This window comes from Salminus brasiliensis, chromosome 3 (genome assembly GCF_030463535.1).
Source record: "Salminus brasiliensis chromosome 3, fSalBra1.hap2, whole genome shotgun sequence".
Taxonomy (NCBI): domain Eukaryota; kingdom Metazoa; phylum Chordata; class Actinopteri; order Characiformes; family Bryconidae; genus Salminus; species Salminus brasiliensis.
In genome coordinates this window covers 52,230,508-52,350,544 of record NC_132880.1, presented here as the reverse complement: position 1 = coordinate 52,350,544, position 120,037 = coordinate 52,230,508, and the positions used below count along the sequence as shown (strand labels likewise).

Here is a 120,037-nt window from a genome sequence, read left to right as displayed (position 1 = left end):
TTTACAAATTAGATTGTAATAATGAGTGGTTGTCAGTTATAATACAATACTATATAATAATAACAATTGTAGTAACATAACATAAAAAACACATCGGTTTTATTTAACCTATAACTGGTATTTCTTAGTGTAAATGCACGATTATACACAAATACATAATGTGTAAGGCATATTTTGCAAACTTGCAGTGTATTTAACTTCAAAGTGGTTAGATGAATGTGTATTTTATCAGTACACAATGCCTTTAATTATCATTAAAGTAATTAATAAAAATACATTTTCTCTAGCCACATTTACATACGTAGGCTATAGTGTAAAGTAATCATTTGAGAATAACGACTTATTTTAAAATTGTACAGTTTACCGAGCACTGAAGAAGACACTGCTCTCTACATTTTGGGCAACGCCAATTATCTAAAAACTGTCATTAAAACGTTTCTACAATCTTACTAATTGTAATTTTTGTCGTTTTAATATATGAATGAAACGCAATGAAACGTGTACTGAAAAGAATACCACGCTGAATGTACTGGTTCAAATGGGATAAAACGTAACTGTTGTTTTATTAATTAATTAATTGTTTTAATAAATTAATTAAATAATTTATTATTGTTTTTTTCATGTAAATACGAATTTACCATGTAAATTAATGTACCATGTTAATTTGAAACAAATATTCGTAAAAAATCCTTATCTAGTCAAAATGTTTTTCGCAAAATCTGACTGTAGCTTTATTTTGTATGAAAACAGAGACCCCACTACACCTGTATATATTTAGACATTCGAAATAGAACATTTTATCGGCATTAATAAACCTTTGCATTCATCAACCAATTGTGTCACTGACACTTCGAATTATTGTCTTTTACACTGTATGTATATCCTTAACCCGGCATGTATACTCTGTAACTATATCCTTCTCATTGTGTGCATACACTGTCTTTAAATTCTCGTTTTATAATTGTGTATGAAAATAAAGATTTTGTTATTTTGATTTTACATACCACTGCACGTCCCATGTGTTTTAGTAATCAATGGCACTACACTGGACACAGCCCAGAGATTTTTTTGTTCTTCACTTACACTTAAACGAGTTAATAAGCCAAATATGATATAAAGCTTTAAAGAAATACCTTAATACAGATTTGCCCCAGCAAGTAATACGTGATTGAAAAAAAAATATTTTCGTTATCTGAATTATACCAGCGCAAAACCTGGCAATGGTTTGATTAAGCAGGGTGGAGACGTGCGGTAACGTGCGTCAGAGGTGTGGTTTGGAGAAGATGCAGACGGGTGGGTCTGCTTCTGCGTTTAATATAAATGAGGACAACATTTTCATTTTCACCAGGAGCTTTATTTCTACATTCTGAATACATCCAGACTTAAGAAGAAGACGCAGCGATGAGTCTAACTGCTAAGGACATCTCCGTGGTGAAAGGCCTTTGGGCCAAGATCTCCTCCAAGGCCGATGACATCGGGGCTGAAGCCTTGGGCAGGTAATTTCATTGTGTTGGATATAATTAGGATAATTATGAATTAGGTTGAGCATGTTTTTGATAACACTTTCTAGAGGCCTCCTCTTCTTTAGAAATCATCTTGTTTCTTTCTAAATTACTTGCATGAATATTGTTCTAAATAGTGCTTGTAGGTTAATATTTGTGAGATATATAATATATGTTGTCTCCATCAGAATGCTCACCGTGTATCCCCAGACCAAGACCTACTTTGCCCATTGGGCTGACCTGAGCCCTGGATCTGCTCCAGTAAAGAAGCATGGAAAGACCATCATGGCTGCCGTTGGTGATGCAGTGAGCAAAATTGAAGACCTTCCTGGTGCTATGTCTCAGCTCAGTGAACTGCATGCTTACAAGCTGCGAGTGGACCCTGCCAATTTCAAAGTAGGTCTGCTTTAGGGATGCCTATCCATGGTCTTGGAAATCTTCTAAACAAATTCCAGTTTTCCTAATTCATGTAAAGAGAGTGTTCAGTGGGATGCTCTCTCTACCATTTGAGAATGATGTTAGTGCTCAGATGCTTTTTGAGAAATCTAGCCCTATAGAGCTCTATATACATGTTACAACAAATATTGGCTTTATTAGTGTGGTAAATTAGAGTTAGAGATGACTTTCCAGATCTGTAGGACTGACGATTGTGCACCACTTTACTGTAAAACAAAAATAGAATTTCAAACTGTATTTTATTGTATGACATTGTATGTTTTTCTGTTTTCTCTTTAATCTCAGATCCTGGCCCACAACATCATTGTGGTTGTGGGCATGCTGTTCCCTGGAGATTTCACTCCTGAAGCTCACGTGTCCCTAGACAAGTTTCTCCAGAATGTGGCCTGGTGTCTTGCTGAGAGATACCGCTAAACCACCAATAAGGAGAGACTTTCAACGGACATAGTTGTTCTGTGACAGAACCATGTCTGAATAAAATAAATCAATGAATGAAAATCAAGATGTTTAATTTGTGTTTTAATTAAACAAGTGAGTAATGCTTAGAAAAAGAAGGGCACCCTGGGACAGACAAAGACACTGGGACATTACTTTAATTGGTTAGTTAGGGCCCATAACCTTATACATATTTTATGTGCAGCACTGTGAAATTCTAGAAAGATCATGCACCCAGGCTATAACCTTCCAGAGCTGTTGGTTGTATATGTCCCACTGTGTGACTAGTTAAATGTTGCAAACTATACAGTCTGCTCCGATAGGAGTAGGCCAATTCCTTCTTTTTTGCTGTAAAGATATTTGGGTTTAAGAAAATAGAAAATAAATCAGAATTTCTGCATTTCTTTTTGATAGTGTCATGATCCACACGGTCTGACAAAAATGGGTGAACACTCGCAGGGAATGGACCAAAGCGAGAAGTTTATTGTGGGACAATAAACCATAAAACAAACAGAAAACGCAGCAAGAATTACATGGGGCAAAGGGGAACAGAAACAACAACCGTGACAACCAAGAGGGGCAAAACAAAAGAACACACCTGGGGCTGGCGAGGCACTAGGGGGAGTTCTTGATCACCTGTGAGCCATGGCCCGAGACCGCCCCTGGGGCGGGCGTGACAGCACCAGCGGAGAGGCGAACCTCCCGGGGGCGACCACACGCCTGGGGCCTACGCCCATGAAGACCAATACCCTGATCGGCCGGCACCCAGGAGCGCCCCTCGGGACCCTACCCCTCCACTGAAGCGCTGCTTCCGGCCCCCACGCCTCGGGGAACCCAGCCCTTGGCTGACCGCTCAAACGGGGGTCCCCTTGCTTCCGCAGGCCCTGGTTGCATTTCCTCTGGGGTGACCATGTCCCGGGACCCAGGCCCCACAGGCTTAGCTGAAAAACATGAATCAAGAAACAAGACTGGGGTGAAAACTTTAACACGACTGAAAACCAGAAACCACAACCACCTAACTTGTGTGGGGTCTAGGTGTCTGTAGCTCGAGTCCACTGCGGGGGCCGATGATCATTGCCCCAGGCAGGTGCACACAGGCTCTATAACTGGGGGCCACAGGCTCTATAACTGACGCGGTGGGCGGCATCGCAGGAACCGACGTGGAGGGCGCGGTCTTCGAAGGGGCCGACGCGAAGGGCGCCGTAGCCATCGAAGGGGCCGACATAGCCGTCGAAGGGGGCGACGTGGAGGGCGCCGTCTTCGAGGGCACTGGTGAAGCAATCCCCGCCTTCGCTGGACCTTGGGCAGCTGGTACTGCTTGCTTTGGGTCCTGGGGTCCTGGGTACCACTGCCAGACCAGACCTTGAACCTGGGACAGCTGGCCCTGCTTGCCCGACAGGGGGTGCAGAAGCCACTGCCCAAACACGAACAGAGGTGGACGGGGCCGCCGACATGACTCGAGAGGTGGACGGGGTCGCCTCCTTGACCCGTGAGGGTCCGCTGGGCGCCTCCTTGAACCGTGAGGGCGCGCTGGGCGCCTCCTTGAGTTCGGAGGGCGCGATGGGCGCCTCCGTGGCTTGACTGGCGGGCTGGGCCACCTCCTTGAACCATGAGGGCGCGCTGGGCACCTTCTTGAACCGTGAGGGCGCGTGAGGGTGCGCTGGGTGCCTCCTTGAACCGTGAGGGTGCGCTGGGCACCTCCTTGAGTTCGGAGGGCGCGATGGGCGCCACCGTGGCTTGACTGGCGGGCTGGGCCGCCTCCTTGGCCGGTGAGGGTGCGCTGGGCGCCGACGTGACCTGAAAGGGAGTGCCGGGCACCAGCATGACGTGATCCTGGGCCGCGAGCGCCGCCTTGACGTGATCCGGGGCCGCGAGCGCCGCCTTGACGTGATCTGGGGAGCTGGGCACAGCCACCATAGCAGAGACCCTAGGTGTAGGCCTAGGGCCATGCACCTCGGAAACAGACGTCGGGCTGAGGTGGCACACGCCCACCTTCATGGGCTCGCTGACAGGTACCGCAGACGACGACGCCAACGACTCTGGACCCGTAAACCCACCCCGACGCTGCGTAACCGGACCGGTCTGCCTTCCAGGCCCGGCAGCTAAACCCCCAGCTCTCTGTGACTTGGGCTGTGACATGGTGGCGGTAGTCAAGTCAAGTGAGATTTATTTGTATAGCGCTTTTTACAACTGTTGTCGTCACAAAGCAGCTTTACATAATTAGTACTTAATAAAGGACAGAGACAAAGAAGAAAGAAGAAATAACATGAAGGACCCCTGTGAGCAAGCCAACGGCGACAGGGGCAAGGAAAAACTCCCTCAAAGCTGGAGGAAGAAACCTTGGGAGGAACCAAGACTCACAAGGGGGACCCATCCTCCTCTGGTCAGAACTATTTAAACATTAATGATAAAAATTACTAAACCAGATACAACAGAAAGTTAATAGTGGTTATAATAGTGGCAGACAGCCACGAGTCCATCTAGCTTTCAACACGGCCACCAAACGATCTTGCCATCACCTTTGAGAACTCACTGGTCACTCCTTCTACTGAAGTCCGAAGCCTTGGTGTAGTGATGGATGATCAGTTATCGTTCTCAAGTCATGTTGCAAACGTAACTCGGTCCTGCAGATTCCTCCTGTACAACATCCGGAGAATTCGACCCTTCCTCTCTAGAGAGGCCACCCAGGTCCTTGTTCAGTCTCTCGTCACTTCCAGACTTGACTACTGCAACTCTCTTCTGGCTGGTCTCCCTCTGCGCACCATCAGGCCCCTGCACCTCATCCAGAATGCAGCGGCACGGGTCGTCTTCAATGTCCCAAAATTTAGCCATGTCACTCCACTGCTGCGTTCTCTCCACTGGCTTCCTGTAGCTGCTGCCCGCATCAGATTCAGAACCCTGACGCTGGCCTACAAAGCCAAGACTGGACCAGCCCCTCCGTATCTGATGGCAATGGTCAAAAGCCGATCCGCACCAAGAGCCCTTCGAGCTTCAAGTACGGCTCGGCTTGACCCGCCATCCCTCAAAATCCGCGGAAGACAAGCGTCCAGGCTTTTTTCTGTCCTGGCACCAAAGAGGTGGAACGAGCTGCCCCTGGGTGTCCGAACGGCCGAGTCGCTCGCTGTCTTCAAACGCAGACTGAAGACCCACCTCTTCAGAGAGTACTTGGACGAATAGTTCTATGGTCGCCTTATTGTATTGTGTTTAGCAATGTCTAAGCTTAGAGGTATCTTTTGAATTATTAGCCTATTCTAACTAGCTAAGGTTTTCTTGGGTAAATAGCAAAGCACTTTGTAAGTCGCTCTGGATATAAGCGTCTGCTAAATGCTGTAAATGTAAACGTAAATGTAAACAGGCAGCAGCGTCAGGCGGGAGAGCCGCTGGTCCGCCATGGGTGGTGGCGGGCGGGGGGGCCCGCTGTCCGGACTGGTAGGTGGCAGCTGGTTTGACGCAGGTAGAGGGGACCTCAGCGGGCAGTCTTCCAGCAGGTCGGGCTGGGTGGCCATTTACTCTGAGAAGGTAAAAAGAGAAAGAGAAAGTTCTAAAATTGAGCCTTGCGGAACTCCATATCTTACTTCTGTGTAATTTGAAGATAAATCTTTTATCTTTACGTACTGATAGAGTTCCATTAGATATGATTTGAACCATGATAGGGCTGTCCCTGTGATTCCAACCATTTTCTCTAACCTTTCTAGTAATATACTATGATCTATTGTATCAAAGGCTGCACTAAGGTCTAGTAGGACAAACAAAGATACGTAGCCTTGATCAGAGGCAAGAAGGAGATCATTTGTAATCTTCACTAGGGCTGTCTCTGTGCTGTGATTGAGTCTAAATCCAGACTGGAATTCCTCATACATGTAATTTTTACTCAGGTATAAGCAGAGTTGTTGGGCCACAGCTTTTTCTAATATCTTAGATACGAATGTTAAGTTGGAGATGGGTCTATAATTAGATAATACGCTAGGATCAAGATTTGGTTTCTTGATTAAAGGTTTTATAACTGCTATTTTAAGGGTTTGGGGTACATGCCCAAGGCAAAGGGATGAATTTACAATTGTTAAAAGAGGTCTGATTATAATTGGGAGTATTTCGTTTAGCAATTTAGAGGAAATTGGGTCGAGTGTACAGGTTGTACAATTAGCTGAGGAAATAATTTTTTTCTAGTTCGGGCTGTGGAACTGGGTAGAAGGCTTCCAGCCAAGTTTTGTTCTAAAGCAGCTACATCAGGTGATGACCATGTTTGATTTAATAAGCAGGGTTGGATTTGTTGTCTAATATTTTCTATTTTATTATTAAAATAGTCCATAAAAACATGACTGGTTAAAGATGTTGGAATCTGGGGTTGAGTATCTGCCTGGTTTTTAGTAAGTTTAGAGATCTCATTTAAAAAAGAACTTTTTTTGTTCTTTTAAAAAGATTTTTTTTGTTTTTCTCGATCAGCGAGCCCAAATACACTGAGCGAGCTTTAATGAGTGCCTTTCTATATTGACTAAGGCTGTCCTTCCATGCAGAGTGGAACACCTCTAGTTTGGTCGTCCGCCATTTACGCTCTAGTTTCCGCACTGTTTGTTTTAAGGTACGAGTTTGATCACTGTACCACGGTGCGAGCCTTTACTGCTTCAACATTTTATTTTTAAACGGTGCTACTTTGTCTAAGGTTGATCGAAGGGTATTTTCTAGATCGTTTGTTAATTTAACGAGCTCCGTTAGGTCTGACGGAGTGTAAGCTAAGGTGGATAGAGGTGGGAGGTTTTTAGTAAACTGTACAGCTGTCATTGTGGTTATTGTGCGCTTTAGACAGTGTTTGGGGGACGAATTAACATTTTGCCTTAGATGTAGCTCAAAGGAGATTAGATAATGATCTGATATTACTGAGCTCTGAGGTACAATATTTAGCTGATCAATGCTAACACCCAGGGTCAGGACTAAATCTAGGGCATGATTACAGTAATGTGTGGGACCAGTTACATTTTGTATAATGCCAACAGAATCTAAAATTGATACAAACGCCTTTGTTAATGGATCGTCTGCTTTTTCAAAGTGAATATTAAAATCTCCTACTATTATAACTTTGTCGCTGCACACTGCCAAGTCTGCAGCAAAATGACTAAATTCTTTTAAAAATTCAGAATAGGGCCCTGGAGGCCTATAAATATTAATCAGTGAGAAAACATTTATATTTGTGCCTGGATTTGATATATTAATGTAGAGAATCTCAAAAAAGTGAAGGTGTTACAGTATTTTTGAATAATCTCTAGTGTATTCTGGTAGATTATGCATGCTCCACCTCCTCTGCCTGATAATCTAGGGCTATGTACATATTTATAACCTGTGGGGGTGGCTTCATTTAGTGCTATACATTGATCAGGTCTAATCCAGGTTTCAGTGAGGCAGAAAACGTCTAGTTTCTGATCACATATCATTTCATTTACGATCACTGCTTTCGAGGATAGTGATCTAATGTTAAGTAGACCGAGCTTTAGGTCTGAGGTGGTGCTGTTATCGTTGAAATGAGAGATTTTAACACTGATTAAATTATTAAAACGAGCTGATCTAGATGTTCTATGTTTAGGTTTAAGTCGGGGCACAGACACAGTCTCAATACGGTGAAACCTGGGTGACGCCTCAAAGCAGCTCCCAGACGGTGGGTTTAGCCTGTCAGTCTGCGGCCTGGTCCCAGCTCTGGACTGTCAGCAGCCTTTTACACTCCTCTGCGACTAACTAGCAGACTATGTGCTATGCTGCACGAAAAAAAAACAGGCTTGCCCTCAAATGTTAGCCAATTATCTATGAAGCCCACATGATTTTCCGAACACCACTTGGACATCCAGCGGTTCAGCGCTGTGAGTCGGCTGTAGGACTCAGCGCCGCGCCTCACTGGGATGGGACCAGAGCAAATTACGGCATCGGACATCGTCTGGGCTAGGTAGGGCGATCTGGGAGCTGGTCGAGCCTGATAGCGAGCGTTATGAGCTCATCCAGCTCAAGAGACTCACCTCGGCACGCCAACTCCTGCTGCAAACGGGGGGCAAGCCCGTTGCGGAACTGGGCAGCCAGCACGGCGTGGCTCCACCCACTACGCGCAGCCAAGGAGCGGAACTCCAGCGCATAGTGGGCTACCGACCTGCTGCCCTGCTCCAGCCACAGCAACAGGTCGCCCGGCGTGAGCCCCCCTCGAGGACGCTGAAACACCGCCTTGAAGTGCTTCAGGTACTCCAAGAAGGGCTCCACGCTAAGCTCCTCCCAGGTGGCTATGGCCCAATCCAGAGCTTCTCCAGCGAGACGGGATACAAGAAAGGCGACCTTCGCCTGGTCAGTGCTGGTTCCTTGACTACATAAATAAATCGAGCACTGAAACAAGAACCCCTCGCAAAGCTCTGGATCGCCTGAATACGTATCCGGAATGTCCATCGGATACGGACTGGTGACTTGGCTGGGAAGACTAGCAGGCTTCAACGAAGTCTGTAAACGATTCGTGAGCCTCTGGATGTCACCCACTAGTTACATTTACATTTACATTTACGGCATTTAGCAGACGCTCTTATGCAGAGCGACTTACAAAGTGCTTTGCTATTTGCTACTAGTTGGGCGACTAGCTGCCGTTGGTTCGCCTGTTGCTGCCTCAGGCAACCAACGGCCTCAGAAACACTCTGTAGAGAGTGCTGCTGCTGCCCCAAGACTTGTCCTTGGGCGCGAGCAGCTAGATTTCTGGCATCCATTCCCGCTGTTCGGGGGTATTCGGCCGAGAATTCTGTCATGATCCACACGGTCTGACAAGAATGGGTGAACACTCCCAGGGAATGGACCAAAGCGAGAAGTTTATTGTGGGACAATAAACCATAAAACAAACAGAAAACGCAGCAAGAATTACGTGGGGCAAAGAGGAACAGAAACAACAACCGTGACAACCATAAGGGGCAGAACAAAAGAACACACCTGGGGCTGGCGAGGCACTAGGGCTGTGCAAGCTGCCAGAGCTGAGCCTGTACCGCTATACGGAAACATAAACCACCAGGCCGAGCCTGGAAAAACTCTCAACTGAGACAAAGGAGGTGCGCTAGTCAGGCACGCTGAACTTACACGACTCGTGGGAGTGGGGAGTCAAACGCCAAACCTAGATGACCGAACCGGTCCGACGGAGGGGAAGCTACCTGACAGAACGAGCTTGAGAGTTGCTCACTAGCTCCAGACCCTGAGCCCGCTAAAACCGTGAAGCCTGGCGAGATCGCCGCAGACCTGCAGTAGCCCCCAAACAGACCCTGAGAATAATACTGCCTAGCTATTTAGCTTGCTATACTCAACTAGCTACGGCCAGAAGAGTCCTCTAGATACAGACGGACTCACAGACGAGACCGGTGAACACTGAGTACCCAAGGTTAGCTGAGTGTCCTGAGTGCATTGGTTGCACTAAGAGTAATTCTCTGCAACCGGCAGTCGACGCTAGCCCTACTTAAATACACCAGCCCACAGGTGTAACACATTAACCAAACGATGAACAGACACATGACAAACACAACCTAAAACCAAGATGGCGACGATGGGTGTCAACACAAGAGTCCTTTTCAACATAAAAGTCCAGAGCATAACAAAACATGACATGACTTTGAGTTCTTGATCGCCTGTGAGCTGCGGCCCGAGACTGCCCCTGGGGCGGGCGCAGCGGCGCGGGCGTGACAGATAGTTACATTATCTTACATGATCTTAAACAACTTCGGGCATGGCACCTTTTGTTTGACCCACTCATTTCCAAGTGAACAAAGATATTTAAGAACACATGACTGAAAGATGTTTCTTGTGTGCCCTGTTGCTAGAGTGACAATTGGCAGCTCTAAATGTCCACTACTGAGCCTTGGTTTTCCCTGCAATTGTTTTTAAAAAGAATAAACCAAGATGAAAACCATGGAGTTGTCCATTTAAAAAGAGCCTTTTTTTAAAGATTTTATTTTATTTGAGAAGTAGTAAACAGCTCACATACTTCCTCTTTAGAGTGCTTATATTGTCACAAACTGGCATTGCTAATTGCTAAATTTAAAAAGAAAACAGCCAGACTGCTGCATTAATTTACTCTTCACCTATTCACACACATACACCAATGATTATTGTGACTATTGATTGGCCAGATTTAATAACAAGATCAACTCTGATGCTGATTTGGTGGAATGCAATTAAATTACTTCCCAGATAACATGCCAATGTTGGATCTGTAAGGGTAGCCCAACTAGGGACCAGAAATTGTTTTACATAGGTTTCCTGTGGGCCCCACATATGGATGCCCACCGTGGTCCCACCAGGATCAGTGACTGCACATGGTGCATAAATGGGACCCATGTGAGATTGGGCCCATTGTGGCCTGTAAGGATAGGGCCCATTTGGGAAGCACATGTACAACACATGTACAAACAAGTGGCGATTTCTGTACATTTCCGTAGCGTCGGTGCATTTTAACGGGGCTGTATGGAACGTTTTTTCATTGCTTCGAAACTCGCCAGCCATTGAATAAATGCCACGATTTTGTCCAGTAAATGGAGCTGTAGGCGGGTCTGGACGCGGAGCTTCTGCAAGATGATTGGAGGATCAGTGGAAAGGCTGAATCCCGTTTTGCTTGAGAGCTATTATGAGATCTACACTGTTACTTGGAGCTTCAGTCCCATCGCGGAATATCGGAATATATTCAGCACCCCTCTTAAGAAATGGTTTGTATTTCATTTGAATAGTCACTACTTTAATACATATGTGAAGGTAAATTGGTTCTGCCGAATTGCTTCTATGTGTGAGTGACTGGTGCCTTGTCCAGACAGTATTTCTTCCTTATACCTAATCATTCTTGGCAGGCTCTGGACCCACCCTGACCCTTACCAGAAAGAAGCGGATAGACGTCGTCCATGTTGTTCTGTGCAATGCTTTTAGTGCAAAAGAAAGCTTTTATTTTGGTTTTGTAAGTTTATTGTTTCATTAAACTATATATGAACAGTAGTTAGCCAACCTCTTATCTGAAGAAAAAAACAAACTCTTAAACTGAAAATCGTTAAAATGTAAGCTTACGAGCTCAAACCTACCCTATATTATGCTTCTTTCACGTGCTATCTGAATTACGGTACAAATTAGTTCCTTGCTTTAGAAGTTGCACATTAACTCCTCTTCAAGTCGTAATTTCTAGTAGGAAATTTAGAGATAATTTTAATACCCGAGTTCCTGAGTTGAGGTGGTCTTCAACCGTTTCACGTACCGGAGAAGACAGAATCAGTACTGCATGGACAGATCTATGTGCATTTGACTTGATCGAGGACGCGTTTTCAACCCATAATAAATTAACTACTCTGTTAGCACGGTGCAAGTATGAACGTTACCTTTTTTGCCAATGCCATTTTTCATGTCGCGACAGTGTAGAGCAAATTTCCTCGGACCTGGAGGAAGAGATCTTAGAAGGTTAAACCTTTAAAATTTTATAAAATCACTGCATGACATGCTCGTAATTCCGACTTCACAAGTTGGAAGGATCTTCTGACAACCATGTGAAAGTAGGAAAGAAGTAGAAAATTAATTCACGTGATGCGTTAAACTTTCATTGCCGAAAAGACTTGAAATCTTGATTTCAGAAAATAGAAAATTAAATCGAATTGACGTGTTAGTGAACACAGATTCTGGTGTTAAATATCTGGACACCTTAATGTTACGTCGCTGATAGCCATCCTGGTCGTTCTAAAATCGGGTGTTTTACTAAGCTTTAAATAAATGTTTTATTTTCACTTTAATAATAATGTACGCATTTTTAAGGTCTGTTTTTTGCATTTTCCCGGTTGGCCGACGTGCTATTTTGGCCAAACGTCTTGACACTTTTTTAGAAGGCGCTGGACCTTGTTTACACAAACATCCCCAGCGCGTACCAAGCGGAGCCCCGCCCCCACCTCACGTTCTCGGACCACATGTCTATGTGGCTGACTCCAGCATACACACTTCTCATCAGACGCTCCAGACCAGTTCAGAAGCAGGTGATCCACTGTCCCAACTTGCCTCAAGACGAGCACCATCGTCCCCGTGCCGAAGAAGCCAACGGTGTCCTGCCTCAATGACTACCGTCCCGTTGCTCTCACGCCCATCATCATGAAGTGCTTTGAGAGGCTAGTCATGAGGAACATCAAGACCCAACTGCCCTCTTCATTGGACCCCCTGCAGTTTGCATATGTCCCAACTTAGCGGAGAACCTCACCTGGTCCCTGAACACCAGCTCTACAGCCAAGAAAGCCCAGCAGCGTCTCTACTTCCTCCGGAAGCTGAGAAAGGCCTGTTTCCCCCCCACCCATCCTCACCCTTATCTATAGAGGGGCCATAGAGAGCATCCTGAGCAGCTGCATCACTTTTGTTACAGTTGATGTAGCTTGGAGACAGAGTCGGACATAAACGCAGGATATTTTTTAACAAAGGAAAACAAACAGAAAAAACAAGCTACAAACCAAACACTGAAACTAAAAACAGACATACAGAAACAGAACAAACAGAAAAAGCAAACATAAGCACTAAAAATAACAAACTAGAGGACAGGCCAAGCCAACAAGCCGTAAACTGGTGTGAACACACACATAAACATGCACATTTTAACACGCACAAAACCAAACAAAGAAAGGCTGAAACAAAGGTGCACAGAGACTAACAAGGGACTCAACACAAAACAGAGACAGACATGACAGAACAAGGGCAGGCATGACAGGTTGCATATTATTATTATTATTATTATTAGTAGTAGTAGTAGTAGTAGTTATTTTAGTTCATAATTTATTTATGCTAATGAACAGTTTTTGAAATGTAGCAATAATTATAAAAATGCATAACAATTAACTACAATTAAATGAGCACTCTTAGCCTACAGTACACTAACATATTCACAATATTCAAAAGCATGTCTACCTTTGCACGAGCGTTGCTGAATGAGAAACATTATTTAAACCCGTTAAAATCACTAGCACCTCCTGCTGGTGCAATACAGTATCTTAATTGTTTGTATTGTGTTTGAATAAATGTGAGAGGCAGGGGGCGACAACATTCCTTTTTTGACCAGGATGAGCTGATTTGTCCTGTTGAGCAGCACTTGACCTACTGAGGTAGTATTTTATCCCGGGCTCTATGCAGAGTGCATATGAGTGTAATATATATATATATATATATATATATATATATATATATATATATATATATATATATATATATATATACAGGGTTGTGAGTTTGATTCCCGGGCTCGGCAAGCTGTTGGGCCCTTGAGCAAGGCCCTTTACCCTCTCTGCTCCCCGGGCGCTGGAGTTGGCTGCCCACCTCACTGCCCCTAACACGTGTGTGTGTGTGTGTGTGTGTGTGTGTGTGTGTGTGTGTGTGTGTGAGTGTGTGTTCACTACCAGATGGGTTAAATGCGGAGGACACATTTCGCTGTACAGTGTACACTGACAGTGACAAATACGTGCACCTTTACAGGATTAGACTTAAGAAATAATGATCATTAAGTACTTATTTCATGAAGATATCAGAACTAAGAGGTGTTAAGACATGTAATGTAAGACACTGGCTAGCCTATGAGTGATCAGTTATAATAATTGTGGCATATTTTGAGAATGATTTGATTATAAGGAGATTATGGTTGCATTTAGATAAAAATAGTTTAATTTTCCTATCCATTGATTTGTCCTGGGCGTCATAATGAACGTTCAACTATTTAAATACCCTGTAAAATAGTAGAATTGTAATACACCTTTTTATGCTTCACTGATTCAGCCTGTGAAACACTTTGGTAGCACATATTGTTAATAAGTTTTTGCGACCATACAAACAACAGATTGACTCGCCTTGGAGTGCTGATAGGTTACATTCAGGCCAATGCATGTAATCAACACATAAAACACCTTTTTTATGCACAGCTTGAAGACGATTTGATGTACTCATCTGTTGATGAAAACTGCACACATAAATTTCAAAATGATTATTAAAACGTGTGCATTTCGACATAAACTACAAACATATTAACTGGTAGCTGATTTCAAATAGTTTAAGATGGTTATCAGCATGACTAACTTGACCAAGATAATCATACATGTTGACCTACTATTATTATTACTATTATTATTATTTTAAGATCTGATCAACCTGGTCACATTAGTGGATCAGCAGGGGTGTGTTGATTTAACTCAGTATTGAATTTATGTAAATATTTCAGTCAAGATATTCAACTTAGTATTTTGTTCCTAAATAATTTTATGTAATTTTGCAAATGTATGTAATATTGGTGATATCGCATATTTTGGATGATTTTACATTAACGTGAGCGCAGAAATACGTCTAAAAACAGTTAATGTAGTAAAAAATATTTCTTCAACTTATACTGCTCTTGCAATACTCATGCAACGTCAAATAACATATTACTGCAGCAGATCTCGAAAACGCACCTACATACAACTAAAAATTAAAGAACAAACGTTGATTCAATAAAGAACCGCGTTTACAATGTGTGGAAAACCTTTTAATGGATATACGTCACTCGACGTAATATCTCCTTTTACACATTGCACATTACAACATATCTTTTATGTAATGAACTATTTCTAGCCTCAATTTATAGAGTTTAGGTTCTATTGATGGAGTGTCTATAATTAAGCGTTTTGAAAAACCATAAGTCAAAAACGTTTAGATTCCTTCCTAATAATCCAATGTATCTATTCATTTCTATTATGTGTATTATTTTACTGCAACGTAACAATAATAAACTCACCAAATGAAAAAACACATAATATAAATTTAAATAAAAATATTTAGAGGTACTTCGCCAAATTTGGAAACTTGTACAACGCCGCTGCCATCATGGGGAACCCCCTGGTTGCAGCCCATGGTGCAGTTGTCCTCCATGGTCTGGGCAAAGCTGTGAAGAACATGGACAACATCAAGACAGCCTACGCTGAACTCAGTGTGCTGCACTCTAAGAAACTGCATGTGGATCCCGACAACTTCAGGGTGAGTAGTTTGTGGTTTGCGGAACATCTGTTTACCATCTCTGTTCAGCTGAAATTCATCACATTGATTCGTGTTTGTTCATTATCTTTATTTTTCTTCATACAGCTGCTGGCTGACTCTCTGACCATCGTCGTTGCCGCAAAACTGGGAAATGGATTTATAGGCAGCTTTCCAGAAGTTCCTGGCTGTCGTAGCTGCTGCCCTCAGAAAACAGTACCATTAAAAGTTGGATAAACCTGAATAGAATTACCATCAGACGTTTTGGGTTGTATAGACTAGCCTGTACCTGACAGTCAAAGCAAATAAACAGCTCCACTATTAAAATTCGCGTTTGCATTTTGTTTATTCGTAATTTTTTTTATGTCTTTACGGTCCGGTGCGTTTAATCACGTAGAAATATAATGCATTATTTACACCACTGTTGAAAAAAAATCACTATTCTATTTCGAATTACTATTTAACTAATTTGGTTGCAGAAAATATATAGTGTGAAATTATTCTATATTAGTCTAGTGCAGATTTACAGGTTTCATAAAATTAGTAAGAAGCTACTGAGCTATCAATGATAAATGTTTTGTCATCTCAAATGATTAGCTTCACAAATTACTCTGAAAGCTATACAGATCTCGAACGATCAAATCCTGGACTAGAAAATGTAACATCATTACTGTGAACAAAGAACATTTAACTTAGTTTGTTATAAAATTACTAATGTTCAGATTGTAATGATACAATAGTGATACAATTGTTTTGCAATAAATACAAATATAAACAAACAGTTTTTTTTTTTTACAAAACTGAAAAAGGACCACGTATATTTACATTATTTTAACATTAGTGGAAAGTGTCAGGTCCGCGTCGCCGCGCCCGCCCCGGGGGGCGGTCCCGAGCCGCGGTCCACAGGCTTCAGGGTCAAGGACTCTTATGTTCATGTTCATGTCACGGACGTTTAAGTTCTGGATTCACGTTCACGTCACTCACTGGACTTTTAGGTTGACAACCCTCCATGCACAACGTCATGTTTATTCACGTGTGTTTCATTTACGTTCATTGCATGTTTTGATTTGGGTCACCTGAGAGCTTGGGTATATAGGGAGCAAACGCGAGCTTCCCCTCGCCGAGAATTAAGGCTCCTTAGCCGACCTGGAGTGGCGGCGTCTGTGTACGGATCGTTAGCCGACCTGGAGTGGCGGCGTCTGTGTACGGATCGTTAGCAGACCGGGAGTGTCGGCGTCTTGGTATACTTGCTTTGCCAAGCTTTATGGTTGGCTTGATGTTCAAGAGATTCCTGGCCGTCTATGGTGTTTCCCTCGAGGACGTCTATGAGAGTCCGTTCACGTTCAGGAGCATTTTGCTGTTTGGTCGCCATGAGGATTCGGCGGCCAAACCCTTAGTTTCAAGTCAAATAAGTTTAGTTACGCCTGACGAGCGCGGTATTACGTTTTTGTTTCACTGGCCCTGCCGGTGACGTTTGGGTCTAGCATATTCTCCCTGTTGTTCTTCCCCATCTCGCCTGGCTCCCTGGCTACCAACCAGCCTCAGGTGGCTTTCAGGTTTTGCCCATGTTGCTTTGTCACGTTTGTATTTTGGTTAATCATTATCCCTTGTTATTGCTGCATTATTGTGTTTACCCCTGTTTTGTTTATTAAAATCTTGCACCGTCCCTGCGAGTGTTCTCCCGTCATTGATCTAGCCAGTCATGACAAAAGTGATCATTTTTGTCCATAAACGTCTCAAGAATATCCGAGGCACAGTTTGGAAAGTGTCATAAACTCAAACATATAAAAATTCACAAATTCTTTACTGTCTTTTTTAAGTGTTTTAACAAACTGCCTCTTAAAGGTGATAAACAGTAGAGAAAACAGTTTAACAGTTAAACAGTTTTATTAGAGAGAACATTTTAAACAGGTTTTAATTCATCTGCAAGATGTCTGCGTTCTGAGTTTAAATAAGAAAATAATTGTTTTTAGAAAACAAACTTAAATACAAAAATATTTTGCTCATCATAGAGGCACTTTCAATGTATTTTCTGACATTAGTAAATTAAAACAATAAAGGGCGTAATTAATGTGACATTTCTTTTGCAAACACTGCATTTTTCGATTGTAATTTGCAATATGTTAAATTAGGGAATTAAACAGCAATTACATTTAAAAAGGTGTAACAATGACTTTGTAGAGAATGTTCCCTGTTATTAGGTAAAGTGCTACAATAATGTGATAAACTGATCACGATTATTTAGCATTGATAGTGTCTGTATGCATGCACCTTCGCTCTAAAATCAGATGCCTCAAATTTTAATGTTTCAAGTGTTTCCTATGAACTTAATAGACCATTTTGGCATAGTATAAAACAAGTAAAATAGCTTATTTATATCTTACGAGGTTTGTGTGTTTGTTTATTTTTGTTTTAATGTTGAAATGTGAACACATTTCCCAATATATATTTTGCGAGTTTAAAACATAAACATTCAGAGAGACGCAGTGGCATTAAAAAACAAACAAACAAAAAAACAGTAATACAGTTGGTTTAGATGAATCATAGCCATTTATTGGATCTTAATGAGACAGATTGGCCGTCCAAACAAAGTTTTGCTGCTTATCTATATTTCTCAGAGAGAGCCAGGGCCAACGCAGAGAGGAACTTGTCCATAGCCACATGCACCTCAGGAGTGAAGTCGTTGGGGAACTGGATGGCCAGAACCACAAGCAGGTTGTGGGAGAGGATCTACAGAAAGCAGAGGTCTGATTATAACACTGCAGGCAGAAGAAGGAGATATAGAACGCTACAATGAAAGGAACCGGCCTTACCTTGAAGTTGGCAGGGTCAATACGCAGCTGGAAAGCATGCAGCTCGCTGAGGGTGAGCAGCCCGTTGGTCAGGTCATCGATTTTGCTGACGGCCTCTGCCACACCAGACATCACCGTTTTCCCGTGCTTCCTCACAGGGGCAGAGCCGGGGCTCAAGTCCTTCCAGTGGGAGAAGTAGGTCTTGGTCTGCGGGTAGACGGTCAGCATCCTGTGTGGACACATCCAGAGTTCACCCTCAGCAGCGAAGAGACAGAGATGTGTAGAAGAAACAGAGAGAAGACATGGATGAATCAAGAAACCTACCTAGCCAGAGCATCAGCCCCGATATCTTCAGCTTTCGGGGAGATCTTAGCCCAGAAGGCTTTGACTGCTTCCTTGTCCTTGGCAGAGAGGCTCATGGTTACAGAGTGGTTTGGAAGAACTTCTGTAAAAAGCTCTAAAAATTCGCCCATTTATACCACGACCCCAAGTCGGCACACCCGGGACCCACCTCGAAAACGTGCCAACTTGGAGGCGTTCCAGAGATGCGAGATTAGACTACGCTGCTTATGTTTGCCAAAGATAAACTTTGAAGCATATAGGGTAACATTTAGATCAAATTTACATCTTTCAAAATTACAAAAGTTGTTATGCGCAGTTATTATTTCGTCCAGAAAACATTTTGATATTTTGTTTAAATAAGTGAATTAAGTTTTAACTCAGAATTAAGTTAACCGAAAAGCACACACTTCACAACAATGGGTCCCACTCACCAATCGATTTGAAGAAGACCGTTTCTTCTTTAAAGCCACTTGAGCAGTTTTAACGAAGATTCTAACGTGTTTCAGTGTTTTCTGCGCTTTACGAAAACATCAGGAATAACAAGAACACATTTAAGATTAAATTTGTAACAGGATGTTTGTGAATTAGGTCCAATGTCCTGATAACTCAGTTTTTGACGTTTGATTAATATATGATTCTTACTTTACAATTGCAAGTGTTTTTTTTTTACAGTTTATGCCTATCTGATCAAAGATCTTTACCCTACCCACCAGAAGACCCAGCCCATGTCCCTGTTGACGAATCGTATGCGTTTGGGAGGGGTGCAAATGTGAATATATAAGCTACCACTCGATGCTGTTGGTTTACAGGGATCTTCTTCTACAGAACACGTAGAGACCTCAAAGTCAGCACCATGGTTGAGTGGACAGATTTCGAGCGCGCTACCATCCAGGACATCTTTTCCCAAATGGATTATGAGTCCGTTGGACACCATTCCCTGGCAAGGTATCCTTTGTTTAATTTTATGTCCATTTAATTTATGTTTATGGTGAATTATGTTCTTCGTACGTGATTATGACTTGAATTATGAATTATTTTGCTGTTTCAGATGCCTCGTGGTGTACCCCTGGACACAGAGGTACTTTGGTAATTTTGGAAACCTGTACAACGCTGCTGCCATCATGGGGAACCCCATGGTTGCAGCCCACGGTGCAGTTGTCCTCCATGGTCTGGACAAAGCTGTGAAGAACATGGACAACATCAAGGCGACCTACGCTGAACTCAGTGTGCTGCACTCTGAGAAACTGCACGTGGATCCCGACAACTTCAGGGTGAGTTCTGTTGTAGAACATCTGTTTACCATCACTGCTCAGCTGAAATTCTCCAACTTGACTCTTGTTTGTTTGTCTTTTTGTTTCTGCTCATGCAGCTGCTGGCTGACTGTCTGACCATCGTCGTTGCCGCAAGACTGGGAACAGGTTTCACAGCTGATGTGCAGGCAGCTTTCCAGAAGTTCCTGGCTGTAGTAGGTGCTGCCCTCAGGAAACAGTACCACTAAATGTTGAATGAACTCTAACTGACCGAGAGGACCACGATACCTTTTGGGTTTAAAAGACGACCCAGTACTTGTCAGTTAAAACTAAATAAAGATGACTCGTATTGACGCATCACTTGTGTGTGTAGTCCAGTGATTACTTGCGTTGTTTGTGATGTGTGGATATGTCCTTTTTATTAAACTGTAGGGGTGTTACGTGACAATAGAGGAACTCACATAGTGCAATGCTTTAACAATAACATAGTCAGTGCGCAGTGCCAAAGTGTTAAATAAAGAGCTGGCTTACCTATTGTAGATTATAAACTAATGTAGTTACATATCATGCACTCTTTGGGTGGATATGCTGCTCTAAAGGTCCTTTATGTCACTTTTTGGGGAAAAAAACATTGCAGTTTTAGTTAGGATATTACATTTTAGGAGTGTTTATGCACACAGATCGGATAACCGTTAACTAATTTAAAGCTTTTTAAACTGTTTTTGAAGACGCAGTTCCACACGTGAGAACGCAGAGTTAACAGCTACCATCTATCAAATGTTCAAACTCAAAAACGACTCAAAACACTTAAAATGATGTCATTGTGCTCTTACCTACGCAATCCTTCCTTTAGATGTTACGCAAGTGGTCTGATTTCTTTTTTTCGTGCAAACGTCCTTAGTCACGTGGTGTCCCAAAAGGTCTTAAAATATGTAGTGACGTGTACTCAATTATAAAGTCATGCTGACATTCCTCAAGTTTATATGCAAGTGTAATTTAAAGTATAATCTTTTCATTTTAATGAGCAATAATTACTGGACTCGAGAATTATTTTTACAGGGTGGTACATACCATGCTTACGCGACACAGATTTTCCCGAACGTAAATATTTTCACCGAACGTTCTCAATCACTGTCATTAGTTATGTAGTTCAAACGACAGCTGTAAAATTTTAGACACTGGTAACTACGTCATCGATGAGGCAGAAGACGCAGTTGAAAGGGTAATCATAAGTTATAATGTTCGAGTTCTGAACATTTACATTAATCTTTCTGTATAAACATGCGTATGGTACTTTGAACGTGCGGCTCTTAATGCTCTTTTTAGCATCTGTGTTTATGAGTGTTGTTGCATTCGTCGAACAATATCACTATCTCATATGTGCCCTCAATTAAAGAATATTAATGTTTAAAAATGGCCAAAACTGTAAAATATTTTCCTAATAAAAATGTAGTAGATGAAAATAAACAAAAATAACATTGTAGTAAAAATAAAATAAATAACCAAAATGCTAATGAAACAAATGGGTGTTCAGCCTCGACTCGAAGATTGATTATCTGGATATCTGGAAGGTTATTTCAGAATTGGGGTGCTTTATAAGAAAATGTTCTTCCCCCTGCTGAGGACTTCTGGATTTTGAAAATTAATAAGATGCCCTGTGATCTACGTAATCGCGATGGTTCATAATAGGGAATTATATCTTGCAGTTACTCAGAAACGAGGCCGTGAAGGGCTTTGTATGTCAATATAAGAATTGTATAGTTAATGTGCACTTTAACTGGAAGCAATGCAGTGCTAATAAAACTGGACTGATATGGTCACATTTTCCAGTTTTAGTAAGGGCCCTTGCTGCAGCATTTTGAACTAGTTGAAGTCTACTGAGGTTCCTGCTGAAACAACCTGACAATAGTGCGTTGCAATAATCTAGCCGTTTTTGGTTTCTAGGCCTAGGAAAATATAGAAAGTTTGTCTTCTTTACAAACGTGCATAAAAAAACATAGAAAGTATTTACAATACTTTATTAAATCAAACTTTAATAACTGAGAGCTTTCATTACCATTATGAAAAATATTGGTCTTTGGAAGTGGGACATCCTAATCACAGATCTATCCCCTTGAGCCAATAAGGCACGCATTCAGAACCTGAATTGATAATAATATTTTTTATACTTTTATGTTTTACAGACAAAGAAGCATCGTCTATTATTATCATTTCATCATTATTCGTAATTTTATTAATTGCTTTTCGTTAATTATATTAATATTATTGTTATTGGTGGTCGTGGTACATAATTACAGTATGAATACCCTACATAAGACATTAATCGGTTACTCTCATATTTTAGCATAATATTATGATGTGTGTGAGTTCTCGCGAATTTCTAACTGTCAAAGTCATACCGAACACATCTAGAAAACGTTGTAGTTTAGACTAAAGTGGTTCAAATGAGCTTTTATTATTGTAATATGTGGCACATTTGACAACTGCGGGTACATTTCAAGTATGCCAAGTATGCCAAGCCACATACCTTGCGAGTGTTCTCCCGTCATTGATCTAGCCAGTCATGACAAAAGTGATCATTTTTGTCCATAAACGTCTCAAGAATATCCGAGGCACAGTTTGGAAAGTGTCATAAACTCAAACATATAAAAATTCACAAATTCTTTACTGTCTTTTTTAAGTGTTTTAACAAACTGCCTCTTAAAGGTGATAAACAGTAGAGAAAACAGTTTAACAGTTAAACAGTTTTATTAGAGAGAACATTTTAAACAGGTTTTAATTCATCTGCAAGATGTCTGCAAGCTTTGCAGTCTAGGATTCCATAAACAGTTCTTAAAGAATAGTGATTTAACTTTAGATTAATAAAGTTTTCTTTCTAATTAAAAAAATCTAAGTTGGGTAAAAACATAAAAGCGAAATAAATGTTTACAAACATATTATGCAAGACAATTGTCAATTATCTCATGGTTGTCGTAGACATTGCCAAAAGTCTTCACAAAAAACAACAATCTAATGATTTAAAACAGGAACATTTTGAAGTAATTAGTGTATATGTTAATATTGACATTTTCAGCAGGTTTGCGTACAGTCTCAAGCAAGTTTGGGCACCCTTGGTCAATTGATAAATATTGTTAAAGTTCTGAGTTTAAATAAGAAAATAATTGTTTTTAGAAAACAAACTTAAATACAAAAATATTTTGCTCATCATAGAGGCACTTTCAATGTATTTTCTGACATTAGTAAATTAAAACAATAAAGGGCGTAATTAATGTGACATTTCTTTTGCAAACACTGCATTTTTCGATTGTAATTTGCAATATGTTAAATTAGGGAATTAAACAGCAATTACATTTAAAAAGGTGTAACAATGACTTTGTAGAGAATGTTCCCTGTTATTAGGTAAAGTGCTACAATAATGTGATAAACTGATCACGATTATTTAGCATTGATAGTGTCTGTATGCATGCACCTTCGCTCTAAAATCAGATGCCTCAAATTTTAATGTTTCAAGTGTTTCCTATGAACTTAATAGACCATTTTGGCATAGTATAAAACAAGTAAAATAGCTTATTTATATCTTACGAGGTTTGTGTGTTTGTTTATTTTTGTTTTAATGTTGAAATGTGAACACATTTCCCAATATATATTTTGCGAGTTTAAAACATAAACATTCAGAGAGACGCAGTGGCATTAAAAAACAAACAAACAAAAAAACAGTAATACAGTTGGTTTAGATGAATCATAGCCATTTATTGGATCTTAATGAGACAGATTGGCCGTCCAAACAAAGTTTTGCTGCTTATCTATATTTCTCAGAGAGAGCCAGGGCCAACGCAGAGAGGAACTTGTCCATAGCCACATGCACCTCAGGAGTGAAGTCGTTGGGGAACTGGATGGCCAGAACCACAAGCAGGTTGTGGGAGAGGATCTACAGAAAGCAGAGGTCTGATTATAACGCTGCAGGCAGAAGAAGGAGATATAGAACGCTACAATGAAAGGAACCGGCCTTACCTTGAAGTTGGCAGGGTCAATACGCAGCTGGAAAGCATGCAGCTCGCTGAGGGTGAGCAGCCCGTTGGTCAGGTCATCGATTTTGCTGACGGCCTCTGCCACACCAGACATCACCGTTTTCCCGTGTTTCCTCACAGGGGCAGAGCCGGGGCTCAAGTCCTTCCAGTGGGAGAAGTAGGTCTTGGTCTGCGGGTAGACGGTCAGCATCCTGTGTGGACACATCCAGAGTTCACCCTCAGCAGCGAAGAGACAGAGATGTGTAGAAGAAACAGAGAGAAGACATGGATGAATCAAGAAACCTACCTAGCCAGAGCATCAGCCCCGATATCTTCAGCTTTCGGGGAGATCTTAGCCCAGAAGGCTTTGACTGCTTCCTTGTCCTTGGCAGAGAGGCTCATGGTTACAGAGTGGTTTGGAAGAACTTCTGTAAAAAGCTCTAAAAATTCGCCCATTTATACCACGACCCCAAGTCGGCACACCCGGGACCCACCTCGAAAACGTGCCAACTTGGAGGCGTTCCAGAGATGCGAGATTAGACTACGCTGCTTATGTTTGCCAAAGATAAACTTTGAAGCATATAGGGTAACATTTAGATCAAATTTACATCTTACAAAATTACAAAAGTTGTTATGCGCAGTTATTATTTCGTCCAGAAAACATTTTGATATTTTGTTTAAATAAGTGAATTAAGTTTTAACTCAGAATTAAGTTAACCGAAAAGCACACACTTCACAACAATGGGTCCCACTCACCAATCGATTTGAAGAAGACCGTTTCTTCTTTAAAGCCACTTGAGCAGTTTTAACGAAGATTCTAACGTGTTTCAGTGTTTTCTGCGCTTTACGAAAACATCAGGAATAACAAGAACACATTTAAGATTAAATTTGTAACAGGATGTTTGTGAATTAGGTCCAATGTCCTGATAACTCAGTTTTTGACGTTTGATTAATATATGATTCTTACTTTACAATTGCAAGTGTTTTTTTTTACAGTTTATGCCTATCTGATCAAAGATCTTTACCCTACCCACCAGAAGACCCAGCCCATGTCCCTGTTGACGAATCGTATGCGTTTGGGAGGGGTGCAAATGTGAATATATAAGCTACCACTCGATGCTGTTGGTTTACAGGGATCTTCTTCTACAGAACACGTAGAGACCTCAAAGTCAGCACCATGGTTGAGTGGACAGATTTCGAGCGCGCTACCATCCAGGACATCTTTTCCCAAATGGATTATGAGTCCGTTGGACACCATTCCCTGGCAAGGTATCCTTTGTTTAATTTTATGTCCATTTAATTTATGTTTATGGTGAATTATGTTCTTCGTACGTGATTATGACTTGAATTATGAATTATTTTGCTGTTTCAGATGCCTCGTGGTGTACCCCTGGACACAGAGGTACTTTGGTAATTTTGGAAACCTGTACAACGCTGCTGCCATCATGGGGAACCCCATGGTTGCAGCCCACGGTGCAGTTGTCCTCCATGGTCTGGACAAAGCTGTGAAGAACATGGACAACATCAAGGCGACCTACGCTGAACTCAGTGTGCTGCACTCTGAGAAACTGCACGTGGATCCCGACAACTTCAGGGTGAGTTCTGTTGTAGAACATCTGTTTACCATCACTGCTCAGCTGAAATTCTCCAACTTGACTCTTGTTTGTTTGTCTTTTTGTTTCTGCTCATGCAGCTGCTGGCTGACTGTCTGACCATCGTCGTTGCCGCAAGACTGGGAACAGGTTTCACAGCTGATGTGCAGGCAGCTTTCCAGAAGTTCCTGGCTGTAGTAGGTGCTGCCCTCAGGAAACAGTACCACTAAATGTTGAATGAACTCTAACTGACCGAGAGGACCACGATACCTTTTGGGTTTAAAAGACGACCCAGTACTTGTCAGTTAAAACTAAATAAAGATGACTCGTATTGACGCATCACTTGTGTGTGTAGTCCAGTGATTACTTGCGTTGTTTGTGATGTGTGGATATGTCCTTTTTATTAAACTGTAGGGGTGTTACGTGACAATAGAGGAACTCACATAGTGCAATGCTTTAACAATAACATAGTCAGTGCGCAGTGCCAAAGTGTTAAATAAAGAGCTGGCTTACCTATTGTAGATTATAAACTAATGTAGTTACATATCATGCACTCTTTGGGTGGATATGCTGCTCTAAAGGTCCTTTATGTCACTTTTTGGGGAAAAAAACATTGCAGTTTTAGTTAGGATATTACATTTTAGGAGTGTTTATGCACACAGATCGGATAACCGTTAACTAATTTAAAGCTTTTTAAACTGTTTTTGAAGACGCAGTTCCACACGTGAGAACGCAGAGTTAACAGCTACCATCTATCAAATGTTCAAACTCAAAAACGACTCAAAACACTTAAAATGATGTCATTGTGCTCTTACCTACGCAATCCTTCCTTTAGATGTTACGCAAGTGGTCTGATTTCTTTTTTTCGTGCAAACGTCCTTAGTCACGTGGTGTCCCAAAAGGTCTTAAAATATGTAGTGACGTGTACTCAATTATAAAGTCATGCTGACATTCCTCAAGTTTATATGCAAGTGTAATTTAAAGTATAATCTTTTCATTTTAATGAGCAATAATTACTGGACTCGAGAATTATTTTTACAGGGTGGTACATACCATGCTTACGCGACACAGATTTTCCCGAACGTAAATATTTTCACCGAACGTTCTCAATCACTGTCATTAGTTATGTAGTTCAAACGACAGCTGTAAAATTTTAGACACTGGTAACTACGTCATCGATGAGGCAGAAGACGCAGTTGAAAGGGTAATCATAAGTTATAATGTTCGAGTTCTGAACATTTACATTAATCTTTCTGTATAAACATGCGTATGGTACTTTGAACGTGCGGCTCTTAATGCTCTTTTTAGCATCTGTGTTTATGAGTGTTGTTGCATTCGTCGAACAATATCACTATCTCATATGTGCCCTCAATTAAAGAATATTAATGTTTAAAAATGGCCAAAACTGTAAAATATTTTCCTAATAAAAATGTAGTAGATGAAAATAAACAAAAATAACATTGTAGTAAAAATAAAATAAATAACCAAAATGCTAATGAAACAAATGGGTGTTCAGCCTCGACTCGAAGATTGATTATCTGGATATCTGGAAGGTTATTTCAGAATTGGGGTGCTTTATAAGAAAATGTTCTTCCCCCTGCTGAGGACTTCTGGATTTTGAAAATTAATAAGATGCCCTGTGATCTACGTAATCGCGATGGTTCATAATAGGGAATTATATCTTGCAGTTACTCAGAAACGAGGCCGTGAAGGGCTTTGTATGTCAATATAAGAATTGTATAGTTAATGTGCACTTTAACTGGAAGCAATGCAGTGCTAATAAAACTGGACTGATATGGTCACATTTTCCAGTTTTAGTAAGGGCCCTTGCTGCAGCATTTTGAACTAGTTGAAGTCTACTGAGGTTCCTGCTGAAACAACCTGACAATAGTGCGTTGCAATAATCTAGCCGTTTTTGGTTTCTAGGCCTAGGAAAATATAGAAAGTTTGTCTTCTTTACAAACGTGCATAAAAAAACATAGAAAGTATTTACAATACTTTATTAAATCAAACTTTAATAACTGAGAGCTTTCATTACCATTATGAAAAATATTGGTCTTTGGAAGTGGGACATCCTAATCACAGATCTATCCCCTTGAGCCAATAAGGCACGCATTCAGAACCTGAATTGATAATAATATTTTTTATACTTTTATGTTTTACAGACAAAGAAGCATCGTCTATTATTATCATTTCATCATTATTCGTAATTTTATTAATTGCTTTTCGTTAATTATATTAATATTATTGTTATTGGTGGTCGTGGTACATAATTACAGTATGAATACCCTACATAAGACATTAATCGGTTACTCTCATATTTTAGCATAATATTATGATGTGTGTGAGTTCTCGCGAATTTCTAACTGTCAAAGTCATACCGAACACATCTAGAAAACGTTGTAGTTTAGACTAAAGTGGTTCAAATGAGCTTTTATTATTGTAATATGTGGCACATTTGACAACTGCGGGTACATTTCAAGTATGCCAAGTATGCCAAGCCACATACCTTATTCGCTACATTAGGTTAATTTAAGCGAATGTTCAATTAATTTAAATTTCTCATTTTAGTTTGAAAACAACAAACCAAAAAATAAACTCTCATTCATTTAAATATTTTAATGTCAAGTTTACTTATATGTATTAATTTAGTTGTTGATATATTATGTCCTATGTTTAATAATGTAATTTAATTACCTCAGTTTAAATCTACAACTATTGTTACTTCTGACTGAAAATGGCTCATGATTCAATTCTGAAATGAAAAAGAAATTAAATGCTACATGAACAGAATTGCCATCACAAGTTTAAACGCTTTGGTAAGAACTGTGTTTAGATAATTTATAAACCAGTTGCCACATTAGACTCACATACATTTCAGTGGCGTTAGACGTGTAACATAATACATTTCTATAGCCGTGTACTGATTCATGTTTAAGTCACTGCATGAAGGAATTAAAGTCCTAGATATGTGATAGTTGTTGAATTGTTTATAATAAACATTGTAATAAATCGCGTATTTATGATCAATTCGGTATGTATTTCCAAAGTTTGAACAATATTTAACTTATATGCACTGTTAAAATGAGAGAGTTTTGACTTTTGACTTTTTTTTAAGAATTATCTTTAATCATTCTTAAACTACTTTCACAACACCTTTATATTTAAATACAATAAGAAATATTGATTGTAATGCCAAATAACAGTCAAATACAGTTGGTTTAGATGATTCACATCCATTTATTGGATCTTAATAACTCAGAATGCCGTCTGTTTGAAGCGAGCGAGCTCGGCCGCTTATCTGTACTTCTCAGAGAGAGCCAGGGCCAACGCAGAGAGGAACTTGTCCATAGCCACATGCACCTCAGGAGTGAAGTCGTTGGGGAACTGGATGGCCAGAACCACAAGCAGGTTGTGGGAGAGGATCTACAGAAAGCAGAGGTCTGATTATAACACTGCAGGCAGAAGAAGGAGATATAGAACGCTACATTGAAAGGAACCGGCCCTACCTTGAAGTTGGCAGGGTCAATACGCAGCTGGAAAGCATGCAGCTCGCTGAGGGTGAGCAGCCCGTTGGTCAGGTCATCGATTTTGCTGACGGCCTCTGCCACACCAGACATCACCGTTTTCCCGTGTTTCCTCACAGGGGCAGAGCCGGGGCTCAAGTCCTTCCAGTGGGAGAAGTAGGTCTTGGTCTGCGGGTAGACGGTCAGCATCCTGTGTGGACACATCCAGAGTTCACCCTCAGCAGCGAAGAGACAGAGATGTGTAGAAGAAACAGAGAGAAGACATGGATGAATCAAGAAACCTACCTAGCCAGAGCATCGGCCCCGATATCTTCAGCTTTCGGGGAGATCTTAGCCCAGAAGGCTTTGACTGCTTCCTTGTCCTTGGCAGAGAGGCTCATGGTTACAGAGTGGTTTGGAAGAATTTCTGTTAAAAGCTCCAAAGATTCACTCATTTATACCACGACCCAAAGTCGGCACACCCGAGACCCACCTCGAAAACGTGCCATTTTGGAGGCGTTCCAGAGATGAGAAATCAGACAATGCTTCTGTTTGCCAGAGATAAACTAACTTTGAAGCCTGTAGAGTAAAATATAGATCACTTTAACAAATGTTCCATTTTACCCAATGTTAATATGATTATCAGGAATTATATAATAACATGCTCTCTCATATTATTACAGAATTGTGAAGAAAACTGCTAACAATTTAATCTTTTCCTAAAACACTTTTATTTTATTTTTAATTATTGATTAATGATAACAATAATAATAAGTATTATTATTATTATTATTATTATTATTGTTATTGTTATTGTTATTGTTATTAATTTACAGATTTTCTCTTACAATGATGACCATTATCCTTCTAAACTGAACAAATCCCATACAAGATAATTTAAAGGAAGTTTGGTAAATTAGGTCCAGTGTTGTCATGACTCAATATTTGATGTTTACGTAGTGTATGCTTCTTACTTTACAATTGCAAGTGTTTTTCACAGTTTATGCTTATCTTATCAATGATCTTTACACTATCTACAGAAGACCCAGCCCATGTCTCAACTGACGAATCGCCTGGGTTTGGGAGTGGTGTACATGTGGATATATAAGCTGCCACCCATTGCTCATAGGTTATAGGGTTCTTCTTCTGCAGGGCACGTACAGACCTTAAAGTCAGCACCATGGTTGAGTGGACCGATTTTGAGCGAGCAACCATCCAGGAAATTTTCTCCAAAATGGATTATGAGTCCGTTGGACACCATTCCCTGGCAAGGTATATTAATTTTATGTAATTTTAAGTGATATTCATGGTGAATTCTGTTCTTCTTATGTGATTGTGAATGTGTTTTGCTGTTGTTTCAGATGCCTTGTGGTGTACCCCTGGACGCAGAGGTACTTCGGTAAGTTTGGAAACCTGTACAACGCTGCTGCCATCATGGGGAACCCCATGGTTGCAGCCCACGGTGCAGTTGTACTTCATGGTCTGGACAAAGCTGTGAAGAACATGGACAACATCAAGGCGACCTACGCTGAACTCAGTGTGCTGCACTCAGAGAAACTGCACGTGGATCCCGACAACTTCAGGGTGAGTTCTGTTGTAGAACATCTGTTTACCATCACTGCTCAGCTGAAATTCTCCAACTTGACTCTTGTTTGTTTGTCTTTTTGTTTCTGCTCATGCAGCTGCTGGCTGACTGTCTGACCATCGTTGTTGCCGCAAGACTGGGAACTGGTTTCACAGCTGATGTGCAGGCAGCTTTCCAGAAGTTCCTGGCTGTAGTAGGTGCTGCTCTCAGGAAACAGTACCACTAAAAGTTGAATGAACTGTAACTGACAGGGACCAATGTCATGGGTTTTAAATATGATGTAGTCAGTTAAAGCTTAATAAAGCTCATCAGTATCAACACATTGCTTGAGTTTGTTGGTTTATTTTATGTAGAGTGTGCCTTTGTGATAATGAAGACATGTTGAGGATTGTACTTTCTATTCACTCTATACTACAGTACATGTCATTAAAACATAGCAATTTTAAACAATTTTAACAAACCAAAATAAACATAAAAACTTTAAGTTGCAATGTACAAATGCACAGACACAACTCTAGTCCCTGTAGAGAAGTATTGCCAGTAGAATAGGACTCTCTAAAGCAGATCAGCAGAATCTTTTGGCACGATGCTGCCTAATGCCAGGCGTGGGCTAGAGGGATATAATGCTCCCCATCATTGAGCTGTGGAGCAGTGGAAGAACTGTGTTCTCTGGAATGATAGATTGTGCTCCTCCAGTACTTTTGGGATACTTTGGGATTGGACGGGGTGGTAATCATTCAACATCCTGACCACGCTTGCGCTATTGTTGCTGATTGCAATCAAATCCTTACAGCATAGTATGATATAAAGCCTTCCTTGGGCTGTAGAGACAGTTACTTCAACAAAGCTGGATGAACATGTTTAATATCCTTGATTTTATAGGAAATAATGCATAAGCATGTGTCCTAATACTTTTGTCCATATACAGTATTTTGATATGTGGAAGGTGGAAAAGGGTTTGTTTAACAGACACATGTGAAACAATCCAGGTTCAAATACCAGGTGAACAGTGAAGGGTAGACAAGGTCATCAAAGAACTGTCAAAAGGGTCCAGCAAAAAGTATAAAAAATTGGTCACTCACATTAACATATCTGTTATTGTGAATACTTAAGAATGTTTGTTCAAGTTCAAGATGAAACATCCATTTAATATTTTAAGCAATATAACTTTTTTCATTGTATGGTTTAAAATTACATATAATGTCATGAAGCAAAATTTAGGGACTCTTCATGGTCAGTACAGTATCTTAAAGTTGATATTTTCATAATAATATTCATAATTAGACTTTAATACTTCAGCCTGCTCTTCTTAAGGTAGTCCACTGTGGATATTAGGGTGTGTTTAGGATGACTGTCCTGCTGTAAAAACACCTCCTATTTTTATTTTCAGGTTTTTACTAGATGATGAGATGTTTGATATTTGCTTCCATTATTTGCTGGTATTTAACTGAATATATTCTTCCCTCTCCCAGAGGAGAGGTTCCTCGTGCCACTGACTGCAGCACAAGCACAAAGCATGATTTATCCATGTGTTTAACAGTTGGAGAGGTGATGAAGAAATTCTGTACTTATTGTTGTTCTCTGAACATGTATTTCCTCATTGCAGCCAAAACGTTCATCATCAGTCTTTAATATTTGTTTCTAAAATGCAACAGGCTTGTGTATATGTTTCTTTGAAATTTTGTGGTGAATCTGCAGAAAAGGGTTGCACCACCACTCCAGAGTCCCACCAATCCTTTGCTAACAAGAGGAGGTTTATATTTGCTATTTTAACAAGTACACAGACAGCCTTTCAATGCTCCCACAGCTACCTAAAATGCTTTGCTATATTCTTAAAGATAGCTGCTAAAAATAACAGACAAACACATTGGGTTTATATGATTCACAGTCATTTATTGGATCTTCATGAGACAGAATGGCCATTCAAACAGAGTTTGGCTGCTTATCTATATTTCTCAGAGAGAGCCAGGGCCAACGCAGAGAGGAACTTGTCCATAGCCACATGCACCTCAGGAGTGAAGTCGTTGGGGAACTGGATGGCCAGAACCACAAGCAGGTTGTGGGAGAGGATCTACAGAAAGCAGAGGTCTGATTATAACACTGCAGGCAGAAGAAGGAGATATAGAACGCTACAATGAAAGGAACCGGCCCTACCTTGAAGTTGGCAGGGTCAATACGCAGCTGGAAAGCATGCAGCTCGCTGAGGGTGAGCAGCCCGTTGGTCAGGTCATCGATTTTGCTGACGGCCTCTGCCACACCAGACATCACCGTTTTCCCATGTTTCCTCACAGGGGCAGAGCCGGGGCTCAAGTCCTTCCAGTGGGAGAAGTAGGTTTTGGTCTGCGGGTAGACGGTCAGCATCCTGTGTGGACACATCCAGAGTTCACCCTCAGCAGCGAAGAGACAGAGATGTGTAGAAGAAACAGAGAGAAGGCATCGATGTATTAAGAAACCTACCTAGCCAGAGCATCGGCCCCGATATCTTCAGCTTTCGGGGAGATCTTAGCCCAGAAGGCTTTGACTGCTTCCTTGTCCTTGGCAGAGAGGCTCATGGTTACAGAGTGGTTTGGAAGAACTTCTGTTAAAAGCTCCAAAGATTCACTCATTTATACCACGACCCCAAGTCGGCACACCCGAGACCCACCTGAAAAACCAAATTGGAGGCGTTTCAGAGATGAGAGATTAGACTACACTGCTTCTGTTTGCCAAAGATAAACTAACTTTGAAGCCTGTAGAGTAAAATGTAGATCACTTGATGTTGCACATTTGTACAAACTGTTCCATTGTATCCAATTTTATTATGATTATCAGTGATTATATAATAACATGAACTCTCATATTATTACAAAATTGTGAAGAAACTGCTAACAATGAAATCTTTTCCTAAAAACACTCCAACAAATGTTTTACCATAAATTATAAAGTAGTATAAAGCACAATTAACATCTTGAGGCCTCCAACATCAATACAACCCTAAGAATTTTCTTTAATTAATTATTCATGAATTATTATTATTATTATTATTATTAGTAGTAGTAGTAGTATTAATAGTAATACTAACAAAAACAACAACAGCAACAGCAGCAGCAGCAACAACAACAACAACAATAATAATAATAATAAAAATAATAATAAAAATAATAATAATATTTCACAGCTTTACTCTTACAATGATGGATATGATTATCCCCCTAAACTAAACAAATCCCAAACAAGAGAATTATAATTTAACGGAAATTTGGTAAATTAGGTCCAGTGTTGTCATGACTCAATATTTGATGTTTACGTAGTGTATGCTTCTTACTTTACAATTGCAAGTGTTTTTCACAGTTTATGCTTATCTTATCAATGATCTTTACACTACCTACAGAAGACCCAGCCCATGTCTCAACTGACGAATCGCCTGGGTTTGGGAGTGGTGTACATGTGGATATATAAGCTGCCACCCATTGCTCATAGGTTATAGGGTTCTTCTTCTGCAGGGCACGTACAGACCTTAAAGTCAGCACCATGGTTGAGTGGACCGATTTTGAGCGAGCAACCATCCAGGAAATTTTCTCCAAAATGGATTATGAGTCCGTTGGACACCATTCCCTGGCAAGGTATATTAATTTTATGTAATTTTAAGTGATATTCATGGTGAATTCTGTTCTTCTTATGTGATTGTGAATGTGTTTTGCTGTTGTTTCAGATGCCTTGTGGTGTACCCCTGGACGCAGAGGTACTTCGGTAAGTTTGGAAACCTGTACAACGCTGCTGCCATCATGGGGAACCCCATGGTTGCAGCCCACGGTGCAGTTGTACTTCATGGTCTGGACAAAGCTGTGAAGAACATGGACAACATCAAGGCGACCTACGCTGAACTCAGTGTGCTGCACTCAGAGAAACTGCACGTGGATCCCGACAACTTCAGGGTGAGTTCTGTTGTAGAACATCTGTTTACCATCACTGCTCAGCTGAAATTCTCCAACTTGACTCTTGTTTGTTTGTCTTTTTGTTTCTGCTCATGCAGCTGCTGGCTGACTGTCTGACCATCGTCGTTGCCGCAAGACTGGGAACTGGTTTCACAGCTGATGTGCAGGCAGCTTTCCAGAAGTTCCTGGCTGTAGTAGGTGCTGCTCTCAGGAAACAGTACCACTAAAAGTTGAATGAACTGTAACTGACAGGGACCAATGTCATGGGTTTTAAATATGATGTAGTCAGTTAAAGCTTAATAAAGCTCATGAGCATGCAACATTGCTTGGGTTTGTTGGTTACTTTGTGTAGCGTGTGCCTTTCTGATAATCAAGACATGTTTAGCATTGATTTTATACTTTCTGTTTACTCTATACTACAGTGTAGATGTCATTAAACCATGGCAATTTTAAACAATTAAAATAAACCAAAACATTTTGGATGCATTCAACTATTTTAAGTTCAAAGTCAAGTCAAGTGGCTTTTATTGTCATTTCAGCTCTGCACAAGTATGAATTTCTGTTTTTTCCTTATCAAGTCTGCAACATGGAACAAAACAACAACAAAAACAATACAGTACAGGACAGACTGCAGAAAGTGCAATGTGCAAGACAATATAATAAATACGACTCAATTCTGAGTAGAGGTAATGAGTGTAGGGTGCATGGATATTTAACAGGTAGGTATTTATAATAATGTGCACAGAAATGTAACATGCTGTGATGTTCTATGCAGACAGTTTATTTTACACATTAAACATGGAACATGTCACGCCCGCGTCGCCGCGCCCCGCCCCGGGGGCGGTCTCGTGTCGCAGCCCACAGGCGTTCATAAGGACGTTCACGTTTTACTGCCACGGTCAAGTCATGAGTCTGGGGCTCTTATGCTGACACGGACTTTTATGTTGACGCTTTTGTTCTCGTCATGCTTCACGGTTGAGTTATCGTCATGCGTGCGCACTGTTCAATTAATACGTCCCACCTGTGGCTGGTATATATAAGGAGGGCTAGCGTTAGCTGCACGTGCTGAGAATTGAACCTAGTGAACCTTTTGGACTCAGTGAATCTGTCGGACTCACCAAATTGAAGTGGACCTTGTGGATCTGTTGGGCTCATCGATGTAATCAGAGAGTTGAAGCGACCCTAAGGAGCTTAGTGAATCCTGTGAACCGAGCTGACTCACTGCACTCGAGGAACGGACTGAACCGTAGCAACCTTTAGGGGCTGATTCACGAGAGTGAGCCTAACTCACTCAGCTTCTCTCACGAAGCTTAATCACGGTCTTAAGGTCAAGCAACGAGCTGTATTCATGTAAAGTACTCAGGGGAGCGAGCCCCGTTACTGTATCGGTTCGGCAGCGGTTCCTCAGCTCTCGAGTCCAGTGAGTTCCGAGGCGCCTGACTAGCGGTCTTTAGTGTTGATCTGGTTTCCCCAGACTCGGCCTGCAGGTTTTGGTTAGTGTTATTGTTCTGGCTCATCCCTGGCACGCTATTCTAGCCCTTGTACCTCACCAGCCTCAGGTGTGCACCTTTGTTTTGCCCGAGTTCATTTGTCACGTGTGTGTTTTGGTTTCCCTGTATTGTTGCTGCATTTTCTTGTTCTCTCCAGTTCTGTTGCTATTAAAGCTTTGTCGCTTTGGTCCATCCCCTGCGAGTGTTCACCCTCTCTGTCCGACCTAGCCACTCCTGAGAGAACACAGCAGGTACTGAGGTAGTAAAGTATGGGATATATAAATAGAATGCAGGCAGGTTAAAATGCAATGGGGATCCCAGGAACAGCCCTATCGTTCAAGTCATATCTAATGGAACTCTATCAGTTTATAAAGATAAAAGGTTTATCTTCAAATTGCACAGAGGTAAGATATGGAGTTCTGCAAGGCTCTATTTTAAGACTGCTATTATTTAGACATGCGGTTAGTAGATGGTAAAGGTGCACGTATTTGTCACTGTACACTGTACAGCGAAATGTGTCCTCCGCATTTAACCCATCTGGTAGTGAACACACACTCACACACACACACGTGTGTTAGGGGCAGTGAGTACACACACACACCCAGAGCGGTGGGCAGCCAACTCCAGCGCCCGGGGAGCAGAGAGGGTAAAGGGCCTTGCTCAAGGGCCCAACAGTGGCAGCTTGCCGAGCCCGGGAATCGAACCCACAACCCTGTTATCAATATCCCGGTGCTCTAACTGCTGAGCCACCACTGCCCCAATATTAGCAGACATGGTGTTAATTTCCATTTTTATGCAGATGACACACAGCTCTATGTATCAGCCAAACCTGATGATAAAGTTAGATTACAGAAAATGGAGGACTGTGTAAAGGATATAAAACTCTGGATGTCACATAACTTCCTTCTCCTCAACAGTGACAAAACCCAGGTTCTCCTTTTAGGTCCAAAAGACTCTAGAAATAAACTCTCAGACTTAATGTTAGACTTGGCTGATGCTTCCTTGGCGTCACATTCGACTCAGATTTATCATTTGAGCAGCATATAGCTAATATTGGTTGGTGGTTGGTGTGGCGCAACAGATAACACCACCACCTACCATTGCGTTACAACACCACCATGTGGGAGACCAGGGTTCAATTCCCGGTCTGGGTGACTGTGCAGCGCTACACCAATAAGAGTCCCTGGGCAAGACTCCTAACACTACACTGGCCCACCTCTGTAATACGAGTAACCTTGTAAGTCGCTCTGGATAAGAGCGTCTGCTAAATGCCGTAAATGTAATGTAATGTAATATTAGTAGAACAGCCTTTATGCAGCTTAGGAACGTCTCCAAACTAAGAGACTCCTTATGTCTACAGGACGCAGAAAAGCTAGTACACGCTTTTATTACCTCAAGGCTGGATTACTGTAATGCACCACTGTCAGGTTGTTCCAGCAGGAACCTCAATAAACTTCAGCTGGTTCAGAACACTGCAGCCAGGGTTCTTACTAAACCTAGAACATCTGACCATATCAGTCCACTGCTACCTGTTTAATGACCATGTTAAAACCTAAATGGACTCGTAACTATCTGCCACTGTTAATATCACCACTATTAGCTATCTGTTGTATCTGGTTTGATAACTTTTATCATTAATGTTTAAATAGTTCTGATCAGAGGAGGACGGGTCGGGTCCCCCTTGTGAGTCTTGGTTCCTCCCAAGGTTTCTTCCTCCAGCTCTGAGGGAGTTTTTTCTTGCCACTGTCGCTGTTGGCTGCTCACTGGGGGTCTTTTGATCCTTCATGTCTTATGTTATTTCATTTTTTTTGTCTGTCTTTTATTAATTACTAATAATGTAAAGCTGCTTTGTGACGACAACAGTTGTAAAAAGACTTGACTTGACTATGGGTCGTGTGGGTGGGTGTTGGGGTGGGGTTAGTTTAGTCTCTGTTATTTAAAAGTCTACCTGCGCGTGGGACAAAGCTATTGTAGAAACGTGCAGTGACAGCACCGATACTCCCGTACCTTCTGCCAGATGGCAGGAGTGAAAAAAGTCCATGAGGGATAAGGGGGGTCTTACGGGTGCAGCGTGTGATGTGAATGTCTGTGACAGAGGGAAGAGAGACCCATAGATATTAATGATAACTACTATCACTCTTATTCAACAGTTACTGCTTTACTGCACCATTATTCATCTCATGTGTTCACTGCTGTGCTTACACAATATTTAATCTGTATAGTGCTGCACACTGCTATTCTGTGAATAACACTGTAAAGCACACTGTATAGAAATGTGCTCGTAAAGTCTATGTATTCTGTGTATACTATTGTTCTATTGTTCTCTGTACATTGTGTATTGTCTGTAGATTATATGTAGAGTAGCTGTATATTGTTAATACTAGAGAGACACTTACAGCCGGAAACAAATGCTTTGTGTGTGTGAACATACTTGGCCAATAAATCTGATTCTGATTCTGATGATCTTCTCAGTGGTCCTCACTATTCGCTGCAGGAAGTAGAGGCACTGCTGGGCTTTCTTGGCTATGGAGCAGGTGTTGAAGGACCATATGAAGTTCTCTGTGATGTGGACGCTGAGGAACTTTGTGCTCTGGACAATTTCCACAACAGAGCCATTGATGTTCAGGGGGGCGTGGTTGCCTCACACTATTCTGAAGTCAACATTCAAAGACAAGTTGTTGGTTCTGCACCAGTCCATTAGCCGCTGCACCTTCTCTCTGTATGCCCACTACTGACGTATCGTCTGTGAATTTCACGATGTGATTCGAGCTGTACTTCGCAGCACAATAGTGAGTCAGCAGAGTGAACAGCAATTTTCTTAGCACACAGCTGGAGATGTTGTTGCATATTCTGATTAATTGTGGTCTATCAGTCAGGAAATCCAGGACCCAATTACAGAGGGAGGTGTTTAGGCCCAGCACGCTTAGTCCATTCAGGTGCTGAGGGATGATGGTGTTGAATGCTATGAACAGCATTCTGACATAGGTGTCTTTATTGTCCAGGTGGGTGAGAGCTAGGTGGAGTGTGGTGGTGATTGCATCGTCTGTAGAATGGCTGGGATGATACGCAAACTGCATTGGGTCCAGAGAAGGAGGGAGCTGGCCTTTAATGTACCTCATGACAAGCCTCAACAAACCTGGGTCTGGGAGGAACTGGGAGCTGACCTGGCGTGAACGGTAAGCACAGAGGGGAAAACCAAAAAGGGAACAAGAACGAAATCCTACAGGCAGGGCCTGGGTTAAAAAGGGGTTAATTTAAGTTGCGCTCAAACAGCGCTATAAAGACAAAAGGCGGAGAGCTGGGGAACCAGCCACTAAGCAAAATGGCGAGGCCAACCAAACCTGGAACCTTAGCGTGCTGCCATTAGCATGGGTCGCCTAGCTGGGACGTGGGTAGCCAGTGAATCCTGACAGTGAGCGAGCAAGCCTCGCTGATAGCGTGGTTAGCAGAGTGACCTGCTCGTGAATGCAGATACCGAGCCGAAGCTGACCTTAACACACCTTAGTCATACGGGGAACCTCTCGGGCGACCTCAAGGTTCCAAACAATACAATTCTCTGCATTGAACCATGGTGTTGAGGCTCCTTAAGTACCCCCAGTCCCAGGTGAAACAAATTAACTAACAAAAGGACAATGAACAATCAGAACTGAATCACGAATAGATACAAGTGAACAGAACCAAACACACATGAACACCATTAAACTAAGGCGGAAGTCCTTATTTGGGCCTGTGAGCAGCGGCTCGGGATCGCCCTGGGGGAGGGCACGAGAGCTGATACCTGTAAAAAAAAAAACAGATATTTTGAACTATTCACAAGAACAGATATTTTGATGTGAGTGACCAAGTGTGCATGTCCCTTTGTAGTTCTGATAATACTTTTTGCTGGACCCTTTTGACAGTTTTTTGATGACCTTGTCTACTGTTCACTGTTCACCTGGTATTTGAACCTGAATTGTTTCACATGTGTCTGTTAAACAAACCCTTTTCCACATTCCACATATCAAAATACTGTATATGGACAAAGGCATTAGGACACCTGCTTATGCCTTATTTCTTATAAAATCAAGGATATTGAACAAGTGTATCCTGCTTTTGTTATAGTAACTGTCTCTACTGTCCAAGGAAGGCTTTATACCATACTATAGTTTACAGGGACAGTCAGTAATAGGTGCTTGTATGCTCGATTTGAAACACAGAACTGCACAACAACAAGGAAAACCACACCTCTTCACCTTTTCCAGACGATACATCAATAGTGGGCCTCATTACCAAGAACAACCTTGATATGCTTCTTACGGAGCCACTCCATGGTTATCCTGGCTGTGTGCTTTGGGTCATTGTCATGTTGAAAGACCCAGCCACAACCCATCTTCAGTGCTCTAACTGAGGGAAGGAGGTTGTTCCCCAAAATCTCGCAATACATGGCCCCAATCATCTTCTCCTTAATACAGTGCAGTTGTCCTGTCCCATGTGCAGAAAAACACCCCCAAAGCACGATGCTTCCACCCCCATGCTTTACAGTAGGGATGGTGTTTTTGGGATGGTACTCATCATTCTTCATCCTCCAAATACGGCGAGTTCTATTTTGGTCTCATCTAACCACAGAACTTTCTCCCATGACTCCTCTGGATCATCCAAATGGTCATGGGCAAACTTAAGATGGGCCTGGACATGTGCTGATTTAAGCAGGGGAACCTTCCGTGCCATGCATGACTTTAAACTATGACGTCTTAGTGTATTACCCACAGTAACCTTGGAAACAGTGGTGCTAGCTCTCTTCAGGTCATTGACCAGCTCCTCCCGTGTAGTTCTGGGCTGATTCCTCACCTTTCTTAGGATCATTGATAAGCCACGAGGTGAGATCTTGCATGGAGCCCCAGTCCGAGGGAGATTGACAGTCATGTTTAGCTTCTTCCATTTTCTAATAATTGCTCCAACAGTTTTTTTTCACCAAGCTGCTTGGCAATTGCCCCGTAGCCCTTTCCAGCCTTGTGGAGGTCTACAATTTTGTCTCTGGTGTCTTTGGGGCAGTGGTGGCCCAGCGCCGGGATATTGATAACAGAGTTGTGGGTTCGGTTTCCGGGCTCGGCAAGCTGCCACTGTTGGGCCCTTGAGCAAGGCCCTTTACCCTCTCTGCTCCCCGGGCGCTGGAGTTGGCTGCCCACCGCTCTGGGTGTGTGTGTGTACTCACTGCCCCTGTGGGGCAGTGGTGGCTCAGCGGTTAGAGCGCCGGGATATCGATAACAGGGTTGTGGGTTCGATTCCCGGGCTCGGCAAGCTGCCACTGTTGGGCCCTTGAGCAAGGCCCTTTACCCTCTCTGCTCCCCGGGCGCTGGAGTTGGCTGCCCACCGCTCTGGGTGTGTACTCACTGCCCCTAACACGTGTGTGTGTGTGTGTGAGTGTGTGTTCACTACCAGATGGGTTAAATGCGGAGGACACATTTCGCTGTACAGTGTACACTTTACCTTTGGACAGCTCTTTGGTCTTAGCCATGTTAGTAGTTGGAGTCTTACTGATTGTGTGGGGTGGACAGGTGTCTGTATGCAGCTAACGACCTCAAACAGGTGCTTCTAATTTAGAATAATAAGTGGAGTGGACTTTTTAGAGGTGGACTAACAGGTCTTTGAGAAGGTCTTTGAGTCTTTGCCAGAATTTTTGCTGATTGGCGTGTTCAAATACTTATTTACAGCAGTAACACACAAATAAATTATTAAAAAACAATACATTGTGATTTCCAGCTTTTTTTTTTTAGATTATGTCTCTCACAGTGGACATGCACCTAAGATGAAAATTTCAGACCCCTCCATGATTTCTAAGTGAAAGAACTTGCAAAGTCGCAGGGTGTTCCAATACTTATTTTCCTCACTGTATATATTTTTTAATAACCATATTTGGATCAATAAGTAAGACCTCCGTTTTATCTGGATAAAGCAAAAGAAAGTTGTAAATTGTCCCATCTTTAGGTATTTCATACAGACATTTAGACAACTGTACTAATTTGGTTTGGCTGATAAGTAAAGCTGGTCAATACAATAACGTCACGTTAAACGCAACTATAAATAACATTCAAACACATTGGGTTTAGATGATTCACAGTCATTTATTGGATCTTTATGAGACAGATTTTTAATTCAAACAGAGTTTGGCTGCTTATCTGTACTTCTCAGAGAGAGCCAGGGCCAACGCAGAGAGGAACTTGTCCATAGCCACATGCACCTCAGGAGTGAAGTCGTTGGGGAACTGGATGGCCAGAACCACAAGCAGGTTGTGGGAGAGTTAAAAACAGTTTTGAATAAAATATGTAAATCACCTGGATGCTGTTTCAGTTTGAATGAAAATGATAATAATTAGCGATCAAAATATAACTTATACCGTTATTAGTTTCGTTCAATTGAATTTTTAAGACGGTTTGCTTATTTAAACGTTTTATAACAGTTCATGCGTATCTGATGAAAATCCTTCACCCTACCCAAGAGGAGACCCAGTCCACATCTCTATTAACCAATCGTAAGAGGTTGGGAGGGGTGGACATGTGGATATATAAGCTGCCGCTCAAGACTCTTAGTTTACAGGGTTCGTCTTCTGCAGGACACATAGAGACCACAAAGTCAGCACCATGGTAGAGTGGACAGATTTCGAGCGCGCCACCATCCAGGACATCTTTTCTAAAATGGATTACGAATCCGTTGGACACCATGCCCTGGCGAGGTACGGTCGTGAAAATGTACATCTATTTATCTGTATGTGTGTGCTTAAATTTTGTACGTGATATAAATTTAGTATTTCCATATACATATTTTACTACTCAGATGCCTTGTGGTGTACCCCTGGACGCAGAGGTACTTCGGTAATTTTGGAAACCTGTACAACGCTGCTGCCATCATGGGGAACCCCATGGTTGCAGCCCACGGTGCAGTTGTACTCCATGGTCTGGGCAAAGCTGTGAAGAACATGGACAACATCAAGGAGACCTACGCTGAACTCAGTGTGCTGCACTCTGAGAAACTGCATGTGGATCCCGACAACTTCAGGGTGAGTTCTGTTGTGTAGATTGATCATCTCTTCAACTGATTGTGTCTACATGTAGTCTTTCATTCACTGCAAGCGCTGACTCGTCTTTATTCTCTATCATGCAGCTGCTGGCTGACTGCCTGACCATCGTCGTTGCCTCCAGACTGGGAACTAGCTTCACGGCTGAAGTTCAGGCAGCTTTCCAGAAGTTCCTGGCTGTCGCAGCCTCCGCCCTCAGAAGACAGTACCACTAAATGTTGAATGGACTTTGACTGATAGAGATGGCCAATCAGAAGTGTGTGGTTTAAAAAGACGAACCTGTACCTGTCAGTTAAAGCTAAATAAAGGTGATCAGAATTACCGCATGGTTTGTGTTTGTTGGTGTAGTCGGACATTGAGAACATCGTGTTTTATATTGTTTCTAGACTACAAAGAGTGTGCACATCAATGATCCGACTTAATAGACTTTAATCAGTTACAAAAGACCCAAACACATATATTTTCATCTGTGAAAAAAATAAGGCTGACAATTGAACTGCAGCCAATTCTTTTAGACTACTCGTGTTCCTAGACAGGAGACGAGTGGAGTATTTGCTTTCATTCATTCCATTTCATTCATTAAAATACGTACTTCCTATCACATTGTATTGTGATCTTCTGGTGCATTATATCATACATCTTGCATTTCTGTAGTTAATTCACGTCTGTATGCCACAATAAAATCATGTAAATTCAGAGTACCATTTTTCAGTCTGAGTTTGTGTGCTACTGGTTCTATAGATATATTCTACTGTGTTGCATTTTGTTTCTCTAGAACTGTGGAGCAATATTACTCCGGGGCCACTTTTAAATATCATTGCTGTCATGTAATGTAACATTGCATGCCGTTTTTTAACTTTGTGTGCTATTGTTTTTCACTGTGTATCACAATTTCCTGATGCAGTGCTCCCAAATGACTTGGAATACAATATTTTTACATTGACTTCCACTGAAAGTTAAGATGGCTTCGTCCTTTTCCTGTAAAGTTGCTGTTCTGGGAGATAATACGTTTGTTGCTGAAGAGTGACAATTTACTCTGATCTTATTTTTTACTATTTTTCTTTCGTATTTGATAGGTGTGTATTTTAACATTAATGACAAATAATGCAAAGGTATTAAGAAAGTATTCAATAAAAAAAAAAAAAGAAAAACGTTCAAGCTTTATTTATATTTCAGTTCTATTTTAGGTTTATTTTTAATTATTTGTTTAGATGAGCTTTTCTGTTTTATGTCCCACTCTAAAAACAGTTCATGATTGAAAGGTGTCAAGGGGCTACACAAAACAGTACACTATACAGACAAATGTATTTGGACACCTACACGGTGTATTATTTTTACTAGATCTTAGAGCATTGCTGTGAGGATTTGATTGCATTCAACGTAAAGAGCATTATGCTACACGCGCTTTATTTGCATATTTGCACATCTGTGCAATCGGTGCAACTGAAAGTAACTAAATGAATTTTTTAGAAGGGGGGAGGGGTCCTCAAATGTTTGGAGATATGGTGCATATCATATCTACACAAATGCATCTTCTTATTTGGGTAAAAACTATGTTGAGGTAATGTATTTTTTAGAGTGAAAACGAGACCTGTCATAGGATTCAGCCGTGTCACTCCACTGCTGCGTTCTCTTCACTGGCTTCCAGTAGTCGCCCTCATCAGATTCAAACCCCTGGCGCTGGCTTACAAAGACAAGAACGGACCAACCTCTCCGTACTTGGTGGCAATGGCAGTGGTCACCATACTGACTTGTGTTTAGTAGTGCATAAACTTAGAGGTATCTTAGAATGTTTAGCCTCTTCAAACTAACTGAGGTTTTTCTTGGGTAAATAGCAAAGCACTTTTGTAAGTCGCTCTGGATAAGAGCATCTGCTAAATGTCTGAAATGTAAATATAAAGTAGCATGTTTTTCAGTGTGCTAACAAATGTATGTTTAAAGTGTTAAAGTTAGAAACATGCAGTTAAAGAGGTTTTACTTCAAAAACAGACAAACACATTGGGTTTATATGATTCACAGTCATTTATTGGATCTTCATGAGACAGAATGGCCATTCAAACAGAGTTTGGCTGCTTATCTGTACTTCTCAGAGAGAGCCAGGGCCAACGCAGAGAGGAACTTGTCCATAGCCACATGCACCTCAGGAGTGAAGTCGTTGGGGAACTGGATGGCCAGAACCACAAGCAGGTTGTGGGAGAGGATCTACAGAAAGCAGAGGTCTGATTATAACACTGCAGGCAGAAGAAGGAGATATAGAACGCTACAATGAAAGGAACCGGCCCTACCTTGAAGTTGGCAGGGTCAATACGCAGCTGGAAAGCATGCAGCACGCTGAGGGTGAGCAGCCCGTTGGTCAGGTCATCGATTTTGCTGACGGCCTCTGCCACACCAGACATCACCGTTTTCCCGTGCTTCCTCACAGGGGCAGAGCCGGGGCTCAAGTCCTTCCAGTGGGAGAAGTAGGTCTTGGTCTGCGGGTAGACGGTCAGCATCCTGTGTGGACACATCCAGAGTTCACCCTCAGCAGCGAAGAGACAGAGATGTGTAGAAGAAACAGAGAGAAGACATGGATGAATCAAGAAACCTACCTAGTCAGAGCATCGGCCCCGATATCTTCAGCTTTCGGGGAGATCTTAGCCCAGAAGGCTTTGACTGCTTCCTTGTCCTTGGCAGAGAGGCTCATGGTTACAGAGTGGTTTGGAAGAACTTCTGTTAAAAGCTCCAAAGATTCACTCATTTATACCACGACCCCAAGTCGGCACTCCCGAGACCCACCGGAAAAACCAAACTGGAGGCGTTTCAGAGATGAGAGATTAGACTACACTGCTTCTGTTTGCCAGAGATAGGCCAACCTTGAAACCTGTAGAGTAAAATGTAGGTAACTTTAACAACTTTGCCATATTGGCACATATCTAAATGGTTTACCCATTATTAGGCCTTGTCAGCAGAACATTTCAAAGGTTAGCTTTAACGGTTTTGCTTTTGCTTTATATCTGTTTTGGTGTCTCCATTTGTTTTCAACTTGTAGCAATCCAGAAAGTGTTATGCAATAAAAGTGTTCTTATTCACTTTTATCAACTGAAACCAAATATTTTTGCTTGATCATTTATTAATCTAGACAAGAAATTAGGAAAATGTTTAGAATGTTCAAGTTTCAAATAATGGGTGTTTCTGATAATTATCTTTTTATAAATAGCAGTTATTTTCTGCGGGTGTGACCTCTAAAAAGTCTAGATAACAGGTTATTTCTGCCCTTTCACAGAAATTAATGTCTTCATTTCAGCAAGCTACTTCAGGACCATGCATTATGAAATACGCAATAAAAAGATATATCAATTAGACATCTTAAATTAGCTAGAAATTTCCTGAAATATCATCAGATCCATACACTTCATAATAAGTTTACATGTTTTTTTTTTATTACGTGTTCCCACATTTTGTGAAGCTCAAGGAGTATGAGTTCATAATAAAGGGTGTTAGAAGAGTGAGATAATCAGGTGTGACTTTGGAAGAAGCTTCTGAGGACCTCAGAAAGACTTATTGATATTAATGTTGGTTTGAAATAAAAGTGTTCAATGTGACAGAAACCATACAACGCAGTCCAGTTAATTTCCAAAAACAATACCTATAAAAAACTTTTAAACATAAGAGTAGCAGCAACTCATTGTACTCATTGTGTAGGATTGAACACCAGTATCTAAGAGCAGAGGTTGTTATGCTTTCCAACAAAGTTGTTGAAAAATCTAACTCTAATAATTAATAATATAAATATAATAATAATTCTTAAATATTTTTAAGTGTTGCATCATTTGATTCATAAATACTAAAGCTGTTTTTTAACATCTGAATTCTAAATCATATATAGGTAGTAAAATAGAAAATTACAAAGGGGGTTAAAAAGCACTGTATATATAATTAGTAAGTGGTCCAAGTATTATTATTAATCTCACAGGCAGATTATGTATGTACAAATTATCTAACGATTTATTTGTTGAATGTTCTAATACCGCAATTGAGTTGAATGAGGTTTTTTTTTAGCACATATTGGCATAGACAGATTTTATAGCACTGAAAACATTTTACAAAAGTCAAACTTGATTTTAAGAAACAACTCAGAATACACCTCAAGAGGATTAAGGCAAAAAGATGACATTGGCTTCTTATCTGCTTCCGAGAGTCTTATTCTGTTGGCAATACTTCTCAAAAGGGGCTAGACAAGCTATATGTGTGTATTCGCACATCTGAATCACCAATGGGGAAATTTTAAGTAGCTGAAGGACTTCATTAGGTGTGTCCAAAAGCATTTGGACAGCCACCAATGTATGCCAAGAAGGTGACAATGTAACTTTGTTACATTGACTAACATGTAGTCAATGTATTTAATTGATCTCATTTGAAATTGTTGTAGGTAACAATATGCATGATTTTGCCCTTAATTAAAATGTATTTTAATAGTAATATATAATATTGTATTTCTTTATTGTGCTGTTCCAGTAAAATATTATTGTTCCACCTGACCTACAGTACCCATTACTCATGTATTGTTTTTTTAAACTTCACCAAATTGATAGAAATCAGACATGTAAATAGGCAATATGATTGCTATTTAAACTTTAAATATTTGGGTACTCGGTTGCTCGAAAAGTTTCAATTGGTAGAAATTCTAGGTGTTTGTGATGATTTTTTTGCCCTTCAATTTCAAGACAACATTTTTTGTTTTCACAGTAATCTTACCTCAGACTAATCAAAATTACTTAAATTCTCTCCTACACAACATTTAGGAAAACGAGCTGAATATAATATATGTTCATTTCTCAAACACATTGAAAGCAAAAAAATACATTGTTAAAAACAGTTTTGAATAAAATATGTAAATCACCTGGATGCTGTTTCAGTTTGAATGAAAATGATAATAATTAGCGATCAAAATATAACTTATACCGTTATTAGTTTCGTTCAATTGAATTTTTAAGACGGTTTGCTTATTTAAACGTTTTATAACAGTTCATGCGTATCTGATGAAAATCCTTCACCCTACCCAAGAGGAGACCCAGTCCACATCTCTATTAACCAATCGTAAGAGGTTGGGAGGGGTGGACATGTGGATATATAAGCTGCCGCTCAAGACTCTTAGTTTACAGGGTTCGTCTTCTGCAGGACACATAGAGACCACAAAGTCAGCACCATGGTAGAGTGGACAGATTTCGAGCGCGCCACCATCCAGGACATCTTTTCTAAAATGGATTACGAATCCGTTGGACACCATACCCTGGCGAGGTACGGTCGTGAAAATGTACATCTATTTATCTGTATGTGTGTGCTTAAATTGTGTACGTGATATAAATTTAGTATTTCCATATACATATTTTACTACTCAGATGCCTTGTGGTGTACCCCTGGACGCAGAGGTACTTCGGTAAGTTTGGAAACCTGTACAACGCTGCTGCCATCATGGGGAACCCCATGGTTGCAGCCCACGGTGCAGTTGTACTCCATGGTCTGGGCAAAGCTGTGAAGAACATGGACAACATCAAGGAGACCTACGCTGAACTCAGTGTGCTGCACTCTGAGAAACTGCATGTGGATCCCGACAACTTCAGGGTGAGTTCTGTTGTGTAGATTGATCATCTCTTCAACTGATTGTGTCTACATGTAGTCTTTCATTCACTGCAAGCGCTGACTCGTCTTTATTCTCTATCATGCAGCTGCTGGCTGACTGCCTGACCATCGTCGTTGCCTCCAGACTGGGAACTAGCTTCACGGCTGAAGTTCAGGCAGCTTTCCAGAAGTTCCTGGCTGTCGCAGCCTCCGCCCTCAGAAGACAGTACCACTAAATGTTGAATGGACTTTGACTGATAGAGATGGCCAATCAGAAGTGTGTGGTTTAAAAAGACGAACCTGTACCTGTCAGTTAAAGCTAAATAAAGGTGATCAGAATTACCGCATGGTTTGTGTTTGTTGGTGTAGTCGGACATTGAGAACATCGTGTTTTATATTGTTTCTAGACTACAAAGAGTGTGCACATCAATGATCCGACTTAATAGACTTTAATCAGTTACAAAAGACCCAAACACATATATTTTCATCTGTGAAAAAAATAAGGCTGACAATTGAACTGCAGCCAATTCTTTTAGACTACTCGTGTTCCTAGACAGGAGACGAGTGGAGTATTTGCTTTCATTCATTCCATTTCATTCATTAAAATACGTACTTCCTATCACATTGTATTGTGATCTTCTGGTGCATTATATCATACATCTTGCATTTCTGTAGTTAATTCACGTCTGTATGCCACAATAAAATCATGTAAATTCAGAGTACCATTTTTCAGTCTGAGTTTGTGTGCTACTGGTTCTATAGATATATTCTACTGTGTTGCATTTTGTTTCTCTAGAACTGTGGAGCAATATTACTCCGGGGCCACTTTTAAATATCATTGCTGTCATGTAATGTAACATTGCATGCCGTTTTTTAACTTTGTGTGCTATTGTTTTTCACTGTGTATCACAATTTCCTGATGCAGTGCTCCCAAATGACTTGGAATACAATATTTTTACATTGACTTCCACTGAAAGTTAAGATGGCTTCGTCCTTTTCCTGTAAAGTTGCTGTTCTGGGAGATAATACGTTTGTTGCTGAAGAGTGACAATTTACTCTGATCTTATTTTTTACTATTTTTCTTTCGTATTTGATAGGTGTGTATTTTAACATTAATGACAAATAATGCAAAGGTATTAAGAAAGTATTCAATAAAAAAAAAAAGAAAAACGTTCAAGCTTTATTTATATTTCAGTTCTATTTTAGGTTTATTTTTAATTATTTGTTTAGATGAGCTTTTCTGTTTTATGTCCCACTCTAAAAACAGTTCATGATTGAAAGGTGTCAAGGGGCTACACAAAACAGTACACTATACAGACAAATGTATTTGGACACCTGCACGGTGTATTATTTTTACTAGATCTTAGAGCATTGCTGTGAGGATTTGATTGCATTCAACGTAAAGAGCATTATGCTACACGCGCTTTATTTGCATATTTGCACATCTGTGCAATCGGTGCAACTGAAAGTAACTAAATGAATTTTTTAGAAGGGGGGAGGGGTCCTCAAATGTTTGGAGATATGGTGCATATCATATCTACACAAATGCATCTTCTTATTTGGGTAAAAACTATGTTGAGGTAATGTATTTTTTAGAGTGAAAACGAGACCTGTCATAGGATTCAGCCGTGTCACTCCACTGCTGCGTTCTCTTCACTGGCTTCCAGTAGTCGCCCTCATCAGATTCAAACCCCTGGCGCTGGCTTACAAAGACAAGAACGGACCAACCTCTCCGTACTTGGTGGCAATGGCAGTGGTCACCATACTGACTTGTGTTTAGTAGTGCATAAACTTAGAGGTATCTTAGAATGTTTAGCCTCTTCAAACTAACTGAGGTTTTTCTTGGGTAAATAGCAAAGCACTTTTGTAAGTCGCTCTGGATAAGAGCATCTGCTAAATGTCTGAAATGTAAATATAAAGTAGCATGTTTTTCAGTATGCTAACAAATGTATGTTTAAAGTGTTAAAGTTAGAAACATGCAGTTAAAGAGGTTTTACTTCAAAAACAGACAAACACATTGGGTTTATATGATTCACAGTCATTTATTGGATCTTCATGAGACAGAATTGCCATTCAAACAGAGTTTGGCTGCTTATCTGTACTTCTCAGAGAGAGCCAGGGCCAACGCAGAGAGGAACTTGTCCATAGCCACATGCACCTCAGGAGTGAAGTCGTTGGGGAACTGGATGGCCAGAACCACAAGCAGGTTGTGGGAGAGGATCTACAGAAAGCAGAGGTCTGATTATAACACTGCAGGCAGAAGAAGGAGATATAGAACGCTACAATGAAAGGAACCGGCCCTACCTTGAAGTTGGCAGGGTCAATACGCAGCTGGAAAGCATGCAGCACGCTGAGGGTGAGCAGCCCGTTGGTCAGGTCATCGATTTTGCTGACGGCCTCTGCCACACCAGACATCACCGTTTTCCCGTGCTTCCTCACAGGGGCAGAGCCGGGGCTCAAGTCCTTCCAGTGGGAGAAGTAGGTCTTGGTCTGCGGGTAGACGGTCAGCATCCTGTGTGGACACATCCAGAGTTCACCCTCAGCAGCGAAGAGACAGAGATGTGTAGAAGAAACAGAGAGAAGACATGGATGAATCAAGAAACCTACCTAGCCAGAGCATCGGCCCCGATATCTTCAGCTTTCGGGGAGATCTTAGCCCAGAAGGCTTTGACTGCTTCCTTGTCCTTGGCAGAGAGGCTCATGGTTACAGAGTGGTTTGGAAGAACTTCTGTTAAAAGCTCCAAAGATTCACTCATTTATACCACGACCCCAAGTCGGCACTCCCGAGACTCACCAGAAAAACCAAACTGGAGGCGTTTCAGAGATGAGAGATTAGACTACACTGCTTCTGTTTGCCAGAGATAGGCCAACCTTGAAACCTGTAGAGTAAAATGTAGGTAACTTTAACAACTTTGCCATATTGGCACATATCTAAATGGTTTACCCATTATTAGGCCTTGTCAGCAGAACATTTCAAAGGTTAGCTTTAACGGTTTTGCTTTTGCTTTATATCTGTTTTGGTGTCTCCATTTGTTTTCAACTTGTAGCAATCCAGAAAGTGTTATGCAATAAAAGTGTTCTTATTCACTTTTATCAACTGAAACCAAATATTTTTGCTTGATCATTTATTAATCTAGACAAGAAATTAGGAAAATGTTTAGAATGTTCAAGTTTCAAATAATGGGTGTTTCTGATAATTATCTTTTTATAAATAGCAGTTATTTTCTGCGGGTGTGACCTCTAAAAAGTCTAGATAACAGGTTATTTCTGCCCTTTCACAGAAATTAATGTCTTCATTTCAGCAAGCTACTTCAGGACCATGCATTATGAAATACGCAATAAAAAGATATATCAATTAGACATCTTAAATTAGCTAGAAATTTCCTGAAATATCATCAGATCCATACACTTCATAATAAGTTTACATGTTTTTTTTTTATTACGTGTTCCCACATTTTGTGAAGCTCAAGGAGTATGAGTTCATAATAAAGGGTGTTAGAAGAGTGAGATAATCAGGTGTGACTTTGGAAGAAGCTTCTGAGGACCTCAGAAAGACTTATTGATATTAATGTTGGTTTGAAATAAAAGTGTTCAATGTGACAGAAACCATACAACGCAGTCCAGTTAATTTCCAAAAACAATACCTATAAAAAACTTTTAAACATAAGAGTAGCAGCAACTCATTGTACTCATTGTGTAGGATTGAACACCAGTATCTAAGAGCAGAGGTTGTTATGCTTTCCAACAAAGTTGTTGAAAAATCTAACTCTAATAATTAATAATATAAATATAATAATAATTCTTAAATATTTTTAAGTGTTGCATCATTTGATTCATAAATACTAAAGCTGTTTTTTAACATCTGAATTCTAAATCATATATAGGTAGTAAAATAGAAAATTACAAAGGGGGTTAAAAAGCACTGTATATATAATTAGTAAGTGGTCCAAGTATTATTATTAATCTCACAGGCAGATTATGTATGTACAAATTATCTAACGATTTATTTGTTGAATGTTCTAATACCGCAATTGAGTTGAATGAGGTTTTTTTTTAGCACATATTGGCATAGACAGATTTTATAGCACTGAAAACATTTTACAAAAGTCAAACTTGATTTTAAGAAACAACTCAGAATACACCTCAAGAGGATTAAGGCAAAAAGATGACATTGGCTTCTTATCTGCTTCCGAGAGTCTTATTCTGTTGGCAATACTTCTCAAAAGGGGCTAGACAAGCTATATGTGTGTATTCGCACATCTGAATCACCAATGGGGAAATTTTAAGTAGCTGAAGGACTTCATTAGGTGTGTCCAAAAGCATTTGGACAGCCACCAATGTATGCCAAGAAGGTGACAATGTAACTTTGTTACATTGACTAACATGTAGTCAATGTATTTAATTGATCTCATTTGAAATTGTTGTAGGTAACAATATGCATGATTTTGCCCTTAATTAAAATGTATTTTAATAGTAATATATAATATTGTATTTCTTTATTGTGCTGTTCCAGTAAAATATTATTGTTCCACCTGACCTACAGTACCCATTACTCATGTATTGTTTTTTTAAACTTCACCAAATTGATAGAAATCAGACATGTAAATAGGCAATATGATTGCTATTTAAACTTTAAATATTTGGGTACTCGGTTGCTCGAAAAGTTTCAATTGGTAGAAATTCTAGGTGTTTGTGATGATTTTTTTGCCCTTCAATTTCAAGACAACATTTTTTGTTTTCACAGTAATCTTACCTCAGACTAATCAAAATTACTTAAATTCTCTCCTACACAACATTTAGGAAAACGAGCTGAATATAATATATGTTCATTTCTCAAACACATTGAAAGCAAAAAAATACATTGTTAAAAACAGTTTTGAATAAAATATGTAAATCACCTGGATGCTGTTTCAGTTTGAATGAAAATGATAATAATTAGCGATCAAAATATAACTTATACCGTTATTAGTTTCGTTCAATTGAATTTTTAAGACGGTTTGCTTATTTAAACGTTTTATAACAGTTCATGCGTATCTGATGAAAATCCTTCACCCTACCCAAGAGGAGACCCAGTCCACATCTCTATTAACCAATCGTAAGAGGTTGGGAGGGGTGGACATGTGGATATATAAGCTGCCGCTCAAGACTCTTAGTTTACAGGGTTCGTCTTCTGCAGGACACATAGAGACCACAAAGTCAGCACCATGGTAGAGTGGACAGATTTCGAGCGCGCCACCATCCAGGACATCTTTTCTAAAATGGATTACGAATCCGTTGGACACCATGCCCTGGCGAGGTACGGTCGTGAAAATGTACATCTATTTATCTGTATGTGTGTGCTTAAATTGTGTACGTGATATAAATTTAGTATTTCCATATACATATTTTACTACTCAGATGCCTTGTGGTGTACCCCTGGACGCAGAGGTACTTCGGTAATTTTGGAAACCTGTACAACGCTGCTGCCATCATGGGGAACCCCATGGTTGCAGCCCACGGTGCAGTTGTACTCCATGGTCTGGGCAAAGCTGTGAAGAACATGGACAACATCAAGGAGACCTACGCTGAACTCAGTGTGCTGCACTCTGAGAAACTGCATGTGGATCCCGACAACTTCAGGGTGAGTTCTGTTGTGTAGATTGATCATCTCTTCAACTGATTGTGTCTACATGTAGTCTTTCATTCACTGCAAGCGCTGACTCGTCTTTATTCTCTATCATGCAGCTGCTGGCTGACTGCCTGACCATCGTCGTTGCCTCCAGACTGGGAACTAGCTTCACGGCTGAAGTTCAGGCAGCTTTCCAGAAGTTCCTGGCTGTCGCAGCCTCCGCCCTCAGAAGACAGTACCACTAAATGTTGAATGGACTTTGACTGATAGAGATGGCCAATCAGAAGTGTGTGGTTTAAAAAGACGAACCTGTACCTGTCAGTTAAAGCTAAATAAAGGTGATCAGAATTACCGCATGGTTTGTGTTTGTTGGTGTAGTCGGACATTGAGAACATCGTGTTTTATATTGTTTCTAGACTACAAAGAGTGTGCACATCAATGATCCGACTTAATAGACTTTAATCAGTTACAAAAGACCCAAACACATATATTTTCATCTGTGAAAAAAATAAGGCTGACAATTGAACTGCAGCCAATTCTTTTAGACTACTCGTGTTCCTAGACAGGAGACGAGTGGAGTATTTGCTTTCATTCATTCCATTTCATTCATTAAAATACGTACTTCCTATCACATTGTATTGTGATCTTCTGGTGCATTATATCATACATCTTGCATTTCTGTAGTTAATTCACGTCTGTATGCCACAATAAAATCATGTAAATTCAGAGTACCATTTTTCAGTCTGAGTTTGTGTGCTACTGGTTCTATAGATATATTCTACTGTGTTGCATTTTGTTTCTCTAGAACTGTGGAGCAATATTACTCCGGGGCCACTTTTAAATATCATTGCTGTCATGTAATGTAACATTGCATGCCGTTTTTTAACTTTGTGTGCTATTGTTTTTCACTGTGTATCACAATTTCCTGATGCAGTGCTCCCAAATGACTTGGAATACAATATTTTTACATTGACTTCCACTGAAAGTTAAGATGGCTTCGTCCTTTTCCTGTAAAGTTGCTGTTCTGGGAGATAATACGTTTGTTGCTGAAGAGTGACAATTTACTCTGATCTTATTTTTACTATTTTTCTTTCGTATTTGATAGGTGTGTATTTTAACATTAATGACAAATAATGCAAAGGTATTAAGAAAGTATTCAATAAAAAAAAAAAAAGAAAAACGTTCAAGCTTTATTTATATTTCAGTTCTATTTTAGGTTTATTTTTAATTATTTGTTTAGATGAGCTTTTCTGTTTTATGTCCCACTCTAAAAACAGTTCATGATTGAAAGGTGTCAAGGGGCTACACAAAACAGTACACTATACAGACAAATGTATTTGGACACCTGCACGGTGTATTATTTTTACTAGATCTTAGAGCATTGCTGTGAGGATTTGATTGCATTCAACGTAAAGAGCATTATGCTACACGCGCTTTATTTGCATATTTGCACATCTGTGCAATCGGTGCAACTGAAAGTAACTAAATGAATTTTTTAGAAGGGGGGAGGGGTCCTCAAATGTTTGGAGATATGGTGCATATCATATCTACACAAATGCATCTTCTTATTTGGGTAAAAACTATGTTGAGGTAATGTATTTTTTAGAGTGAAAACGAGACCTGTCATAGGATTCAGCCGTGTCACTCCACTGCTGCGTTCTCTTCACTGGCTTCCAGTAGTCGCCCTCATCAGATTCAAACCCCTGGCGCTGGCTTACAAAGACAAGAACGGACCAACCTCTCCGTACTTGGTGGCAATGGCAGTGGTCACCATACTGACTTGTGTTTAGTAGTGCATAAACTTAGAGGTATCTTAGAATGTTTAGCCTCTTCAAACTAACTGAGGTTTTTCTTGGGTAAATAGCAAAGCACTTTTGTAAGTCGCTCTGGATAAGAGCATCTGCTAAATGTCTGAAATGTAAATATAAAGTAGCATGTTTTTCAGTGTGCTAACAAATGTATGTTTAAAGTGTTAAAGTTAGAAACATGCAGTTAAAGAGGTTTTACTTCAAAAACAGACAAACACATTGGGTTTATATGATTCACAGTCATTTATTGGATCTTCATGAGACAGAATGGCCATTCAAACAGAGTTTGGCTGCTTATCTGTACTTCTCAGAGAGAGCCAGGGCCAACGCAGAGAGGAACTTGTCCATAGCCACATGCACCTCAGGAGTGAAGTCGTTGGGGAACTGGATGGCCAGAACCACAAGCAGGTTGTGGGAGAGGATCTACAGAAAGCAGAGGTCTGATTATAACACTGCAGGCAGAAGAAGGAGATATAGAACGCTACAATGAAAGGAACTGGCCCTACCTTGAAGTTGGCAGGGTCAATACGCAGCTGGAAAGCATGCAGCACGCTGAGGGTGAGCAGCCCGTTGGTCAGGTCATCGATTTTGCTGACGGCCTCTGCCACACCAGACATCACCGTTTTCCCGTGCTTCCTCACAGGGGCAGAGCCGGGGCTCAAGTCCTTCCAGTGGGAGAAGTAGGTCTTGGTCTGCGGGTAGACGGTCAGCATCCTGTGTGGACACATCCAGAGTTCACCCTCAGCAGCGAAGAGACAGAGATGTGTAGAAGAAACAGAGAGAAGACATGGATGAATCAAGAAACCTACCTAGTCAGAGCATCGGCCCCGATATCTTCAGCTTTCGGGGAGATCTTAGCCCAGAAGGTTTTGACTGCTTCCTTGTCCTTGGCAGAGAGGCTCATGGTTACAGAGTGGTTTGGAAGAACTTCTGTTAAAAGCTCCAAAGATTCACTCATTTATACCACGACCCCAAGTCGGCACACCCGAGACCCACCAGAAAAACCAAATTGGAGGCATTTCAGAGATGAGAGATTAGACTACACTGCTTCTGTTTGCCAGAGATAGGCCAACCTTGAAACCTGTAGAGTAAAATGTAGGTAACTTTAACAACTTTGCCATATTGGCACATATCTAAATGGTTTACCCATTATTAGGCCTTGTCAGCAGAACATTTCAAAGGTTAGCTTTAACGGTTTTGCTTTTGCTTTATATCTGTTTTGGTGTCTCCATTTGTTTTCAACTTGTAGCAATCCAGAAAGTGTTATGCAATAAAAGTGTTCTTATTCACTTTTATCAACTGAAACCAAATATTTTTGCTTGATCATTTATTAATCTAGACAAGAAATTAGGAAAATGTTTAGAATGTTCAAGTTTCAAATAATGGGTGTTTCTGATAATTATCTTTTTATAAATAGCAGTTATTTTCTGCGGGTGTGACCTCTAAAAAGTCTAGATAACAGGTTATTTCTGCCCTTTCACAGAAATTAATGTCTTCATTTCAGCAAGCTACTTCAGGACCATGCATTATGAAATACGCAATAAAAAGATATATCAATTAGACATCTTAAATTAGCTAGAAATTTCCTGAAATATCATCAGATCCATACACTTCATAATAAGTTTACATGTTTTTTTTTTTATTACGTGTTCCCACATTTTGTGAAGCTCAAGGAGTATGAGTTCATAATAAAGGGTGTTAGAAGAGTGAGATAATCAGGTGTGACTTTGGAAGAAGCTTCTGAGGACCTCAGAAAGACTTATTGATGTTAATGTTGGTTTGAAATAAAAGTGTTCAATGTGACAGAAACCATACAACGCAGTCCAGTTAATTTCCAAAAACAATACCTATAAAAAACTTTTAAACATAAGAGTAGCAGCAACTCATTGTACTCATTGTGTAGGATTGAACACCAGTATCTAAGAGCAGAGGTTGTTATGCTTTCCAACAAAGTTGTTGAAAAATCTAACTCTAATAATTAATAATATAAATATAATAATAATTCTTAAATATTTTTAAGTGTTGCATCATTTGATTCATAAATACTAAAGCTGTTTTTTAACATCTGAATTCTAAATCATATATAGGTAGTAAAATAGAAAATTACAAAGGGGGTTAAAAAGCACTGTATATATAATTAGTAAGTGGTCCAAGTATTATTATTAATCTCACAGGCAGATTATGTATGTACAAATTATCTAACGATTTATTTGTTGAATGTTCTAATACCGCAATTGAGTTGAATGAGGTTTTTTTTTAGCACATATTGGCATAGACAGATTTTATAGCACTGAAAACATTTTACAAAAGTCAAACTTGATTTTAAGAAACAACTCAGAATACACCTCAAGAGGATTAAGGCAAAAAGATGACATTGGCTTCTTATCTGCTTCCGAGAGTCTTATTCTGTTGGCAATACTTCTCAAAAGGGGCTAGACAAGCTATATGTGTGTATTCGCACATCTGAATCACCAATGGGGAAATTTTAAGTAGCTGAAGGACTTCATTAGGTGTGTCCAAAAGCATTTGAACAGCCACCAATGTATGCCAAGAAGGTGACAATGTAACTTTGTTACATTGACTAACATGTAGTCAATGTATTTAATTGGTCTCATTTGAAATTGTTGTAGGTAACAATATGCATGATTTTGCCCTTAATTAAAATGTATTTTAATAGTAATATATAATATTGTATTTCTTTATTGTGCTGTTCCAGTAAAATATTATTGTTCCACCTGACCTACAGTACCCATTACTCATGTATTGTTTTTTAAACTTCACCAAATTGATAGAAATCAGACAATATGATTGCTATTTAAACTTTAAATATTTGGGTACTCGGTTGCTCGAAAAGTTTCAATTGGTAGAAATTCTAGGTGTTTGTGATGATTTTTTTGCCCTTCAATTTCAAGACAACATTTTTTGTTTTCACAGTAATCTTACCTCAGACTAATCAAAATTACTTAAATTCTCTCCTACACAACATTTAGGAAAACGAGCTGAATATAATATATGTTCATTTCTCAAACACATTGAAAGCAAAAAAATACATTGTTAAAAACAGTTTTGAATAAAAGATGTAAATCACCTGGATGCTGTTTCAGTTTGAATGAAAATGATAATAATTAGCGATCAAAATATAACTTATACCGTTATTAGTTTCGTTCAATTGAATTTTTAAGACGGTTTGCTTATTTAAACGTTTTATAACAGTTCATGCGTATCTGATGAAAATCCTTCACCCTACCCAAGAGGAGACCCAGTCCACATCTCTATTAACCAATCGTAAGAGGTTGGGAGGGGTGGACATGTGGATATATAAGCTGCCGCTCAAGACTCTTAGTTTACAGGGTTCGTCTTCTGCAGGACACATAGAGACCACAAAGTCAGCACCATGGTAGAGTGGACAGATTTCGAGCGCGCCACCATCCAGGACATCTTTTCTAAAATGGATTACGAATCCGTTGGACACCATGCCCTGGCGAGGTACGGTCGTGAAAATGTACATCTATTTATCTGTATGTGTGTGCTTAAATTGTGTACGTGATATAAATTTAGTATTTCCATATACATATTTTACTACTCAGATGCCTTGTGGTGTACCCCTGGACGCAGAGGTACTTCGGTAATTTTGGAAACCTGTACAACGCTGCTGCCATCATGGGGAACCCCATGGTTGCAGCCCACGGTGCAGTTGTACTCCATGGTCTGGGCAAAGCTGTGAAGAACATGGACAACATCAAGGAGACCTACGCTGAACTCAGTGTGCTGCACTCTGAGAAACTGCATGTGGATCCCGACAACTTCAGGGTGAGTTCTGTTGTGTAGATTGATCATCTCTTCAACTGATTGTGTCTACATGTAGTCTTTCATTCACTGCAAGCGCTGACTCGTCTTTATTCTCTATCATGCAGCTGCTGGCTGACTGCCTGACCATCGTCGTTGCCTCCAGACTGGGAACTAGCTTCACGGCTGAAGTTCAGGCAGCTTTCCAGAAGTTCCTGGCTGTCGCAGCCTCCGCCCTCAGAAGACAGTACCACTAAATGTTGAATGGACTTTGACTGATAGAGATGGCCAATCAGAAGTGTGTGGTTTAAAAAGACGAACCTGTACCTGTCAGTTAAAGCTAAATAAAGGTGATCAGAATTACCGCATGGTTTGTGTTTGTTGGTGTAGTCGGACATTGAGAACATCGTGTTTTATATTGTTTCTAGACTACAAAGAGTGTGCACATCAATGATCCGACTTAATAGACTTTAATCAGTTACAAAAGACCCAAACACATATATTTTCATCTGTGAAAAAAATAAGGCTGACAATTGAACTGCAGCCAATTCTTTTAGACTACTCGTGTTCCTAGACAGGAGACGAGTGGAGTATTTGCTTTCATTCATTCCATTTCATTCATTAAAATACGTACTTCCTATCACATTGTATTGTGATCTTCTGGTGCATTATATCATACATCTTGCATTTCTGTAGTTAATTCACGTCTGTATGCCACAATAAAATCATGTAAATTCAGAGTACCATTTTTCAGTCTGAGTTTGTGTGCTACTGGTTCTATAGATATATTCTACTGTGTTGCATTTTGTTTCTCTAGAACTGTGGAGCAATATTACTCCGGGGCCACTTTTAAATATCATTGCTGTCATGTAATGTAACATTGCATGCCGTTTTTTAACTTTGTGTGCTATTGTTTTTCACTGTGTATCACAATTTCCTGATGCAGTGCTCCCAAATGACTTGGAATACAATATTTTTACATTGACTTCCACTGAAAGTTAAGATGGCTTCGTCCTTTTCCTGTAAAGTTGCTGTTCTGGGAGATAATACGTTTGTTGCTGAAGAGTGACAATTTACTCTGATCTTATTTTTTACTATTTTTCTTTCGTATTTGATAGGTGTGTATTTTAACATTAATGACAAATAATGCAAAGGTATTAAGAAAGTATTCAATAAAAAAAAAAAAAGAAAAACGTTCAAGCTTTATTTATATTTCAGTTCTATTTTAGGTTTATTTTTAATTATTTGTTTAGATGAGCTTTTCTGTTTTATGTCCCACTCTAAAAACAGTTCATGATTGAAAGGTGTCAAGGGGCTACACAAAACAGTACACTATACAGACAAATGTATTTGGACACCTACACGGTGTATTATTTTTACTAGATCTTAGAGCATTGCTGTGAGGATTTGATTGCATTCAACGTAAAGAGCATTATGCTACACGCGCTTTATTTGCATATTTGCACATCTGTGCAATCGGTGCAACTGAAAGTAACTAAATGAATTTTTTAGAAGGGGGGAGGGGTCCTCAAATGTTTGGAGATATGGTGCATATCATATCTACACAAATGCATCTTCTTATTTGGGTAAAAACTATGTTGAGGTAATGTATTTTTTAGAGTGAAAACGAGACCTGTCATAGGATTCAGCCGTGTCACTCCACTGCTGCGTTCTCTTCACTGGCTTCCAGTAGTCGCCCTCATCAGATTCAAACCCCTGGCGCTGGCTTACAAAGACAAGAACGGACCAACCTCTCCGTACTTGGTGGCAATGGCAGTGGTCACCATACTGACTTGTGTTTAGTAGTGCATAAACTTAGAGGTATCTTAGAATGTTTAGCCTCTTCAAACTAACTGAGGTTTTTCTTGGGTAAATAGCAAAGCACTTTTGTAAGTCGCTCTGGATAAGAGCATCTGCTAAATGTCTGAAATGTAAATATAAAGTAGCATGTTTTTCAGTGTGCTAACAAATGTATGTTTAAAGTGTTAAAGTTAGAAACATGCAGTTAAAGAGGTTTTACTTCAAAAACAGACAAACACATTGGGTTTATATGATTCACAGTCATTTATTGGATCTTCATGAGACAGAATGGCCATTCAAACAGAGTTTGGCTGCTTATCTGTACTTCTCAGAGAGAGCCAGGGCCAACGCAGAGAGGAACTTGTCCATAGCCACATGCACCTCAGGAGTGAAGTCGTTGGGGAACTGGATGGCCAGAACCACAAGCAGGTTGTGGGAGAGGATCTACAGAAAGCAGAGGTCTGATTATAACACTGCAGGCAGAAGAAGGAGATATAGAACGCTACAATGAAAGGAACCGGCCCTACCTTGAAGTTGGCAGGGTCAATACGCAGCTGGAAAGCATGCAGCACGCTGAGGGTGAGCAGCCCGTTGGTCAGGTCATCGATTTTGCTGACGGCCTCTGCCACACCAGACATCACCGTTTTCCCGTGCTTCCTCACAGGGGCAGAGCCGGGGCTCAAGTCCTTCCAGTGGGAGAAGTAGGTCTTGGTCTGCGGGTAGACGGTCAGCATCCTGTGTGGACACATCCAGAGTTCACCCTCAGCAGCGAAGAGACAGAGATGTGTAGAAGAAACAGAGAGAAGACATGGATGAATCAAGAAACCTACCTAGTCAGAGCATCGGCCCCGATATCTTCAGCTTTCGGGGAGATCTTAGCCCAGAAGGCTTTGACTGCTTCCTTGTCCTTGGCAGAGAGGCTCATGGTTACAGAGTGGTTTGGAAGAACTTCTGTTAAAAGCTCCAAAGATTCACTCATTTATACCACGACCCCAAGTCGGCACTCCCGAGACCCACCGGAAAAACCAAACTGGAGGCGTTTCAGAGATGAGAGATTAGACTACACTGCTTCTGTTTGCCAGAGATAGGCCAACCTTGAAACCTGTAGAGTAAAATGTAGGTAACTTTAACAACTTTGCCATATTGGCACATATCTAAATGGTTTACCCATTATTAGGCCTTGTCAGCAGAACATTTCAAAGGTTAGCTTTAACGGTTTTGCTTTTGCTTTATATCTGTTTTGGTGTCTCCATTTGTTTTCAACTTGTAGCAATCCAGAAAGTGTTATGCAATAAAAGTGTTCTTATTCACTTTTATCAACTGAAACCAAATATTTTTGCTTGATCATTTATTAATCTAGACAAGAAATTAGGAAAATGTTTAGAATGTTCAAGTTTCAAATAATGGGTGTTTCTGATAATTATCTTTTTATAAATAGCAGTTATTTTCTGCGGGTGTGACCTCTAAAAAGTCTAGATAACAGGTTATTTCTGCCCTTTCACAGAAATTAATGTCTTCATTTCAGCAAGCTACTTCAGGACCATGCATTATGAAATACGCAATAAAAAGATATATCAATTAGACATCTTAAATTAGCTAGAAATTTCCTGAAATATCATCAGATCCATACACTTCATAATAAGTTTACATGTTTTTTTTTTATTACGTGTTCCCACATTTTGTGAAGCTCAAGGAGTATGAGTTCATAATAAAGGGTGTTAGAAGAGTGAGATAATCAGGTGTGACTTTGGAAGAAGCTTCTGAGGACCTCAGAAAGACTTATTGATATTAATGTTGGTTTGAAATAAAAGTGTTCAATGTGACAGAAACCATACAACGCAGTCCAGTTAATTTCCAAAAACAATACCTATAAAAAACTTTTAAACATAAGAGTAGCAGCAACTCATTGTACTCATTGTGTAGGATTGAACACCAGTATCTAAGAGCAGAGGTTGTTATGCTTTCCAACAAAGTTGTTGAAAAATCTAACTCTAATAATTAATAATATAAATATAATAATAATTCTTAAATATTTTTAAGTGTTGCATCATTTGATTCATAAATACTAAAGCTGTTTTTTAACATCTGAATTCTAAATCATATATAGGTAGTAAAATAGAAAATTACAAAGGGGGTTAAAAAGCACTGTATATATAATTAGTAAGTGGTCCAAGTATTATTATTAATCTCACAGGCAGATTATGTATGTACAAATTATCTAACGATTTATTTGTTGAATGTTCTAATACCGCAATTGAGTTGAATGAGGTTTTTTTTTAGCACATATTGGCATAGACAGATTTTATAGCACTGAAAACATTTTACAAAAGTCAAACTTGATTTTAAGAAACAACTCAGAATACACCTCAAGAGGATTAAGGCAAAAAGATGACATTGGCTTCTTATCTGCTTCCGAGAGTCTTATTCTGTTGGCAATACTTCTCAAAAGGGGCTAGACAAGCTATATGTGTGTATTCGCACATCTGAATCACCAATGGGGAAATTTTAAGTAGCTGAAGGACTTCATTAGGTGTGTCCAAAAGCATTTGGACAGCCACCAATGTATGCCAAGAAGGTGACAATGTAACTTTGTTACATTGACTAACATGTAGTCAATGTATTTAATTGATCTCATTTGAAATTGTTGTAGGTAACAATATGCATGATTTTGCCCTTAATTAAAATGTATTTTAATAGTAATATATAATATTGTATTTCTTTATTGTGCTGTTCCAGTAAAATATTATTGTTCCACCTGACCTACAGTACCCATTACTCATGTATTGTTTTTTTAAACTTCACCAAATTGATAGAAATCAGACATGTAAATAGGCAATATGATTGCTATTTAAACTTTAAATATTTGGGTACTCGGTTGCTCGAAAAGTTTCAATTGGTAGAAATTCTAGGTGTTTGTGATGATTTTTTTGCCCTTCAATTTCAAGACAACATTTTTTGTTTTCACAGTAATCTTACCTCAGACTAATCAAAATTACTTAAATTCTCTCCTACACAACATTTAGGAAAACGAGCTGAATATAATATATGTTCATTTCTCAAACACATTGAAAGCAAAAAAATACATTGTTAAAAACAGTTTTGAATAAAATATGTAAATCACCTGGATGCTGTTTCAGTTTGAATGAAAATGATAATAATTAGCGATCAAAATATAACTTATACCGTTATTAGTTTCGTTCAATTGAATTTTTAAGACGGTTTGCTTATTTAAACGTTTTATAACAGTTCATGCGTATCTGATGAAAATCCTTCACCCTACCCAAGAGGAGACCCAGTCCACATCTCTATTAACCAATCGTAAGAGGTTGGGAGGGGTGGACATGTGGATATATAAGCTGCCGCTCAAGACTCTTAGTTTACAGGGTTCGTCTTCTGCAGGACACATAGAGACCACAAAGTCAGCACCATGGTAGAGTGGACAGATTTCGAGCGCGCCACCATCCAGGACATCTTTTCTAAAATGGATTACGAATCCGTTGGACACCATACCCTGGCGAGGTACGGTCGTGAAAATGTACATCTATTTATCTGTATGTGTGTGCTTAAATTGTGTACGTGATATAAATTTAGTATTTCCATATACATATTTTACTACTCAGATGCCTTGTGGTGTACCCCTGGACGCAGAGGTACTTCGGTAAGTTTGGAAACCTGTACAACGCTGCTGCCATCATGGGGAACCCCATGGTTGCAGCCCACGGTGCAGTTGTACTCCATGGTCTGGGCAAAGCTGTGAAGAACATGGACAACATCAAGGAGACCTACGCTGAACTCAGTGTGCTGCACTCTGAGAAACTGCATGTGGATCCCGACAACTTCAGGGTGAGTTCTGTTGTGTAGATTGATCATCTCTTCAACTGATTGTGTCTACATGTAGTCTTTCATTCACTGCAAGCGCTGACTCGTCTTTATTCTCTATCATGCAGCTGCTGGCTGACTGCCTGACCATCGTCGTTGCCTCCAGACTGGGAACTAGCTTCACGGCTGAAGTTCAGGCAGCTTTCCAGAAGTTCCTGGCTGTCGCAGCCTCCGCCCTCAGAAGACAGTACCACTAAATGTTGAATGGACTTTGACTGATAGAGATGGCCAATCAGAAGTGTGTGGTTTAAAAAGACGAACCTGTACCTGTCAGTTAAAGCTAAATAAAGGTGATCAGAATTACCGCATGGTTTGTGTTTGTTGGTGTAGTCGGACATTGAGAACATCGTGTTTTATATTGTTTCTAGACTACAAAGAGTGTGCACATCAATGATCCGACTTAATAGACTTTAATCAGTTACAAAAGACCCAAACACATATATTTTCATCTGTGAAAAAAATAAGGCTGACAATTGAACTGCAGCCAATTCTTTTAGACTACTCGTGTTCCTAGACAGGAGACGAGTGGAGTATTTGCTTTCATTCATTCCATTTCATTCATTAAAATACGTACTTCCTATCACATTGTATTGTGATCTTCTGGTGCATTATATCATACATCTTGCATTTCTGTAGTTAATTCACGTCTGTATGCCACAATAAAATCATGTAAATTCAGAGTACCATTTTTCAGTCTGAGTTTGTGTGCTACTGGTTCTATAGATATATTCTACTGTGTTGCATTTTGTTTCTCTAGAACTGTGGAGCAATATTACTCCGGGGCCACTTTTAAATATCATTGCTGTCATGTAATGTAACATTGCATGCCGTTTTTTAACTTTGTGTGCTATTGTTTTTCACTGTGTATCACAATTTCCTGATGCAGTGCTCCCAAATGACTTGGAATACAATATTTTTACATTGACTTCCACTGAAAGTTAAGATGGCTTCGTCCTTTTCCTGTAAAGTTGCTGTTCTGGGAGATAATACGTTTGTTGCTGAAGAGTGACAATTTACTCTGATCTTATTTTTTACTATTTTTCTTTCGTATTTGATAGGTGTGTATTTTAACATTAATGACAAATAATGCAAAGGTATTAAGAAAGTATTCAATAAAAAAAAAAAGAAAAACGTTCAAGCTTTATTTATATTTCAGTTCTATTTTAGGTTTATTTTTAATTATTTGTTTAGATGAGCTTTTCTGTTTTATGTCCCACTCTAAAAACAGTTCATGATTGAAAGGTGTCAAGGGGCTACACAAAACAGTACACTATACAGACAAATGTATTTGGACACCTGCACGGTGTATTATTTTTACTAGATCTTAGAGCATTGCTGTGAGGATTTGATTGCATTCAACGTAAAGAGCATTATGCTACACGCGCTTTATTTGCATATTTGCACATCTGTGCAATCGGTGCAACTGAAAGTAACTAAATGAATTTTTTAGAAGGGGGGAGGGGTCCTCAAATGTTTGGAGATATGGTGCATATCATATCTACACAAATGCATCTTCTTATTTGGGTAAAAACTATGTTGAGGTAATGTATTTTTTAGAGTGAAAACGAGACCTGTCATAGGATTCAGCCGTGTCACTCCACTGCTGCGTTCTCTTCACTGGCTTCCAGTAGTCGCCCTCATCAGATTCAAACCCCTGGCGCTGGCTTACAAAGACAAGAACGGACCAACCTCTCCGTACTTGGTGGCAATGGCAGTGGTCACCATACTGACTTGTGTTTAGTAGTGCATAAACTTAGAGGTATCTTAGAATGTTTAGCCTCTTCAAACTAACTGAGGTTTTTCTTGGGTAAATAGCAAAGCACTTTTGTAAGTCGCTCTGGATAAGAGCATCTGCTAAATGTCTGAAATGTAAATATAAAGTAGCATGTTTTTCAGTATGCTAACAAATGTATGTTTAAAGTGTTAAAGTTAGAAACATGCAGTTAAAGAGGTTTTACTTCAAAAACAGACAAACACATTGGGTTTATATGATTCACAGTCATTTATTGGATCTTCATGAGACAGAATTGCCATTCAAACAGAGTTTGGCTGCTTATCTGTACTTCTCAGAGAGAGCCAGGGCCAACGCAGAGAGGAACTTGTCCATAGCCACATGCACCTCAGGAGTGAAGTCGTTGGGGAACTGGATGGCCAGAACCACAAGCAGGTTGTGGGAGAGGATCTACAGAAAGCAGAGGTCTGATTATAACACTGCAGGCAGAAGAAGGAGATATAGAACGCTACAATGAAAGGAACCGGCCCTACCTTGAAGTTGGCAGGGTCAATACGCAGCTGGAAAGCATGCAGCACGCTGAGGGTGAGCAGCCCGTTGGTCAGGTCATCGATTTTGCTGACGGCCTCTGCCACACCAGACATCACCGTTTTCCCGTGCTTCCTCACAGGGGCAGAGCCGGGGCTCAAGTCCTTCCAGTGGGAGAAGTAGGTCTTGGTCTGCGGGTAGACGGTCAGCATCCTGTGTGGACACATCCAGAGTTCACCCTCAGCAGCGAAGAGACAGAGATGTGTAGAAGAAACAGAGAGAAGACATGGATGAATCAAGAAACCTACCTAGCCAGAGCATCGGCCCCGATATCTTCAGCTTTCGGGGAGATCTTAGCCCAGAAGGCTTTGACTGCTTCCTTGTCCTTGGCAGAGAGGCTCATGGTTACAGAGTGGTTTGGAAGAACTTCTGTTAAAAGCTCCAAAGATTCACTCATTTATACCACGACCCCAAGTCGGCACTCCCGAGACTCACCAGAAAAACCAAACTGGAGGCGTTTCAGAGATGAGAGATTAGACTACACTGCTTCTGTTTGCCAGAGATAGGCCAACCTTGAAACCTGTAGAGTAAAATGTAGGTAACTTTAACAACTTTGCCATATTGGCACATATCTAAATGGTTTACCCATTATTAGGCCTTGTCAGCAGAACATTTCAAAGGTTAGCTTTAACGGTTTTGCTTTTGCTTTATATCTGTTTTGGTGTCTCCATTTGTTTTCAACTTGTAGCAATCCAGAAAGTGTTATGCAATAAAAGTGTTCTTATTCACTTTTATCAACTGAAACCAAATATTTTTGCTTGATCATTTATTAATCTAGACAAGAAATTAGGAAAATGTTTAGAATGTTCAAGTTTCAAATAATGGGTGTTTCTGATAATTATCTTTTTATAAATAGCAGTTATTTTCTGCGGGTGTGACCTCTAAAAAGTCTAGATAACAGGTTATTTCTGCCCTTTCACAGAAATTAATGTCTTCATTTCAGCAAGCTACTTCAGGACCATGCATTATGAAATACGCAATAAAAAGATATATCAATTAGACATCTTAAATTAGCTAGAAATTTCCTGAAATATCATCAGATCCATACACTTCATAATAAGTTTACATGTTTTTTTTTTATTACGTGTTCCCACATTTTGTGAAGCTCAAGGAGTATGAGTTCATAATAAAGGGTGTTAGAAGAGTGAGATAATCAGGTGTGACTTTGGAAGAAGCTTCTGAGGACCTCAGAAAGACTTATTGATATTAATGTTGGTTTGAAATAAAAGTGTTCAATGTGACAGAAACCATACAACGCAGTCCAGTTAATTTCCAAAAACAATACCTATAAAAAACTTTTAAACATAAGAGTAGCAGCAACTCATTGTACTCATTGTGTAGGATTGAACACCAGTATCTAAGAGCAGAGGTTGTTATGCTTTCCAACAAAGTTGTTGAAAAATCTAACTCTAATAATTAATAATATAAATATAATAATAATTCTTAAATATTTTTAAGTGTTGCATCATTTGATTCATAAATACTAAAGCTGTTTTTTAACATCTGAATTCTAAATCATATATAGGTAGTAAAATAGAAAATTACAAAGGGGGTTAAAAAGCACTGTATATATAATTAGTAAGTGGTCCAAGTATTATTATTAATCTCACAGGCAGATTATGTATGTACAAATTATCTAACGATTTATTTGTTGAATGTTCTAATACCGCAATTGAGTTGAATGAGGTTTTTTTTTAGCACATATTGGCATAGACAGATTTTATAGCACTGAAAACATTTTACAAAAGTCAAACTTGATTTTAAGAAACAACTCAGAATACACCTCAAGAGGATTAAGGCAAAAAGATGACATTGGCTTCTTATCTGCTTCCGAGAGTCTTATTCTGTTGGCAATACTTCTCAAAAGGGGCTAGACAAGCTATATGTGTGTATTCGCACATCTGAATCACCAATGGGGAAATTTTAAGTAGCTGAAGGACTTCATTAGGTGTGTCCAAAAGCATTTGGACAGCCACCAATGTATGCCAAGAAGGTGACAATGTAACTTTGTTACATTGACTAACATGTAGTCAATGTATTTAATTGATCTCATTTGAAATTGTTGTAGGTAACAATATGCATGATTTTGCCCTTAATTAAAATGTATTTTAATAGTAATATATAATATTGTATTTCTTTATTGTGCTGTTCCAGTAAAATATTATTGTTCCACCTGACCTACAGTACCCATTACTCATGTATTGTTTTTTTAAACTTCACCAAATTGATAGAAATCAGACATGTAAATAGGCAATATGATTGCTATTTAAACTTTAAATATTTGGGTACTCGGTTGCTCGAAAAGTTTCAATTGGTAGAAATTCTAGGTGTTTGTGATGATTTTTTTGCCCTTCAATTTCAAGACAACATTTTTTGTTTTCACAGTAATCTTACCTCAGACTAATCAAAATTACTTAAATTCTCTCCTACACAACATTTAGGAAAACGAGCTGAATATAATATATGTTCATTTCTCAAACACATTGAAAGCAAAAAAATACATTGTTAAAAACAGTTTTGAATAAAATATGTAAATCACCTGGATGCTGTTTCAGTTTGAATGAAAATGATAATAATTAGCGATCAAAATATAACTTATACCGTTATTAGTTTCGTTCAATTGAATTTTTAAGACGGTTTGCTTATTTAAACGTTTTATAACAGTTCATGCGTATCTGATGAAAATCCTTCACCCTACCCAAGAGGAGACCCAGTCCACATCTCTATTAACCAATCGTAAGAGGTTGGGAGGGGTGGACATGTGGATATATAAGCTGCCGCTCAAGACTCTTAGTTTACAGGGTTCGTCTTCTGCAGGACACATAGAGACCACAAAGTCAGCACCATGGTAGAGTGGACAGATTTCGAGCGCGCCACCATCCAGGACATCTTTTCTAAAATGGATTACGAATCCGTTGGACACCATGCCCTGGCGAGGTACGGTCGTGAAAATGTACATCTATTTATCTGTATGTGTGTGCTTAAATTGTGTACGTGATATAAATTTAGTATTTCCATATACATATTTTACTACTCAGATGCCTTGTGGTGTACCCCTGGACGCAGAGGTACTTCGGTAATTTTGGAAACCTGTACAACGCTGCTGCCATCATGGGGAACCCCATGGTTGCAGCCCACGGTGCAGTTGTACTCCATGGTCTGGGCAAAGCTGTGAAGAACATGGACAACATCAAGGAGACCTACGCTGAACTCAGTGTGCTGCACTCTGAGAAACTGCATGTGGATCCCGACAACTTCAGGGTGAGTTCTGTTGTGTAGATTGATCATCTCTTCAACTGATTGTGTCTACATGTAGTCTTTCATTCACTGCAAGCGCTGACTCGTCTTTATTCTCTATCATGCAGCTGCTGGCTGACTGCCTGACCATCGTCGTTGCCTCCAGACTGGGAACTAGCTTCACGGCTGAAGTTCAGGCAGCTTTCCAGAAGTTCCTGGCTGTCGCAGCCTCCGCCCTCAGAAGACAGTACCACTAAATGTTGAATGGACTTTGACTGATAGAGATGGCCAATCAGAAGTGTGTGGTTTAAAAAGACGAACCTGTACCTGTCAGTTAAAGCTAAATAAAGGTGATCAGAATTACCGCATGGTTTGTGTTTGTTGGTGTAGTCGGACATTGAGAACATCGTGTTTTATATTGTTTCTAGACTACAAAGAGTGTGCACATCAATGATCCGACTTAATAGACTTTAATCAGTTACAAAAGACCCAAACACATATATTTTCATCTGTGAAAAAAATAAGGCTGACAATTGAACTGCAGCCAATTCTTTTAGACTACTCGTGTTCCTAGACAGGAGACGAGTGGAGTATTTGCTTTCATTCATTCCATTTCATTCATTAAAATACGTACTTCCTATCACATTGTATTGTGATCTTCTGGTGCATTATATCATACATCTTGCATTTCTGTAGTTAATTCACGTCTGTATGCCACAATAAAATCATGTAAATTCAGAGTACCATTTTTCAGTCTGAGTTTGTGTGCTACTGGTTCTATAGATATATTCTACTGTGTTGCATTTTGTTTCTCTAGAACTGTGGAGCAATATTACTCCGGGGCCACTTTTAAATATCATTGCTGTCATGTAATGTAACATTGCATGCCGTTTTTTAACTTTGTGTGCTATTGTTTTTCACTGTGTATCACAATTTCCTGATGCAGTGCTCCCAAATGACTTGGAATACAATATTTTTACATTGACTTCCACTGAAAGTTAAGATGGCTTCGTCCTTTTCCTGTAAAGTTGCTGTTCTGGGAGATAATACGTTTGTTGCTGAAGAGTGACAATTTACTCTGATCTTATTTTTACTATTTTTCTTTCGTATTTGATAGGTGTGTATTTTAACATTAATGACAAATAATGCAAAGGTATTAAGAAAGTATTCAATAAAAAAAAAAAAAGAAAAACGTTCAAGCTTTATTTATATTTCAGTTCTATTTTAGGTTTATTTTTAATTATTTGTTTAGATGAGCTTTTCTGTTTTATGTCCCACTCTAAAAACAGTTCATGATTGAAAGGTGTCAAGGGGCTACACAAAACAGTACACTATACAGACAAATGTATTTGGACACCTGCACGGTGTATTATTTTTACTAGATCTTAGAGCATTGCTGTGAGGATTTGATTGCATTCAACGTAAAGAGCATTATGCTACACGCGCTTTATTTGCATATTTGCACATCTGTGCAATCGGTGCAACTGAAAGTAACTAAATGAATTTTTTAGAAGGGGGGAGGGGTCCTCAAATGTTTGGAGATATGGTGCATATCATATCTACACAAATGCATCTTCTTATTTGGGTAAAAACTATGTTGAGGTAATGTATTTTTTAGAGTGAAAACGAGACCTGTCATAGGATTCAGCCGTGTCACTCCACTGCTGCGTTCTCTTCACTGGCTTCCAGTAGTCGCCCTCATCAGATTCAAACCCCTGGCGCTGGCTTACAAAGACAAGAACGGACCAACCTCTCCGTACTTGGTGGCAATGGCAGTGGTCACCATACTGACTTGTGTTTAGTAGTGCATAAACTTAGAGGTATCTTAGAATGTTTAGCCTCTTCAAACTAACTGAGGTTTTTCTTGGGTAAATAGCAAAGCACTTTTGTAAGTCGCTCTGGATAAGAGCATCTGCTAAATGTCTGAAATGTAAATATAAAGTAGCATGTTTTTCAGTGTGCTAACAAATGTATGTTTAAAGTGTTAAAGTTAGAAACATGCAGTTAAAGAGGTTTTACTTCAAAAACAGACAAACACATTGGGTTTATATGATTCACAGTCATTTATTGGATCTTCATGAGACAGAATGGCCATTCAAACAGAGTTTGGCTGCTTATCTGTACTTCTCAGAGAGAGCCAGGGCCAACGCAGAGAGGAACTTGTCCATAGCCACATGCACCTCAGGAGTGAAGTCGTTGGGGAACTGGATGGCCAGAACCACAAGCAGGTTGTGGGAGAGGATCTACAGAAAGCAGAGGTCTGATTATAACACTGCAGGCAGAAGAAGGAGATATAGAACGCTACAATGAAAGGAACTGGCCCTACCTTGAAGTTGGCAGGGTCAATACGCAGCTGGAAAGCATGCAGCACGCTGAGGGTGAGCAGCCCGTTGGTCAGGTCATCGATTTTGCTGACGGCCTCTGCCACACCAGACATCACCGTTTTCCCGTGCTTCCTCACAGGGGCAGAGCCGGGGCTCAAGTCCTTCCAGTGGGAGAAGTAGGTCTTGGTCTGCGGGTAGACGGTCAGCATCCTGTGTGGACACATCCAGAGTTCACCCTCAGCAGCGAAGAGACAGAGATGTGTAGAAGAAACAGAGAGAAGACATGGATGAATCAAGAAACCTACCTAGTCAGAGCATCGGCCCCGATATCTTCAGCTTTCGGGGAGATCTTAGCCCAGAAGGTTTTGACTGCTTCCTTGTCCTTGGCAGAGAGGCTCATGGTTACAGAGTGGTTTGGAAGAACTTCTGTTAAAAGCTCCAAAGATTCACTCATTTATACCACGACCCCAAGTCGGCACACCCGAGACCCACCAGAAAAACCAAATTGGAGGCATTTCAGAGATGAGAGATTAGACTACACTGCTTCTGTTTGCCAGAGATAGGCCAACCTTGAAACCTGTAGAGTAAAATGTAGGTAACTTTAACAACTTTGCCATATTGGCACATATCTAAATGGTTTACCCATTATTAGGCCTTGTCAGCAGAACATTTCAAAGGTTAGCTTTAACGGTTTTGCTTTTGCTTTATATCTGTTTTGGTGTCTCCATTTGTTTTCAACTTGTAGCAATCCAGAAAGTGTTATGCAATAAAAGTGTTCTTATTCACTTTTATCAACTGAAACCAAATATTTTTGCTTGATCATTTATTAATCTAGACAAGAAATTAGGAAAATGTTTAGAATGTTCAAGTTTCAAATAATGGGTGTTTCTGATAATTATCTTTTTATAAATAGCAGTTATTTTCTGCGGGTGTGACCTCTAAAAAGTCTAGATAACAGGTTATTTCTGCCCTTTCACAGAAATTAATGTCTTCATTTCAGCAAGCTACTTCAGGACCATGCATTATGAAATACGCAATAAAAAGATATATCAATTAGACATCTTAAATTAGCTAGAAATTTCCTGAAATATCATCAGATCCATACACTTCATAATAAGTTTACATGTTTTTTTTTTTATTACGTGTTCCCACATTTTGTGAAGCTCAAGGAGTATGAGTTCATAATAAAGGGTGTTAGAAGAGTGAGATAATCAGGTGTGACTTTGGAAGAAGCTTCTGAGGACCTCAGAAAGACTTATTGATGTTAATGTTGGTTTGAAATAAAAGTGTTCAATGTGACAGAAACCATACAACGCAGTCCAGTTAATTTCCAAAAACAATACCTATAAAAAACTTTTAAACATAAGAGTAGCAGCAACTCATTGTACTCATTGTGTAGGATTGAACACCAGTATCTAAGAGCAGAGGTTGTTATGCTTTCCAACAAAGTTGTTGAAAAATCTAACTCTAATAATTAATAATATAAATATAATAATAATTCTTAAATATTTTTAAGTGTTGCATCATTTGATTCATAAATACTAAAGCTGTTTTTTAACATCTGAATTCTAAATCATATATAGGTAGTAAAATAGAAAATTACAAAGGGGGTTAAAAAGCACTGTATATATAATTAGTAAGTGGTCCAAGTATTATTATTAATCTCACAGGCAGATTATGTATGTACAAATTATCTAACGATTTATTTGTTGAATGTTCTAATACCGCAATTGAGTTGAATGAGGTTTTTTTTTAGCACATATTGGCATAGACAGATTTTATAGCACTGAAAACATTTTACAAAAGTCAAACTTGATTTTAAGAAACAACTCAGAATACACCTCAAGAGGATTAAGGCAAAAAGATGACATTGGCTTCTTATCTGCTTCCGAGAGTCTTATTCTGTTGGCAATACTTCTCAAAAGGGGCTAGACAAGCTATATGTGTGTATTCGCACATCTGAATCACCAATGGGGAAATTTTAAGTAGCTGAAGGACTTCATTAGGTGTGTCCAAAAGCATTTGAACAGCCACCAATGTATGCCAAGAAGGTGACAATGTAACTTTGTTACATTGACTAACATGTAGTCAATGTATTTAATTGGTCTCATTTGAAATTGTTGTAGGTAACAATATGCATGATTTTGCCCTTAATTAAAATGTATTTTAATAGTAATATATAATATTGTATTTCTTTATTGTGCTGTTCCAGTAAAATATTATTGTTCCACCTGACCTACAGTACCCATTACTCATGTATTGTTTTTTAAACTTCACCAAATTGATAGAAATCAGACAATATGATTGCTATTTAAACTTTAAATATTTGGGTACTCGGTTGCTCGAAAAGTTTCAATTGGTAGAAATTCTAGGTGTTTGTGATGATTTTTTTGCCCTTCAATTTCAAGACAACATTTTTTGTTTTCACAGTAATCTTACCTCAGACTAATCAAAATTACTTAAATTCTCTCCTACACAACATTTAGGAAAACGAGCTGAATATAATATATGTTCATTTCTCAAACACATTGAAAGCAAAAAAATACATTGTTAAAAACAGTTTTGAATAAAAGATGTAAATCACCTGGATGCTGTTTCAGTTTGAATGAAAATGATAATAATTAGCGATCAAAATATAACTTATACCGTTATTAGTTTCGTTCAATTGAATTTTTAAGACGGTTTGCTTATTTAAACGTTTTATAACAGTTCATGCGTATCTGATGAAAATCCTTCACCCTACCCAAGAGGAGACCCAGTCCACATCTCTATTAACCAATCGTAAGAGGTTGGGAGGGGTGGACATGTGGATATATAAGCTGCCGCTCAAGACTCTTAGTTTACAGGGTTCGTCTTCTGCAGGACACATAGAGACCACAAAGTCAGCACCATGGTAGAGTGGACAGATTTCGAGCGCGCCACCATCCAGGACATCTTTTCTAAAATGGATTACGAATCCGTTGGACACCATGCCCTGGCGAGGTACGGTCGTGAAAATGTACATCTATTTATCTGTATGTGTGTGCTTAAATTGTGTACGTGATATAAATTTAGTATTTCCATATACATATTTTACTACTCAGATGCCTTGTGGTGTACCCCTGGACGCAGAGGTACTTCGGTAATTTTGGAAACCTGTACAACGCTGCTGCCATCATGGGGAACCCCATGGTTGCAGCCCACGGTGCAGTTGTACTCCATGGTCTGGGCAAAGCTGTGAAGAACATGGACAACATCAAGGAGACCTACGCTGAACTCAGTGTGCTGCACTCTGAGAAACTGCATGTGGATCCCGACAACTTCAGGGTGAGTTCTGTTGTGTAGATTGATCATCTCTTCAACTGATTGTGTCTACATGTAGTCTTTCATTCACTGCAAGCGCTGACTCGTCTTTATTCTCTATCATGCAGCTGCTGGCTGACTGCCTGACCATCGTCGTTGCCTCCAGACTGGGAACTAGCTTCACGGCTGAAGTTCAGGCAGCTTTCCAGAAGTTCCTGGCTGTCGCAGCCTCCGCCCTCAGAAGACAGTACCACTAAATGTTGAATGGACTTTGACTGATAGAGATGGCCAATCAGAAGTGTGTGGTTTAAAAAGACGAACCTGTACCTGTCAGTTAAAGCTAAATAAAGGTGATCAGAATTACCGCATGGTTTGTGTTTGTTGGTGTAGTCGGACATTGAGAACATCGTGTTTTATATTGTTTCTAGACTACAAAGAGTGTGCACATCAATGATCCGACTTAATAGACTTTAATCAGTTACAAAAGACCCAAACACATATATTTTCATCTGTGAAAAAAATAAGGCTGACAATTGAACTGCAGCCAATTCTTTTAGACTACTCGTGTTCCTAGACAGGAGACGAGTGGAGTATTTGCTTTCATTCATTCCATTTCATTCATTAAAATACGTACTTCCTATCACATTGTATTGTGATCTTCTGGTGCATTATATCATACATCTTGCATTTCTGTAGTTAATTCACGTCTGTATGCCACAATAAAATCATGTAAATTCAGAGTACCATTTTTCAGTCTGAGTTTGTGTGCTACTGGTTCTATAGATATATTCTACTGTGTTGCATTTTGTTTCTCTAGAACTGTGGAGCAATATTACTCCGGGGCCACTTTTAAATATCATTGCTGTCATGTAATGTAACATTGCATGCCGTTTTTTAACTTTGTGTGCTATTGTTTTTCACTGTGTATCACAATTTCCTGATGCAGTGCTCCCAAATGACTTGGAATACAATATTTTTACATTGACTTCCACTGAAAGTTAAGATGGCTTCGTCCTTTTCCTGTAAAGTTGCTGTTCTGGGAGATAATACGTTTGTTGCTGAAGAGTGACAATTTACTCTGATCTTATTTTTTACTATTTTTCTTTCGTATTTGATAGGTGTGTATTTTAACATTAATGACAAATAATGCAAAGGTATTAAGAAAGTATTCAATAAAAAAAAAAAAAGAAAAACGTTCAAGCTTTATTTATATTTCAGTTCTATTTTAGGTTTATTTTTAATTATTTGTTTAGATGAGCTTTTCTGTTTTATGTCCCACTCTAAAAACAGTTCATGATTGAAAGGTGTCAAGGGGCTACACAAAACAGTACACTATACAGACAAATGTATTTGGACACCTGCACGGTGTATTATTTTTACTAGATCTTAGAGCATTGCTGTGAGGATTTGATTGCATTCAACGTAAAGAGCATTATGCTACACGCGCTTTATTTGCATATTTGCACATCTGTGCAATCGGTGCAACTGAAAGTAACTAAATGAATTTTTTAGAAGGGGGGGAGGGGTCCTCAAATGTTTGGAGATATGGTGCATATCATATCTACACAAATGCATCTTCTTATTTGGGTAAAAACTATGTTGAGGTAATGTATTTTTTAGAGTGAAAACGAGACCTGTCATAGGATTCAGCCGTGTCACTCCACTGCTGCGTTCTCTTCACTGGCTTCCAGTAGTCGCCCTCATCAGATTCAAACCCCTGACGCTGGCTTACAAAGACAAGAACGGACCAACCTCTCCGTACTTGGTGGCAATGGCAGTGGTCACCATACTGACTTGTGTTTATTAGTGTCTAAACTTAGAGGTATCTTAGAATGTTTAGCCTCTTCAAACTAACTGAGGTTTTTCTTGGGTAAATAGCAAAGCACTTTTGTAAGTCGCTCTGGATAAGAGCATCTGCTAAATGTCTGAAATGTAAATATAAAGTAGCATGTTTTTCAGTGTGCTAACAAATGTATGTTTAAAGTGTTAAAGTTAGAAACATGCAGTTAAAGAGGTTTTACTTCAAAAACAGACAAACACATTGGGTTTATATGATTCACAGTCATTTATTGGATCTTCATGAGACAGAATGGCCATTCAAACAGAGTTTGGCTGCTTATCTGTACTTCTCAGAGAGAGCCAGGGCCAACGCAGAGAGGAACTTGTCCATAGCCACATGCACCTCAGGAGTGAAGTCGTTGGGGAACTGGATGGCCAGAACCACAAGCAGGTTGTGGGAGAGGATCTACAGAAAGCAGAGGTCTGATTATAACACTGCAGGCAGAAGAAGGAGATATAGAACGCTACATTGAAAGGAACCGGCCCTACCTTGAAGTTGGCAGGGTCAATACGCAGCTGGAAAGCATGCAGCACGCTGAGGGTGAGCAGCCCGTTGGTCAGGTCATCGATTTTGCTGACGGCCTCTGCCACACCAGACATCACCGTTTTCCCGTGCTTCCTCACAGGGGCAGAGCCGGGGCTCAAGTCCTTCCAGTGGGAGAAGTAGGTCTTGGTCTGCGGGTAGACGGTCAGCATCCTGTGTGGACACATCCAGAGTTCACCCTCAGCAGCGAAGAGACAGAGATGTGTAGAAGAAACAGAGAGAAGACATGGATGAATCAAGAAACCTACCTAGTCAGAGCATCGGCCCCGATATCTTCAGCTTTCGGGGAGATCTTAGCCCAGAAGGTTTTGACTGCTTCCTTGTCCTTGGCAGAGAGGCTCATGGTTACAGAGTGGTTTGGAAGAACTTCTGTTAAAAGCTCCAAAGATTCACTCATTTATACCACGACCCCAAGTCGGCACACCCGAGACCCACCAAAAAAACCAAACTGGAGGCGTTTCAGAGATGAGAGATTAGACTACACTGCTTCTGTTTGCCAGAGATAGGCCAACCTTGAAACCTGTAGAGTAAAATGTAGGTAACTTTAACAACTTTGCCATATTGGCACATATCTAAATGGTTTACCCATTATTAGGCCTTGTCAGCAGAACATTTCAAAGGTTAGCTTTAACGGTTTTGCTTTTGCTTTATATCTGTTTTGGTGTCTCCATTTGTTTTCAACTTGTAGCAATCCAGAAAGTGTTATGCAATAAAAGTGTTCTTATTCACTTTTATCAACTGAAACCAAATATTTTTGCTTGATCATTTATTAATCTAGACAAGGAATTAGGAAAATGTTTAGAATGTTCAAGTTTCAAATAATGGGTGTTTCTGATAATTATCTTTTTATAAATAGCAGTTATTTTCTGCGGGTGTGACCTCTAAAAAGTCTAGATAACATGTTATTTCTGCCCTTTCACAGAAATTAATGTCTTCATTTCAGCAAGCTACTTCAGGACCATGCATTATGAAATACGCAATAAAAAGATATATCAATTAGACATCTTAAATTAGCTAGAAATTTCCTGAAATATCATCAGATCCATACACTTCATAATAAGTTTACATGTTTTTTTTTTTTATTACGTGTTCCCAGATTTTGTGAAGCTCAAGGAGTATGAGTTCATAATAAAGGGTGTTAGAAGAGTGAGATAATCAGGTGTGACTTTGGAAGAAGCTTCTGAGGACCTCAGAAAGACTTATTGATATTAATGTTGGTTTGAAATAAAAGTGTTCAATGTGACAGAAACCATACAACGCAGTCCAGTTAATTTCCAAAAACAATACCTATAAAAAACTTTTAAACATAAGAGTAGCAGCAACTCATTGTACTCATTGTGTAGGATTGAACACCAGTATCTAAGAGCAGAGGTTGTTATGCTTTCCAACAAAGTTGTTGAAAAATCTAACTCTAATAATTAATAATATAAATATAATAATAATTCTTAAATATTTTTAAGTGTTGCATCATTTGATTCATAAATACTAAAGCTGTTTTTTAACATCTGAATTCTAAATCATATATAGGTAGTAAAATAGAAAATTACAAAGGGGGTTAAAAAGCACTGTATATATAATTAGTAAGTGGTCCAAGTATTATTATTAATCTCACAGGCAGATTATGTATGTACAAATTATCTAACGATTTATTTGTTGAATGTTCTAATACCGCAATTGAGTTGAATGAGGTTTTTTTTTAGCACATATTGGCATAGACAGATTTTATAGCACTGAAAACATTTTACAAAAGTCAAACTTGATTTTAAGAAACAACTCAGAATACACCTCAAGAGGATTAAGGCAAAAAGATGACATTGGCTTCTTATCTGCTTCCGAGAGTCTTATTCTGTTGGCAATACTTCTCAAAAGGGGCTAGACAAGCTATATGTGTGTATTCGCACATCTGAATCACCAATGGGGAAATTTTAAGTAGCTGAAGGACTTCATTAGGTGTGTCCAAAAGCATTTGGACAGCCACCAATGTATGCCAAGAAGGTGACAATGTAACTTTGTTACATTGACTAACATGTAGTCAATGTATTTAATTGATCTCATTTGAAATTGTTGTAGGTAACAATATGCATGATTTTGCCCTTAATTAAAATGTATTTTAATAGTAATATATAATATTGTATTTCTTTATTGTGCTGTTCCAGTAAAATATTATTGTTCCACCTGACCTACAGTACCCATTACTCATGTATTGTTTTTTTAAACTTCACCAAATTGATAGAAATCAGACATGTAAATAGGCAATATGATTGCTATTTAAACTTTAAATATTTGGGTACTCGGTTGCTCGAAAAGTTTCAATTGGTAGAAATTCTAGGTGTTTGTGATGATTTTTTTGCCCTTCAATTTCAAGACAACATTTTTTGTTTTCACAGTAATCTTACCTCAGACTAATCAAAATTACTTAAATTCTCTCCTACACAACATTTAGGAAAACGAGCTGAATATAATATATGTTCATTTCTCAAACACATTGAAAGCAAAAAAATACATTGTTAAAAACAGTTTTGAATAAAAGATGTAAATCACCTGGATGCTGTTTCAGTTTGAATGAAAATGATAATAATTAGCGATCAAAATATAACTTATACCGTTATTAGTTTCGTTCAATTGAATTTTTAAGACGGTTTGCTTATTTAAACGTTTTATAACAGTTCATGCGTATCTGATGAAAATCCTTCACCCTACCCAAGAGGAGACCCAGTCCACATCTCTATTAACCAATCGTAAGAGGTTGGGAGGGGTGGACATGTGGATATATAAGCTGCCGCTCAAGACTCTTAGTTTACAGGGTTCGTCTTCTGCAGGACACATAGAGACCACAAAGTCAGCACCATGGTAGAGTGGACAGATTTCGAGCGCGCCACCATCCAGGACATCTTTTCTAAAATGGATTACGAATCCGTTGGACACCATGCCCTGGCGAGGTACGGTCGTGAAAATGTACATCTATTTATCTGTATGTGTGTGCTTAAATTGTGTACGTGATATAAATTTAGTATTTCCATATACATATTTTACTACTCAGATGCCTTGTGGTGTACCCCTGGACGCAGAGGTACTTCGGTAATTTTGGAAACCTGTACAACGCTGCTGCCATCATGGGGAACCCCATGGTTGCAGCCCACGGTGCAGTTGTACTCCATGGTCTGGGCAAAGCTGTGAAGAACATGGACAACATCAAGGAGACCTACGCTGAACTCAGTGTGCTGCACTCTGAGAAACTGCATGTGGATCCCGACAACTTCAGGGTGAGTTCTGTTGTGTAGATTGATCATCTCTTCAACTGATTGTGTCTACATGTAGTCTTTCATTCACTGCAAGCGCTGACTCGTCTTTATTCTCTATCATGCAGCTGCTGGCTGACTGCCTGACCATCGTCGTTGCCTCCAGACTGGGAACTAGCTTCACGGCTGAAGTTCAGGCAGCTTTCCAGAAGTTCCTGGCTGTCGCAGCCTCCGCCCTCAGAAGACAGTACCACTAAATGTTGAATGGACTTTGACTGATAGAGATGGCCAATCAGAAGTGTGTGGTTTAAAAAGACGAACCTGTACCTGTCAGTTAAAGCTAAATAAAGGTGATCAGAATTACCGCATGGTTTGTGTTTGTTGGTGTAGTCGGACATTGAGAACATCGTGTTTTATATTGTTTCTAGACTACAAAGAGTGTGCACATCAATGATCCGACTTAATAGACTTTAATCAGTTACAAAAGACCCAAACACATATATTTTCATCTGTGAAAAAAATAAGGCTGACAATTGAACTGCAGCCAATTCTTTTAGACTACTCGTGTTCCTAGACAGGAGACGAGTGGAGTATTTGCTTTCATTCATTCCATTTCATTCATTAAAATACGTACTTCCTATCACATTGTATTGTGATCTTCTGGTGCATTATATCATACATCTTGCATTTCTGTAGTTAATTCACGTCTGTATGCCACAATAAAATCATGTAAATTCAGAGTACCATTTTTCAGTCTGAGTTTGTGTGCTACTGGTTCTATAGATATATTCTACTGTGTTGCATTTTGTTTCTCTAGAACTGTGGAGCAATATTACTCCGGGGCCACTTTTAAATACCATTGCTGTCATGTAATGTAACATTGCATGCCGTTTTTTAACTTTGTGTGCTATTGTTTTTCACTGTGTATCACAATTTCCTGATGCAGTGCTCCCAAATGACTTGGAATACAATATTTTTACATTGACTTCCACTGAAAGTTAAGATGGCTTCGTCCTTTTCCTGTAAAGTTGCTGTTCTGGGAGATAATACGTTTGTTGCTGAAGAGTGACAATTTACTCTGATCTTATTTTTTACTATTTTTCTTTCGTATTTGATAGGTGTGTATTTTAACATTAATGACAAATAATGCAAAGGTATTAAGAAAGTATTCAATAAAAAAAAAAAGAAAAACGTTCAAGCTTTATTTATATTTCAGTTCTATTTTAGGTTTATTTTTAATTATTTGTTTAGATGAGCTTTTCTGTTTTATGTCCCACTCTAAAAACAGTTCATGATTGAAAGGTGTCAAGGGGCTACACAAAACAGTACACTATACAGACAAATGTATTTGGACACCTGCACGGTGTATTATTTTTACTAGATCTTAGAGCATTGCTGTGAGGATTTGATTGCATTCAACGTAAAGAGCATTATGCTACACGCGCTTTATTTGCATATTTGCACATCTGTGCAATCGGTGCAACTGAAAGTAACTAAATGAATTTTTTAGAAGGGGGGGAGGGGTCCTCAAATGTTTGGAGATATGGTGCATATCATATCTACACAAATGCATCTTCTTATTTGGGTAAAAACTATGTTGAGGTAATGTATTTTTTAGAGTGAAAACGAGACCTGTCATAGGATTCAGCCGTGTCACTCCACTGCTGCGTTCTCTTCACTGGCTTCCAGTAGTCGCCCTCATCAGATTCAAACCCCTGACGCTGGCTTACAAAGACAAGAACGGACCAACCTCTCCGTACTTGGTGGCAATGGCAGTGGTCACCATACTGACTTGTGTTTATTAGTGTCTAAACTTAGAGGTATCTTAGAATGTTTAGCCTCTTCAAACTAACTGAGGTTTTTCTTGGGTAAATAGCAAAGCACTTTTGTAAGTCGCTCTGGATAAGAGCATCTGCTAAATGTCTGAAATGTAAATATAAAGTAGCATGTTTTTCAGTGTGCTAACAAATGTATGTTTAAAGTGTTAAAGTTAGAAACATGCAGTTAAAGAGGTTTTACTTCAAAAACAGACAAACACATTGGGTTTATATGATTCACAGTCATTTATTGGATCTTCATGAGACAGAATGGCCATTCAAACAGAGTTTGGCTGCTTATCTGTACTTCTCAGAGAGAGCCAGGGCCAACGCAGAGAGGAACTTGTCCATAGCCACATGCACCTCAGGAGTGAAGTCGTTGGGGAACTGGATGGCCAGAACCACAAGCAGGTTGTGGGAGAGGATCTACAGAAAGCAGAGGTCTGATTATAACACTGCAGGCAGAAGAAGGAGATATAGAACGCTACATTGAAAGGAACCGGCCCTACCTTGAAGTTGGCAGGGTCAATACGCAGCTGGAAAGCATGCAGCACGCTGAGGGTGAGCAGCCCGTTGGTCAGGTCATCGATTTTGCTGACGGCCTCTGCCACACCAGACATCACCGTTTTCCCGTGCTTCCTCACAGGGGCAGAGCCGGGGCTCAAGTCCTTCCAGTGGGAGAAGTAGGTCTTGGTCTGCGGGTAGACGGTCAGCATCCTGTGTGGACACATCCAGAGTTCACCCTCAGCAGCGAAGAGACAGAGATGTGTAGAAGAAACAGAGAGAAGACATGGATGAATCAAGAAACCTACCTAGTCAGAGCATCGGCCCCGATATCTTCAGCTTTCGGGGAGATCTTAGCCCAGAAGGCTTTGACTGCTTCCTTGTCCTTGGCAGAGAGGCTCATGGTTACAGAGTGGTTTGGAAGAACTTCTGTTAAAAGCTCCAAAGATTCACTCATTTATACCACGACCCCAAGTCGGCACACCCGAGACCCACCAGAAAAACCAAACTGGAGGCGTTTCAGAGATGAGAGATTAGACTACACTGCTTCTGTTTGCCAGAGATAGGCCAACCTTGAAACCTGTAGAGTAAAATGTAGGTAACTTTAACAACTTTGCCATATTGGCACATATCTAAATGGTTTACCCATTATTAGGCCTTGTCAGCAGAACATTTCAAAGGTTAGCTTTAACGGTTTTGCTTTTGCTTTATATCTGTTTTGGTGTCTCCATTTGTTTTCAACTTGTAGCAATCCAGAAAGTGTTATGCAATGTAATGCAAACTGTTATGATTCACTTTTATCTAAAATAATTTATCGATCAAATATTTTCATTAAATGATTGATAGATAGATAAAGGTGCACGTACCATCTCGTAGTGAACACACACTCACACACTAGTGAGCTAGGGGCAGTGAGTATACACACACTCAGAGCAGTGGGCAGCCAACTCCAGCATCCGGGGAGCAGAGAGGGTAAAGGGCCTTGCTCAAGGGCCCAACAGGGGCAGCTTGCCGAGCCCGGGAAAATGTTTTTCAAAATTTTAATCAAATAAAAATCTGAAGTGTGACATTCAAAAGTATTTCTTCTGATACCCCTCATTAAAATCTGTGCAATCTTTTGCCTACAGGATATAAAAACATATCCCAAGCTTTGAGCATCCAAAGGAGCACTATTCCATCCATCATTCAAAAATGGAAAAAGTATTCTACAACTGCAAACCTACCAAGACATGGCCATCCACCCAAACTGACAGATCGAGCAAGCACTGGTCAGAGAAGCAGCCAAGAGGCCCATGGTCACTCTGGAGGAGCTGCAGAAATCCACAGCTCAGGTGGGAGAACCTGTCCACAGGACAACTAGAAGTCATGCACTTTACAAATCTGGCCTTCATGGAAGAGTGGTAAGAAGAAAAACATTGTTGAAAGAAAGACATTAAAAGGTGCTGTGGTCAGAGGAGTTTAAATGTTTGGCATAAATGCAAATCACTTTGCGTGGTGGACAAGTAACACTGCTCATCACCCTGAACACACCATCCCCACTGAGAAACATGGTGGTGGCAGCATCATGCTGTGAGAAAGGCACAGAGTCTTGATAAGGGGGGGTGAATACATGTCACTTTTCAGATTTCTTTTTTTTTTTAAGTTTGAAAATCATGTATCATTTTCTTTTCACTTGACAATTGTGCTACTCTTAAATACATTTAAGTTTGTGGATGTGATGTAAAAAAATGAGAATCACTGTATAAGCTAAAAAATCCTGAAATCATCAGATCCACGCATTCTAAAAAGGTTTTACTTTTTTTTGGAAAAATGTTTCCACACTTTTTCAATGTTTCAAGCTCAAGTATGAGTTAATTTAGGGTAATTGAAGAGGGTGGCAATCAGGTGTGACTTCGGCAGGAGCATCTGAGGACCTCAGACTTATTTTGGGGTTGAGGGTTATTTTAGACTTATTTTGGTTTAAACTAAAAGTTTTACATTTAACAGAAACCCAACTGTTATACACTGCTCAAAAAATAAAGGGAACACTTAAACACAATATAACTCCAAGACATCAAATTTCTGTGAAATTAAACTGTCCACTTAGGAAGCAACACTGATTGACAACCACTTTCACATGCTGTTGTGCAAATGGAATAGACAACAGGTGGAAATTATTGGCAATTAGCAAGACACACTCAATAAAGGAGTGGTTCTGCAAGTGGGGACCCCAGACCACTTCTCAGTACCTATGCTTTCTGGCTGATGTTTTGATCACTTTTGAATGTTGGTGGTGCTTTCAGCTCAACACCATGCAGGACGCTTGGCATTTGCCAGAGAACACCAGGATTGGCAAATTCACCACTGGCGCCCTGTGCTCTTCACAGATGAAAGCAGGTTCACACTGAGCACATGTGACAGAGTCTGGAGACGCCATGGAGAGCGATCTGCTGCCTGCAACATCCTTCAGCATTGACCGGTTTGGGTCAGTAATGGTGTGGGGTGGCATTTCTTTGGAGGGTCGCACAGCCCTCCATGTGCTCGCCAGAGGTAGCCTGACTGCCAATAGGTACCAGGATGAGATCCTCAGACCCCTTGTGAGACCATATGCTGGTGCGGTTGTCCCTGGGTTCCTCCTAATGCAGGACAATGCTAGACCTCATGTGGCCGGAGTGTGTCAGCAGTTCCTGCAAGATAAAGGCATTGAAGCTATGGACTGTCCCGCCTGTTCCCCAGACCTGAATCCGATTGAGCACATCTGGGACATCATGTCTCGCTCCATCCACTAATGTCACATTGCACAACAGACTGTCCAGGAGATGGCAGAGATCTCTCAGGAGACCATCCGCCACCTCATCAGGAGCATGCCCAGGCGTTGTAGGGAGGTCATACAGGCACGTGGAGGCCACACACAATACTGAGCCTCATTTTGGCTTGTTTTAAGGACATTACATCAAAGTTGGATCAGCCTGTAGTGTGTTTTTCCACTTTTTTGTGTGTGACTCCAAATCGTGTTTTACAGATGTGTTTGCTCTGAATCATGAGCTGTACCATGCCTTCACCATACTTTTGTCTTTCCATCATTCTGGTAGAGGTTGATCTTGGTTTCATCTGTCCAAAAAAAAAAGAAGTTCTTCTAGAACTGTGCTGGCCTTTTTTTTTAGATTTTTAGAAAATTCCAATCTAGCCTTTTTATTCTTGAGGCTTAGGAGTGGCTTGTACTGTGCAGTGAATCCTCTGTATTTACTTTTTGCATTGATTAGTTCACCAGTGCTTTCTTTCTCTCTCCGGGTGTACCACACTGTAGATTTTGCCACTCCTAATATTGTAGGAATTTCTCAGGTGAGTTTTTTCTGTTTTGGCAGCTTAAGGATGGTTTGTTTCACCTGCATGGAGAGCTCCTTTGACCGCACGTTTTTTTTCCTAAGCAAAATCTTCCAAATGCAAGCACCACACCTCAAATGCCAGGCCTTTTATTTGTTTATTAGCAAAAATAGCCTTTGAGTCAATTGTCCAATAACTTTTGGTCCCTTTAAAAACAGGGTGGCACATGTTAAGAAGCTAAAACTCAAACCTTTTATCCAATTTTAATGTGGATACCCTCAAAGGAAAGCTGAAAGTCTGGAACTTCTGCCTAATGTCTGATTATATAACTATAACTTGAATATGTTTCAGTAAAAAGGGGAAAAAAAAAAAAAAGTTAGTCTAAATATATATGGATCTAACTATGTTGCATTCTGAACTGTTGGTTCAGTCTGTGAGGTCAGGGAATATATTTGAGAAGTGTAAAAAGGATGGATTCTTAACAACTGTCATGACTGGCTAGATCCGACAATGACGGGTGAACACTGGCATGGACGGTGCGATGCAAGACTGCTTTAATAAGCAACAGAACAGGGGTAACCACAAGAAAACGCAACAATACATGGAAAAATGAATAACCAAAATACAAACGTGACAAATTAACTTGGGCAAAACAAAACGCACACCCGAGGCTGGTGGAAAGCTAGGGAGCCAACCGTGAACAGAAGAACAGAAACTAAGATCACTGGCAGTGCCAGCAGAAATACAGGGGAGAACGTAAACCGTGCTCGTCAGGTGCAGCAGAACTTACAAGACGTGGATACAAAGCTTACAAAGCGGATTTCGTTGCCGCTTCCCAGAGGCGACTCAGGACAAACCAGAGCAGTAGTACCCTCATGAACGATGATAGCCCAGCAGGACCCTTGGAAATGTGACGAACTCTCACAGACGTCCTTGTGAAGAACTAAATAGACACTCTACAAAGCTAAGACGCTATCTCACCAGGTTGGCTCAGAACGGTGAATTCTCGGCCACGAGAATGTCAGTGTTAGCTCCCTAAATACCCCAGCCTCAGGTGAAGCAAATCAATGAAACAAAGAACCCGAATAAAATACACACGTGAATCCAACTAAACAGAAACATGGTGCAAGACATGAATTTGAACTGAGAGTACGTGACACGTGACATGAACAGAACATCAACTTAAGAGTCCTTGAACTTGAAGCCCATGGACTGCGGCTCGGGACCACCCCCGGTATACAATACACATAATATTATTTACATATACACATCGTATCATCACTGTCCCATCACTACATTTAAGGCCATTATTGTAAGTACTACGCTTATTTTACAGGGAACATTGATTGAAATCCCTTGTTGAACCTACAGTGAAATGCATCTGATGGTTAAAAAGACATTTCTAACTGAATTAATCACTATGCATTAAAATAAAGTAATTGTGAACTTAATTAGTACATAATAGAGGATCACTAATACTTACATTATTGCTTGCACAAACACACAATAAACAGTTACCGCTCTGTTATGCAAATTATTGAGCATGAATTATTACCTAAATGTAATGACATTACTGTGTAATTGGTAGCACCCATATTAATGTGGCTTCTAGACAGTGTTTTATATGAGCTTTTTGCAGCTTTAGAATCAGAAAGTTTAATAATCACAGATATGTGATGAAGTGTTCCATATTCTATAGTGAGGCTCTACTTGTCACAAATTAGAAGCTGGACAGTAATATGAAGGCATGGAGCTCGCTGAGGTTAAGCATTCCCTCCTTCAGGTTATCTATCCATTCAACAGCACAGACGACACCCTGTACCACGGCCATGCCATGCTTACTCCGCTTTACTGAGCCTGGGTTTAGGTCCTGCCAGTGTGAGAAGTACATCTTCGTCTGCCACCTTTCTTTACGATGACACTCAAAAGCCTCCCATCCATAGATTCTGTCAGTTGCTTGATCTGTTTCTGATCAGCATTGCATGCAGCAGACACCACAGCCTCCCAGACACTGTTCAGAGAGGTGGACTGTTTTCCCTCCCTGTAGATCTCACATTTCATGAGGGACCACAGGTTCTCTATGGGGTTCAGATCAGGTGAACTAGGGGGCTATGTCATCATTTTCTCTTCTTTTAGACCCTTACTGGCCAGCCACGCTGTGGAGTATTTGGATGCATGTGATGGAGCATTGTCCTGCATGAAAATCATGTTTCTCTTGAACGATACCAACTTCTTTCTGTACCACTGCTTGAAGAAGGTGTTTTCCAGAAACTGGCAGTAGGTCTGGGAGTTGAGCTTCACTCCATCCTCAACCCGAAAAGGTCCCACAAGTTCATCTTTGATGATACCAGCCCATACCAGTACCCCACCTCCACCTTGCTGGCGTCTGAGTCGGAGTGGAGCTCTCTGCCCTTTACTGATCCAGCCTCGGGCCCGTCCATCTGGCCCATCAAGAGTCACTCGCATTTCATCGGTCCATAAAACCTTAGAAAAATCAGTCTGAAGATATTTCTTGGCCCAGTCTGGACGTTTCTTGTTCAAAGGTGGTCGTTTTTCAGCCTTCCTTACCTTGGCCATGTCCCTGAGTATCGCACACCTTGTGCTTTTTGATACTCCAGTAACGTTGCAGCTCTGAAATATGGCAAAACTGGTGGCAAATGGCATCTTGGCAGCTTCACGCTTGATTTTCCTCAATTCATGGGCAGTTATTTTGCCTTTTTTTTTTTTTTTTACACGTTTCTTGCGACCCTGTTGGCTACTTGCCATGAAACGCTTGATTGTTCGGTGATCACGCTTCAAACGTTTGGCAATTTCAAGACTGCTGCATCCCTCTGCAAGACATCTCACAATTTCTGACTTTCCTTTCAAATCTCTCTTCTGACCCATTTTGCCAAAGGAAAGGAAATTGCCTAATAATTAAGCACACCTAATATAGGGTGTTGATGTCATTAGACCACACCCCTTCTCATTACAGAGACGCACATCACCTGATTTACTTGATTGGTAGTTGGCTTTCAAGCCTATAAAGCTTGGAGTAGGACAACATGTATAAAAAGGATGATGTGATCAAAATACTCATTTGCCTAATAATTCTGCACACAGTGTATAAAGAAGGAATGAAAATATTACTTGGATAGGGCCTCAACAAAAAAATCCTCAACCCTGGGGCTACTTATGCCAAAGAAGGCCTTCACTGTGGCTTTTTCTTTTGCGTTAAGACTCATTGTTCTTAGCTTTAATCAGTTTTACTCTTAAATTAAGGGTGCAATGCTTAAATTGATGCTTTTGTGTTATGAAAAATAAAACATTTTATTCATGGAGTCTTCTTTTCCACCATCTGACACACAGGTCTCTAGCCCCATCTTAGCATATCAAACTTAACCCCAGCAAGATGGAGCTGCTGTACATCCCGGGAACTTCTGGACCTCGCAATGATCTGGCCATCTCCTTAGGGAACTCACTGGTCACTCCTTTACAGAAGCTGGAAGTCTTGGTGTAGTCATGGATGATCTGTTATTGTTCCAAGGTCATGTTGCAGTTCTGACTCTGTCCTGCAGATTCCTCCTGTACAACATCCGGAGAATTCCACCCTTCCTCTCTAGAGAGTCACCCAGGTGCTCGTTCAGTCTCTTGTCACTTCCAGACTTGACCACTGCAGCTCTCTTCTGGCTGGTCTTCCTCTGCTCACCATCAGGCCCCTGTAGCTGATCCAGAACACAGAGAACGGGTCGTCTTCAACGTTTCTAAGTTTAGCCATGTTCAGCTCCTCCTCTGCTGCGTTCTCTCTTCACTGGCTTCCTGTAGCTGCTGCCCTCATCAGATTCAGACCCTGACTCTGGTCTACAAAGCCAAGACTGGACCAGCCAGCCCCTCCGTACTTGATGGCAATGGTCAAAAGCCGATCTGCCAATCAGGGTTCTTCGGTGCAGGACAGAAAAAAGTCTGTTTGTTTTCTGTTCAGTTACTTCCGTTATTTGGGGGCAGTGGTGGCTCAGCGGTTAGAGCGCCGGGATATCGATAACAGGGTTGTGGGTTCGATTCCTGGGCTCGGCAAGCTGCCACTGTTGGGCCCTTGAGCAAGGCCCTTTACCCTCTCTGCTCCCCGGGTGCTGGAGTTGGCTGCCCACCGCTCTGGGTGTGTGTGAGTGTGTGTTCACTACCAGATGGGTTAAATGCGGAGGACACATTTCACTGTACAGTGACAAATACGTGCACCTTTACCTTCCTGTTACGTTACCCTGTTTTCATTAAAGTCTTGCATCCTCTATCACTGCAAGTGTTTCCCTATTTTCACTGCCACGCCTGACCAGGCATGACAACTATTTATATTATTTTTTATGGTTAATTTCTCTAATTCACCAACTGTTTTGAAGAGAGACTAAATTTAAGCCTAATCTATATTTAATTACAATAGAATTGATGATTTAAAGCACACTGACTTTATTGTTTATCAACTATATAACCCCTAAATGCACTCCAAACTACTTGGATTTTTGTTTTGCACCTCTATCTAAAAATACACTGTAACCTGTAACATGTAATCTTTACATGTGATCTTTAATACAGTGGGTCAGGTACAAGTTAAAGTCTCTTAAAAACTGTATAAGTATAAGAAGTAGGTACTTTATTTAAATCATATTAGTTTGCATAATTAACTGGTGTTTGTCACAGTATTATAACTGTAAAACTGCAAAAATATGCAGAACTATTTATGAAAACGCAGAAACAGGATATTTATTTAAAAATGTAATAAATACTAAACTGATATGATTTCCATGTGTGTTAAAGTTTTGTTGCTAAGTCTACTGCACATTTACTGGTGGTGTTTAAAGAGACTATTTCAGGTTTTACTCTAAAACTGCATTTTATAGTGTTTTAACTATCATTTTAATAGGGAAATGCATTATACAATGTATGCATTGTAGAGACAGTTCATCCAACAAAAGCCGGATAAACACTCTTAATACGATGAATGAGCAGGTGTGCCAATACTTTTGTCCATATAGTGCATGTTAAGGTGACTTACTGGTCACTTACAAAGAGCCTGTAGCATAATAAGAAAGTGATCTCAATATCAATGAATTACGTTCATCAAACCATCTTTTCTGTTTGTTTAACCATTTATTCTCTTTTTTAAATGAAGCAATATGAATGAAGCAAAGCCTGGTGGGGGTAAAGGCATACCAATGGAGAAAGTTTTTCTCCATCAACATAAAATTTACAAAAAATAACTTAATATAAATAAAATAAAATAAATGATATCACTGTGTACAGATGACACTCCAAAACTATAAATAAAAAAGATGAAAAGATTCTTAAGCACTTTCTTAAAAGCCTCTTTTTATTCTTGTACTTGTTCATGTTATAATTAAACAGGAACAATATAAATATTAGGATTGAAGCACAGTGTGCTGCTGCAGGACAAGTTATGACAACAAACACATTCCCTGCTAACTGAATATTATTCAACATTTTGAACAAGGTTAAGCTCTGGAAGACTTTAGGTGATGTAGTTTAATCCCAAACTAAAAGCAAAAGTCCTGATGGTTTCTGTTAAATCCTTTTATACACATGACTGTCTTTAAATGCAGATACATTTTTGACCTGCTTTCTAATTTTTCTATTAGAAGTATTTGAGATTTTGACGCAGCACCCTACTTTCACTTTGAGACTATTTTAAAAAGACAGGCCAGCTTATATCTGCTGAGAACATGCACACACTTTATCTTGATGCTCCTCCTTAGGGTGTTATCTAGATTAGCCTAAAACGAATTTCTTGGGTTGTAATCTTTGGACATCTGTGCATCTTGTGCAAATGTATGAGAAGACAAGCACTTACATTTTGCTAAAAAATAAAACTGAGGTAAACTGAGGTAATGTTTAATAATAAAAAAACTTCAGCAAGTGGGTTCAGCCTTTTCTTAAACTTTCTATTTTCTCTGTTAATAAAACTTGACCAACCACATTTATAACACAGTAATGTTTGCCATTTGGTCATGGCTTTAAATCAGGAGTGGTGAAAACAGAAAAACAGCATCTGCAACTACAGATTTTTGCTATACCCAAAGTCACCTCGTCTTGGAATAAACAAATTTAACTGAGAGATGGTCTTCTAGCGCCCTCTGGTGAGTGATATGCGTTTAATTTCCACTCCTTTTAGGAAAAGATTTCCTAAAATGTTTTCCAGGACGTTTTCCATGACATCCATATATGACAACACACATATAATGAGCAAATTGAATGACTCTCAGTTTAAATTGGTTTTACACACCTGGTAACTGGATGTACTAATCAATCAATGTTCCCTGTTTAGATCCTTTTTAAGGTGATTTTTAAAAGTGAGGGCAAAATTGGGAGCAAATGGCATCCAGATAGACTCAATATAGCTGACGGATTAATAATATGGCTAAAAGAAATAAAGTTTTCCAATACACTTGAGATATGTATGTGTTAAGTAGTGTCCTATTCAACAGTGATAGTATTGGTACAGGGAGTCTAACACTATTACATGATACAGGTGTATCTGTCCTTATAACAGTGCAGCATTATAAACAGGGCACCAGGGGCTAATATATGCAATATATGCAAGTTTCCACATTGGTTCATAGCACCCCCTGGTGTAGAGTTAAAACTGTGCACACTAATGGTTCAGAACATAAAGCAATACATGGTCCATGTCTGTAATGTCTAGCTTTATTTCTTCAGAAATGAGATAAACAAACTTTGTTTTTCATAAGTGAACTTAATGCTAATTAAGAATGAAGACAGGCAGACGGGGCAAAAGATATTCGTAGTTGTGAACACATATTACAAATGTAAAGATATACAGAGAGTTAAATAAAACAAATATAAAAGATTATAAAACCAATTAGTTCCTAAGCAAGTGATAAGAAAGCATGTGTAAAAACCATGATAAAAATCGAGTTACCCATCAAATTCCACAATGATTGCAATTCAAAGACTTCAAAACTTATGTGGATAAAAGCTAAAAATTACACATATAATCATTTGCTTAAAACCTTGAGATTACATATATTATTCTTATTTCAGAAAACATCTTTTTCAAAAACATTCACCATAATTGTACGCCTTTTTTCATACTTTCTAGTCTAGCAACTGGCTGAGAAGGACAGTCCACGTCCATGTCCACTTCAGCACTAAACACCACCATTGCCACCCATAGCAGTCCACCCAGCTTCTATAACACATCTCCACCAAAGACAAAACCACCTCATTTGGAAGTTCAGTACTTTCGTGACATCTCTGGCTCACTGTACAAACACACACAACAGAATGGCCAATGGTTTTGGAAAGCCCAGGCCAACAACCTGCTCAGCTGTTGTGTTTTAGGAGAGCCTACTTGCTTCTACAGTCTGACACACACTTAAAGGTTTCAACCTTCATATCGTCACTGTCGCATCAAAACCTCTAAAATGGCAGCTTTTTTTTTCAGGTCATTTTGGAGCATTTCAATTGGTCCATCCATCATTTTAACACAACTGCCAGATTCAACTTATGTCAAAGAGTGAAAACTGCAAAAATGGAGATAAAAAGTTTTTGGATGACAGCGACGAAACTGCGACGCCACAGCCCTCAAAAGAATCAATGGTTGCTAATCTATCCACCAGGGTGACAACATCCAAACACATGGAGGACACACTGCTAATGTTGCTGTTCGTCTGCACAAAAACAAGCTAAGGCAAATTAGTGAAGATCCTATTTAACACACTGCTGTACAGGTGGAGACATTATAAACTGTAACAAAATAGTAAAAATACAAAATTGTATCATCAATAAACTTCAGTTGGAGGTGAACTGACAAACATCCTCTTTTTAACACAATCTAGTATTGATCTACAGGTCTGTGTAAAAGATGTGGGAAAATATATGGAAAAAACATTAGTTTGAAAAGTCTGAAATGCTGCGCACCCTTTATCAAAGACTGTTAAAGCAATTTTTTTGTTGTAAAATCTGTTGTAAAAAGACTGTAAAAACAATAACTAGCTGGAACACTTTGACTGTATGGCTTCAGTAAGTATTGCTATGATTACAGAATAATCATGACCTTAATAAATGAATAATAATTACCTGTTAATTTACCTCATTCAGAACCAAAGACGATGCAGATGGATAATAACAGATTTGCTATACATTACATGTGGGCTCAAATAATCAAACCTAATTATCCTAACAAAGCAGCAAAGCAAGGCTTGCTTCCATGAAGTTTCAGTTTCTTATCCTATGATGGTGCCAAAATTACTGTCTATACACCAATCAGCCATAACATTAAAACCACTGCCAACTGAAGTGAATAACACTGATGATCTGGACATCAGCAGGCAGGTCTTGTGGGGTGTTCTCTCCCGGTATGCAGTGAACAGTACCTACCAAAAGAGCTCCAAGGAAGGACAACTGGGGAACTGGTGACAGGTTCATGCGAACTCACTGATGCATTGCATTGATGGTAAGGTGAGCCAGTGTAGTGTTAGGAGTCTTGCCTAACAGTAGTGCTAGGACTCCTATTGGTGTAGCGCAGCATCGTCACCCAGACCAGGAATCGAACCCCTGGTGGTGTGGTAGCTCACAGGCAGGTAGTGGTGTTATTTGTTGTGCCACACCAACCACTACCAACCTGATGGAGGTCCCACCTTATAACTTACAGGTCTTAAAGGATCTACTGCTAACGTTAGTCTTGGTTCCAGAGACCACAGCAGGACACCTCCAGAGGTCTTGTGAAGGCCATGCCTCAATGTGTCAGAGCTGTTGTGGTGGCATGAGGGAAACTGTCATAATATTGAGGCAGGTGGTTTTAATGTTCTGACTGAACAGTGTATACTTGAGATTAAGTGCTAACTTCTTGATAGAGCGCACAAATATATTTCAACACCCAAAAAACACACAGGGCAAAGGCATACGTCTGAGTCTGTGCCTGCAAGCATACACACAAACACACACAGACCTACTTGTGCACACACACACTTGCTATCTCTCGTATGTAGATATGGTAGAATGGGTGAAGAACTTGGTGAAGAGCTGGAAAAGGAAGAGTTAGCCCATCTGTTGTTTCTGAGATCATTTCATTTCAGATGAAGATGGTGAGGATCCTAAAATTGGAGACTTTGGAGACACCTAAAAGTAATTGAAATAAAAGGTAATTATTAATAGGGTACATGAATAAATGAACCACAGTGACTTGCAGTTAAATCCTACATTACATTTTTGCATCTGAACAAAACCTCTTCTCAACATTTTTTCCCTTTTTTAATTTTAGTACAGCCAGCTGCTCAAAATTAAAACAGAACTGTGAAATGGGACAATTCAACCCTCCAAAGTCACAGTCTTGACTCGTTATATTCATATCCCCAACATTTACATAAACCCCGCCCACTAGAAAAATCTCTAGTCACAGCTGGAGAAACGGTAAGCGGCTCATTTCTTATTTTTATACACCAAACCACTTTAATACTCAGTAAACTCTCTTTGGCATCTTAAAATCTTTTTACCACGGTGTCCAGGTTGTTTTCCCTCCTGTTAAGTTACTCTAAAGATACAAAGTTTAGTTCTGACTGTCACAGATTACCTGTACATATGTGATTTTACTCACAGGGGAAGGCGGCTTGGCAAAATTGAGATGGGCATAAAGAAGCACAGCAATGTCATTCTGACTGGCCTCCAGGGCAATGGAGAGAGCAGTGCTGCCATCCTGAAGGAGCAAAGAAGTATGTTAACGAAGGCAGTGGACACTTTTAAGCATTAAATGATTTAGACCCTTCATCCATTAAGGACAGTCTATTGTCTGTTCTTGCAAACCCAGAGTTTGTGGGGAAGCAGCGTTTAGTTTTTATGCACCAAAAATGCATTTTAACATTTTACCAACTGAGATAAGACAAGCAATCTTAATTATTATATAATTAATATAAGTACATTAATTTCACTTACTTATGAAATTATTTTATTATTTTATAGCCACAACCTTTTGCATTCTTATTTTTGTTCATTAAACACATTTATGGGAACTTTCATAAATGCAGCTTTAGTTCAAAAGTTTAATGTTTCTCATCACTTCATGACTATTCACCAGAGTCAGGTTTACACGTCCTGTTTCACACAGTGCAGTAAAACCACCACTGGAAACAATGTGCAATTTTCTCTAAATATTTTCTATATTTCTGTTTATGTGTATTTATATCTGTCAATACTGTCTAGTTATGTCTACTTGTTGTCTTATGTGTCTGTTATATTTGCAGCTGGGAATCTGGAGAAACTCTTTCAGCTGTCCTTGTAGTCTGAACGATAAAAAACAATCCTGTCTAATTTTATTGGAGTACACTGTCTACCCCTTTTTTCTTTTAAAGAGATCTGTGGAGCACTTTGAGCTGCATTCCTGTATGAAAGGTTCTACACTGATAGAGATTATTGTATATTACAAGTTAGGAAGCTTTAGAATCATGTCTTACGTTATTTCTTCTTTGTCTCTGTCTTTTATTAATCACTAATTATGTAAAGCTGCTTTGTGACGACAACAGTTGTAAAAAGCTACACAAATAAATCTGACTTGACTTGACTAGAATACTGTGATTACATTTTAATTAGAAACAAAACAACTTCAACTCACGTTGTCTGTGAGAGTGGCATCACAGCCCGGTATGGACAGCAGCTGTCGCACGATGTCCACGTGACCATGCTCACAGGCGCACATGAGAGCTGTGGAGCCGTCATCGTCCTGCAGGTTGACCTGCGCTCCACAGGACAGCAGTGCCCGGACCATGTCCCCTCGGCCATGACTGACCGCCAGCATCAGAGCAGTCTGCCCAGCCTAGAGCACACACACACACACACACAATCTTGTTATGATTGATCAGAATAATAATCATGTGACACTCCTAAAAACAAAAGTGCTTCAAAGGGTTCCTTGAGCGATGCCATAGGAGAACCACTTCTATAAAACATGAACCTGAACCTGTTGGAAAAGAACCTCCCCTCGATGTAAAGCCTCCTTACCAATTGAAAGGTTCTTCACACGTTTGTATTTCATGCATGGTTCTTTAAGGAACTGAATGTGGTTCTCCCATGGCATCGCTCAGAGAACCATTTTAAAAACAAAGTTCCATAAGTTAGAAGTCATCTACTGCACATTAGAGAGTGACAACCTTCAATTCACACTGCATAAAGGCACAGTTAGAACACTGTTTGTCCAGCAGAGGGCGCACCTGGCTGGCCTTGGCATTGACATCCCCAGTGCGGAGCAGCTGCAGGACAGTCTGAAGGTCACTATCAGAGTGGAACGCAGCCAGAGCTGTCAGCATGATAGCCGTGTAACCAGCCTTGTTCTGCTTGTCTGCATTACAAAGACCTGCACAAAGCACATGCATACCTGTCAGGCGCTGAACCAGCGGGACACTGTCTTTATGGTACAGAACACTGGTGGATTCTGGGTGGTCAAACTGGCCGTGGCACAGTACAGATTATTATTTTTTTTTTAAAAAGCAAAAAGAGAATTAAAAATACAGAAATATAAATAATTTACAATACATAAATATACAATATAAACACACATCAAATGTACACATATTTATTTAATCTGCTCGGTTTGTGGTTTGAGCTGGAAGATACTGTATTGTTAGCCTCATTCACTTTTGCTAACATCAGTGAGTCTTGTAGTTTTCATACCTTTGGATGGACTTAAATGCAGAAAGAGCATCAGAAGGTGTTTTTGTCATTGCATACCAAAAATAATCAGAATCTGCCATCTATTCTGTCTATAAATACGCCATATTTAATGTAATTGTGTAAAATGGCACAAACATATTTTATAGTATTTTACTTACAGGAGAGAACCCCTTCCCTCTCTGTTTACATTAGAAAAGGCACACTATATGTCAAAATGTTGATGTTGAATGTGGACACCCCTTCTAATGAAAACATTCAGCAGATAAACATGAACCTAAGGTGTGGACTAGAGGGGTATAAAGCCCCCCAGCATTGAGGAGCTGTGGAGCAGTGGAAGAGCTGTGTTCTCTGGAATGATGGTGGTGGAGCTCCATCCAGTACTTTTGGAATGAGCTGAGGAGGCCCTCTTCTTACTGAATGCAATAAAATCCTCACAGCAATGCTACTACAGAATCTAGTAGAAAGTCTTCTTCTCTGGACAGTAGAGACAGTTACTCCAACAGAAGCAGGAGAAACTCTTTTAATACCCTTGATTTCAGAAGAAACAGTGAACAAGCAGGTGTCCCAATACTTTTGTCCATATAGTGTAAATAATCGTACTGTCCTGCCCTGATCAATAGCAGCAAACAAAGATATCTATAACAAATCGACAAATCATGTTTGGCCTTTTTTTGGGGGCAAAAAAAATGGAATTTGAAAACAAACAAATTATTTGATTTCTGCATCAGATTCATTAACAAATAATACTAATAATCATCATCGTCATTTCAGTATTTCAGTATTATTCATTCATAATGGAAATGTCATTTTCCAGCTCTGATTTTTGGGGTCCTCCCAATTTATCAACTAAGTCTAACTAATGTCAATCTGGTGGAAACAGGAAACAGGATTTAACTAAACTAAACTAAACACACACACACACACACACACACACACACACACACACACACACACACAAAAAAAAAAAACGACGAAAATACATTTCCCTCCCAAACATAAACTAAAAATGTGAATGTAAAAACTCTCTCCAGCACAGACACTGACCTGTGTCCAGCAGCAGTCTGACCACAGGGAAGTTGGAGTGTGAGACAGTGTAGTGCAGTGCTGTGTTTCCATTGCCATCAGCCATGTTGACCACAAACTCCAGCAACTGGGGCGAGATGGAGGCGAAGGCGTCCATGTAGGCCCTGACCACAGCCGTGTCCGCCGATTTGTGACAAGACACTCTCAGCCACTCCTGCAGCACTGTGGTGTAGGCCGTCCTCTGGGGGACGAGATGCAGAAAGCTTTAGACAGGGACACTAACCCTACCCTCATGAAAACCTCTCTGTTACAGTAAGGGCTCCTCCCTGTTCTCCTCTCCTGGAGATCTGACCTGTAGATCCTGGAGAGATTTTCTTCTTTACTCATTCTGAGGTTCTGCTGCTGAGCTGATCTTGATTTCAAGTGTTAAAGCACATACATGTCCATATGTAAATGGACAATTATATGAATACAGCTGTTTTGATGTTGTGTCTGTATGTGAATGTATGAAATGGTTCACTTGGTGCAGATATAAATATCCTCACACTGCACATTGACCTTTATTTATAACCACAAAAACTGTCACTGTCCAGTTACATAGAGACTGCAATGTAGTGTCTTAAATATGAATATAATTACACATAGGTTTATACATACCGCCCCCTGTTGGCTAAAGGCATTTGGTTCACCAAGTGCCTTCTGCAAGGTATTCAGAGAAGCCATGAGGCTCTCACTCATTTCCCCTCTGAAATCGAACAAGCAAAAGACTTATTATCACTCCTTAAGCACCCAGAATTCAAACAGTAGTTAATATGAACATTGTATTATTATTATTATTATTATTATTATTTACACCACACCTGCTTTCCTGTTTAGCTGCGTGAGCATTTTCAGCTGGACCGCTGGCTGGAGATGGGACTGTGTCCTGTTGGACAGACGTATCTGAAGACTGATTGTTTGAAAGGATGGCTCCTTGCTGTGGAGTGAGGTCAGTGGTTTGAGACTTGCTGGCATCTGGCTGAGAGGGAACAGTGGTATAGGACAAAGAAGTAGACTGCATAGGGGTTAGGCTCAAAGCCTCTGACTGGTGAGAATCCTGCTGAGTACTGGAGTCAGTGGTTTTGGATTGGTTAACAGTTTGTTCCAATACCATGCAGGTGGCTGATGACAGGATGGAGCTTTGTTCTGGAGATGTGGCAGTGCTTTGGGACATGTGGTGCTGAGTAGAATCTGTCTCTGGTAATTGGTTGACCCTGTCCTGAGGAGTAATGGCAGTGAGAGATGACTGGCTGGCACAGTGCTGTTTGTCGGCCTCCAGAGATGGTGACTGGTTGATGCTCTGCAGATTTGGGATAGTCCTGTGCTGAAGTGCAGGGGTAGATTCTGTCTCTGTGGGGTCTTTTGAGGATCTGAGGGCAAGTACAGCAGGGGCGGCAGGGACGGCAGGGGCGGCAGGGGCGACAGGGGCGACAGGGGCGACAGGGGCGGCAGCGGCGGCAGGACTGCTGACAGAGGCTGCCTCAGATTCTGGAAGCTTCTCTGTGGCCTCATGATATTCACTTGTGTCACTCTCAGCCTCTGAACTCTCGGAACTGCTCTCTTCAGTCGATGTGGACTCATACCTGTAGTGCACGTCACAGATCTCATTCATGGAGGGTACAGATCAAACTGGCTAAAACAGGAAAATAAGATCTAGTCTGTAGTAATTATATGCAAAACATCAGTGGAAGACATACCCGCCATTGACTCCTGTGAACTGCAGATTCTTCTTGGTTGAAGGAGAGCTTGGTTCTTGGTCAGCTTTGTGCTTCATGATAGATCTTAAGCTGGACTGAGAAGAGGCTTTAACAGAAACAAAGAACTTTAACATTGATGTTGAAACCCTTTAGGGTCCTAGTGAGCAGCTAAACACAGGGTTACCACGGATGTTTGGAGAACATTTTCAATAACTTTCACAAATGACAACATACATCCAATGAACGTACTACATTCCTCTCAGTATATATTGGTTTTACACACACGCTTACTAAATGTACTTTCAACAGTTAGCACTAATTGCAAATCTTTTTCATCAGAGGCAAAATGTATAATCTCTCACCAAATTGGGAGCAAGACTCAATATAGCTGACTGATTCTACCTATCCAGAAAGTGAATTACTGTCCAGATGACAACCTTTCATAAATTGGGCATCAATAGATAACATATGAAACCCCAGTGCCTCAGCAGCTCAACATAACCAGGAACTCAGTAACACTTCAGGACATTTGAGCAATTTCCTCATTTTCCAGGATTTTTTTAATGACTGAAAAATAGTCTCTGAATGTTCGAGTTCTCCAGATTTTCCAGGACGTGTGAGAACATTAAAACATTAAAAAATACAGGAAGATACCTGGTTTGTTTGCATCTTCGTGTGGCTGGATGACCTCTTTGACCGGCTGGTGTGCCTCTTCTTTCTTCAGCCTCAGGCAAAGAGGGGCCACTTGATTGCACTTTGTCTCCATGGCAATGGCAGAGCTGGTGATCGGCACTGACATGGACACTTCACTTCTCAGGACCTCTCGTACCTGCTTAGAGCTTATTGCAATGGGCAGCTCTCTAGGTGATTCTGAACGCAGAAGATAAACACAGAAAACTTCAGCTTTCTCACTTTATATGTGACAAATAAACATCTGAATTTGTTTTTAAGCAATGCTACCTTCTGCACCCAAAGGTTCTGCATGCCCTCTGAGGGTTCCTCCCTCCATAAGGGCTGCACAAAGAGGCCTTGTGGGGGAGCTGCAATCGTGAGCCCTCAATAAAGTACCAACTCCCACTACAGTGGGCTGCTCCAGCGTGTACACCTGGATCCCCACTGTCCTCTGCTGCTTCTGCTGGTCCTGCTGGCTGAAGCTGACCACTGTGTGGAGGCCCATCCCAATCCGACCCTGCTGGTGCTCCTGCCATCCCAGGCTGGTGGCTCTCACAGCATGGTCAGCCTGGGGCGGTCCGGCCACCCTCTCCTTCTGCACTGTCTCCACCTTTTTCTGAGCACTCTGCAGCTCCTGCACAGTTCTTTTCAGCTGTACCTCCAGCTGTTCCACTTTGGTTTTCAGAGCTGTTGTCTCTGGAAGCAAGCCCAAGTCTTCCTCCCGCACCCCTACGCCCACTTGACGGGTCTTCTTGTTCTCCTCAACGCCAGGACCCACCCCGATGGTGCGGACTTCCTTTCGGTTCCCCGGGCGGCCACCACCCACAATGACCGTGTCCTCAATTTCGCACCCTGAGTCCTGGCGCGAGCCATCAGGCGTTGTGGGTGAGAGTCCTGTTACTGCCTTGGTGTTTCCAGCCCCAACTTCTTCCTCAGGAATGTCGATGTATAGCTCCCGGGGTCGACTCCGTCCCAGACCCAGGAACTTCTGGCTCTTGAGCTGCACACTGAGCTGCCTCTTCTCTTCCTGCAGCACAGAGATCTTTACCTGCAGCACAGGGATGGTCTTTACTTGCTCCTCTAGGTCACGGATCTTCCTTAGGGCCAAGGCCATCTGCTCACGCACATGCTGCAGGTGGGCCGGAGTGGGGGACACAGGCGTGGAAAGGCCCGAGCTGGCTGGAGTGTACGAACCACCACCTCCCTGGGCCCGGTTGAAGCTGTGGGCACTGGACAGTGAAGTGTTGGATCCAGCCATGCTGCTGTGCATGCTGCCCAGGTTGGAGAAGCGCCTGGCGTCCTTCTCTTCCTCCAGCTTGCGACGAGCATCCAGCAAGGTCTTCTCCACACGTGCTGCTCCAAAGCCAGGCCTCTGAGTGGTGTGGTAGCCTGGGGCACAATATGAGTAGGACGAGTGGCGGCTGTCCATGCTGGCATTGGAGCACAAGGACTCGGTGGACGTCCACCACGAGCCTGTGTAGCCATAGCCGCGGGGCAGGGAGCCGTACCGTGGGCGGCGCTGCACTGGCACCTTCTTTAGGGTATTGCCCTTTTCAATGTCATTGACATATTTGAGGAAGTCAAGATCCAGGCGGTAACCGTAGGGGGTCTCTACTGAGTAAGGAGCCTCGGTATCCTTTGCGTGCAGGGAAGTAGGAGCTGGGGAGTTAATCTTCCCTGCAGAGAGGAAATCAACTTTAAACCAGAGGAAATCTCAGTCTAATCTCTAAGTCAGACTACAGAGGACAGAATTAACGGCAGGCTATAGGCAGCTAAGGAATTTACCACAGTTGTGTCTTTAGTGTCTCTTAAAGGAAAAACAATTTGGGGAGGACGACCTTTTAGAGAGCATAATCTTCTTGGTAAACGGATCGGTTCAGTATCAGACAGTAACAGCTGCTACTCAGATAAAATCACTGTAATCACTGGATTGATTACAATTACCCATACAATAAGAACGGGACATTTTTCATTCTTCAGTTAAAACATGCTTTAAATCCCTATCACTGAGGGCATACAGATTGTTGATTTATTTATTTATTTTGCTTTGGGTACTAATTAAGGATCCAAGGAGTTTAATTATTCTAGATAATTCCTTTTCTGCACTTAAACTGATTGCACAGACCAAACTGTAAGGTCTCCTTCTTGTCACTCAGTCCGACCTGCCTCAAGGTGGCGCTATAATGAATGCTTTATTTTCATGTCCTACTTATATTTACTGTAATTTTGCATAATTTACAAAACCTACTTTTATCAACTAGCCATCACTTATTTTCCTACATTATATGGCTGGTATATGCAAACAAAAAAAGTAATTAAAATTTCCCTAACAGGGAAAACAAAGTCATCACTGATTAATCAGGAAGGAACTTGACTGGTATGTCAAATGTAACGGTCATTCGTTTACAATTGTATCCAATAATACTCTTATGAGGTTTGCAAACTTTGCACCACAGCGGCCGATAACGGAGTGTAACGATAACAGAGCTGACAGGACCCATACCTGAACACCTGCAATTCTGAAATGGGCCATAAATGTACCTGGAAAGCTGGTTTCCATATGAAGCACTTGAGCCATGATTGTAACAGTAGCCTCTCGTCACACCATCACATTCAAAACCTTAAGGAGAGAGAGAGAGAGAGAGAGAGAGAGATTATAAGTTGTACACAAGCTGTCAATCACTGTCCATGCAGTGACATCTAAAGCCAGCTGCTCTGCAGTCCACTCTGCCCATTGTGTCAAAGGTAGGAACCATCAGTCAGCCTCCGTCCTCTAACTCTGTACACACAGCTCCGTTGTACTGTTAAACTTTAAAAAAAATAAAGGTCCCACAAAGGGGGAAGAACAAAGTTTGCAATAGAGCTGTGACGTGTGAAGAATCTTTTAAAGGCTTGAAGAACCTATTTTTTAACATTTTTTGTGAACAATAATTTTATAAGTAACAGGCATTACAATGTACATAGAAGGGTAAGTAATACATATTAATAAATAAATAAATAAATACTCGATACCCGATACTAATAAAACTAGCTGGATCGAGTATCTGTCCCGATACTAATAAAACGAGCTGGATCGGGTATCTGTCCCGATACTAATAAAACTAGCTGGATCGAGTATCTGTCCCGATACTAATAAAACTAGCTGGATCGGGTATCTGTCCCGATACTAATAAAACTAGCTGGATCGAGTATCTGTCCCGATACTAATAAAACTAGCTGGATCTGGTATCTGTCCCGATACTAATAAAACTAGCTGGATCGAGTATCTGTCCCGATACTAATAAAACTAGCTGGATCGGGTATCTGTCCCGATACTAATAAAACTAGCTGGATCGAGTATCTGTCCCGATACTAATAAAACTAGCTGGATCTGGTATCTGTCCCGATACTAATAAAACTATCTGGATCGGGTATCTGTCCCGATGCTAATAAAACTATCTGGATCGGGTATCTGTCCCGATACTAATAAAACTATCTGGATCTGGTATCTGTCCCGATACTAATAAAACTATCTGGATCGGGTATCTGTCCCGATACTAATAAAACTATCTGGATCGGGTATCTGTCCCGATACTAATAAAACTATCTGGATCGGGTATCTGTCCCGATGCTAATAAAACTATCTGGATCGGGTATCTGTCCCGATACTAATAAAACTAGCTGGATCTGGTATCTGTCCCGATACTAATAAAACTAGCTAGATCGGGTATCTGTCCCGATACTAATAAAACTAGCTGGATCGAGTATCTGTCCCGATACTAATAAAACTAGCTGGATCGAGTATCTGTCCCGATACTAATAAAACTAGCTGGATCGGGTATCTGTCCCGATACTAATAAAACTAGCTGGATCGGGTATCTGTCCCGATACTAATAAAACTAGCTGGATCGGGTATCTGTCCCGATACTTATAAAACTAGCTGGATCGAGTATCTGTCCCGATACTAATAAAACTAGCTGGATCGGGTATCTGTCCCGATACTAATAAAACTATCTGGATCAGGTATCTGTCCCGATACTAATAAAACTAGCTGGATCGAGTATCTGTCCCGATACTAATAAAACTAGCTGGATCGGGTATCTGTCCCGATACTAATAAAACTAGCTGGATCGAGTATCTGTCCCGATACTAATAAAACTAGCTGGATCGAGTATCTGTCCCGATACTAATAAAACGAGCTGGATCAGGTATCTGTCCCGATACTAATAAAACTAGCTGGATCGGGTATCTGTCCCGATACTAATAAAACTATCTGGATCGGGTATCTGTCCCGATATTAATAAAACTAGCTAGATCGGGTATCTGTCCCGATACTAATAAAACTAGCTGGATCTAGGCTTCATACACAGATACCCTGATACACAGACCACAGCACACATCAGGCCTGCCCTCGACCCGCCAGCAACTATCAGCGAGTAATCCGGACCAGAACAACAGCTACAACCCACACACACGACCTTCAGCAGCCTGCCCTGTTTACCCACGAGCAGAGCCGGGGATCTCTCTCACACACAGACACACACACACAGATACACACACACACACACACACACACACACACACACACACTCTCTCTCTCTGTAATCTATAGTGAATTCAATGTGCTCATTACTTTTCCAAATCTAATCCCAGGTTAACTGACATGTAGACAGGTCCTTCCCCCAGATGTTAGTAACTGGAAGTTTCACCTGATGGAAATCTTCTTTCCCAATTTAAAAGTTCTTCACATTTCTATAAAGATCACTGGCCCTCGCTCTCCGACATCTCTCTCAGAATGTTCTCAGATGAGATGATGAGGAAAGTCCTGTCAGAAGGTCTGGGTCAGATTGGTGATGTGTTTTAAAGAGCAGAACTGTTCACAGCTCTGCTCTTATAATGGTGATCCCACTGTCCTCCTCAACTCAACACACCTCTAATCAGGAACGCTGGAGAACGGCAGAAGCTTTGTAAAGACTGCGTCAGTGGGTTGAAAGAAGAAAGCTCTTCTGAATAACGGCCTATAGTTCTTCATGGAACCAAAAATGGTTCTTCTATGGCGTCGCTGGAGGAACCCTTTTATTTTTGGTAATTTTGCTACTGTACAGCTGTAAAGGGCAAAGCTTGTCTGGCTGGTTCCCGGTCTCTCTCCACTTTCAGAGCCTGGCTGTTCGCTTTCTGTTTGTTTCTGGTTCTCATGCTTGGAAGGAAGAGAATGGAAAGGAAAGTTCTGTTGGCAGCTACAGCAACTCGTGGAGAAAGGGCTTCCAGTTACAACCTTATTAGGAATCATTTGCTCCCACTGCGGGACTCCATATGGAGGTGCTGGAAAAGAGAGAGACACACACACCATTTCTCTCCCACTTTTCCATGCCTTCCACCTCTCTCCATCTCCCTTTCTTCTCTTTCTCCATGTCCCCCACCTTCTCCCCCCTCCCTCTCTCTCTTTCTCTTCAGTCAGCTGACAATCAGGAGACTGCAGCTGACCGCCGTCTCCTCGTCCTCCTTCCTGTCTCTCAGTGGCACATCCCAACTCCAGCAGAGCAAGTTTGCTCCACGTACAGCTCGGTCAGGCCAAGCCAAACACCCGTCGCCTCCACGAGCCGTGCCTGTATTAGCCTCCAGCGCAGCGTGCTCTTTCAGGCGACAGTGGTTTCTCTCCTGCTGGCTTTGAGCTGAACTTCCTTCAACATGAAAAAAGGTCCTGTAGAGTTAGAGAGTTAGAGAGCGGCCTCGCCAAAGATCAACTTTCTAGGTCATTAGGGATGGAGAGGGGTAGGTGAGGGTGGGGAAAAGGATGAAAAAGGGTTGTAGAGGGTGGAGAGGGGTAGAAGAGGGTCGGGAAGGCGTAAAGAGGGGTCGGGGAGGGTGGAGAAGGGTTGGAGAGGAGTAGGGGACGATGAGGAGGGGATAAGGGTGAAAGGGGAGTCTTACTGTTTAGTCATCTCTGTGCCACAGGCTATCTGTGTTCTTTAAAGTGGGGGGCGAGTTTAAAACGTTTGGCTCGAACTTCACAGGGATTTGAGGACGGTTTGTCCACTGAGCCGAGGTCGTCCATGGTTCATTTTTCTCTTCATCCAGTGACGGGGCCTTCGTGCAAAAACACTTTCCCCTCCGCCTAATCTCATGACCCTCCAAGACTGTTTAGATTCTTGCCTACTCGGGGGAAACTAGGTCACTCGGAAACACTGACAAAACCGACTCCGAATTTTTGTGGCCTTTTTAGTCAAGAAAAAGTATTTTTCTCCCAATATCTGCTCGACTATTCGCCCCCCTGCTGTCTCACTAGGTGATTTACTTACAGCACTTTGCGTTGCTTAACGAAAATGTTACATCAGAGAAATGTCAGAGAATGTGTGTTTTAATATACAGGGTGACCGAGACTAATGTGGGACATTTTTGCATTAGGGTGCTTCCTGTTTGAAGTCTGCTCTACTCTAATCTACGACTAGAAATTAAAGGCCAGAAACCAACCACAAACAAACTGCCAGTAAATTTATATGTAGTCAGTTTTAATATCTACTAATATACTATCATATAAGTACACTATACTATATACCACATACAGTAATGTAAAAAAGGAGGAAACCCCATGAAAACCTTCTGTTTTATTATATATTTAAACATCTGGATGTGATCTAAGTAAACACACACAACTGAAGAAATGACTTTAATCATCATTTATAAAATTGAATTAATTGAAATGTCATTTCCTGTGAGGTAAAAGTTTCCCGCTCCTCCATGCAGAAATCTTTCAGCTATGGGATGTTTCAGTTTAGTTATTAGACGGATGCTCTCACATCTTCCTCAAGCAGTTTCCTCTGATACAGTAAAGAATTCCTACTCTCTCCAGACCCTACTGCAGAAAAGCAGATCTGGGTTCTTGTGCTCAAATGCTGAGTCTGGAGCCATCTGGACACATTTCTTCAGGTGTTTGAGTTTAGTTGCATTGCCTCCATCTCTCAGTGCAGTGTTAACATCACCCTGGGTTAGACTGTTAGAAATTAAGATTTGTGGTGGAGCAACTCAAAAAGGAAAAAAAAGACCTGGGGTTATAGCCAAACAGTCAGGGCCTTGGTGGTGGGTAGGGTTTTGTCTGGGAGTGAGTGTGAGAAAAAGTCAGCGGGAGGGTGGGGGACAAGCTTGACAGGGAGACAGTTGATGAGATATAATTAGAGTGTGAAGTTCGGTCACACAGCATGATAAACATCCAAGCTCTCAGCAATACCGCCCAAACTGAGCTCTCACACTTCCACACTACCTCCACCTTCTTCTCCTCTGTCTTCATCAGCAGATGGTGCTCTTTATGCTTCTTCTACTATTGCACACCACCTTTTCTCCTTTCCATTCTTCTCTCCAATCTTCCCCACCGTTTTATCCGGTATCCAAACACCCCTCCCCCCAAATCATACCAGCTCTGCTGTTCCCCCGGAACAGAGACCAGCATTGGTGTGAGAGCTTGCATGCCTATTTGTGTGTGTGTGTGTGTGTGTGTGTGTGTGTGTGTGTGTGTGTGTACGTGAGTGTGTGCATTTGTGCCGGTGACCTTCCTCCCTGCTCATAAACAGTGTTTCATTGAGTTGACAGTGAACAGAGCCTGGTGGAGCTCCTCCTCTCTATAGCAGCCCACATGCAGCACAGCCAGTTCCCCAGCATTGCCCCAGACCCACGTCTCTACCTCCCAATCCCTGTGCCTCCCTCCCCTCTCACTCCCCTCCCCTACATTCCAGACCAGAGGCAGTTAACGTGGCCTGCCACCAGGGTCACGCAGTCAAATATTTGACATTAGTAATCTAGAGGGAAAGGGGCAGCAGAGAAGCTCAGTACTGCTCAGATTTCAGAAGAGGGGGTTTCTCTCTCACCTACGCCTTCATTTCATTCCTGGGTATGAAAAACATTTTTATTGGTTTTAAAAAGAAGGAGCTCACATACACAGACAGAACAATTCAATTCTTCTCTTCACACATCCCAGCTTAGAGAGCCAGGGCCAGACCACAGGGTTAGCCATGATACAGCGCCCCCTGGAGCAGAGAGGGCAAAGGGCCTTGCTCAAGAGCTCCACAGTGGCAGCTTGGTGAACCTGGCTAAACCCTGTCAGAGGCTCTCCTTCGTGTAGGAAGAGAGTGAACGTGAACGAGACTGATCGTCAACTTAGTTTTAAAACTAGAGACAGACTTTTTACTGTCCTGCACCGAAGTGGTGGAATGAACTTCCCCTGGGTGTCCGAACAGCAGAGTCCAACGCTCGCTGTCCTCAAACCCAGACTGAAGACCCTCCTCTTCTGAGAGGACTCAGGCGAAGAGAAGAGTACTATGGTCTCCATATTGACTTGTGTTTAGTAGAGTCTAAGATTAGAGGATCTGAATTTTAGTCTATTTAAACTAGCTGTGGTTCTTCTTCAGTAAATGTAAATGTAAACCGTGGCAAAGAAATCCAACCTAAAAGCCCTTCTAAAACACAACCATCCAGTTTTCCAAGCTGGGAACAATAAACGGTATAATGGACGTTTTAACACCCGGATGCTTTAATATCTCGCCAAAAAGATGCTGCCATGAAACACAGTCGAAAACAAGCACTTACAAATATGCTGCACTGCATTTTGGACTGGCAAAAAAAGATTAATGATTAATCTGCCAAACTATTTATAATATATAATATAATTTATAGCAATTATTTTTATCATAGACAATTTATCGTGAGCACCACTGCCCTAACAGTATAGAGATGTCAAGGCTTGAACCCTAGACCTCATACATTCAAAGCATCTGCTCTACCACTGAGCTAAATCCCACACAAAAAGCAAGTAAAAAAAAAAACAGTTAAATTAAACAAGTAGAAAAAAATAACAATATTAGCAAAGAGGCGTGTCCTAAACATCCATAAAAAAGTGCCACATACCTCTTACTATTACAGTACTACCCTAAACCCAGCTCCACACCACAAACACCCAAAAGAGACAACATAAGAAGACAGTGCTCCTCAGCCCTACACGACTGCACTGACAGCAGCACTGCTCTGTAAAACAGAAGAGGTAGGTTTTCCATTGCTTCTCTAATGGTGGAGAACATGTAATAGTTCCTGAAGGTTTAAATGAGAAGAAAAGAAAAGAAAAGAAAAGAAAAGAAGTTATCTACTGTTAGAAAAGTCAAAGGATGTTTTTAAAACTTTCAAACTGAATTTTTAAAGAACTCACTTTACTGTATTTTAACTTTCAGGAATTGTGAGATGCTTTCCACCAGAGAGCAATCTGTGATGTTCACAGAGAATTCCTCTGACTGCATTATACCCTTAAAATACAACTGGCAAAGGAATGCTGGAGTAAGTATAGGATATACTGGGTGTAAGTATGGGGTATACAGGAGAATACGTGGAGGCCAGCCTCCAGATGCAGAAATATTCACAGTGTATTGTGTGTCAATGTGCTCAATTTAAAGCCTGAGGAGTCTGACCATCTCACTTCTCACTGCTGCGAAAGGAACGAACTGACCAACAGAAACGGTCCAGAATTACTTCGAATAAAAGCTCTTTTAACCAACACTGAAGTTCATAACTTTAGTTTGGTTGAACCCAGAGAATCTGCCCCCGTCGTTTAGGTCGGGCCCTGAAACATCAGTGAGGACCATTTCAAGGGAAGCTTTCTCTGTTCAGAAAATATGACTCACAGTGAAACGATGCTCCTCTCTCCAGCCCAGCCTCCAGGACTGTCTCCTTCACTCTAACTTTCTGCTCCTTTCTTTGGTTCTCTCGCTCTGTAGAGGGTGGTGCTTCCAGCCTGCAGGAGAAAACATGAGATTTATGAGACAAATTCAACCCAGGCTTCGTAAATTGCCATGTAGAAGAGTAATGAACATTGACATATTTATTGTCGTTGGCACGGGCGGATATTCTTGGAGCCGCACCCCCTTGTTTAGGTGGAATGCCCTGATCCCTGGTACCAAACCAACCACGCCACACCTCATGAGTCCAGATCCAGGCAAAAAAGAGCTGGGAGCCTAAAGCGGACCTTCATCATCTGAGGGAGTGACGAGTCAAAGCCTCCTCGGTGAGAAATAAGCTGCTGGGTTTGGCCTCTTTGCTCCTCAGCATCACAAACAACACACCCCCTTTCGTGCAGAACCACAACAACATGAGGCTTGGCAAGGGCCTCTGAAGTCTGGGAAAAACTCTGCGTGGTGACGATGAGCAATGTTTTTCAGCTTCAGCGCTGCTAATGACTCAGAGCCAGAGCTACACCCACACACCCTGCCGGTCACAAGGAACCAGGGTTGGGTTCACTAGACTTGATCCAACTGCGATAGCCCCCACAGGCGACTCCAGGCTTGCCGGCCATGCTGTGACCGATTCTGCCAGGACGACTCTGGAGAAGCACATGACCAGACAGAGAGGCATCTTAGGATCATTAGCTTTTCTTATGATGCGTTTCTAATGCTACAACGTCCCCCGAGGATTCTCATTCCTCAGCCACCCACTGCTGGAGCGGCTGCAAAATGCATATTCAGATGTTGGTAATGGGCCTGCTAATTCATTCCGTTAGGCAACACTGTCACACTGTGAGAAGACATACTGAATTCTACTGCTGCAGGACTTTCGCTGTGCCAGTGTCTGGACTGAATAAGAGAGTGGGAGAGAGAGAAGAGAGAGAAACAGACCCTTATACAGGAGAGGAGTGACAGCCAAATCACAAAGAACCATTCATTCAGGCCTGAGCTCCACAGCTGGTTCTAATATATATTAGGGAGGAGCTGAGAGCGAGAGAGCGAGAGCGAGAGAGAGCGATTGCCTGAACGCTCACGTCATGCTTGCATTGAGCTGTTGTTGCTAAGAGGTTCCATTCTTTCTCTGATGGACTAAACGAGCAGACCTTGAGAAAGTCACTGAACTTACAGCGATTTCTATTGATTTCACTGATCAGTAACCAGACCAGAAGAGAGCGATGGCAAACTCTATTGTAAAGACATTACAGACACGTCCGACCAGAAATACTTCTTGGCACAGGCTTAAGAGTGGACAAATGCCTGGCACGCTCTCAGAGAGAACAGCTGCAGCACGAGGCCAGTGGCCACCGTTAAACGCTCTCCTCTTCTGCACCCAAAGCACACTTTAAAAACCACGCAGCAAATTCCCAAATCCGGATTTCCTCCAAACGATAAAGTCCTCTACAGTCACAGAGCAACGGCTCATTACATACGAGTGCTTTTGGGTACCGGTCGGAAAGAGTTACAGGAAAGGGAGCTGCAGGTCCCCACGGACCCAGCAACCAGTCGCTCACTTCCGCTCAACCTAGACTAGGAGAGATCAGGAGAAAGAGATACAGTAGATGTAAGAAGAGAACGAGAGTCAAGAAGTGGGAGAGGAGAAGAAGAAGAAGAAACTTTGAAGGACGGGGGAGGGGAGTTGGGGGAGGTGGGGGGAAGAGTTGGGGTGTGTGAGGAGAAAAATATTAAAGATCTAAATGCAAACGGAAACTCCTGGATCAGAAATACCTCCAGCAGCGAGTCGGAGCTCCAGCCTGCTTTCAGCTTAAGAACGCTCCCAGCCTGAGCCACTGAAAAGACCAGGAACTTTACATCTTCAAGCCTTGGACCATATGCTCCAAAGCAGGCATGGAGAGCCCTGATGAGGCTTTAAACAGGCTTAGCTGAAGCTCTGAACTAAAGGATGAAGAATGCTGTGATCACAATGGCCCTATCTGCATAGATTAAACAGACTCCTCCTGAGAGATCACGAGCATTTTCTAGACACACTCCTGAGCAGACAGTCTGGCAGATTCCAGACGAGGCCTGACCTCAACACAACGCTTAAGAAGCTTTCAGAAGGTCCAGGTCTGTGTCGTGAAGTGTTGTGACTGTGTGCAGTGTGTGCCGGTCTGAACCTCCATTACTTCCTGTTTGTTGGTGGAATGAACGTAGAGGTCAAAGTCAACGTATCATCTGTGAATGGGATGAGGACTTGTACGAGTAAACAAGTAAACAAGTAAACAAATGAAATTCAGTACAATTAGCACAGTCCGAAGGAAGCTTGTGATCTGGGGAAGTGCTCTCTGTTGGTGGTCCTCAGGAGGAACGCTGTTGACATCCAGCGATGGAGGAATACGTGGAGGACGTTCTCTAGCCAAACTACAGAGATCTGTGCTTCTTACTCAAACAGAACTGTGGTACCAAATCCTCTCCTCCGAGTCAAATACCCGTTCCCACAGAGTGAGGGCAGCGCAGTACAGAAACACCCAACACTTCCGAGAGCCCTTTATAGTACAAACAGAACCAAACTGGATTCTAACAGTTTGGATGCTGAAGTGAAGGACGTGCGTTTAAAATGTTGTAATAAATAAATAATAATTTAGAAAGCTCTTTAATGGTTCTTTAGATAATGGTTTCATACAGAACCGTGATGTTTCAGAACCCGCTGTATTTCTGATGGTTCTAAAGCTTCAAAAGCACCGTCAGGACAAACCCTTTCAGGATGATGCAGAACTTTTAACCGTGGGCAGCAAAACCACCAAGACCAACGCTGGAAACGTCCCTCCATTAGGTCAGTGTGGGCGTCACACACATGCAGCCGGGCTGCTTTTCACATCAGCGCGTGGTATGGAGAAAAAGACCAAGCGCGGTGGGTCACGGCTAAAGCTCGGAGAGGCCGAGGAGGGGCCGAGGAGGGGCCTCACCCTGCTCACATTACCGCAGGGACGAGAGCAGAAGAAAACACACGCCGCCCTGCTATTGGCCCCTGTGCCGAACTCCGACAGGAAGCGGCCTATGGGTGCGGCTCGGGTGACAGGAATTGCTACAGAAACCGAGAAGAAAAAAGGGGAATTAAAGCAGAATTCCTGTGAGAGAAAGAGCTGGAATGAAGGGCGGTGAAAAACTGAGGAGGAGAGAGAGAGTTCAGAGAGAAGAGCCAAGGCTGAGAGGAGGAACAGCAGCGGGAGCGGCGAGGAGAAGAATGTGTGTGACGAATGAGCTCGATAGGTGCTGTTTAAAGCAAGGCTGGAGACTCGGGTCGAGTGACCGCACACAGAGGGGTAACGTAAACAAAAGGGGGGTGGGGGAGAGGCAGGGTACTGTCATGGACATTCAGTTCCAGGCCCCAGGTTAAATTCCAAGATAAGGCTGTTTTCACTTGGCTGTTGAGGACTAATAGACTAATAGGTCAGAACCAAACTGAGCATCAGAACCAACAATTCAGTCCCATAAACATAAACCCGTCTGTTATTACCCCCCCACCCCACCCCCACCCTCATTAATGTCTTCCTTAAGCACTTCCAGATTAGAGGAGTGTGTTAGCCAGCAGCCCAGGCCCTGAACACATACCCCAAACACATGCCCTGCACATGGAGAAGAGATACACCTTCACTCTGGGGTACACACACACACACACACACACACACACACACATTTCTATCTTCTCTTTTAGATGAACGTCTTAAAGGGATTAGGTGTGTTTGCTGAGGATAATGAAGACAGCGGTTTCTCACATTCTGCTTCACCAAATGGCAAAGCGGGGCAGGTAAGCAGTGCAAACACCGTCTTAAATAACCGACTCCTGTTGTTCTTTAAGCCAGACCTCATTACGGTTCTGTTTCCCATCGTTTATAATCTAATCTTACGAAGTTCGGCCTCGGCGACAGCTTGAGTATTGAGAAACTGAAGATCCTCTGGGATTAAATAGAGTCCAGTGGAGCAATCGCTTAAACCTTCAGACAGACGGATAAATCTTATTGTCACAATGATAAACTCGCAGAAGCGCCGCGAGTCTCCAGATGCTCTACTGAAGACACACATCACAGTCCATGCCTTCCTCCAGGTTCCGTCTACAGCAGTCTTTCTCAACCTTGGTCCTGGAGGCTCACCGCCCGGCTCTTTTTAGACTTTTCTCTGCTCCCGACACACCTGACGCATCTACTCAGCTGATTAACAGCCGGGTTCCAGTGGCTGGGTTAAAGCAAGTAAAGCACTAGAATGTGGCGGCAGTGGCCTCCAGGACCAGGGTGAGAAACACTGGCCTGCAGCTCTGCTGGAAGCCGCCTGCTTTTCTCCACCAAACAAAAATAAAGAAATATCAGGAATTTAAAATGTAATAAGACACATGTGACCCTACAGCGTACAGTTTCCTGTTCTTGAGAACAAGAACGATCTGGCTTTATCGGAGGACTTCAGCCAGCGGTTCTCAGTGCCGGTCAGACGTACCCCTGCTGTAATGGCTTCCCTGCTCTACCACACCCAGTTCACCTCAGCAGCGGTAGTACAGGTCCTGGCTTGGTCGAGCTGCTGCTCCGGCTTGAAGCCGTGGGTGAGGTCCGGTGTTCTGGATGGTTGTGACTAATAAGAGAATGTGCTGAAAACAGTGAACCTCCCCTTTAAGGCCTGTCCTCTGCTTATGGCCTTCATGTGTGACGTTACTGGGAGCTGAAGGGTTGGTGGTGGAAAGACTGTGAACTTGGAATCAGACCTGTGTGAGAAAACGCTGACTGAGCAGAAAGGCGAGCTCCTTGATCAGATCTGACCTGGCATGCCAAGTCACCTGCAGTCAGCATTGGGCGGATTCACTGCGGGCCGTCGGGTCACCGGGGTCACTTTACGAAACTCTTGTCTGGTCCAGTTTAAGCTAAAGCCCGTCAGTAGATTAGTCCTAACCTCCCTCTTTCGTGAATGAGAGCAGTGCGGTGTTCTTGAGCAGGTCAGGGGACTCCAGGAGCAGGACTGAGAACCCCTGCTCCTACTGGAGTCTGATCCATCCGTCGCCTGATCGGACCGGCATCTCCACAGGTTTGAGTAATCGAGGATGTTGGATCTTGGTGCCGCTGTGTTTCAGTTCCGCATTCCTGGAGCCGAATCCACAGAGCGACGCCAGCGCACCAGTACAGGAACACTCAACACTTCAAAGAGCCCTTTACAGTATCAGCAGAACCGGACAGGGTTCTAACAGGGTTCTGTCACTGCTATACATTCATTTTAAAAAGGTTCCAGTATTGTTATAAGATAAGGAAGCCATTTGTGCTGAGATGGGTTATGGGTATGGGTAGCAGTGAAACTCCTTATCACTACAAGACGCAGAAAAGCTAGTACATGCTTTTATTACCTCAAGGCTAGATTACTGTAATGCACATTTGTCAGGTTGTTCCAGCAGGAACCTCAATAAACTTCAGCTGGTGCAAAATGCTGCAGCCAGGGTTCTTACTAAAACTAGAAAATTTGACCATATCAGTCCAGTTCTATCAGCACTTCATTGGCTCCCAGTTAAATTCCGTATTGAATACAAAATTCTTTTATTAACATATAAAGCCCTACATGGCCTCGCTCCTGAGTACCTGCAGGATCTTATAGTATATTACGAACCATCAAGACTACTTAGATCTCAGGGTGCTGGCCTCTTACGCGTTCCCAAAATTCTGAAAACCTCAGCAGGGGGAAGAGCCTTTTCCTATAAAGCCCCCCAGCTCTGGAATAACCTTCCAGATAATGTTCGGGACTCAGACACAGTCTCAATCTTTAAATCTAAACTGAAAACTTATATGTTTAGTTTAGCTTTTGGTAATTAATGTTTCTTAGATAAGGGCTGCAGGTCCAGGGGTTCGCGGACCCAGGGAATTGTAGTACTCTGAGATGCTGGAGCTGTCGTCTCGCTGCTTACACGCGATCACTCAGGTTTGTTGACGGTGGAGCAGATAGATGCTGGTGTTCTCAGGGTACGCCCGTGTCCGTGTTACCTTCTGGCTCTCTCCTTTTAATTATGCTGTGATAATCAGACCTGCCGGAGTCATCAGACATACCCAGATGCTGATGATCAACATTCTCTGCACTCCATAAAATTCCTCTTAGAACTAACTTCTCTCTCTTTACCTTCCCCGAGTAAATGGCCACCCAGCCCGATCTGCAGGAAGATTGCCTGCTGAGGTCCCCTCTACCTGCATCTAACCAGCTGCCACCTACCAGTCCAGCCAGCGGGTCCCCCCCAACCCGCCACCACCCATGGCTCACCCGCCAGCCGCTGCTGCCTGTTTGGTGGCCGTGCTGAAACCTAGATGGACTCGTGCCTGTCTGACACTATTAATATCACAACTATTAACTTTCTGTTGTACCTGGTTTGGTAATTTTTATCATTAATGTTTAAAACAGTCTGGCCAGAGGAGGATGGGTCCCCCTTGTGAGTCTTGGTTCCTCCCAAGGTTTCTTCCTCCAGCTCTGAGGGAGTTTTTCCTTGCCACTGTCGCCGTTGGCTTGCTCACGGGGGTCTTTGACGCTTCATGTTATTTCTTCTTTCTTCTCTGTCTCTGTTCTTTATTAAGTAATAATTATGTAAAGCTGCTTTGTGACGACAACAGTTGTAAAAAGCGCTATACAAATAAATTTGACTTGACTTGACTTGACTTGACTAGCAGTGTGAGAGTGTTCCACTACCCTTCTTAGGAAGAATGACTGTGTTTTCCAGCTTCATGCGGTTGATCTGATACCAGTAAGATCAGATAGACCATCAGAAAGGATGTAAACAAACGCTTTTAATGGAGGAACTTTAAAAATACTCCTCGTCCCAACAACCAGCCGCCTCTGGACTCTGAACTTCAGCATATCTGAGGCCCGGACAGCAGGAGAAGACTGGAAGAAGGTAGAAAAGTGATAAAGAAATTGCAGTTAATGACGAAACAATGCCGGTCTGGATGGCTTTCAGAGAGACTGCTCGTAGAATGAAAACCTCGACTTGACTGAAAAAGATCTGGTAACTCTGGAACGGTGGAGTCCGGACTAACGGATTTTCTGATGACTCATCAGTCCTGTGGGCTGCATGTTTGGAGATACAATGATCCAGAATGGCCAGTAGCCCAGGGAACATTTCACTGGTGGAGGAGAAGACTGGATTCAGTGAAACACCAGCAGATTCTGGAAGCAACCATCAACACATCTCCTCATCTGTAAACAAGCTGAAGATGAAAGGAGGAGCTTCTACAGCAGGATAATGACCCTACACTCTCCAACATCCACACTGGACCACCTCAGGAGGAGCAAGCTGAGGTTCAGCCATGACCCTCACAGTCCCCTAAACTGAACATCATCAAACATCTGCTGATAGACCTCAAAAGAGCGGAGGAGCAAGACGACTCAAGAACCTCACAGAACCTTACAGAACCTCACAGAACCTCACAGAGCTGCTACTGAAAGAGTTTTCAAC

At 40.9% G+C, this 120,037-nt stretch overlaps 26 protein-coding genes and 1 pseudogene across 27 annotated transcripts in view; 14 read left to right on the top strand and 13 right to left on the bottom strand.

Moving 5' to 3' along the window:
• The first annotated feature begins 1,314 nt into the window (after window positions 1-1,314).
• On the top strand, window positions 1,315-2,469 carry LOC140552357 (hemoglobin subunit alpha-like). Its single transcript, XM_072676577.1, has 3 exons — window positions 1,315-1,496; window positions 1,691-1,898; window positions 2,244-2,469. Exons 1-3 carry the CDS (start codon window positions 1,402-1,404, stop codon window positions 2,370-2,372), a joined length of 432 nt encoding a protein of 143 aa, XP_072532678.1. The 5' UTR covers window positions 1,315-1,401; the 3' UTR covers window positions 2,373-2,469.
• Window positions 2,470-5,783: 3,314 nt separating this feature from the next.
• Window positions 5,784-15,609, top strand: LOC140551111 (hemoglobin subunit beta-2-like; annotated as a pseudogene).
• A 2,375-nt stretch (window positions 15,610-17,984) lies between these two features.
• On the bottom strand, window positions 17,985-18,594 carry LOC140551565 (hemoglobin embryonic subunit alpha). Its single transcript, XM_072675026.1, has 3 exons — window positions 18,500-18,594; window positions 18,197-18,404; window positions 17,985-18,113 (listed from the first exon to the last, which is right to left on the bottom strand). Exons 1-3 carry the CDS (start codon window positions 18,592-18,594, stop codon window positions 17,985-17,987), a joined length of 432 nt encoding a protein of 143 aa, XP_072531127.1.
• A 744-nt stretch (window positions 18,595-19,338) lies between these two features.
• On the top strand, window positions 19,339-20,125 carry LOC140552349 (hemoglobin subunit beta-2-like). The gene is made up of 3 exons (XM_072676565.1): window positions 19,339-19,462; window positions 19,566-19,788; window positions 19,887-20,125. The coding sequence occupies exons 1-3, from the start codon at window positions 19,371-19,373 to the stop codon at window positions 20,013-20,015; spliced, it is 444 nt and encodes a 147-aa protein (XP_072532666.1). The 5' UTR covers window positions 19,339-19,370; the 3' UTR covers window positions 20,016-20,125.
• Window positions 20,126-23,566: 3,441 nt separating this feature from the next.
• Window positions 23,567-24,176, bottom strand: LOC140551564 (hemoglobin embryonic subunit alpha). Its single transcript, XM_072675025.1, has 3 exons — window positions 24,082-24,176; window positions 23,779-23,986; window positions 23,567-23,695 (listed from the first exon to the last, which is right to left on the bottom strand). Exons 1-3 carry the CDS (start codon window positions 24,174-24,176, stop codon window positions 23,567-23,569), a joined length of 432 nt encoding a protein of 143 aa, XP_072531126.1.
• A 743-nt stretch (window positions 24,177-24,919) lies between these two features.
• On the top strand, window positions 24,920-25,706 carry LOC140552348 (hemoglobin subunit beta-2-like). The gene is made up of 3 exons (XM_072676564.1): window positions 24,920-25,043; window positions 25,147-25,369; window positions 25,468-25,706. Exons 1-3 carry the CDS (start codon window positions 24,952-24,954, stop codon window positions 25,594-25,596), a joined length of 444 nt encoding a protein of 147 aa, XP_072532665.1. The 5' UTR covers window positions 24,920-24,951; the 3' UTR covers window positions 25,597-25,706.
• Window positions 25,707-28,663: 2,957 nt separating this feature from the next.
• Window positions 28,664-29,273, bottom strand: LOC140551563 (hemoglobin embryonic subunit alpha). The gene is made up of 3 exons (XM_072675024.1): window positions 29,179-29,273; window positions 28,876-29,083; window positions 28,664-28,792 (listed from the first exon to the last, which is right to left on the bottom strand). Exons 1-3 carry the CDS (start codon window positions 29,271-29,273, stop codon window positions 28,664-28,666), a joined length of 432 nt encoding a protein of 143 aa, XP_072531125.1.
• Window positions 29,274-30,032: 759 nt separating this feature from the next.
• Window positions 30,033-30,727, top strand: LOC140552347 (hemoglobin subunit beta-2-like). The gene is made up of 3 exons (XM_072676563.1): window positions 30,033-30,144; window positions 30,234-30,456; window positions 30,555-30,727. The coding sequence occupies exons 1-3, from the start codon at window positions 30,053-30,055 to the stop codon at window positions 30,681-30,683; spliced, it is 444 nt and encodes a 147-aa protein (XP_072532664.1). The 5' UTR covers window positions 30,033-30,052; the 3' UTR covers window positions 30,684-30,727.
• A 1,672-nt stretch (window positions 30,728-32,399) lies between these two features.
• LOC140551562 (hemoglobin embryonic subunit alpha) lies at window positions 32,400-33,009 on the bottom strand. The gene is made up of 3 exons (XM_072675023.1): window positions 32,915-33,009; window positions 32,612-32,819; window positions 32,400-32,528 (listed from the first exon to the last, which is right to left on the bottom strand). The coding sequence occupies exons 1-3, from the start codon at window positions 33,007-33,009 to the stop codon at window positions 32,400-32,402; spliced, it is 432 nt and encodes a 143-aa protein (XP_072531124.1).
• A 938-nt stretch (window positions 33,010-33,947) lies between these two features.
• Window positions 33,948-34,646, top strand: LOC140551561 (hemoglobin subunit beta-2-like). Its single transcript, XM_072675022.1, has 3 exons — window positions 33,948-34,059; window positions 34,149-34,371; window positions 34,470-34,646. Exons 1-3 carry the CDS (start codon window positions 33,968-33,970, stop codon window positions 34,596-34,598), a joined length of 444 nt encoding a protein of 147 aa, XP_072531123.1. The 5' UTR covers window positions 33,948-33,967; the 3' UTR covers window positions 34,599-34,646.
• Window positions 34,647-42,455: 7,809 nt separating this feature from the next.
• LOC140552346 (hemoglobin subunit beta-2-like) lies at window positions 42,456-43,610 on the top strand. The gene is made up of 3 exons (XM_072676561.1): window positions 42,456-42,570; window positions 42,672-42,894; window positions 42,999-43,610. Exons 1-3 carry the CDS (start codon window positions 42,479-42,481, stop codon window positions 43,125-43,127), a joined length of 444 nt encoding a protein of 147 aa, XP_072532662.1. The 5' UTR covers window positions 42,456-42,478; the 3' UTR covers window positions 43,128-43,610.
• Window positions 43,611-44,985: 1,375 nt separating this feature from the next.
• Window positions 44,986-45,595, bottom strand: LOC140551560 (hemoglobin embryonic subunit alpha-like). Its single transcript, XM_072675021.1, has 3 exons — window positions 45,501-45,595; window positions 45,198-45,405; window positions 44,986-45,114 (listed from the first exon to the last, which is right to left on the bottom strand). Exons 1-3 carry the CDS (start codon window positions 45,593-45,595, stop codon window positions 44,986-44,988), a joined length of 432 nt encoding a protein of 143 aa, XP_072531122.1.
• Window positions 45,596-48,097: 2,502 nt separating this feature from the next.
• Window positions 48,098-49,229, top strand: LOC140551110 (hemoglobin subunit beta-2-like). The gene is made up of 3 exons (XM_072674478.1): window positions 48,098-48,189; window positions 48,291-48,513; window positions 48,618-49,229. The coding sequence occupies exons 1-3, from the start codon at window positions 48,098-48,100 to the stop codon at window positions 48,744-48,746; spliced, it is 444 nt and encodes a 147-aa protein (XP_072530579.1). The 3' UTR covers window positions 48,747-49,229.
• Window positions 49,230-50,602: 1,373 nt separating this feature from the next.
• On the bottom strand, window positions 50,603-51,212 carry LOC140551559 (hemoglobin embryonic subunit alpha-like). Its single transcript, XM_072675019.1, has 3 exons — window positions 51,118-51,212; window positions 50,815-51,022; window positions 50,603-50,731 (listed from the first exon to the last, which is right to left on the bottom strand). Exons 1-3 carry the CDS (start codon window positions 51,210-51,212, stop codon window positions 50,603-50,605), a joined length of 432 nt encoding a protein of 143 aa, XP_072531120.1.
• A 2,479-nt stretch (window positions 51,213-53,691) lies between these two features.
• On the top strand, window positions 53,692-54,846 carry LOC140552345 (hemoglobin subunit beta-2-like). The gene is made up of 3 exons (XM_072676560.1): window positions 53,692-53,806; window positions 53,908-54,130; window positions 54,235-54,846. The coding sequence occupies exons 1-3, from the start codon at window positions 53,715-53,717 to the stop codon at window positions 54,361-54,363; spliced, it is 444 nt and encodes a 147-aa protein (XP_072532661.1). The 5' UTR covers window positions 53,692-53,714; the 3' UTR covers window positions 54,364-54,846.
• A 1,374-nt stretch (window positions 54,847-56,220) lies between these two features.
• On the bottom strand, window positions 56,221-56,830 carry LOC140551558 (hemoglobin embryonic subunit alpha-like). Its single transcript, XM_072675018.1, has 3 exons — window positions 56,736-56,830; window positions 56,433-56,640; window positions 56,221-56,349 (listed from the first exon to the last, which is right to left on the bottom strand). Exons 1-3 carry the CDS (start codon window positions 56,828-56,830, stop codon window positions 56,221-56,223), a joined length of 432 nt encoding a protein of 143 aa, XP_072531119.1.
• A 2,467-nt stretch (window positions 56,831-59,297) lies between these two features.
• Window positions 59,298-60,452, top strand: LOC140552344 (hemoglobin subunit beta-2-like). The gene is made up of 3 exons (XM_072676559.1): window positions 59,298-59,412; window positions 59,514-59,736; window positions 59,841-60,452. Exons 1-3 carry the CDS (start codon window positions 59,321-59,323, stop codon window positions 59,967-59,969), a joined length of 444 nt encoding a protein of 147 aa, XP_072532660.1. The 5' UTR covers window positions 59,298-59,320; the 3' UTR covers window positions 59,970-60,452.
• A 1,375-nt stretch (window positions 60,453-61,827) lies between these two features.
• Window positions 61,828-62,437, bottom strand: LOC140551557 (hemoglobin embryonic subunit alpha-like). The gene is made up of 3 exons (XM_072675017.1): window positions 62,343-62,437; window positions 62,040-62,247; window positions 61,828-61,956 (listed from the first exon to the last, which is right to left on the bottom strand). The coding sequence occupies exons 1-3, from the start codon at window positions 62,435-62,437 to the stop codon at window positions 61,828-61,830; spliced, it is 432 nt and encodes a 143-aa protein (XP_072531118.1).
• Window positions 62,438-64,907: 2,470 nt separating this feature from the next.
• On the top strand, window positions 64,908-66,071 carry LOC140552342 (hemoglobin subunit beta-2-like). The gene is made up of 3 exons (XM_072676558.1): window positions 64,908-65,031; window positions 65,133-65,355; window positions 65,460-66,071. The coding sequence occupies exons 1-3, from the start codon at window positions 64,940-64,942 to the stop codon at window positions 65,586-65,588; spliced, it is 444 nt and encodes a 147-aa protein (XP_072532659.1). The 5' UTR covers window positions 64,908-64,939; the 3' UTR covers window positions 65,589-66,071.
• Window positions 66,072-67,444: 1,373 nt separating this feature from the next.
• LOC140551555 (hemoglobin embryonic subunit alpha-like) lies at window positions 67,445-68,054 on the bottom strand. Its single transcript, XM_072675016.1, has 3 exons — window positions 67,960-68,054; window positions 67,657-67,864; window positions 67,445-67,573 (listed from the first exon to the last, which is right to left on the bottom strand). The coding sequence occupies exons 1-3, from the start codon at window positions 68,052-68,054 to the stop codon at window positions 67,445-67,447; spliced, it is 432 nt and encodes a 143-aa protein (XP_072531117.1).
• A 2,479-nt stretch (window positions 68,055-70,533) lies between these two features.
• LOC140552341 (hemoglobin subunit beta-2-like) lies at window positions 70,534-71,688 on the top strand. Its single transcript, XM_072676557.1, has 3 exons — window positions 70,534-70,648; window positions 70,750-70,972; window positions 71,077-71,688. Exons 1-3 carry the CDS (start codon window positions 70,557-70,559, stop codon window positions 71,203-71,205), a joined length of 444 nt encoding a protein of 147 aa, XP_072532658.1. The 5' UTR covers window positions 70,534-70,556; the 3' UTR covers window positions 71,206-71,688.
• A 1,374-nt stretch (window positions 71,689-73,062) lies between these two features.
• On the bottom strand, window positions 73,063-73,672 carry LOC140551554 (hemoglobin embryonic subunit alpha-like). The gene is made up of 3 exons (XM_072675015.1): window positions 73,578-73,672; window positions 73,275-73,482; window positions 73,063-73,191 (listed from the first exon to the last, which is right to left on the bottom strand). Exons 1-3 carry the CDS (start codon window positions 73,670-73,672, stop codon window positions 73,063-73,065), a joined length of 432 nt encoding a protein of 143 aa, XP_072531116.1.
• A 2,467-nt stretch (window positions 73,673-76,139) lies between these two features.
• On the top strand, window positions 76,140-77,294 carry LOC140552340 (hemoglobin subunit beta-2-like). Its single transcript, XM_072676556.1, has 3 exons — window positions 76,140-76,254; window positions 76,356-76,578; window positions 76,683-77,294. Exons 1-3 carry the CDS (start codon window positions 76,163-76,165, stop codon window positions 76,809-76,811), a joined length of 444 nt encoding a protein of 147 aa, XP_072532657.1. The 5' UTR covers window positions 76,140-76,162; the 3' UTR covers window positions 76,812-77,294.
• Window positions 77,295-78,670: 1,376 nt separating this feature from the next.
• LOC140551553 (hemoglobin embryonic subunit alpha-like) lies at window positions 78,671-79,280 on the bottom strand. Its single transcript, XM_072675014.1, has 3 exons — window positions 79,186-79,280; window positions 78,883-79,090; window positions 78,671-78,799 (listed from the first exon to the last, which is right to left on the bottom strand). Exons 1-3 carry the CDS (start codon window positions 79,278-79,280, stop codon window positions 78,671-78,673), a joined length of 432 nt encoding a protein of 143 aa, XP_072531115.1.
• A 2,481-nt stretch (window positions 79,281-81,761) lies between these two features.
• Window positions 81,762-82,916, top strand: LOC140552339 (hemoglobin subunit beta-2-like). Its single transcript, XM_072676555.1, has 3 exons — window positions 81,762-81,876; window positions 81,978-82,200; window positions 82,305-82,916. Exons 1-3 carry the CDS (start codon window positions 81,785-81,787, stop codon window positions 82,431-82,433), a joined length of 444 nt encoding a protein of 147 aa, XP_072532656.1. The 5' UTR covers window positions 81,762-81,784; the 3' UTR covers window positions 82,434-82,916.
• Window positions 82,917-84,290: 1,374 nt separating this feature from the next.
• Window positions 84,291-84,900, bottom strand: LOC140551552 (hemoglobin embryonic subunit alpha-like). The gene is made up of 3 exons (XM_072675013.1): window positions 84,806-84,900; window positions 84,503-84,710; window positions 84,291-84,419 (listed from the first exon to the last, which is right to left on the bottom strand). Exons 1-3 carry the CDS (start codon window positions 84,898-84,900, stop codon window positions 84,291-84,293), a joined length of 432 nt encoding a protein of 143 aa, XP_072531114.1.
• A 9,577-nt stretch (window positions 84,901-94,477) lies between these two features.
• The window catches only part of kank2 (KN motif and ankyrin repeat domains 2), a 26,434-nt gene continuing 874 nt past the window's right edge, over window positions 94,478-120,037 (bottom strand). The window contains exons 1-13 of one of the 2 annotated variants that reach the window (XM_072676554.1): window positions 112,777-112,885; window positions 112,540-112,649; window positions 105,443-105,521; window positions 103,190-104,578; window positions 102,884-103,099; window positions 102,230-102,335; window positions 101,354-102,115; window positions 101,151-101,238; window positions 100,515-100,734; window positions 99,011-99,153; window positions 98,416-98,616; window positions 97,405-97,503; window positions 94,478-96,929 (exon numbers count right to left, since the gene is read on the bottom strand). In XM_072676554.1, the coding sequence (XP_072532655.1) occupies window positions 96,873-96,929; window positions 97,405-97,503; window positions 98,416-98,616; window positions 99,011-99,153; window positions 100,515-100,734; window positions 101,151-101,238; window positions 101,354-102,115; window positions 102,230-102,335; window positions 102,884-103,099; window positions 103,190-104,578; window positions 105,443-105,479 (3,318 nt within the window). In that variant the 5' untranslated portion in view covers window positions 105,480-105,521; window positions 112,540-112,649; window positions 112,777-112,885 and the 3' untranslated portion in view covers window positions 94,478-96,872. Of the gene's footprint in view, window positions 96,930-97,404; window positions 97,504-98,415; window positions 98,617-99,010; window positions 99,154-100,514; window positions 100,735-101,150; window positions 101,239-101,353; window positions 102,116-102,229; window positions 102,336-102,883; window positions 103,100-103,189; window positions 104,579-105,442; window positions 105,522-112,539; window positions 112,650-112,776; window positions 112,886-120,037 lie in introns of those variants that run through there. The other variant, XM_072676553.1, reaches the window with a different exon arrangement.

Bases quoted from the DNA above. Each gene is read 5' to 3' on its own strand.
- LOC140552357 (XM_072676577.1), top strand. From the start codon at position 1,402: ATGAGTCTAACTGCTAAGGACATCTCCGTGGTGAAAGGCCTTTGGGCC. The intron at 1,497-1,690 runs GTAATTTCATTG...TGTCTCCATCAG, and splicing joins GGGGCTGAAGCCTTGGGCAG to AATGCTCACCGTGTATCCCC. The intron at 1,899-2,243 runs GTAGGTCTGCTT...CTTTAATCTCAG, and splicing joins TGGACCCTGCCAATTTCAAA to ATCCTGGCCCACAACATCAT.
- LOC140551565 (XM_072675026.1), bottom strand. From the start codon at position 18,594: ATGAGCCTCTCTGCCAAGGACAAGGAAGCAGTCAAAGCCTTCTGGGCT. The intron at 18,405-18,499 runs GTAGGTTTCTTG...GTGTCCACACAG, and splicing joins GGGGCTGATGCTCTGGCTAG to GATGCTGACCGTCTACCCGC. The intron at 18,114-18,196 runs GTAAGGCCGGTT...TGCTTTCTGTAG, and splicing joins TTGACCCTGCCAACTTCAAG to ATCCTCTCCCACAACCTGCT.
- LOC140552349 (XM_072676565.1), top strand. From the start codon at position 19,371: ATGGTTGAGTGGACAGATTTCGAGCGCGCTACCATCCAGGACATCTTT. The intron at 19,463-19,565 runs GTATCCTTTGTT...TTGCTGTTTCAG, and splicing joins GGACACCATTCCCTGGCAAG to ATGCCTCGTGGTGTACCCCT. The intron at 19,789-19,886 runs GTGAGTTCTGTT...CTGCTCATGCAG, and splicing joins TGGATCCCGACAACTTCAGG to CTGCTGGCTGACTGTCTGAC.
- LOC140551564 (XM_072675025.1), bottom strand. From the start codon at position 24,176: ATGAGCCTCTCTGCCAAGGACAAGGAAGCAGTCAAAGCCTTCTGGGCT. The intron at 23,987-24,081 runs GTAGGTTTCTTG...GTGTCCACACAG, and splicing joins GGGGCTGATGCTCTGGCTAG to GATGCTGACCGTCTACCCGC. The intron at 23,696-23,778 runs GTAAGGCCGGTT...TGCTTTCTGTAG, and splicing joins TTGACCCTGCCAACTTCAAG to ATCCTCTCCCACAACCTGCT.
- LOC140552348 (XM_072676564.1), top strand. From the start codon at position 24,952: ATGGTTGAGTGGACAGATTTCGAGCGCGCTACCATCCAGGACATCTTT. The intron at 25,044-25,146 runs GTATCCTTTGTT...TTGCTGTTTCAG, and splicing joins GGACACCATTCCCTGGCAAG to ATGCCTCGTGGTGTACCCCT. The intron at 25,370-25,467 runs GTGAGTTCTGTT...CTGCTCATGCAG, and splicing joins TGGATCCCGACAACTTCAGG to CTGCTGGCTGACTGTCTGAC.
- LOC140551563 (XM_072675024.1), bottom strand. From the start codon at position 29,273: ATGAGCCTCTCTGCCAAGGACAAGGAAGCAGTCAAAGCCTTCTGGGCT. The intron at 29,084-29,178 runs GTAGGTTTCTTG...GTGTCCACACAG, and splicing joins GGGGCCGATGCTCTGGCTAG to GATGCTGACCGTCTACCCGC. The intron at 28,793-28,875 runs GTAGGGCCGGTT...TGCTTTCTGTAG, and splicing joins TTGACCCTGCCAACTTCAAG to ATCCTCTCCCACAACCTGCT.
- LOC140552347 (XM_072676563.1), top strand. From the start codon at position 30,053: ATGGTTGAGTGGACCGATTTTGAGCGAGCAACCATCCAGGAAATTTTC. The intron at 30,145-30,233 runs GTATATTAATTT...CTGTTGTTTCAG, and splicing joins GGACACCATTCCCTGGCAAG to ATGCCTTGTGGTGTACCCCT. The intron at 30,457-30,554 runs GTGAGTTCTGTT...CTGCTCATGCAG, and splicing joins TGGATCCCGACAACTTCAGG to CTGCTGGCTGACTGTCTGAC.
- LOC140551562 (XM_072675023.1), bottom strand. From the start codon at position 33,009: ATGAGCCTCTCTGCCAAGGACAAGGAAGCAGTCAAAGCCTTCTGGGCT. The intron at 32,820-32,914 runs GTAGGTTTCTTA...GTGTCCACACAG, and splicing joins GGGGCCGATGCTCTGGCTAG to GATGCTGACCGTCTACCCGC. The intron at 32,529-32,611 runs GTAGGGCCGGTT...TGCTTTCTGTAG, and splicing joins TTGACCCTGCCAACTTCAAG to ATCCTCTCCCACAACCTGCT.
- LOC140551561 (XM_072675022.1), top strand. From the start codon at position 33,968: ATGGTTGAGTGGACCGATTTTGAGCGAGCAACCATCCAGGAAATTTTC. The intron at 34,060-34,148 runs GTATATTAATTT...CTGTTGTTTCAG, and splicing joins GGACACCATTCCCTGGCAAG to ATGCCTTGTGGTGTACCCCT. The intron at 34,372-34,469 runs GTGAGTTCTGTT...CTGCTCATGCAG, and splicing joins TGGATCCCGACAACTTCAGG to CTGCTGGCTGACTGTCTGAC.
- LOC140552346 (XM_072676561.1), top strand. From the start codon at position 42,479: ATGGTAGAGTGGACAGATTTCGAGCGCGCCACCATCCAGGACATCTTT. The intron at 42,571-42,671 runs GTACGGTCGTGA...TTTACTACTCAG, and splicing joins GGACACCATGCCCTGGCGAG to ATGCCTTGTGGTGTACCCCT. The intron at 42,895-42,998 runs GTGAGTTCTGTT...TCTATCATGCAG, and splicing joins TGGATCCCGACAACTTCAGG to CTGCTGGCTGACTGCCTGAC.
- LOC140551560 (XM_072675021.1), bottom strand. From the start codon at position 45,595: ATGAGCCTCTCTGCCAAGGACAAGGAAGCAGTCAAAGCCTTCTGGGCT. The intron at 45,406-45,500 runs GTAGGTTTCTTG...GTGTCCACACAG, and splicing joins GGGGCCGATGCTCTGACTAG to GATGCTGACCGTCTACCCGC. The intron at 45,115-45,197 runs GTAGGGCCGGTT...TGCTTTCTGTAG, and splicing joins TTGACCCTGCCAACTTCAAG to ATCCTCTCCCACAACCTGCT.
- LOC140551110 (XM_072674478.1), top strand. From the start codon at position 48,098: ATGGTAGAGTGGACAGATTTCGAGCGCGCCACCATCCAGGACATCTTT. The intron at 48,190-48,290 runs GTACGGTCGTGA...TTTACTACTCAG, and splicing joins GGACACCATACCCTGGCGAG to ATGCCTTGTGGTGTACCCCT. The intron at 48,514-48,617 runs GTGAGTTCTGTT...TCTATCATGCAG, and splicing joins TGGATCCCGACAACTTCAGG to CTGCTGGCTGACTGCCTGAC.
- LOC140551559 (XM_072675019.1), bottom strand. From the start codon at position 51,212: ATGAGCCTCTCTGCCAAGGACAAGGAAGCAGTCAAAGCCTTCTGGGCT. The intron at 51,023-51,117 runs GTAGGTTTCTTG...GTGTCCACACAG, and splicing joins GGGGCCGATGCTCTGGCTAG to GATGCTGACCGTCTACCCGC. The intron at 50,732-50,814 runs GTAGGGCCGGTT...TGCTTTCTGTAG, and splicing joins TTGACCCTGCCAACTTCAAG to ATCCTCTCCCACAACCTGCT.
- LOC140552345 (XM_072676560.1), top strand. From the start codon at position 53,715: ATGGTAGAGTGGACAGATTTCGAGCGCGCCACCATCCAGGACATCTTT. The intron at 53,807-53,907 runs GTACGGTCGTGA...TTTACTACTCAG, and splicing joins GGACACCATGCCCTGGCGAG to ATGCCTTGTGGTGTACCCCT. The intron at 54,131-54,234 runs GTGAGTTCTGTT...TCTATCATGCAG, and splicing joins TGGATCCCGACAACTTCAGG to CTGCTGGCTGACTGCCTGAC.
- LOC140551558 (XM_072675018.1), bottom strand. From the start codon at position 56,830: ATGAGCCTCTCTGCCAAGGACAAGGAAGCAGTCAAAACCTTCTGGGCT. The intron at 56,641-56,735 runs GTAGGTTTCTTG...GTGTCCACACAG, and splicing joins GGGGCCGATGCTCTGACTAG to GATGCTGACCGTCTACCCGC. The intron at 56,350-56,432 runs GTAGGGCCAGTT...TGCTTTCTGTAG, and splicing joins TTGACCCTGCCAACTTCAAG to ATCCTCTCCCACAACCTGCT.
- LOC140552344 (XM_072676559.1), top strand. From the start codon at position 59,321: ATGGTAGAGTGGACAGATTTCGAGCGCGCCACCATCCAGGACATCTTT. The intron at 59,413-59,513 runs GTACGGTCGTGA...TTTACTACTCAG, and splicing joins GGACACCATGCCCTGGCGAG to ATGCCTTGTGGTGTACCCCT. The intron at 59,737-59,840 runs GTGAGTTCTGTT...TCTATCATGCAG, and splicing joins TGGATCCCGACAACTTCAGG to CTGCTGGCTGACTGCCTGAC.
- LOC140551557 (XM_072675017.1), bottom strand. From the start codon at position 62,437: ATGAGCCTCTCTGCCAAGGACAAGGAAGCAGTCAAAGCCTTCTGGGCT. The intron at 62,248-62,342 runs GTAGGTTTCTTG...GTGTCCACACAG, and splicing joins GGGGCCGATGCTCTGACTAG to GATGCTGACCGTCTACCCGC. The intron at 61,957-62,039 runs GTAGGGCCGGTT...TGCTTTCTGTAG, and splicing joins TTGACCCTGCCAACTTCAAG to ATCCTCTCCCACAACCTGCT.
- LOC140552342 (XM_072676558.1), top strand. From the start codon at position 64,940: ATGGTAGAGTGGACAGATTTCGAGCGCGCCACCATCCAGGACATCTTT. The intron at 65,032-65,132 runs GTACGGTCGTGA...TTTACTACTCAG, and splicing joins GGACACCATACCCTGGCGAG to ATGCCTTGTGGTGTACCCCT. The intron at 65,356-65,459 runs GTGAGTTCTGTT...TCTATCATGCAG, and splicing joins TGGATCCCGACAACTTCAGG to CTGCTGGCTGACTGCCTGAC.
- LOC140551555 (XM_072675016.1), bottom strand. From the start codon at position 68,054: ATGAGCCTCTCTGCCAAGGACAAGGAAGCAGTCAAAGCCTTCTGGGCT. The intron at 67,865-67,959 runs GTAGGTTTCTTG...GTGTCCACACAG, and splicing joins GGGGCCGATGCTCTGGCTAG to GATGCTGACCGTCTACCCGC. The intron at 67,574-67,656 runs GTAGGGCCGGTT...TGCTTTCTGTAG, and splicing joins TTGACCCTGCCAACTTCAAG to ATCCTCTCCCACAACCTGCT.
- LOC140552341 (XM_072676557.1), top strand. From the start codon at position 70,557: ATGGTAGAGTGGACAGATTTCGAGCGCGCCACCATCCAGGACATCTTT. The intron at 70,649-70,749 runs GTACGGTCGTGA...TTTACTACTCAG, and splicing joins GGACACCATGCCCTGGCGAG to ATGCCTTGTGGTGTACCCCT. The intron at 70,973-71,076 runs GTGAGTTCTGTT...TCTATCATGCAG, and splicing joins TGGATCCCGACAACTTCAGG to CTGCTGGCTGACTGCCTGAC.
- LOC140551554 (XM_072675015.1), bottom strand. From the start codon at position 73,672: ATGAGCCTCTCTGCCAAGGACAAGGAAGCAGTCAAAACCTTCTGGGCT. The intron at 73,483-73,577 runs GTAGGTTTCTTG...GTGTCCACACAG, and splicing joins GGGGCCGATGCTCTGACTAG to GATGCTGACCGTCTACCCGC. The intron at 73,192-73,274 runs GTAGGGCCAGTT...TGCTTTCTGTAG, and splicing joins TTGACCCTGCCAACTTCAAG to ATCCTCTCCCACAACCTGCT.
- LOC140552340 (XM_072676556.1), top strand. From the start codon at position 76,163: ATGGTAGAGTGGACAGATTTCGAGCGCGCCACCATCCAGGACATCTTT. The intron at 76,255-76,355 runs GTACGGTCGTGA...TTTACTACTCAG, and splicing joins GGACACCATGCCCTGGCGAG to ATGCCTTGTGGTGTACCCCT. The intron at 76,579-76,682 runs GTGAGTTCTGTT...TCTATCATGCAG, and splicing joins TGGATCCCGACAACTTCAGG to CTGCTGGCTGACTGCCTGAC.
- LOC140551553 (XM_072675014.1), bottom strand. From the start codon at position 79,280: ATGAGCCTCTCTGCCAAGGACAAGGAAGCAGTCAAAACCTTCTGGGCT. The intron at 79,091-79,185 runs GTAGGTTTCTTG...GTGTCCACACAG, and splicing joins GGGGCCGATGCTCTGACTAG to GATGCTGACCGTCTACCCGC. The intron at 78,800-78,882 runs GTAGGGCCGGTT...TGCTTTCTGTAG, and splicing joins TTGACCCTGCCAACTTCAAG to ATCCTCTCCCACAACCTGCT.
- LOC140552339 (XM_072676555.1), top strand. From the start codon at position 81,785: ATGGTAGAGTGGACAGATTTCGAGCGCGCCACCATCCAGGACATCTTT. The intron at 81,877-81,977 runs GTACGGTCGTGA...TTTACTACTCAG, and splicing joins GGACACCATGCCCTGGCGAG to ATGCCTTGTGGTGTACCCCT. The intron at 82,201-82,304 runs GTGAGTTCTGTT...TCTATCATGCAG, and splicing joins TGGATCCCGACAACTTCAGG to CTGCTGGCTGACTGCCTGAC.
- LOC140551552 (XM_072675013.1), bottom strand. From the start codon at position 84,900: ATGAGCCTCTCTGCCAAGGACAAGGAAGCAGTCAAAGCCTTCTGGGCT. The intron at 84,711-84,805 runs GTAGGTTTCTTG...GTGTCCACACAG, and splicing joins GGGGCCGATGCTCTGACTAG to GATGCTGACCGTCTACCCGC. The intron at 84,420-84,502 runs GTAGGGCCGGTT...TGCTTTCTGTAG, and splicing joins TTGACCCTGCCAACTTCAAG to ATCCTCTCCCACAACCTGCT.